General features: G+C 43.9%; 5 protein-coding genes and 1 pseudogene across 8 annotated transcripts; 5 read left to right on the top strand and 1 right to left on the bottom strand.

Annotated features, from left to right (window-relative positions):
- Positions 1-7,341: 7,341 nt before the first annotated feature.
- Positions 7,342-8,457, top strand: cnr2 (cannabinoid receptor 2; the record flags this gene model as incomplete). The annotated part of the gene is made up of 1 exon (XM_038992666.1): positions 7,342-8,457. A coding segment is annotated over one exon (1,116 nt), but the record flags the coding sequence as incomplete, so codon positions are not given.
- A 7,575-nt stretch (positions 8,458-16,032) lies between these two features.
- LOC120048337 (akirin-1-like) lies at positions 16,033-36,813 on the top strand. Its single transcript, XM_038994230.1, has 5 exons — positions 16,033-16,389; positions 33,707-33,850; positions 35,424-35,552; positions 36,121-36,192; positions 36,377-36,813. The coding sequence occupies exons 1-5, from the start codon at positions 16,185-16,187 to the stop codon at positions 36,385-36,387; spliced, it is 561 nt and encodes a 186-aa protein (XP_038850158.1). The 5' UTR covers positions 16,033-16,184; the 3' UTR covers positions 36,388-36,813.
- A 5,604-nt stretch (positions 36,814-42,417) lies between these two features.
- Positions 42,418-50,274, top strand: LOC120048336 (rhomboid-related protein 2-like). 3 transcript variants are annotated; one of them, XM_038994229.1, is made up of 8 exons: positions 42,418-42,512; positions 43,367-43,621; positions 44,810-44,958; positions 47,165-47,277; positions 47,683-47,783; positions 47,886-47,946; positions 48,076-48,137; positions 48,897-50,273. In XM_038994229.1, exons 2-8 carry the CDS (start codon positions 43,385-43,387, stop codon positions 49,071-49,073), a joined length of 900 nt encoding a protein of 299 aa, XP_038850157.1. In that variant the 5' UTR covers positions 42,418-42,512; positions 43,367-43,384; the 3' UTR covers positions 49,074-50,273. The 3 variants fall into 3 exon arrangements, with proteins under 3 accessions (XP_038850157.1, XP_038850156.1, XP_038850155.1); XM_038994228.1 differs by having other exon boundaries at positions 42,424-42,614; positions 43,343-43,621; positions 48,897-50,274; XM_038994227.1 differs by having other exon boundaries at positions 42,424-42,614.
- A 4,183-nt stretch (positions 50,275-54,457) lies between these two features.
- On the top strand, positions 54,458-55,948 carry LOC120047561 (gap junction alpha-9 protein-like). Its single transcript, XM_038993091.1, has one exon. The coding sequence runs from the start codon at positions 54,458-54,460 to the stop codon at positions 55,946-55,948; it is 1,491 nt and encodes a 496-aa protein (XP_038849019.1).
- Positions 55,949-56,616: 668 nt separating this feature from the next.
- On the bottom strand, positions 56,617-60,615 carry LOC120048334 (annotated as a pseudogene).
- LOC120048333 (ras-related GTP-binding protein C) lies at positions 60,082-76,713 on the top strand. Of its 2 annotated transcripts, none has more exons than XM_038994226.1 (7): positions 60,082-60,207; positions 64,318-64,521; positions 68,205-68,404; positions 70,107-70,221; positions 72,944-73,086; positions 73,353-73,501; positions 73,902-76,713. In XM_038994226.1, the coding sequence occupies exons 2-7, from the start codon at positions 64,333-64,335 to the stop codon at positions 74,051-74,053; spliced, it is 948 nt and encodes a 315-aa protein (XP_038850154.1). In that variant the 5' UTR covers positions 60,082-60,207; positions 64,318-64,332; the 3' UTR covers positions 74,054-76,713. The 2 variants fall into 2 exon arrangements, with proteins under 2 accessions (XP_038850154.1, XP_038850153.1); XM_038994225.1 differs by lacking the exon at positions 60,082-60,207 and adding an exon at positions 61,680-62,230.
- Positions 76,714-131,174: the final 54,461 nt, after the last annotated feature.

Genomic DNA, 131,174 nt, shown 5'->3' with positions numbered 1-131,174 from the left:
GTTCTGGGGAGTGCCTTTATTTGCCTTTATTCTTTTAGACTATGATGAGTCCTTTCCCAACAATACAGAGTTACCGGGATCGGACCCTTTTTTCTCTCCCAATTTTCGCCTAAAATGACATACCCAAATCAAACTGCCTGTAGATCTGAAGCAAGGATATGCAAATTCTTGATACCATTTGAAAGGAAACACTTTGAAGTTTGTGGAAATGTGAAATTAATGTAGGAGAATATAACACATTAGATCTGGTAAAAGATAAGATACTGGGGCGAAGGTTCACCTTCCCAAAGCACACAGACAAGACAACACAGGAGTAGCTTCGGGACAAGTCTCTGAATGTCCTTGAGTGGCTCAGCCAGAGCCCGGACTTGAACCTAATCGAACAACTGGAGACCTGAAAAAAGCTGTGCAGTGACGCTCCCCATCCAATGAGCTTGAGAGGATCTGCAGAGAAGAATGGGAGAAACTCCCCAAATACAGATGTGCCGAGCTTATAGCGTCATACCCAAGAAGATTTGAGGCTCTAATCACTGCCGAATGTGCTTCAACAAAGTACTAAGTACTTATGTAAATGTGATATTTCACTTTATTTTTAATACATTTGCAAAAATGTCTCAAAACCTATTTTTGCTTTGTCATTATGGGGTATTGTGTATAGATTGGTGAGGGAAAAAAACAATTTAATCAATTTCAGAATAAGGCTGTAACATAACAAAATGTGGAAAAAGTCAAGGGGTTTGAATACTTTCCGAATGCACTGTTAATAGGGGTTATAATGATGCTGTCTGATTAGTCTGTGACCCATGTGTTATTTTTTTAATAGCATTTATGAATTGGTACCTCGTTGCATGTTTTAAAGTGACCGTTTAGAACGTATATGTCTGTGAAAGTTGTATTGCCTTGTTGAGTGTCACAACTTAGTTGGCACAGTATGTTTCAACATTTGTGCAGACACTTATGCCAATGTCTCTGTGCGCCAGTAGAGGCTGGTGGGAGGAGCTATAGGAGGACGGGCTGGTTTGGAATAAATAGAACGGAGTCAAACATGTGTTTTCCATATGTTTGATGTATTTGATACTGTTCCATTGATTCCATTCCAGCCATTACAATGAGCCCAAAATGCAGAAAGCATGAACATGTTAGTACTTCAGGGACTGCAAATGGTCAGACATCAGTCTCTCTCTCTCTCTCTCTCCCTCAGTCACTCTCACTGGTTCTGGGGAGTGGAGTTAAATGGAACTCAGTGGCGCTGTAGCTGAGGTCATCAGTTTGGTCTGTCTTCTTCCTACACCACAACAGAACTGACAGAAAAGCATCCACACAAGGTAAGCACCTGCGTTTATTCTTGTACTATTTTATACTACGATACAGTCCACCCCATATAGGGCAGAAACATTACCTTCTGCTTTCTGAGCATCATAGAGCAAATCATTACTTGCACAATCTGTTTGAAACCTGTTATGAGGGAAATGCTGAACGTGAGAGCATGATTGTTAGGTTATGAAGCACAAAGCATACTCTCCTTAGGATTATGCATGCATTTAGATGTTAGATGATGCTGTCTGATTTTCAGTCTGTGACCCAGATCAGTCTGTGACCCATGTGTTCTTTTCTTAATAGCATTTATGAATTGGTACCTCATTGCATGTTTTAAAGTGACTGTTTAAAATGCATCAGTCTGTGAAAGTCTTCTTGCCTTGTTGCAGTATCACGACTCAGTTGACACAGTATGTTTCAACATTTGTTGAAATGTCTCTGTGGTCATACTGTAAATCTAAGATATTACCCATGAGTCCTTACTCAGTAATAGGTTTGTGTACTTTGCATTAATTAAGATATATATATGAGTGGTCCAACTACCTTCGAGGGAAAGAAAAGTAGTCTACTGTGACCTGCCAATCAAAAAATATTTCAGTTCCACACAGAGGAGAGAGGAAGCCTGAGGTGGTGTAATAAGCAGAGTGCATATACTCTGCCATCATCTCCCTCAAGCAGATTTAGAAATATTGTCACTAAAGTCAATAAGGGTCTATGTGAAAAGTAATTTACTTCCTATTTCTCCAGCCCCCATATTCCAAAATATACTTTCATAAAGCAGGATATTTGTGATGAAAAAATAATAATGATGATCATTCAGAACCAGATAAAATGAAAACAAAATGTAAGCAAAAAGTGGGGCACTGGTGCAATGCTGAAAAAAAGTGGCCTATTTGTGTGGTTATGAATGTCCTATTTCTATAGAGACAGCACAGCTGTAACTAGAGTTTGAGTTTTAGTGAGGTCCTTTTTGAAAGGTGAAGCTCATTGACTGCATTTCTATACAATTTAAAAACTTTAAAATGCTATTTGGAGAACAGAAAAAACAAATAAATGAACCCAGCCATTATCACCTTGGCTGCTGTAGGTTCATTCACCTAAGTCGATATACAAAAAACACAAATCCAACACTATACATTGGGGCAGGTGGCGTTCTCCTAGCATCCGCCAAACCCAGATTTGTCCGTCGGACTGCCAGATGGTGAAGTGTGATTCCTCACTCCAGAGAACGCGTTTCCATTGCTCCGGAGTCCAGCTGGTGGAGAGCTTCACACAACTCCAGCTGACGCTTGACATTGCGCATGGCGATCTTAGGCTGCTCGGCCATGGAATCCAAATTCATGAAGCTCCCGACGAACAGTTCTTGTGCTGACATTGCTTCCAGAGGCAGTTTAGAACTTGGTAGTGAGTGTTGCAACCGAGGACAGATGATTTTTACGCGCTACAAGCTTCAGCACTCAGCGGTACCGTTCTGTGTGCTTGTGTGGCCTACCACTTCACGGCTGAACTGTTGTTGCTCCTAGACGTTTCCACTTCACAATAACAGCACTTACACTTGACCGGGGCAGCTCTAGCAGGGCAGAAATTTGACGAACTGACTTGTTGGAAAGGTGGCATCCTATGACGGTGCCACTTTGAAAGTCACTGAGCTCTTCAGTAAGGCCATTCTACTGCCAATGTTTGTTTATGGAGATTGCATGGGTGAGTGCTCGATTTTATACACCTGTCAGCTACTGGTGTGGCTGATATAGCAGAATCCACTAATTTGAAGGGGTGTCCAAATACTTTTGTATATAGAATGCGTTTTGAAAGTATTCAGACCCCTTGACTTTTTCCACATTTTGTTACGTTACAACCTTATTCTAAAATGGATTAAATAAAAACATTCCTTATCAATCTACACACAATACACTTTAATGACAAAGCAAAAACAAGTTTTTAGAATTTTTTGCTCATGTATTAAAAATAAAAACAGAAATACCTTATTTACAGAAGTATTCAGCCCCTTTGCTATGAGATTCGAAATTGAGCTCAGGTGCAGCCTGATTCCATTGATCATCCTTGAGATGTTTCTACAACTTGATTGGAGTCCACCTGTGGTAAATTGAATTGATTGGACATGATTTGGAAAGGCACACACCTGTCTATTTAAAGGTCCCACAGTTGACAGTGCATGTCAGAGCAAAAACCAATCCATGAGGTCGAAGGAAGTGTCCGTGGAACTCCGAGACAGGATTGTGACGAGGAACAAATCTGGGGAAGGGTACCAAAACATTTCTGCAGCATTGAAGGTCCCCAAGAACACAGTGGCCTCCATCAGTTTGGAACCACCAAGACTGTTCCTAGAGCTGGCCTCCCGGCCAAACTGAGCAATTGGGGGAGAACGGCCATGGTTAGGGAGGTGGCCAAGAACCTGATGGTCACTCTGACAGAGCTCCAGAGTTCCTTTGTGGAGATGGGAGAACCTTCCAGAAAGACAACCATCTCTGCAGCACTCCACCAATCTGGCCTTTATGGTAGAGTGGCCAGATGGAAACCACTCCTCAGTAAAAGGCACATGACAGCCTGCTTGGAGTTTGCCAAAAGGCAGCTAAAGACTCTCAGACCATGAGAAACGAGATTCTCTGGTCTAATGAAACAAAGATTGAACTCTTTGGCGTGAATGCCAAGCGTCATGTCTGGAGGAAACGTGGCCCACATCCCTACAGTGAAGCATGGCGGTGACAGCATCATGCTGTGGGGATGTTTTTCAGCGGCAGGGAATAGGAGATTAGTTAGGATCGAGGGAAAGATGAACTGAGCAAAGTGCAGAAAGATTCTTGATGAATACCTTCTCCAGAGCGCCCAGGACCTCAGACTGGGGTGAAGGTTCACCTTCCAACAAGTACAACGACCCAAAGCACACAGCCAAGACAACGCAGGAGTGGCTTTGAATGTCCTTGAGTGGCCCAGCAGAGCCCGGACTTGAACCTGATCGAACATCTCTGGAGAGACCTGAAAATAGCTGTGCAGCGACAAGAAGAATGGGAGAAACTCCACAGATACAGGTTGGTTAGCTAGTAGCGTCATACCTAAGAAGGCTGTAATCGCTGCCAAAGGTGCTTCAACAAAGTACTGATCAATTAATCTGAATACTCATGTAAATGTGCTAAGTTTTTTTGTATTATAAATTAGCAAAAATGTCTTAACTTGTATTTGCTTTGTCATTATGGGGTATTGTGTGTAGATTGATTTAGGGAAAATCAATTAATCAATTTTAGAATAAGGCAGTAACGTAGCAAAGTGTGGAAAAAGTAATGGGTCTGAATACTTTCCGAATGAACTGTATAGTGCATCTATAAGTGCGTATTTACCAGTTGTGCGCTCATTCTTCAGAGTCGGTTTTTGTTTGTAGACACGGCAGTAGTAGCGGGAGGGTCAAATTGACAAAATTGCCTTTTGTCCGGCGTCTCGCAAACAGCGTTTTCTTCTTCGTGTGGCTTTCTGGCAGACTAGATGCTGTGTTGCGAATTGCTGCTTTTCGCAGGTCGGAGTGCGGATTGCACACTTAAATTACACTCCCATCTAACCCTGCACCTATACACTATCCCTAAATGATCATACACCAGGATCATGCACCATTGGCCTGGGAGGCTGGAACTCCTTCTCTCAAAACCTTCTGTAGATCTTCTGCTTGAAAATCTTTCACCCAAATCAGCTCAGTGCAGTTGATCACCATGGCTATAAACACAATAAATCCAACCTTACTCATCCTCTCTGGATCCCTCTCTTCAGGCCTACTCACTGGGGGGCTCCCAGTCGAGTCACTCACCCTATCCTCTACTCTCTTCACTGCCACAGCACAGGAAACTTTCTGTCCCACTGTAACTCTGGCACTCTTACACAGGGCACTTTGGATCACCTGCTGCATGGACACCCCCACAGTTGTCACACAGTGTTTTCTCTATCCCAACTGTACACTTCCTCTGACTATGTCCTCCTAAACATTTCTCACATCATGGGAACTCCCTTCTACACACTGCTGCAACATGTTCAAATTATTGGCACCTAAATCACTGTAGCAGGTTCGTAACATAGGCCCTCACAGGATAGCAAATATAACTTAACCTCTGTGTCAAAGCTCAACAAGACAGACAAGGTATTCTCAGTCTCGCCAAAAGGCGGGTGTCACAAACACCAGGAATATTATTTTTCATTTGATCCACCTCTACAATCAACGCTACCCCACTGATCAGTCCTTTTAGCGGCGCCCTGCCCCAGTGAGCAAAGCACTACACAGGTTGAGCCCTGAGTCGCGTGATGCAAAGCGCCCGCTTCCACTGGGCAGAGGATGCACAAAAAATAAAATAATTCCACTTCTCAAAACTTTCACAGTTCTAACCATTCCCAGTTTGTCCTTAATCCCAGTTTGACACAAGGCCAAAAAGCAGGAATCCACTCTTTCCAAAAATCTCACTCTTACCGGTCCAAAATCATATCCGGCAGGATTCACAGAGCAAACAGTTGGAAGTCTCTACCACACCTGTCGCCGCAGGTAGGCCCATTTCATCACACTTCATCTGGCTCAACTTAAGAGCGCCGACTGACTTCATTTCGAGATCCTAAAGGTTCTCAAGGGAACATGTAGACTTAAGTAAGTTTACTTGGTTTGTATTCAGGAGACAAAAGTGTGTACACAGGAGACAAATGATCTATTCTGCACTTCTGCATTGAGGAGTAGAGGGGTGTGCAGTGAGTTTGCACAACGTCAGCAGCATCTCTAGACTAGTTGCCTATTGAGCCGACAAATCAGCTCAAAGTAATTTTAATTTTGGAAATATGTTCATAAGTATTCCCACGCATATAGAGAGAGACATACACTGAGTGTACAACACATTAGGAATACCGTCCTAATATTGCGTTGCAAAAGGGGGGCCCTCAGAACAGCCTCAATTCGTCGGGGCATGGACTCAGTGTCAAAAGCGTTCCCCAGGGATGCTGACCCAATGCTTCCCACAATTGTGTCAATTTGGCTACATGTCCTTTGGGGGACCATTCTTGATACACACAAGAAACTGTTGAGCTTGAAAAGTGAGAGATATCTAGAGGTATCTTTATGTCTATTGATGATGCGTTTGTTTTTACCGTGCCTCTTGCGGTGGGCTAGAAGGGATGGATTTTTCTCTGCTGTAAATAGACTATAGAGTATTGTTTTGAGGTGATAAAACAGGTCCCCATGTTTAAATGGTTATGTTTCCCGCAGAATGTCTGAAGCTTGTTTTTGGTGGATTTCATTTTCTGCTAATAGGAATATATTTTTAACACAGGGACCTGTTTCATCACTTCAAAACAATACTCTGTCTATTTACAGCAGAGAAAAAAATATAAACGATAATAAAAAATAGGACAATAATTGGTTTTGAATTAAACACATTCACAAGCCATTTATTAGCACATTTTCGCCATAAAGAGACCCTGAAATGATTCAGGAAGGAGGCAATTAGGAGGCAACTCTTTCTCACAAGACATTGGAGGAAAGGGTCAGAGGTTCCTCCCCTTGGACCGTCTCCTCCGATGCGTTTTTAGAAGGATGCGAGGAACGGGCATGTGAAAAATCAAGGAAGTACAATTTGAGATGCACCATGCAGGAAATTCTGTTTAAGCAATCAGAGATAATGTCTCCATCCAGTGGTCACATTTGGTACTGTCTGATGACTTGTGACCCATCTGCATTTCTATGGGTATGTACAGTATGAGAACAATGTTCATACATTTCCCCTCTGCACCTCTAAGTAGATCTCAGAGCTAACCCCTGACCTGTAAGAGATGGATGGATGGGACGAACCTGTAGGGTCCATGATGTCCAAAGACAATGGCAGCACCCCCACATTACCTCTGGGTATGTATATTAGAATATTGTCATCATATTTTAAATAGAATAACTTTGTAATAGAGACGCATGAAATATAAGGATGATAATGATTGGTAATGTGAGTTGACATTGGCTGCCATACAACATAAGCCAATCACTGATGTCTGAATTGTGTTCCTGTGTCAACAGTCAACCGGTCCTGTGCGGACCTGAAGTGCTATATGGTTCTGTTCGAGGTGGAGAAGACAGCCATCGGCTCCATCTGTTTCCTGGCCGGACCCTTCACTTTCCTGGAGAATGCTTTGGTCCTGGGTGTGATCGCTGCCACGGCCGCCCTGCGCCAGCGTCCCTCCTACCTCTTCATCGGCAGCCTGGCCCTGGCCGACGTCTTTGCCAGCTGCTTCTTCACCACCAGCTTCCTGGACTTCCACCTGTTCCACCGCCTTGACGGCCCCATCGCCTACCTCTTCAAGCTGGGCGGGGTGACGATGGCTTTCACCGGCTCGGTGGGTAGTCTTCTGCTGACTGCTCTGGACCGCTATCTGTGTATACATCAGGCGTCGAGTTATAAAGTGGTGTTGACGCGCCGCAGGGCCCTGTTGGCTCTCCTTGCCCTGTGGAGCGCCACCATCCTCATCTCCTTCCTCCCTCTGATGGGCTGGAGGTGCCCCACAGGGCTCAGCCCGCCCTGCTCGCGCCTCTTCCCATACATCGACCACCGCTACCTGGCCTGCTGGGTCAGCTTCATCCTGGTGCTGCTGTCACTCATCCTGAGCGCCTACGCCCTGATCCTGTGGAGGGCCAATCGGCATGAGTCCTCCATGACGGGCCTCCAGGGGGCGCCTACCGGTGGTCAGGCCCGCATGCGGCTGGACATCCGATTGGCACGTACCCTGGGCCTGATTCTGCTCATCATGGTGGGCTGTTGGCTGCCGACCCTCTCCTTCATGTTGGCAGATGTCTCGGTGCAGCTCACACACGCCCAGCAGAGGGCCTTTGCTTTCTGCAGCACCATGTGCCTGGTCAACTCAGCCGTCAACCCACTGCTGTATGCCCTGCGCTGCCGGGAGCTGAGGGTGGCACTGATGCGGCTGTTGGGGGGCCTGAGTGAGGGGCTGGGGTGCTGCCAGAGGCACGTGGGGGTAGACTCGACCACTACCCTTCCCTTAGGCGAGGGCAACAGCTGTAGCGCGCACTCCGAGAGTGAGGCGCCCAGACTCGTTAGCTGCCGACCGAACACAGTCTCAGAAATGGTTGGCAAGCAGCAGCTGGACATGACTGGAAAATGAGAAGGGGTGAGAGGCTTACTGTATATCAGGGTTATTGTAGTGGGGTGTTCTGAACTTGTGTTTCTTCTGTTGTGTTCATAGCGATGAGGAGGTAATGTCTCTAAAATTAACTGTGATAACAGGGACTAAAACAAAGATATAGACCATGTTACCATAAATTGTGTTGACCCACCTACAAGCCAAGTCACTCAGAGATAATATTATTTTATTATTTGTCCAAGGGAATTATTGTTATTAGGGGAATTATCCCAAATTAACACCTTTGGGAAAAGAACAGCATTGTTGATGTTGGCAGTGCAAATGTAGATAGCTATCTGTATCCTATGCTTGTTTTAGCTTGAGTGTTTGTCCTTTAGCGTCCAGAAGAGGATCCTGCCGGGTTCCCATCTGCACATATATACCTGTCCTGAACAGAGGCCCTGTGGATTGTAAACAATGTTCTCCACATGTGACTGCAAGCAGTGTCGAGATCAGAGGTGTGGGCAAGGCTGAGCCTGGGTGGGTCCACTCGGGGAAAAAAAGAGGTCCACTCAGATTTTGTATTATTTATTTAAAAAAAATGTTTATGCTCTTTACTTGTCAGTGTTCCTAATGGGATATTATTTGTCTTTTTACCTAAATACGCAAACACTATTAGAATTCATAGCAAGCAGTGCACTGGGTTAGTCAGATTTGATTAAATATAACAAAACAGATGACCTGGAATGACATCACTTGCCAAAAAGAACTGAAAGCCACACCCCCAATGAGCAACGAATATGACTGCATTGAGGCATATGTCACTGTGCTTCTATGGCTATATGCACCATGCCACTACCTATTTCATTTGTTCATTTAGCAAACAAGCTCAAAATCCAGCGCCTTTATCACATTCTACACACCTATATTTGAGCTTTAATGAGCTTTAAAAATTCTACATTTTCTCTCAGCCTCATGGCAAAATGTGTAGAATAGCATGAGATTAGCTAAAAAAAAACTGCACATTTTCCTCTCTACCCTATGGCAAAATGTGTAAAATAAAATTGGGGGCCCAGACAGATTTCTACAGGCCCAACCAACAACAAATTTCTGGCTACGCCACTGGTCGAGATAAGTGGGGCACAGTTTAGAAAGATAGAGAGTCACACAACACAGAGACTAGGACACTCTTTTCTATAGAACACTATAAATAGAAACTATAGTTCACAAGTCATTTCAGTAGATCAATCACAAAACAATCAAACGCAAAGGTAGATGTTTTGTCTTGTTATCAAAATAACATTTTATTTGTCACATGCTTCTTAATCAACAGGTGTAGACTAACAGTGAAATGCTTACCCACGGGTCCTTTTCCAACAATGCAGAGTTAAAGATAAAAATAGAATAGTGATATGAGGAATAAATACACAGTGAATAATGAATAACAATAACGAGTTAAAACGAGTCGATGTGCGGGGGTACTAGTCTAAGCTCTAAGCCATTTAAAGTATGCCTGGGCATACATACATACATACATATATATATATATATATATATTCCTTAATTAGTCAATCGATGTCTTCTCTTCAGCTCCCAGTCTCCTGTTAAAGTGACAAACTGCACTGCTGCTTTACTGTGCAGCATTTGAAACAAAGTGTTGTGTGTTTATAGTCCCCCCCTCCCTCAAGAGGACAATCCTTCTGAACACAGATGACAGCCTGGAGACAGGGAGTCTGCCATTTCAGGTCAGAAAACAGTGGGAAAAACAGACAGACAGCATGGTTTATGTGAGGGGGTGAGATGGCAGAGACTAGATAGAGAGAAAGACTGAGTCATTTCTGGGTAACAATTAAGTACCTTACTGTGATTGTTTTCAATTAAAATGGTCAAAAATAAACAAAAATAGCTTCTTAGCTAAGAGCAATTTCTGAAGCAAGACTTTTGCTACGACTGTCTGGGAGTGGTCTGAATGGGGGGGAACTGAAAACTAGCTCTTGTTGGCAGAGAGGTTTGGCACTCTCTTTCTTATGAACTCAGCAAAAAACAAATGTCCCTTTTTCAGGACCCTGTCTTTCAAAGATAATTCGTAAAAATCCAAATAACTTCACAGATCTTCATTGTAAAGGGATTGTTCAATGAAACAAACAATTAATGAACACGCACCTGTGGAACGGTCGTTAAGACACTAACAGCTTACAGACGGTAGGCAATTAAGGTCACAGTTATGAAAACTTAGGACACTAAATAGGCCTTTCTACTGACTCTGAAAAACACCAAAAGAAAAATGCCCAGGGTCCCTGCTCATCTGCGTGAACGTGCCTTAGGCATGCTGCAAGGAGGCACGAGGACTGCATATGTGGCCAATAAATTGCAATGTCTGTACTGTGAGACGCCTAAGACAGCGCTACAGGGAGACAGGACGGACAGCTGATCGTCCTCGCAGTGGCAGACCACATGTAACAACACCTGCACAGGATCGGTACATCTGAACATCACACCTGCGGGACAGGCACAGGATGGCAACAACAACTGCCCGAGTTACACCAGGAACGCACAATCCCTCCACCAGTGCTCAGACTGTCCGCAATAGGCTGAGAGAGCTGGACTGAGGGCTTGTAGGCCTGTTGTAAGGCAGGTCCTCACCAGACATCACCGGCAACAACGTCGCCTATGGGCACAAACCCACCGTCACTGGACCAGACAGGACTGGCAAAAAGTGCTCTTCACTGACGAGTCGCGGTTTTGTCTCACCAGGGGTGATGGTCGGATTCACATTTATCGTCGAAGGAATGAGCATTACACCGAGGCCTGTACTCTGGAGCGATTTGGAGGTGGAGGGTCCGTCATGGTCTTGGGCGGTGTGTCACAGCATCATCGGATGCGTGATTTCCTGCAAGACAGGAATGTCAGTGTTCTGCCATGACAAGCGAAGAGCCCGGATCTCAATCCCATTGAGCACGTCTGGGACCTGTTGGATCGAAGGGTGAGGGCTAGGGCCATTCCCCCCCAGAAATGTCCGGGAACTTGCAGGTGCCTTGGTGGAAGAGTGGGGTAACATCTCACAGCAAGAACTGGCAAATCTGGTGCAGTCCATGAGGAGGAGATGCATTGCAGTATTTAATGCAGCTGGTGGCCACACCAGATACTGACTGTTACTTTTGATTTTGACCCCCCCCCTTTGTTCAGGGACACATTATTCAATTTCTCTTAATCACATGCCTGTGGAACTTGATCAGTTTACGTCTCAGTTGTTGAATCTTGTTATGTTCATACAAATATTTACCCATGTTAAGTTTGCTGAAAATAAATGCAGCTGACAGTGAGAGGACGTTTCTTTTTTTGATGAGTTTAGATGGATTGTCTGACAATGTCACAAATTACAGTATGTGCAGGCATCGATGTGGCCGGAACGACTTTGTGATCTCACTCTCCGTACCAGAAATGACTGGGTGATCTCATTCTCTGTAGGCCGCTGGGCCAGACAGAATACCAGGATGCTTACTTAGTGCATGTGCTGACCAGCTGGCAATTGTCTTCACTGACATTTTTAACCTATCTCTTACCCAGTCTGTAATACCAGCTTGTTTCAAGCAGACCACCATAGTCCTCTTGCCCAAGAACGCCAAGGTAACCTACCTAAATGACTATCGCCCACGTAGCACTCACAGCTATAGCCATGAAATACGTTAAAAGGCTGGTTTGGCTCACATCAACACCATCATCCCAGATACCTCCAATTCGCATACCACCCCAACAGATCCACAGATGACCCAATCTCTATTGCACTCCACACTGCCCTCACCCACCTGGACAAAAGGAATACCTATGTAAGAATGCTGTTCGTTGATTACAGCTCAGCATTCAACACCATAGTCCCCTCCAAGCTCATCACCAAGCTCAGGACCATGGGACGGAACATCTCCCCCTGCAACTGGATCCTGGACTTTCTGACGGGTAGGCAACAGTGAGGGTAGGCAACAACACATCTGCAACGCTGACCATCAACACGGGGGCACCTCAAGGGTCTGTGCTTAGTCCCCTCCTGTACAGGGAGTTCACCCACAACTGCGTGTTCGCACACGACTCCAACACCATCATTAAGTTTGCTGATGACGCGACGGTGGTAGGACTGATCAACAACGACGATGAGGCAGCCTTTAGGGAGGAGGTCAGAGACCTGGCAGTGTGGTGCCAGGACAACAACCTCTCCCTCAATATCAGCAAGACAAAGGAGCTAAGCGTAGACGACAGGAAACAGAGGGGCAAGCACGCCCCCATCCACATTGATGGGGCTGTAGTGGAGCGGGTCGAGAGTGTTCAAGTTCCTCGGTGTCTACATCACTAAGGAACTAACATGGTCTACACACACCCACACCATTGTGAAGAGAGAACGACAGGGCCTCTCCCCCCTCAGGAGGTGAAAAACATTTGGCATGGGCTCAAAAATTGGGGTGCTCTGGCACCCCAATGGTGGAACAAACTCCCCCACGACGCCAGGTCAGCGGAGTCAATCATCACCTTCCGGAAACACCTGAAACACCACCTCTTTAAGGAATACCTAGGATAGGATAAAGTAATCCTTCTAACCCCCCCCCTTAAAAGAGTTAGATGCACTATTGTAAAGTGGTTGTTCCACTGGATATCATAAGGTGAATGCACCAACTTGTAAGTCGCTCTGGATAAGAGCGTCTGCTAAATGACTTAAATGTAAATGTAAATAGTTCTACAGCTGCGCCATTGATAGCATCTTGACTAGCTGCATCACCGCTTGGCATGGCAACTGCAAGGCACCGGACCAAAAGGCACTACAGAGGGTGGTGAGTACGGCCCAGTACATCACTAGGGGCAAGCTCCCTGCCATTCAGGACCTTTATACCAGGCGGTGTCAGAGGAAAGCCCCAAAAATTGTCAAAGACTCCAGCCATCCAAGCCACAGACTGTTTTCTCTGCTACCGCACGGCAAGCGTTACCATTGCACTAAGACTGGAACCAACAGGACCCCGAACAGCTTCTATCCCCACGCCATAAGACTGTTAAACAAGACTGCTAAATAGCTAATCAAATGGCTACCCAGACTACCTGAATTGACCCTTTTTGAACTAACTATCTTGCACTGATACACACTGGACACTACCTACACACATACTTACACTCACACCCCAACACACACACATACACATTAACACACTAAATATGTCCAAGCACAACATGCATACTGATGCCACACACACATACTCACGCGTTCACACTCACCACATGCGCTGCTACTGCTTCACATACGCTGCTGCTACAGCTCAGTCTATTATCTATCCTGTTGCCTAGTCACTTTACCCTTACCTATGTGTACATAGCTACCTCAATTTCCTGGTACCCCTGCACAGCGACTCGGTCCTGGTACTCCCTGGTATATAGCCATGTTATTGTTATTCACTGTGTATTTATTCCTTGTCTCACTATTTCTAGTTTTACTTCTTTATCTTCAGCTGCATTGTTGGGAAAAGACCTGTAAGTACGAATTTCACTGTTAGTCTACACCTGTCGTTTACAAAGCATGTGACAAAGACAATTTGATTTGAAGCAGTGTTTTGTTATGATTCTGAACGGTCAGATAGCAAGTAACAATGACAAGAAGCTGCCATGTGTGGAATCGTAGGTTGCTCATTTCAGCTAGATGCATCTTGTTCTTGCTACCATGTCTTATTTTGCGGTGTTTTGACTTATTTCATGTCAATGTTAATATGGCTCAAATTCACCAGCTAGCTAACCAACAACTGTAAAAATGTATTTGAGAGACAATAAGTGCTCATTGTGCAAATGTATTTGTTTTCAATAAACATTTGGTGATGATATAGATAAATGTTGTCAACAATGTAAGCCAACCCCATCTGTTTTGCCCCATAGTTGCACATGTGTCGGTTTTGTTGCTAAACAACCAACCCATCTATTGGTCTATTAACTCATTTACCGCCTGGGGATGTCACCATGCAGGCAGGCCAAAACTCCATCCCAGCAAAAATGTATTTTCAAACAGCTCTTCCACTAAAAGGGCATTATCATAATTTTAACAATTTCACAGTATTATTCCAACCTCAGTGTGGAAATATATATTATATATATATATAAAATACAACGGGAAATCAAGTTTTTGACTGCACTGGGCCTTTAAGGGAATGTGGCACACAAGATGACCACAGATAATGAATCCATGTCAATACATAAAGCATGTCCCTCCCAGGTACTAGGGACCAGAAACCCAATGGATAACTCACTAATGATTTCACTTCAATGTTTATGTGTAACCATACATTAAATGTTACACTCTGAATAAAAAATATGAGGATATATGAATCTAAAAACACACATTCAATTGCTCAGCAGAAAAAGAACACAAAGCCTGTAGAGCTACATTGCGCCAGGCCCCACTAACGCTTTGTGGGGGTGAAGTGATAAAATGTCAACTTGATTCATTTAACTGAGAGCCTCCTCTGTGCATCACATGAATCAATGTGTCTGGTGTATGCTGCAGTATCACCCCTTCTATCCACACACAGTGAGCTTGCAGCTACAACATATTGCCTCAGTGTCAGTGACCATTGAGGGTCACTTAGACAACGTGAACTTCTAATAGACAATGGTAGAGATATAAGCCCTGGGGAGAGACCTATAATGACATGACATGCTAATGTCCATCATGCAAAAAGAAATCTCCCCTGTACAGAGGGCTATAGTCTACAGGGTACGCAATGCAATGTATCATTTCGCCTGTAGTGTCACAATGGACTCAGTATTTCATTAAATGCATCACAATTAGCAAATGTTTAGGATGTATTCTTGCAGACAGTGACATATTAACCCATGAGAAACCTTAGCCAAATCTATCAATTTGTGGTTCAAAGGTTTTCCCTGTGATATTCTTTGCAATATCGAAAACACATGGATGAAATAATATGAAGGCAAAAAGCAAGAGGGGAGGTGAGACTGCAAAGTAACAAGAACTAATTAAATCGAGCATCTAGAGCTAGCCTTAATGCCAGTTTGTTTTTGCTATCATGATTCATGCCTACTGTCACTCATTGTCATGTTTGGCTTGGCAATAAACAATGTAGTTGGAAAGAGCACCAACAGATCTGGTGATCTTGCTTGAGTTGCTCAACCGTCATTTATAAAGACATCATTGATGGGAAGTGAAAGGACATTTGAAATGCCTTTGGTTTTCATTGATGTATGTAAAGAGGGAATACAGTGTTTTGATTTAGTATTTATAAAGAACATGATAGACAACAGATACTGACTGTGGCCTACCTGTTAAAAGGAGCAGAGAATGTACCCTCGTCACCCGATAAGAAAACAATCGAGTGCTCACGTGAACCTCAATTTGAGTTAAACTGAAAACAGTCGTCATAAAAGAAAAAGGTGTGGATGACAACAATAAACGTATAAAGTTGTACATTATTGACCAAATTTAGCACACATGCATGTTGAATAGATAAAATATGAAATAAAATCTACATATCACAATTATGCTCTATATACGATACATTATACGTGAATCATTTATTTTCCTAAATCCCCCCTCTTTTTGTAGAATGGTACGGTCGTTCATTGTGACGTATTGGAAATTCAGTGGATACTGCAGTTGGCTCTTACTGTCTAGGTTTCGGTAAACCGTTGTTGTGAAGAGAGGGGAACGGAAAGAGAAAGTCGACTACAGCATTTTTAGAAGATATTTATCTACTGTACATATTCGTTGTCTATTTTGCTCAGGAACCATGGCGTGTGGAGCTACGTTAAAGCGGTCGATGGAGTTTGAGGCCCTACTCAGTCCTCAGTCTCCTAAGCGAAGAAGGTGCAATGCACTACCGGGGACTCCAAGCACCCCGTCCCCTCAAAGGTGCAACCTCCGTCCGCCAGTTGACTGCCCATCGCACTCGATGTCTCCCCCGACTATGGGAGGAGAGCACAGGCTAACTCCAGGTAAGAAATGGCCAAAAGTTCGAATAAGCTGTAGTTCAAGGGGATGACATGGGGGAGGGGGTTAGGGTGGAGTGGAATGGGTGTTTCGCGAGAATGGGGGTTGGTGTATAAGAAGCTAATGTTAGCTAACGTTAACTTAGCTGGTTAGGTTCCTACAGTAACTAGCCTAACATTTGCTCGGTAACTAAACGCAGTCAGATAGCTAACATACCGTTATAGCTGGCTAACTAGTTAGCCGGTGACTAATATATTAGTTTATTTTAATTGCCTGGCATGTTAGCTAGCTAGCACCATTATCTGACACAAAGCAAAAAAATGCATGTTTCGGCGTCAGCTTGCGAAGATGGCTAATTTGGCTAGCTGCATAACAACCCTAACCCAACTAGCTAACGTACATGCTTGCATGGTCCACAATCCATGATTGGTCTCGTGTGACTAAATTAAAACATGCGAAGTTAGCAATGACCAGTTGAGTTTGCCTAGCTAGGTACATTTAACCAACTTATTCCATGATCAGACTTATTTTAATATAGAACGCTGAATTGAAACGTCCAAGACTTCTTGTTTAGAAGTGTGGGAATAGTTATATCTATTTTTTATACCTTCTCTGTTTTCCCTGGGCTGAGAGGGCATTGTTCTAACGCTTTATGCTCGCACCAATCCGGCCCACCCGCTTGAAAATGTTATCTATCCCCTGTGAGAGTTGAGCGAGTGTGGGGGACTGCAGGGGTGGCAAGATAATTACCTGGATATCTCGACTGCAATCCAACAAAGCTCATTGAATTTGCCGTCACTGGAGTAGAAGCGAGCTATTTGACAGCATCTAATCTTCACAGCTGTCTAAACCCTAATTAAAATCCTCCTCCCACTTGGCACAATTTGATCTTATTTCTTTGTTGAGATTTGTGTATAATATTTTAACTGAAGGATTACAATGCTGGGGGCTGATCTTTCATTTTGAACCCCTTGTTCATTTCATGCAGATTTTTTTTAGTTTGGTGCACCACAGTAAATCCTTTTAAAAATTAAATCCCTGCATCCTGCTGCAGTTCAATGGACGGGCAGCTCCTGTCACACAAATCATTTCAATGACTCAAAAATCTAATAAGGGTGTAGGATGGACTGCCTCCTGGGCCAGAGTTTGTATGAACTGGGCACTCCAGGTCATCTTGTTTTTGAGGCTATCCCACTCTTATCATTACCCAGGCCTGCGTCTAGACGTGAATGCCTCCGCTATTGAACTGGTTAACCCCCCCTCCTGGTTTGTCTTGTCTGGTTTGTCTTTGTCTGGCCTATCTCTTTTTTTAATTTTTTATATTTTTATAAATTGACTGCTTTTCCTTCAGCAACTAACCAAGGCAGTTGGTGGTTGCACCTTTTTACATATTTGCAGGGATGTAAACGTATTAACTGTTTTGATCTCTTTGTCATTATACCCTGATGAAGACAGCTTGTCTGTTGAAATGTTGGTCATGGCATCTGTAAAATATGGAAAGTTTGGTCACGGCATCTGAGCTCTTAGTTTGCAGCTCTCCTTTTCTTTTTCAAGTGTTCTACTCCGCTAGCCAGCACCTCGCCTAAACAGGTGTTTTTATTTCACCTCCAGATTGATCTCAAAATAGGTAATCTGGGGCCTCCCGGGTAGCGCAGTGGTCTAGGGCACTGCATCGCAGTGCTAGCTGCGCCACCAGAGTCTCTGGGTTCGCGCCCAGGCTCTGTCGCAGCCGGCCGCGACCGGGAGGTCCGTGGGGCGACGCACAATTGGCATAGCGTCGTCCGGGTTAGGGAGGGTTTGGCCGGTAGGGATATCCTTGTCTCATCGCGCTCCAGCGACTCCTGTGGCGGGCCGGGCGCAGTGCGCGCTAACCAAGGGGGCCAGGTACACGGTGTTTCCTCCGACACATTGGTGCGGCTGGCTTCCCGGGTTGGAGGCGCGCTGTGTTAAGAAGCAGTGCGGCTTGGTTGGGTTGTGCTTCGGAGGACGCATGGCTTTCGACCTTCGTCTCTCCCGAGCCCGTACGGGAGTTGTAGCGATGAGACAAGATAGTGATTACTAGCGATTGGGGAGAAAATGGGATACATTTTTTTTTTAAATAATACAAAATAAAAATAGGTAATCTATGTGAATCGTAGATCCGTAAGGTTGGGTTTGACCAAGTTTGCAGACTCGGTATATTACCCGTTGCGCTATAAAAGAGGTATAAACAGATCTTCCCCCGGTGTGATCACTACCTTATCTCTCAATGTCTGTGCACAGTATGCATCTCTAAGTGTCCTACAACTAGAATATCAGAGTTTAGAGTATGATGCCAGATATGTCATATCAGAATGAGTCTTTCATCCAATATCACGTGTGGCAGCCATCCGCATCCCCTAACCAGCCATTAGTCTACTCAGCTGCTTTTCGCCGTTTGTTATTTAGCTGGGGTGGGCAGGCAGTGCTTTATTTTCTGTTACATTTGTTTAATTATGTGATGCGAGCCGCACCAATATCTTTTCATTTTTGCCCTTTACAAGCAGGCCAGTTTGACTTCGCTCCCACGCAGCCTCAGTGCCACTGCCATAGAGGAAAAGCGGACCACAGTGACCGTCATGCTTGTGCCTTTACGTCACTGAAAACCGCTGAAGTTATGCCCCATATTACCGAAGTTACCTTATCCTGTGACAAACTGTCTTGTATTGTCATGTTACCTTGCTAGCTAACAACATGATACCTTGGCTATACAGACATTTGGGAGGCACAGGGAAAAAGCGATAAATAGCATTCAATGTGTTGGATTGAGTAGAGATGTGAATGTCAGGGACAGGTTTTTGTGCATCACATGTGCCGAATGTATAGAACTGGAACATGCGTCCTGGAGGTGCGCAAACCCAATGGTATCATGATACTACTTAGTTTCGTGATGGCGGTGGGCCCAAACCCTGTGGTATCATGATACTTCTTGGTATCGTGATACTTGGCCCGGTATCACATCATTAGTAAAATGTTGGCATTGTCACAACCCCACTCTGAAATCACCTTTTTGAGACCTCACCAGTTTGCATCCCTGTATTTGTCCAAAATTCTTGTCTTCAGAATATTCTGACACTGAATTCCCATGGCCACCAGCTCCCAGCGTCCCACCTTTGGTCTGGTTTTAGTTTTCTTCATGGCGCCCATCGACCTTTGAAAGGGGTTAGCGCTCTCCTTGAATGTATCTAATTGAATGCCCACAGAGTGAATACCTAACATTCCCCTAGCACTTTTGTTCTCTAATGATGTTATTACAAAATGACAATGATATCAAAAAAGGTGAGCGGATATTAGGGAGTAGCTTTGAATTTGTCATCTGTCCTTGAGATATTTGTGCTTGGCCTGAACTGTGGGTTCCCACATAGGCTATGATAGTGGACGTGAAAGGGGAATTGTGTGACTGGTGACCCAGTTCCGGACAAAGCCAAAGAAAGACAGTTGGCCTGGTCCTGTTTAGTCCATCGTACCAAACCAGATTGTGCAACTGACATGTAGACTAGTCCTGAGCCTGTTTTGTTTGGACAAGGACTTGTTTAATAGCTACATTTTTTTTCTCCTCTCTTTTGTAAGGGGACATCTGTGTATCCAGGGTTTATCTGCCATTGAAATCATTGGGCGGGCCGCCTAAGTGTTTTTTCGGAAAGCCTATGTCCAAACAGGGTGTCTTCATTTTCTGGATGGGGATTAACGCTTTCTGTGTCAAATTGAACTGAAACCAGATATAACGTATGTTCAAAAGATGATAGATATCTACAATCATTGAAATAAAGCTAGACAGTGAATTGAAAATTCCATAACAGTACATTTATTCATTGTATTGTGTTTGAGCAAAATAAAACTGCATTAGCCATGGCTAAATGCAGGAAATTAGCTTTAAAAAGGCAATTCTCTCTCGGCTCCATAGCAGAATGTGTAGAATCACAGGAAATGTGGTTTAAACTGAAAAAACAACTTCTCCGCTCCTTTGCAAAATGTTTTAGAATTCCATGAAATTAGCTTTAAACTGGAGAAATTTCTCAGCTCAATGGAGACATTTGTGGAATTGCAATAAATTTGCTTAAATGCAACACTGTCAAGAGGGGTCTCTAAAAATCTCCAATTCTGCTGTGCCAACGGACCCACCACATCCCCCACCTAAGCCACTTTTTGATCCAGAAAAAACTCTTATCCATCACAAGCTAAGGCTGATGGCACTTTTGACCCAAAAAGCAGAAAATCTAGCAACGTCACAAGGGTTTTGGCAGGTTCACACGCATGCAGGTTTCAACAGCTGAAGAAGCTTGTGTAACGGGCAGATGGCGGAAGAGTCTGCCTTTTTGTGTGCAATGGATTTGTCATGCGGCTGTTTACCCTTATCACGCAATCGCCTTCTGAATTTGAGCCTCTTTCCCTTGATTGGCTGTGTTTTCTTTCACCACTTTAATGTTTTTTTGTATGTACAGGCCAGCTATCCTCCGGCTTCATGCACACTGGCATTTTACTCAGTATCCGCCTCACTTGCCGAAATTCCATACTGCATAGCAGCTGCAAAGGGGAAAGGAATGTAAGATGTTGGTGTGTCTGCAGACATTGGGCCCAGATACCTGATATTATGCTCACCTTTACCCTGCAAGAGGCCACACTGTAGCTCTTTGCAAGCTAGCTTCTCCGCTGTGGGTTTTCCAGTGAAGGCAGTTTCTGTTCAGCCCCCCCCCCCCCCCCCCCCGCGAGCCAATCAGGTTTCCCTTGTTGTAGATCCCAGGGCACATGGACAGGTTCTCCTCCCCCTTCAGCCCACTTGATTGGAATAATTAACTGATCTACGAGACTTTAATGAAGACCAGTCAACCTTTTTCATTCAGAATGCAGTGGTGAGTATTAAAACTGTCACCTGTGATAAAGTGAAGGGTGCTATGGTAGAAGGCATCCAAGGGTTTACGTTTAGTAGCTGCTGCTGCAATCTGGTGTCACCATAGTCAAGAACTGGCAGGGAAGTTGACTGTACAATCTGCTTTCTATTTAGGGAGAGCCAAGATCTATTAAAAAGAAAAGAGAGAGAGAAAAAAAAGACCACTTTAAATTTTGGAATTTTAAATAGCTCGTCCATGTTTAAAACATTTTAGTCTTTGTCCATCCAAATGTCCAGATATTTATATGCGGGAACCTGATCGATGGGAGAACCATCAAATGAATAAATGTAGTTCACCTGAAACGTTTTTTCAAGAATTAGAAAACAGCATATTTAGTCTTGCCTGCATTACGTATGTCAGTATCCAAGCTGCACAGATACCTTGAGTTTTATTTAGGGATGTGACAAATGAGAAATGTTAACCGATAAAATGCATTTTAAACATTTTCTTTTAAAATTCCACGCAAATTCACAATGTAGCTGCCAGCAACGTTTTGGGTCTCATGGTGCATTTCCTTCTCATTTAACTTTTCAAAGTATTGCCTGCCATACAGGACTTCGCTGCTGTCGCTTGCCTTTCTCTGCCATTTTTACGAAGTTAGCGACTATGATGTAGTGGTGGAGAATGAATTCCTTGTCTTTCCACGTCGACTCCCACTTCTTTGCTCAAATATTTTTTTATTGAACACACAACAATGGTGTATAGGTACTTTGTAGAGAAGACAAATGTGAAATTCTTATACAAACATAAAAGAGCAGACTGATATAAAAAGAGCCAGAATTATAGGTAAAATAAAAAATCTGAACAAGGACACCCCTCCCCCCTATTGCTAGGATAACGGGGCAAGCACATGTTGCCCCAGGGTAGATGGAAAGATCACAGGTGAGAGCACATTGAAATGTATAATTTCACAGCCCGGAATGGTCCAAATAAGAGTGGAGGTTGCCAGATTTGATCAAATTTGGGTTATGCATTGCTCAAAATAAATATTTTTTTCCTAGGTGTTTGCCAAATCACTGAGCCATAATTTGGTAGAGGGAACTTCCTCCTTTTTTTTTTTTTTTAATGAGACAGATTAGTTGGTGTTGGGGCTTGGCTAATCTGTGTAGGGTTTCTGAGACTCCCAGGATGATCAGCAGTAGATCTGGTCAATTAGTCTCCAGAACTTCAGAGAATCCCAAAAATTCCACACCAATAATCGTGCAGGTTAGAGCATTGCGCAAAGCAGTGGCGTAGTGTACCTTCCGCAGCATGACATTTATCATAGATCCCCCTATATCCTATACACATTTCATTTTTGGAAGAGTGTAAGATCTTGAATGTCTGGAGTTAACTTAGGAGGTGTGGTTATACTCCCAAGATATCTTCCCAGTCTGGTACAGAAATGTCAGTGCCTAGTTCTTCCTCCCATTTTGCTTTAAGGGCATCTGTAGAGGGTGCGCTAACAGTTTGAAAGCGTCATATAGACGAGTTATCGGTTTACCTGAAGTGGGACAAATTGATGCAACTGTCAAACATGGACGGTTTAGCCTTTCCAGATGTAGGAAGATGTTCTAGAACTTGGTCTCTAATCTGTAGGTATCTGAATAAGTTACTTCTGGGAAGATTGTAGGTTTCCCTCAGCAAATGAAAGGAGGCAAAGGTCCATTCTATATATAGATCCCTTATGGTATTGATCCCTAGCTCTCCCCATCGCTCAAGTTGTTATCGAGGTTAGAGGGGCCAAAGAAGGGATTCCTCGCTATAGGAATGATATGGGTCTGCTACCTAAGGCAGGCCTGGGCAATTCTTTTCCATGGAGGGCCACATTAGAATATATTTTTGCAATTGAGGGCCAGAAACATATATTACAGGATTATACATCATGTGTATGACTGACAGATATATCTACTATAAATCGCGTCCAGATATGCTACATATTTTACTTAACATGCGATGAACTACAGAGGGAAAAGTACACTGCATTCGGCACCACGGACAGAACTCTTGTGAACGGGTATGCACAAAAACACAGAGTTCAACATTACATTTAAACTACTCAATCAGTGTGAGGAGTGAAGTCTCTGAGCATTGACTAGAGCAGTGAAGTCAGGCATATTTTCTGATGTCACTATGCGCTGGATTGCTGAGAGTCAGTAAGAGATGATCTGTGCCTTACCTTGTTATTTAATCACTGAAAATGTCTGTTCACATACATAGGTTGGCCCAAATAGTACAAACATGTTCTGAGCATGACTCCTAATCTTTGGGAAGTTTTGTTTGAGAGATGTATAGAACCCCGTCAGTGACATTGTTTTGAATAGTTTTCCAATCACTGCATCAGACTGAAAATCGATAAGCTCATGTTGCAGGTCAGTGGGAGCGTTGTCCACGTTGAAGGTGAAAGAGGAAACCAACAGCTTGTCATTTTTCAACACTTTGAAATCCTCAATGATGAACTCACCGTTTAAAGCACGAGGCAGCGATGTGTACTTCTCCCGCTGGTCATCTGATAGGGAACAGACTAGTAGTGTCGGAAGGTGGATAAATTGTTTGTTAATTTTGTTAATATTGTTTTTAAATTGTTGGCTTCTACTTGGAGCGTCAGGAGGAGTAATTTTCCCCCTGGAGGCTTTGACAAGGCTCTCCATCTGATGTGCAAAAATACCTTTCCCTTGTAGTTTGGAATTCAGTTCATTCATGAGTGCCATGATGTCCACAGTGAAGGCAAAATCAGCCAACCATTATTTATCTTGCTGTTGAGGGAAATCCACATTTTTTTTCTTTCATTTGCAGAAACTCAGAAATCTGACTTCAGGTCCCACAACCTTATAAGCACCTTCCCCAAACTCAGCCGTTTCGCGTTTGTGTGGTAGAGATTTGCATGACCCTACTGTCTCTTCGTACAGTGAGATAAACTACCTGTGGTTTAAAGATTTTGAGCTTATGAAGTTTACCACTTTAGTGACTATCCACAACATGGGTCATTTTTCAGAACACATTTACAGAGCACCTCCTGATGAATAATGCAATGCAGGAAAATAATTATCATCTGGGTTCAGCTCAGCTACTTGATCTTGGTTCCTTTCCAAAGGGCCAATGTTTTTTCCTGTCAAATTTGGGCACCCATCAGTGGTCACACTGCATAACTTTTCAAAACTCAATCCCAGCTTTGCCGCACACTTATTAACCTCCTCCAATATATCGTTCCATGTGGTTGCGCTCTTCATTGCCTGCACTGAAGCAAGCTCCTCTGTAATTTCCAAGTCTGGGGTTATTTCTTGTAAGAATATCAACAACTGCGCCGTCTTGACGGGAACATTTTCAAACCGCTTGTCAGGGCAAAGTATTGCTGCAGTCAATTAAACAACCTTTAATGAATTCGCCCTCAGCGAATGACTTGCTATGTTTAGCAATTTTGTGGGACAGTACATAGCTAGCTCTCGCAATTCTGTCGTTTTGCTGAATGCAGTTTTGTGAAAAGTCCTTGTTGCTTTTGCAACTGAAAGCAAGTCTTTCGACGCACTTGCCCTCTGCTCAGACATTCCTATTTCTCTGCATGCTTCGTCTGAAAGTGTCGGGACAAGTTAGTCTTTCAAGACAGCAATTCTCTTTTTGCACACAGCTTTCCCTGATATCTCAATAAATAAATATTTCAATCCACTCTTGCTGGAACACCCTATATTCCTTGGCTAATTTTCTTTTAAACTAATTTTCGCTCAAATTGTAGCTAGCTAGAAATTGCATCTGTGACGTGTCAGTCAGTCTGTCCTCATGCAGTTAATTATACGTGCCTTCAAAATAAATGTCCCACAAGCGGTGGGAGTTAAATCATTACACAAAGGTGAGTATTCATTGGACTTTTTAAAATTAAATAACAAATACGTTTTTCAAAACATTTTTATCATCGCAAGTTCTTTGCTCTGAGCATGATTCTGCGGGCAGTATTGAACCAGGTTGCGGGCCACATACACCCTTAATTTGATTTCAGATTTGGACTGTGCTATGTATAATATGATTATTACTATAAAGTGACATCTCTAAATTGATGGGAAATGATCACACCGCCAATGAAGAAGGGGTGGCAATCATCTAGCTCCATACTAAGAGAGCGGCCAAAACGTAACAGCATGGAGGTTAGTGGCCCAATAGTAAAATATACAATTTGGGAGAGCCAATCCTCCCATCTTGGACTTACAAAGGTTTTTCTTTTTTACCTATCCTGTTTTTATTTCATTTTTCTATAATTGATTTATAGTTGCATCTAGTTATTTATGAAATGACTTCGATATCAATACTGGGATGTTCTGGAATAGGTAAAGCATTTGCCGGAGGAAGACCATCTTGAGGGTATGCATTCTTCTGAGCAGGGAAATTGGGAGAGTTCTCTAAAATGTTCATGTTTGCCTCAGTTTTTGCATCAGAGGGGGGAAATTCTCTTTAAATAGTGTGTGTTTTGGTAACTACAATTTCTAAATAGGAAATATTTTGTTCCTCTAAAGGTTAAATCGGGGCGACTGATTGGTTAGTGGGTATTCTTGCACATGGGGTACGTATATAGATGCTGGATCCATTTTATGAACCCGTCTCCAATATTACATTTCTGTAGGACCGGCCACTCAACTTGGTCTAAGGCTTTGTCAGCATCGAGATTTAACGGCAAGGTCATTGTTGGGTAACCTGAGTAATACATCATGTTGAAGAGGCGCCTGAGATTGAAGAATGAGTTTCTGTTGGGATAATGCCGGTCTGGTCCAACTGGACCAATTTGCCCACTAAAGTGCTAAGCATGTTAACCAGAGTTTTTGCAAAGATCTTCTGGTCTGTTTTGGACTGTATGACCCTACTTCCAGAGCTTTACCTTTCATGTATAACTGTAATAACTGCCTAATTCAAAGTAGGTGGGAGAGCTCCATCCTCATTGGCCTGAACAATCAGTTTGTGCAGGTAGGGAGAGAATGTATTTGAATGTTTTATAGAATTCACCAGGGAATCCATCTGGGCCCGGGGTCTTGTCGCTCTTTAGAGATTAATTGTTTTTCGAATTTCTCAGATTTCCTTATTCTGGAAGTTAGAATCCTCCTGGTTCAGGGCAGGGAGATTAGTCTTCCAAAAAGTTGTGCATGATTAAAGGGTTAATATCTGCTTTAGATGGGAATCTGTCATTGATGTCCTTGGGAGACGAGCGTAATTCCCTAGTTACATATTTAACTTTGAATCATTGTCATTCTGTATTTCAAACTCAAAATATTTTTGTTTTGTATAGAGGAAAGATCAAAAATGTTATGAGAACCAGATTTGTATATTCAAATTCTAAAGTGTTTTAATTTTAAAAAATTGTCTCCATAGATGGATGAGTCTATGGATGAGTCTCCCCGTCCAGTAAGTCGACTCCCATTTCTGAGTATCAAGATTTGGAATCGACTCCTAAGATTCAGTGTTTTTGGAATGGAGGGGACTGATTTAGTTGCCGTACTTCTGAGAACACAAACACTCAACTCTTTCCTATCGAGGGACACAGTATAGCCATTCTCAACAAGGTTGGAAAGTGAGAGTGAAGATGAGGCCTCAGAGTCTGATGTTCAAGAGGTGGACATTGAGGAGGTCCAGGGAGAAGACATGGAAGCCTGAGAGGAAGACAACCAAAGCTTTAGTTTCTAGACTGTCATTTCACAGATGTATGTTGAAAATGTTTTTGGGAGATGCGATGGATCATTCAATATTCCCTTTCTTTTGTTGTTCAGGGAAATTATCCCATGTGAAGAGTCAACTCATTTAATTAAAGTTCAATTCGTAGCTAAATAGTTTTTTTTTTTCTATTGAAAGGATTTAATCATGTCTACTTATGATAAGGTTAAATGTTTGTGTCTCCATATATGGTAAATATATCCAATGCAAAAATCACATTTTAAATGGTAATAATTTGCATATATTTCCATTAATTCCCATATTCCAGTTAATTCCCATGGAAAGTTTCCACCTTTGAATATTCCCCAAAATGTGCAACCCACACACATTCATCTACTTGCAACATATTTCCAGCATCCAAACACTGTTGAATGGAAATAGACACCGGTTACACAATACACCACCAAGTGTAATGACATTTTGCCGATTGTCATTAGGCCAGAATTCATGCATCCACTGCTGTCCACACGCGTCGGCCATTCATCTCTGCCTTGGCAAAATGTCAGTGTTCTCATCGAACCACATTGTATTTTGGAGCAAAAGCTATACCACACCCATTTTCAAGTCCATTTGCTCCTTTTTCATGCCTCTGACATAGTTGGCTAATGACAAATAAGGGTGTAAAAGCCTAGTTTATTACATTTTGTTTAAATCGTGATATGCTGATAATGTTTTACCAGTATGGTGTGCCGCCGCTATTTATTTGGCTGGGACACCATACTGGACCGTTTTACTTTCACCCCTGATTTGATCAAATGCATTAAGTTGACAAGAGACATCCTTTTCCGAATCAGGGTATATCTGCACCTGGGTGTGCTGTGCTGAGTGATCTCAGAGCTCCAGGTTAACCTTTTGAGTGACAAGTGAAATCCCTCCCCTACTGCCAGTCAGGCCAGCACTGCCAACCACCAGAATACCGATCTTGGGGTGTTGCCTAGCAACAATGACCCTGCCACAGCCAGGCCAAAGCAATCAATCACAGAAACTTCCTACGAGAGGGAAAAGCCTCAGCTAAAAAGCTTAGGGAGAGAACAAACAAAAACAGTGTACAAGGCAAGAGATTGACCAGATAAGTTGTACGTGGGGTGGCGGTGAAGAGGAAAAACAGGCCGTCTGACTCATTTCACCCTCCATTGCTGAAGTATAGTGGGGGGGACTTACAGACTCCAAAGCCGCCAGGAAGAAGGCTGTATTGTGGGTCAGGCCAAGTTGATGTAGCAAAGACCCTCAAAGTATAGACATCATTGGTTGCTACTAGAGCATGACTATGGGTGGCAACTGGCCACAGGGCTTACTAACTGAAGTTAGGGTATAATGAATTGAAGGAAAATTCTGGCGAGAAGTACTTGGCTAACGCTGTGTTGAACATTAGCACAAAAGTAGGTCAGGTTGCAGTATTCTTCAAACACAAACCAGATTCATTTATTGCCCATTAAGGTAAGAACCTGGAACGTAATCTTAAGAAATTCTGCACATAGATCCAAATCCAACAAATCAACTCAGTTACCCACTGAAGACATCTGAGCTGATGCCATCTGTCATGACAATACAGCACATGTATTAAAAGTAGGGATGTGAACGTGTTCAGTCTGTTTGTAGAATATTCTAGCCTATTCATTGATGATAGGCCCTACTTTACTGAAGTTGCGAGCCAAGAAATGCAAGATATAGCGTTCCAATGCGAGATGCAGCTTTTGAGTGACAATAGATGGGCCTAGTGCACGGTTCTGACTGGCTGCCTATTGGCCGACCTGCCTTGTTGTCAGGCTTAAAAAGCCTCAAATTTGCCTTGATGGCCACCAATTTTTCAACCCTTGTATTGGTCAACCTGTTGAGTGCTTTGGTGTGTGTGTGTTCAAACAAGGACCAGTTGCACTCTGAGGCGGCTGATGTTGGTGGGATTTGGAGGTGATAATGGCAACCCGGGAAAGCACCTCATATGTTGGCACGACTGCCATATTGCATCTCCATCCCAAAGCCCTTGCTTGGAAGTGTATTTCGCTAGACTGCCAAGAACCTTGCCCTTATCCAGGCCAAGGTGGTGAGACACGGTAGTGACGACACCATAGGCCTGGTTGATCTCTGCACCAGACAGGATGCTTTTGCCAGCATACTTGGGGTCCAACATGTACGCTGCAGCTTGTATGGGCTTTAGGCAGAAGTCTTCACGCTTTTTGATGTATTTCAGAACTGCAGTTTCCTCTGCTTGGAGCAACAGTGAAGGTAGTACGGATTTCTTCTCTTACATCTGCAAGCAGAGTCTGAACATCAGAAAGGATGGCATTGTCTCCCTCAATCTGTGCAATGGCTACTGCTATAGGTTTCAGGAGTTTCAGGCTGCTTACCACTCTCTCCCAAAATACATCATCCAGGAGGAACCTCTTGATGGGGCTGTCTATATCGGCAGACTGATATGGCCATTTCTTGGAGAGACTCCTTCCCCTCCAGGAGACTGTCAAACATGATGACAACACCACCCCAACGGGTGTTGCTGGGCAGCTTCAATGTGGTGCTTTTATTCTTCTCACTTTGCTTGGTGAGGTAGATTTCTGCTGTAACTTGATGACCCTTCACATAACCTAACCATTTCCTTGGCTCTCTTGTAGAGTGTATTCATTGTTTTTAGTGCCATGATGTCCTTGAGGAGCAGATTCAATGCATGAGCTGCACAGCCAATGGCTGTGATGTGAGGGTAGACCAAGCAGCCTTCATTTTCGCAGCATTGTTGTCACCAGTGCAAATACCTTCTGTGGTCCAAGGTCATTGATGACTGCCTTCAGCTCATCTGCAATGTAGAGACCGGTGTGTCTGTCCCTTGTCTGTGCTCTTGTAGAATACTGGTTGAGGGGTGGAGATGTAGTTAATTATTCCTTGCCTACGAACATTCGACCACCCATCAGATTGCAATACAGTCTGCTTTCTCTATGATTTGCTTGACCTTCACTTGAACTCTGTTGAACTCTGCATCCAGCAAATGAGTAGATAAAGCATGTCTGGTTGGAGGGGTGTATGCTGAGCGGAGAACATTCAGAAATCTAATCCAATACACATTGCCTGTGAGCATCAGAGGTGACCCAGTTGCATACACAGCTCGAGCAAGACATTCATCAGCATTTCTCTGACTACATTCCTCCATTGAGTCAAAAACCTTCTGATTCCAGGAGGACCATGAGCTGTTGCTATCGATACGGTGTCTTGAGTAATATTTTTTTTTACCTCGAATAGAAGTAGAGGGACTTTTGTCAGAGGTTGCTTGTTGTGAGCACTGAGGGAACTTTATGCACTTGGCCAGGTAGTTCTGCATCATTGTTGCATTCTTCACATGATTTGGCACAGTATTTGCAAATGTACACAGCTTTTCCTTCTACAATTCCATGTACAGATAAATAAACAGTTGAATTAAACACCTTTGTAAGATGTTTTAAAATGAAACACATTTAAAATGTATGGAAACAGGTGAATTAACACTCCTCAGTTAGCAGGCTCAAGCAAGCTAAAACCCACATGGTAGCAAAAAATAACTAGCAAAAGTTGTTAACAAGTTATAAATGATTTAAACACACTTTGCTGTAGGCTACTATTTACTAGTTAACATAAAATCGTGTCACATAAAATATATTCATCCCACCCAGTATTGTAATCAAAACTTACCAGAAAGCATGTAGTCCTTTGCTCAGACAGTGTAGTAGTGTGGGCTCAATAGCATCACATTAGTGTGCAAGATCTTGAGAATCAGCTGCACATGTGATTGAAAAATGCACTGTGCATGCGGAGGGTTGCAATTCCATTGAATTGGGGATAGTTTAACTAAAATGTGCCACAAGAGCTAGAATTGCCTTGTGTATCCCACAAAAAGGTTTTTTGATGAATTTAATCAAAATTCCTGGGCCTAACTTCCCATGGAAATTTACCGTAAAGTTTACGACTCTTTGCAGCCCTTATAGCTTAGTAAAGGAGCCCTTTTTTTAAAGTGGTTTGTTTGACAATCAGATGCAAATATCATGACTTGTTTATGCTACATTAAAAGGTAATACATTTCAAAACTTAAATGATAAATCTTTACGACGAGGCCCACAGAGCTCCGATTAGAATCCCTATTAATTCAATGATTTTAATTTCATGAACACACAGGAGGTCCCGTACCGGGAAGAAATGAAATCTACTTTCACCCCTGTATCAAATGGAGTGTTTCAAAATGTAGCCTACAGGAATTGAGATGCTGGTGACTTTTGCTGTCATGGCACTGACATAAAGAACCAAACCTTTTGACAACTTCATTTTAAGGAGTGATTTATGACTTGGGCTTAAGCCTCATTGTAGGTAAGCTATTTAGATAAACAACGTGATGCTCAAGCTAATGGATCATTTCACACATCTATTTGGGGTAGCATTGGCAGACGGTCTCACACAGTGGCCTTTCAACTAGTCAGTTCATGCAGCATCGTGAAACATTTGAGTCACGCCTCCAAACTCAACTGTTCAAAAGGGAAGCCCCTTTCATATACTCCTGTCTCTGGGGTAAGTACAGCTTTTATTAAGTTAACGTTTAGCAGTGGCTAAATAAACACAGCCTGTCAGATTAGCGCTGCTTTGTTAACACAGGAAGGCTTCAGCTCATCAACTCCCTTGCTGCTCCTGTCCTGCTCTTCTTGTGGTGGTGTACTCTGCAAATTTGAAGCCTCCAGCCTGATAATACATGGCCGGCCAGTCAGTCACATGGCTAGCTACCTCCCTCTCAAAATGGCATCTGAGAAAGGCTAGTTTACAGTTCGTCTTGCCTACATTCCGCTCTCTCCTTGCCTCAGAGCGCATTGGACGCAAATATTCAATATGTCCCTCCCCTCAGACTACTGCTTACAATGCATTTTGAGGAGGTGAAGAAATATGAACTGAGAAAGTGCCATGTTGGCCTGCTGGCTTGCTTCCCCCTCAGAACAGCTCACAGAGACATGCATGTTTGCTCATACCTTGATATGGCTTCTGCACTCTCAACCCAAGATAAATGAGGCAGGCCTCCCTAGATAAGTCCTTCACCCTTTGAGGTGGAATAAGGATGTTAAGTCACACTCTCTCTGGCTATCAACACTGGTCAGGGGAACGGCAGTCTAAACATGTTTTTTTTCTTGTTTTCGTTCCCAATATATCTTTGAACTTTACACCCAATCTGTGAAATTTCAGTTTAGCACCAGGCTGATGGGTTTAGTTTTGTCTTTGTATGTTGGCTAATGTTCTTATTGAACATAGCCTAGTCAAAACCCTTGCAAGTGAGGTGCCAGATCTTAGTGGATCTGATTTGAAATGGTTTCCAGTGGGATATGGACTCTTGACAAAAAGTCTTCACCGATTAGGGGCTACGTACTTCCTCCAGGGTTGTTTGCTGAATACTGGAATTGGCCCTGAAATTAAGTCAAAAGGCTTTAGTTGCAGTCCCACTGCTTAGGCTAAAAAGAGTGGGTACTACCACTGCCTGAGCACATGTAGGGCCTAGCTCTGTCCACAGATCTCTAGGCTTGTCCCTAGGCTTAGCGGCGTTGCCAACAACCGGATGCATCCGGTTTTCAGAGCTAATGCTAATTCAACCTAGCTACCGTTTCTGCTGAAAACCGGATGTGGGAACTCTGCTGTGGTGTTTTTTCTTTACGCATGCTACGTTAGATTACCTCATCCCAAATGGCACTCTAATCCCTTCATAGCGTAGTGCCCTACCTTTGATCAGAGCCCTACATGGAGAATAGGGTGCCATAGGGATGCAGCCTGGCTGAGGCCCAGTTCTGCAGTGATCAAAGACCTTGGAGGATGAAACCCAACCCAGTTTCTCTGGAAAGGAGGCTGTAGCATGGCAGGCCGGTGCCCTGTTTCATGCTCCTTTCCGCCCTCTATTGCAGTCAGATGTCACCCAGATCTATCTAAATAAATCACTCTGCTTTGTGCTTGTTGCTCCTGCTTGTCAACAAAGATCTCCAGCTTTAGCACCACTGCCAAGTAGACCTGTGCGTCAAATATTAGAGTAGTTTTCTTGCTGTGTTATTGCCGGACATGCTGGTACAAGACAAGCTGTCTACTATTTTTGTCTTGGCTTATTTTGCCTCAGACATTAAGACCTGTTAAGCCTGACTGTCTCCTAGTCAGCTATGGATTCGTCACAATAACTGAAAGATTTGAAGGAAGAAGTGAAACTGACTCCTTTTCCCCTTCTTGCCAGTCACGGGATCTCAGAAGGGGTGGATTATTTTTGAGGAAGTGTGCTGTGGGGGTTGACACAGCTGGTGTGTGTGTCGCTGATGTTAGTCTCGCCCAGCTTTAAAGCGCTCCTTCCTGTTAGTGTGTTTTGTTTTGAAAACCACATCAGCTGAACACTGCAGCTCACAGGATGTGTGCATAGCTGTGGGCCTTCATTTAGGCTTGAGGGAAAACATTCTGTTCTCATTGAACACTACGCCTACTAGGCCTATAGCATGCTTGTAGTGATCACCAACATTCAATTTTGGAACACATTGGCATTCTCAGAAGCTGAATGTTCCTAGCTATCTGACATGGCTGGTTTGCTATGATCAAAGTATATCTAAAAAGAAACCGGTCACCTTTTATGTTTGGGCTTTCAAGGCAGGCTGTGGCTTGTTGTCTTCTAAAATCAACTAGACGGGCACCATTTTCATATAGGTGCTCCCGGCATTATTTGTCCTCCTGAGTGCTGGTTGTTCCCGGCCCTGTTTATGACCGTGTCCCCTGTGTTCTGTCCCCTCTACAGAGCAGATCTTCCAGAACATCCGTCAGGAGTACAGCCGCTACCAGAGGCGACGGCAGCTGGAGGGGGCCTTCAACCAGAGTGAGGCTGCCTGTAGCTCCACCGATGCCCCCAGTTCCTCCCTCACCGCCCCCAGCTCCCCGCCAGGTGAGACCATGCGAGAGAGGGACACACACACGAGGGGGGGGGTCCCCTGCCAAACCCCATCACCACTCATATGGTGTTCAGTGTGAGCACGCAGCGGTAATACAAACCCCAAACATTTCAGCCACAGACGTTACATAATGATGCTTGGAGTCGGTATATGTTTTTATAGATCCCATTGGCTCAAGTATAGCTAGTCAGTGCCCTCTTCTTTTTGATGTCTCAACACATAGACAATTACTTTACTTTAACTAGGTAAGTCGGTTAAGAACAAATTCTTATTTACGGTGACTGCCTACCCTCCCCTAACTTGAACGACGCTGGGCCAATTGTGCGCCGCTCTATGGGACTCCCGATCATGGCCAGTTGTGATAGAGCCCGGGATCGAACCAGGATCTCTAGTGACTCCTCCTTAGATCGCTGCGTCACTCGGGAGACCATTGACTTGAATGCGAATATCTGCCACTCCGTTCTAGTAATTATAGTTTTCTCTCCTAGTTCGGAGACTATTGCCTGGAATTTAGCTTTAGAAAGCTTTGGTCAGAAATTCAGAATGGGTCATAGTACACTTAAAAGCCCAGGGTATGAATCATTCAGCCTTCCCCTGGATCCAGCTCCAAGGTCAGGAGACTTTGGCAACGGGGCCTTGTTAGTGCCGTGTGACCCTCTAGGCCACTGGTTCCCAACCTTTTATGAACCGTGGCACACGATGGAATATTAAATTCTGCGGCACACCTAAAATGTCCATATTCATTTAGTGGTAATGACCTCCCATCTGATTCATTCTGCAAACCATCTATTTTCTGTGACAAATGTTTTTTTTAATAGATTAAATAGGGTGTATTTTAAATATTTTCATAGTTTTGATAGTTCCTTACTCATGATGGTTAAGTTGTTTGTACCCCTTAGGAGCGTCCCAAGAATCTGCGCAAGAAATAAGGAAATTAAGCTCTGGTATGTTTTTTTTACTATGTTTTTTTGGGGGTACAGTCAAGCTGTTTTCTACATTGTGAAGGTGCAACCACGGACACAGTCATGTTCTGTTTGTTTCTATAGCAGAGGCTCTGGTATAGCTAACCCAGAGCCATGTATATAAAAATAAAGGCCTAATCAGACTTGCCTGAGCTAATGGTTTTCACAGACTACGTAAAATGATACAAATTCCTTTGCTCGTGACGCGTGCCCCTCAAGTGATACAAATGTAACAGCCTGAGCGCACTAGACTTAAAACAAGATACAGATGCAACCATGTGCCATTTTCATGTTTGAGACCAGCCACCCGGAAAGCTGAAACTGGGGAGTATTTCTGTCAAATAAAGCCCTCTTGTGGGTAGAAACTCAATTTGATTGGCAGGTCCTGGCTCCCCAGTGGGTGGGCCTATGCCCACCCATGGCTAAACACCTGAGTTCAAGGCACGCAGCACACCGGTTGGGAACCACTGCTCTAGGCTGCTGCTGAGTAGAAGGCGACAAACGGCAAGCAAGAAATTGTTGCGCAGACTTCTATTCCTAGAGAGGACATTGTGAACTCTGACCTGGGCAATGTCAGCCTATTTAAAATCTCACTGTGTCCCAGGTGCCTCGAGGAAGGACCAGCCGTCGTTCACACTGAGGCAGGTGAGCTACCTGTGTGAGCGCTTGCTCAAAGACCACGAGGAGAAGATCCGGGAGGAGTATGAACAGATCCTCAACACAAAACTTGCAGGTACAGATAGCACATTGCATATCACCATCCTTAAACCTCAGTCAAAAGGGCTTTTCACATTATTGAGCCAAACAAGCTGAGCTGGCATGGTTACGCATCAACTGTAGATGCTGGAACCATGCTAAAAATGTCAGCTAGCACAGTGGTTCGGGTCAGCACGATAGTGTGAAAATGGCTTTAGTTTGTTCCTTCTGTCTTACGAAAAATCTTAAATGTTATGGCACCCTGTGTGCAATAGGAGAGGCCTATTTGCTGCTCCCCCAGAACACATTTAATGCCTTTTATCTAATGTACTGCTGATTTTGTTTTTGTTTAATTAAGGGCTGCTCTTGGCAGATATGGATTTATAGACTAGACACTACTAGCCAAGACTGCTAATGTTTATAGAATATAAATTTGCTCTGACTGGAATGATCAACCGTTTAGTGAAGAAAGAAGCACCAAATATTATTTTTTTTGCATCACATGTAGAAAGGACACCAGTATGTGTTGATACATATCTGGTAGTTGAATCTGCACCTTCACAATTTTGTACTAATCCAACAGCCATTTTGATCCTCTGTTACAGAACAATACGAATCTTTTGTGAAATTCACACAAGACCAGATCATGCGAAGATACGGCGCAAGGCCTGCTAGTTGTAAGTATCAGAGTTTCAGTCTTCACTTTCTACCCGTACACAATTTTGCTTCTGAAGAGTAAACAAAGCAATCCCTACAGCCACATAAAATAGATTTCTCTGTTCAGAGTTCTAATGCATTATCTTGTCATCTCATTTCTGTCTTCATGCTGTTTTCATCCATTATTCAATCCCTCTGTTTCAGATGTCTCTTGAATTCCCCATCGATGAGGTACCAGCTCTTCTCACAAGATGGCTGCTCTTCTACTGCCCTTTCCTCCAATAGATTTGTGCTTTTTATTTCCTTTTTTCATGCTTTTTCGGTGCCATGGTTTATCCATTTGTTTTGTTTTTTGTCAAACTGTCTGCTGGCCAAAACGCTAATGAACCGGAAGAAAATGTAATGATTCGAGATATGCTATTGCTCTGGATTTTTGACTAAAGCAGATCTGTCGTTCTCCTCCCCAGTGCTGTAGTGGCTTTTCTGATCCTTCTGTATTATAACCTGCCAGCACTGCCCCTCTGCAGAAGCTGTATTACTAAATCCCCCTGGCCTCTCATCCACCCAGTTTCTTTTTATTTTCCAACTCTTTATCTGAGGATGTGGAATTCTTTTGAAAATAAAATTTCTGTGATTTAAAATGGTTTCCCTCAATTACTTTTTTGTTATGCATTGTTGAACAAACTGTTTGTCATTTATAATTTAAAAAAGACAAAGTTAGTCTTTTGTCAAAGGAAGGTTTATTTGTGCAGTGCATGTGCTTTAAGATTGCATAATCAATTGAAGACCATTACAGTGCATTCGGAAAGATTTCAGACCCCTTCACTTTTTCCACATTTTGTTACGACACAGCCTTATTCTAAAATTGGTTAAATACATTTTTTTTTTACACATTTATTAAAGATAAATAGACCTTATTCATATAAGTATTCAGACCTTTTGCAAGATACTTGATATTGAGCTCAGGTGCATCCTGTTTCCATTGATGTTTCTACAACTTGGAATCCACATGTGGTAAATAAAATTGATCAAACATGATTTGGAAATGCGCACACACCTGTCTATATAAGGTCCCACAGTTGACAGTGCATCTCAGAGCAAAAACCAACCCATGTGGTCAAAGGAATTGTCCGTAGAGCTCCGAAACAGGATTGTGTCGATGCACGGATCTTTTAGAAGGACCACCATATCTGCAACACTCCACCAATCAGGCCTTTATGGTAGTGGCCAGAAGGAAACCACTCAAAAGGCACATGACAGCCCGCTTGGAGTTTGCCTAAAGGCACCTGAAGGACTCTCAGACCATGAGAAACAAGATTCTCTGGTCTGATGAAACCAAAATTGAACTCTGGCCTGAATGCCAAGCGTCACGTCTGGAGGAAACCAGGCAGTACCAATACCATTCTACAGGGAAGCGTGGTGGCAGCAGCATGCTGTGGGGATGTTTTTAAGCGGCAGGGACTAAGACTAGTCAGGATCGAGGGAAAGATGAACGGAGTAACCTGACCACAACGTCACAAAAAATCCTGATCTCCAGAAGACACAGGTGTAGACAATGTGAGAGCCAGTCATCCCTCTGAAGTTCTTTACCAGGTCTTATGTTGTCCTCTAGTCAGTTATCTACAGTACTTGACCCATAATATCACACCATTGAGCCCTTACAACCTGCCACCGCCTGGACGGACGCACGCACGCACAGTGTGTACAGCCCGGGCTGCTGCGCTCCGAACTGAGTAATAGACGCAGGCAGCCTGTAGAGCCACTACGGGTGCTAGCTAATGACATTGAGAGCCTCTCTTGGCGGGCATATGTTCACATGCCCCCCTCCGTGCAGAGCGAGCTAGCACGGGACCAGTTCATACAGGCGCTCTCTGCTACGGAGCTGCGCATACAGACCCAGCCAGCTCATCCTGAGTCATTGCAGATAGCCTTGGAGATGGCTTTGGAGAGGGAGCTGGTGTGGGCTGGAGCTTCAGCTGGGGCTTTGGTGGTGGTGCAGGGAGACAGACCCACTGTGCGGGCTGGGGGGCAGAGCAGCCCAGAGCTGGAAAAGCCTGCATGGGTGGCTGAAATGACTGAACTCATTCGTGCTGTGTCGCTACAGGCGGTACGGAACACACGCCCTGGTCCCAGGGTCTGCTGGGGGTGTGGCCAGTCAGGCCATCTGCGCCGGGATTGCCCCATGTCCCTCAGAGCTCAGGGAAACGGCTCGGGGTCCGCATAGACCGGGGAGTGCGGACCCCTGGCTCTCTTTCCCAACCACCATCATCTTCAGGAGGAGCCCACCGGCACAAACGGGGAAGCAAGGCTCCACTTCCCCCAGAAGCAGACGAGGGCAAGCTGATGGAGCCTGTTGCTGTGGTGGGCAGGACCTGTGTTGGGGACTTTTGGTCATGTCCCTGTCACTGTGGAGGGGTGCCCTGCTCTGCCCTGGTGGACACTGGGTCCACAGTAACCCTGGTGAGGCCGGATATTATGCCAGGTTGGACTCAGTTTGAGTCCACAACTGTGCAGCTCCACACAGTCACAGGCAAGCTGGCACCCATGAAAGGGAAGGGAATAATGACTCTGACAGTAGGGGGCAGGTCTGTGCATCATTTCCCCAGCCCCTCTGTCACCTACGACTGTGTGTTACATTCCCCCAGCTACCTCCACGACACATCCCTCCGTGAGCCCGGGCCAGCCCAGCTACCCCAGATGGGAGAGGAGAGGACACTGTCTGCAGTGAGGGAGATGTGGGGGAGGAACTGTGTTGGTCTTGACCCCGAGCAGCAGGAACGGTTGTGGCAGTTGTTGTTTGAATTCAGAGACAGCTTTGCGCTGAGTGAGGAAGAGGTGGGTCAGACTCATCTGTTGGGCTGTTCCCCACCACAGACAGTGGAAACCGCTGGGTGCTCATGGCCATGGACTATTGGCCCGAGGCCTATGCTCTGCCTGACCAGGAGGCAGAGACCATCGTTGACACTCTGACAGCGGGGATGTTCAGCAGGTTTGGAGCTGCGGAGTCCATCCACAGCGACCAAGGCAGAAACTTTGAGTCCCGTGTTTTCACCACCAGGTGTGAGAGGCTACTACTCCTCTCCATCCTCAAAGTGGGACAAGCACCTGCCTATGGTCCTCATGGCATGCCACTCCGCTGTCCAAGACTCCACCTCCTGCACGCCTGCCGGACTCCTCATGCTGTGGAGAGAGATCCGCACCCCTGCAGAGATGGCGTTTGGTCGGCCCCTGGATAACCCTCATGTTCCCCCGGGGCCGGAGACTCCAGGACTGCCTGGAGACAGCCCACACCTTCGCCAGAGAGCAGCTGGTGAATGCAGGTGTGAGGCAGAAGAGGAACTATGACGTGCACACCCAGGGAAGGCACTTTGTGGCTGGGGAGCTAATCTGGGTCTACAGCCCCCTAAGAAAAAAAGGCAGATGCCCCAAGTTGGACAGCCACTGGGTGGGACCCTGCAGTGTCCTGGAGAGGGTAGGGGAAGTTGTTTACCGGGTGCAGCTTTCTCCCAGAGGGAGAAAGGTGGCACTGCACCGGGACAGGTTAGCCCCCTACAGAGGGGCCTCTTCTTCCCAAACCCCAGGGACCCCCATAACTCCCCTCTCTGGCAATGACATTCTCCAGGCACCAACCCCAGGTGCCGCAGACAAGGCTCCAGACAGCCCACTCTCCCAGTCTCCCTCCCTGTGTCACCGCATGGTTCCCCAGAGCCAAGGACTGTATTACCCGTTCCCACATCCTTGTCCCCCATATCCCTGCCTTCATCCCCTGGGTCCCAGAGGGGCAGCCCCCTGCCACGGACGGAGCACCCTGTTTCACATCTGCACACTCTGCGGCCATCACGGCCGCGCAGGCAAAGGACACCTCCGGGTCGCTTCAGAGACTTAGTTTGTTCCCTCGGGGACGAGGGACTTTGTGGTGGGGGGGCTGTGTAGCGACCCGCACAGACAGCTTTGTGTTATGTGTTAGGCTATTAGTTGGTTGTGTTGTACTTACCAGTACCCAGTGTCCGCGGGGTCCGACATGCCAATCAACCCTTTCTGCCAATCACGGGAATGCCTGGAATGTTCTGATGCTGGACATCCTGGTGGTTGGCAGAGTGGCGTGGGGGGGTGGGTGGCAGGTGGATGAAGCATTGGAAGTTAAGACCAGGTTTAGCCGTTGTTCTCTCTCTTACGTCTGGCCTTCACAAGAGAAGGTCAGGCTACGGCCAAACAGTAGCCTGTGTGAAGTTGGGTTAATAAACCGTAAATTCGTAAACTCAATCCTCTGTCTGGACAATTGTTCCTTTATGATCTAGCCAGGTCATTACAATACATTAAAAAGTTATACTTTAAATGCAAATGTTTAATAGCATTATTTTTCATAACAAACCAATGCATGTTTAAATACATTGTGGTTAAAGTAGAGTATGACTTAATTTAATAATTTAATTAGAATTGTTTTAACACCAATCATAGTCAAACTATTGCAAACTGTTTGTCTTGAAAAAATACAAAACATATTTTTTTAGAGAGCCGTTTGGGAGCCAAAAGCTGTTTTTGGTGATCTGAGCCGAACGAGCTGGCTCACTGAAAAGAGCCGGAATGCCCATCACTATTAAGGGGAATTGTGTCTGCACTCGTGCGCCAGCGGCAGGTGCGCGAGACAAAACTTTACTAGCATCATAGCATACATATCGGTGAATCGTTGTGACACATCGAATAGGATTTCTATTGTAATCAATGTGTAATAACTACGTAAAAAATGTATTAACGTGTTAAATGATTATGTGACGTGCAGTCCTATTCAGGTCCCGATTGGTGAACAAGCTTATTTAACATGTCAAATAGTGTTATTTGACGTGTATCTCTTTTGACAAGCAAAGACCCAAATGGCGTTCCATATCCGAATGCACTATATGACTTGAGGAGTTGTCGGGTTGGGGGTAACTATTGTGACAATTCCAAAATGTCTAATTTAACACTACTTCCTACCACCATGGCACTTATGAAGATCTGAGAGGATTGGTGTATACAGTGTTGCCAACTAGTTTTCAGGGGAAATTGCTAGAGGCAGGTTGATTTGTTGCTAAATGACGTTGTGATGTAATTGCGTGATAACGTAAAACTGCGTCATCACATAGAATATACAATAACGTTACTCAAATTGACTGGCCATCTCTGCAAAAAATATGATTTGACATTTGTTCAGGTACAGACTCACACTCTTTTCTGTACTTCTGGCTGTACCATTTTGATTGAGACATGTTGATTGATGTTGTAAGTTCTGTTCAAGATCAAACATTCGTGACCAACTATATTCTTTGGGTTTGGCTCGTCGAACCCGTACTACTGCTGCTGCATTTAGCCAACAATGATTTGCAATTTGCTGAAATTGCTTCTGGCCTGCTGCTGCCTGTGCACGAGCTGAGCGCCTGCTGCAGACGTCATTCACAATGCACTTTTGCAGCCAGGCACGTGTGTTGTGACTGGGTGTGTGACAGAGAAAATCGTATTTGTGTCATTTAGAGGGAAAATGCGTGCATTTTAGCATTTGAGTCGCTTTTCAAAAGTTGCTAAAAGTTCCAAATACATTTTTAAAAGTAGCAAAATTTGTTGCTAGGTGCTGTTTGAAAAAAAAGTTGCCAGGGTAGTCTGAAAAGTTGCTAAATCTAGCAACAAAATTGCTAAATTGGCATCACTGGGTGTATATGTGAAAATCAACAAGCAGCCCAATTAAGTCAGTACATGTAAAACTTTTTTTATTTTATTATTATGGGTGTCTCTCTTTCGTAATAGTCTCTTACACCCTCTAGTGGTACAACTCGTATTATGCAGAAATTGCATTGATAGGATGCTTGACAGTAGAACAAGCTTTTCCTTTGGAACAATTAAAATATTTGAACACCAGAATCGTTGATAAACAAGTATATGACTCGTTTGTCTGTGGTCCACGAAACAACGATGCATATCACACTTTTAATAATATGTTGTTGATGGAGGACATTTCATCAATGGGGACCTCCAGCCAAAGCCTCAAGCCCATGATGGCGTCACCGGTCTCAGGTGTTACCGGAAGCGCAGGTGAGTTGTTTCAAAATGCCTGCGAAATTCAACTTTTTAGATTTATGAAATGAGACTCAGCAGCCTATTCGTTTCAAGTGGGGGTTCTTCAGTGGTTTGTTTGGAAAAGGAAGGAAGTTCGTAGCAGGAAAAGCAAAGGGAGGTCTATAATTATCTCAAGTCATTTATCAGAATTGACCGTCATTTCCCCAAGGACAGTAGTGAGGATTTTACGCGTCTTGGAATGTCCGGACTGTTTTAGAATTGCTTAATTAAAAATATAAAAACAGAAGAAAAGGTATTAAAGAGAAACTTCTACAGTAATTTATGTATTTTAAGATGCTAGTGGAAACGTTGAGTTGAATCATTTTTTACGACAGCTCTACCAATCAGTAGTTACGTAAGTTACTTCTAAACTTTCTAAACACCATTGCCTGCTATATAGGCCTCTGCTATTATGGACAATGTGTAGACCAACTTCTGTACTGAATGGGACATGATCATGTGTGTGTGGGTTAAGTTTACATGGTTCATATACAGGTAAATTGGGGGGGAAAAGCCACGTTGTCAAAAAAAGGGCTTAGGAAAATTCTCTTTGAAATTGTATTGTTCGTGCTTGTATTTCTGTCAGTCATATTGACCCTACAGTGGCAGACTCCAAAGTAGTCCAATATATCAGCCATTGCTGTATTAGGCCAGGGTTCCCCAATGGGCGGTCTGAATTTATTTGCCCCCCCCTTAAGTTTTCTGAGAAGGCCTATATATATTGTAAAAATTGTAATTTAAAAAATCTGTTTAAAAAATCCCACACATTAATAGAGAGGCATATGTCATTGTATCCCAATGTAATCAATGTTTTAATTATTGTTTTTGCCAAATACTATATCTATTTGGGATTCTTGCAGTAAATTTGAATGGTGCAATCCTCACCTTTTTATGGTTTTATTCCCCCCAAAATCCTCTGCCTATGGTCTAGTTTCCCAGACACAGATGAAGTCAAATTTAATCAGTGTCTAGGAAACCAGCCCTCAATGTATGTCTATCGACACATACTGAAAAGAAAATGACAATACTTTCATAGAGATCTGAAATGTATCGTGTTCTTCCTGTCAATTAATTTGACTGTAGGGCTCATCCACTCTATTTGTCTAGGCTACGATCTGAGGAGTGATGGACATAGACATTGAAGAGCAAGACCCCCTTGCTGTAGACCCTGTAGACAGAGATGGGAGACAGATGGGCGATACGGCAGGTGATGATGATGGGAACAGGAAGGTTGGATGCTGCGAGAGGTTCCATCGCTCCATCTCCAAGTGGATGCTTCCGGAAGAACTCCACGAACAGTACCGGGAGCGAGCCAACTGCTGCCCCCCTCCCATCTTCATCATCCTCATCAGCATCGGAGAGGTGAGGGTTAATGCGCATCATGGTTAATACGCATCCTACTAATGGCAGCGCAGCATTGACAACAAGTAGCCTCTTTTGCATCTGCATACGTTGTCATGATTGTGTTGTTATACCTGAGTGAATTTTCGATTTCAGGAAATGCTCTGGACATGGTATTTAAAGAGAGAGGTGCAGCTGATATTATACCTCCACCATGGTTCATTGGACAAAGCCTATGGGGAAATTTATGTATATATTTTTAAATAAACGTCAGAAATAAGGTCTGTGGTAAACACAGGCTTAGGAGATCTTATACGTTTTGTTCTATGAGATAATCTTAATCAGCTAACGTCACTTTTTGTGAATTTTGAAGCACATAAAGCACAAAGGCGTCATAATTCATAAAGGTCATTTTAACTGACTGATATTATCTCACAGAATAAAATGTCTCTCCTAAGCCTGTGTTGACCTCAGACCTTATTTTCTATGTTTATCCCAAAACCCTATTCTTTCACCATTCATTTCCCCCATAGGTAACTCATTTCTGTTTTTTAGGACTACAAGCTGGCGAGCTCGATTAAATGGCCAAACATTGGTATTTGGATGTGGCTAAGGTCCAAACCGAAGAGCTCTTGTACCAGACATTCCTCTCTCTCCTTCTGCTGTGGGAGGTCTCGGCCAGCTTATCCATCTCAATGTCTGAATTCATCCAAGATTCTTAGAGCAATCCCTAGACCTATGCGTTGGCTCAATGAAAATAGAGTTTGAGCACAGTTAATATTGGGACCAGGGTTTAAGGCTATCCTCCCAAGGAATGTGATTGTAATCATACACCACGTACACTGTGTCCATGACATTTCACTGATATTTTAGTAGTATGGTGAGCTTGTTATGGCAAAATAATTGAGATGTGTGTTTGATATTTAAAGGTGAAATGAGTTTGTGAGAAGAAAAATGTGCGATGTCGACGCAGTTTGTTAAAGGAATTTGTCTAGGGTTCTCTCTGCTCTTCTCATTAACTTTGTTGCCATTGTGTGTTATCAGTTTGAAGTATGTTTGTATTCTGCTATAATGGTCTGCTCTGCCCATACTGCAACACTATGTAGAAGGCTGACTAATGGCTACATTTAAAGCAACTGTTTAGCCTTTCAGGACCCCTCCTGTCATTATGTAACTAGTCACTGATCTAACCTGTGTCTGTCTGGACAGTTAGCAGTGTTTATCTACTATGCGGTGTGGAAGCCCCAGAAGCAGTGGGTCACCCTGGGCGAGGGCATCTGGAACAGCCCTCTCACTTACAAGTCTGACCGGCGGGAGGAGGCGTGGCGCTTTGTCTCCTACATGTTTGTCCACGCTGGGTAAGGGTCACTTCACCTCACACAGATGCCCAAACCCACTGGAGATTTACCATTGACCAAACTTTTTAGTCCAGGACTAGGCTTAATCCACAGGAGGCTGCTGAAGGGAGGAAGGCTCATAATAAGAGCGAATGGAATGGCATCAAACACATGGAAACCATGTGTTTGAAACCATTCCACTGATTCTGCTCCAGCCATTACCATGAGCCCGCCCTCCCCAATTAAGGTGCCACCAAGCTCCTGTGGCTTAATCTGTGTCCAAAAGAGTAGAGCATTGCAGATCATTCTTCTTGCCACATCTCACTGAAATGATTCACTCTCTCCCATATCATCTGTTTATACAACACTTGGCCATTGCTAAAGCAGTTCTGGGTTCTTCAGAGTTTGAGGTCACGATTCAATCCAAGTGAAAGGCTTTAAAAGGCAATTTCCCAAATGTTCACAGAGCTTGCATTCACTGTAGACGCTGTGGATGTCGGCTCAAGCAAAAATGACCTTTAAAAGTAAATTGCAGTGTGCACGTTGTTTGTGTTTCTTTGAGTCTTTCCACAGGTTCTGATTCATTGGTAAGACATTCACTCGCCTATCCACTCGATCATACTCTCACACTGGCGGCGCTAGGGGGTAGCAAGACGGTGGCGGAAGCCCCCTCTAGAATAGGCCCGTTTTAAATTGTCAATGTATAACGAAAGTTAACATTTCAATCAAATCAATCAAATGTAATTATAAAACCATTTTTACATCAGCCGATGTCACAAAGTGCTAAATCCACAGGATTTCTCTCTCTCTCAAAAAAATCCTGTTCTCACGAACGAGCTCCCACTGCTCAGCAAGACGGCACAGCCTAAATAACGCCGTGCCTCCTCATTGGCTCAGCCAGAATCTCATGAATTTGAGTGGTTGAAAAATCCTGTTTATTGAGATACTGTATCTTCGGACTATGTAAAAGTTGCTTATAGCTAGCTATACCCTATGAAAGTCTCGCCTACTTCCTGGTGCAAGTCCTGTAATGTTTTTGAATGGGCTTCAATCTTATATGATCAAATTCATGAAAATGTGGTAATTTAAGATATGTACAATTATATTCGTGTTCATGGATTAATTTACTTCTACCTGATGCCTTTTATGAAGATTTTCGATTGCATTTTTTCTCCAGAATTGTGGAATGTACCCCATAAGGAGTTTTTACCAGAAATAATTTAAGAGGATCTTCTCAGGTAAAATAATGTTTTTGAGGATGTGTTGAAATGTACTTTGCTTGCAAATACGTGCCAACCTAGCCATCAGCTAGCGTTAGCAAAAAGTTTTGCAATTAACATTAACTGTGTTGTTTCATATAGGCAGCCTGACCTTACGTATCCACATAACATGATGTGGGCGACAAAACAATGGAGCCTCGTTTCATTTTTAGTGAAGTGGGCGGGGGGGACAGTTGGGTGACGCGAGGGAGCGTGAACAGGGTGGGACCAAAGTTGTAGAAAGCTGAAACTTTATGCACATACTCTGCGATATTGTGTCGCTTTTGACCAATAAAAGCTGACTATAGCTTCTAGCCCCTACTGGATTGGCTGTTGACGCTTGCTTTCTAGTTTTTCTAGCAGCCACATAAGGGTGAAGCTGGTGGTTATCTGATTTAACGCTGATATTTCAACTACAAAAAAATATTTCACCTTTTATTTAACTAGGCAAGTCAGTTAAGAACAAATTCTTAATTACAATGACGGCCTAGGAACAGTGGGTTAACTGCCTTGTTCAGGGTTCAGAACGACAGAGTTTTACCTTCTCAGCTCGGGGATTTGATCTAGCAACCTTTCGGTTACTGGCCCAATGCTCTAACCACTAGGCAACCTGCCGCTCTATTAGCTACTACTAGCTGGAAAATATTTAATGCTAGAATGCAAAGTTGTTTTCACTTTGGTTGGCAATTTTACCAACTGACAATTCTGCTTCTGATATATTTTTTTTGTGGCTTCAATGTCAATGATTGATGAACTTCTCTTTGACACTGGCCCCAGTGTACATGTATCCCGGGGCGAAGAGCCTACCATTGTACAGATAGTATCTAGCTAGCTTGGATTTTAGCTTGTGTGCGTACTTCATAGATTGCAAGCACCCTTTTGCAATGACCAAGCTACCCCAGTGAAAAATTCCTGCCTAAGTCTCAACTCCCACGTCTCCATCTCCTCTATGTCTTCCTTCCCCACAGCGTGGAGCACATCCTGGGCAACCTGGTGATGCAGCTACTGCTGGGCATCCCGCTGGAGCTGGTCCACAAAGGCTTTGAAGTGGGCATGGTCTACATGGCAGGCGTCCTAGCAGGTGGGCATCCACATACACCCCATTTTTCCATTGACGCACAGTCAAATAGACACAGTTGTCTTCAAGGGTCTGTTACGACTGAATGAAGTTGCTTTTAAATTGACTCTGTTTTAGCTAGTGACATGAATAGTATAGCATATGATTGGTTAACCAACACAATGTGCGCGACAGGTTGCCTTAGTTATTATTAGCGCACTTGTTACATACCTCTTCTGGATTTTTGCTGATCATGACTGTACAATGCTAGCAACTCACAGGCACAGAGCTGTGTAGATGGTAATCACGTTTCACACTTAAGTCTCTGACATTCTTTCGCTTCTCAAAAGTTAGTTTTTTCCTGTTTGGGTTTCATAGCTGAAATGTCTATAATGCTATAGATGACCTTCTCATGCATGTTTTCCTCAGGCTCCCTGGCCAGCTCCATATTTGATCCTCTCAGTGCTCTCGTAGGGGCCTCTGGGGGGGTATATGCCCTCATAGGTGGATACTTCATGAACGCTGTTGTGGTGAGTTCTGGCTAACTGCTGATTCTACTATTTTAGCAGATTTCTTTTCTCTCTCTCATTATTTCCCTGTTCTTTCCTCTTGCGTAACTCCGTGGCCTACAGAACTTCAGAGAGATGATTCCTCTCCTCGGAGTGTTTCGTATTGGAGTGATTGTGATTATCGGTAGGTCCCTTCCCAGATCCACTCGTATTATTTTCCCACCAGTGCCTCAAGGTTTACTGTTCCAGCAGCGCCCACGCCTCTGTGGTTGTATTTCAGTAACTAAACGTTCAATGTTTTTTTTTTCTCAAGTCGGGACAGATGTCGGATTCGCTCTTTACAGAAGGTTTCTTACTCACGACGTTGGCTTGAAGGTAAGACATCTTTTTTGTTGTTGTCCTGCATGCCCTTTCTCTTCTTAAAATGCATGGCATTGAAAGATTTTCCACAGACAGATAAGTATTGTTTCAGCAGAGAGCAATGCTTTTTTAGAACAGTCTTTAGTTCAAAACTGGAGAGGCTCTTATGCGAAGTCCAACCCTAGACCAATATAACAGTGAGTAGATCTGGCTTTTATCAGTGTGCCTAAATAGAAAACTAGAGACAAAAAAACTGCAGTAGCAGTACCACCCAGCTGCATTATACGGCTTACAGTTACACAGGACTGACTAATCTCTAAACCAGATTGCCCTCTACACACTCTGTCACACACACATCCTGTCTGTTCCCCCTGAACTATTGCACCCAAATGATTCCTGTCACTAGACTGTGATGAGTGTGATCCTTGATTCTGTTCTCTGCTTTAGGAGAAGCGGAGAGCATGATAAGGGTTGCAGCTGTTTGTCTTTCCAGCAGCCTAACTGACTGGGCTATAAGCTACTAATCTATCACCTGCTTCCCCTCTCTCATCTTGCTTTTATTTCATGTTTTCTTGGTCTTTGTGAGAAGTGTGGTTTCAAATGCACTGTCTGCATTTAAACGGGTCCTGCTATTTTTACTGGCTGTCCACCCTTTGCATACTAACCACAGCGACAGGGCAGAGGATGCTAATTGTAAGGCTGTAGCACAGCATGACTTTGTTGGTTTGAAGGGAAAATGAGACTGAAATTAGACTTCTCCCTGGTCTCCCTCAGGTTTCGTTTGTGGCGCACATCGGAGGAGGGGTGGCTGGGATGACCATTGGCTACGTGTTCTTCAGCGCCTACAACCAGAAGCTCCTGAAGGACCCGCGCTTCTGGCTCTGCATAGTCGGCTACGTAGTCTTCCTCCTGTTCGCTGTGCTCTTCAACTTCTTCCTTTCCCCTGCATAATTTCACACTATACAAATTCATGCGTTTTGAATAACGGATGTAAACCTCTACTGCAGGAGAGAAGAGATTTTAAATTGAAAGAGGGATTCCTTGTTGAAGTGTAGTATTTCACTCAGTGCAAAATTATCTTTGTTACATGTTTTTTTTAGTGATGTTGATAATGAAATGCATTATTAATTTGATCTCTAGGTTTTGTACTGAACTCAATATACCTCAGTTAATTGGTGTTACGGGTATTTTTTTCCATATGATGTTTGTCCTGATTAGTCAGTGAGGTAGGACATTATTTCCCCAAGCAGGTCCTTTCCTCTAAGTTTTAGATTGGCCTACAAGTGTGTGAGTTTAGGTGTGTTTTGGGGGAATTTTCAAGCCATCAGGAGCAAGTGTGTCATCTGTTGGTTAACGGCGTGTCAATTCGTAAACAAGCCATGACAATGGCCCAATGCCAGGTTATTGTTTCACTTCCCTGTTGACAGGATGAGACACTGTCTGACAATAGCACATATCAATGTTAATCTGCTCGCATATCCTTGGCTAAGCCTCTTTCAAGTATAATTTATTGAAAGCATGATTTTAATTTGTGTTTCTCTTTAGCTTTTGCCACTTGCCAGTAGTTTGAATTTATCAGTCAGTCTGTTAATCCTTTGGTTGTTTAGGATGTTTGTGTACAGTGGAACAGTAGAGGGCAGCACTTTCCATTGTATATTAGGCATTGTCTATATCATTTCCATTGTGCCACTGTGTATTAGTCTACGTAACTGTTTAGTATGACAGTCCATGAGGAAAATGAAAAGGTCATTGAAAAGGCCTCATCTTTAGGTCATTTGTATGGCATATTTTTATTGGTGATATCTTCAAATGTTTTTCCGAAACTTATTTGTGGTGATATTGGTTAGTTGGTATGTGAAACCAAATGGCGGTTCAACAAATCTCTAAGAAACCAATACATACTTTAGGTATTTATGTAATTACAACTTGTACAATGTACTTTCAAAGTACATGTCAGGTAGATAGCATAACATTCCAATTGTAAATTACTTGTTTTGTATTTGAACCTCTTTTTTTATCTCCAGACTCAATCTTGTATCTTTTCATCACTTTTACATTAAATAAATGTTATTTTACAATTTCAAAATCCCTTCGGATCTTAGATCTGTGTTGACAAAGCCACGCATAATCCGATCTCTGTGAAAATGATTGGATTATGAGTTTTTTTGTTGTGTAAACTCTATTTGGTGTTATAACGACTAATATGTTTTGCCAAGATGAACTCTTAATTCATCTGGCCTATGGCAAGCCAGACATGGGGGTTAGTGAATGGGTACGGAGCAGAGTATTTGCTTGACTGATGTCTGACCTGACCTAGGGTGCCACGCTTCTATTATTAGCTAACAGTGGCTTCAAAAAAAGACAATTGATCGTACCCCAATGACAACCACCACTCTAGCCAGTTTATGTGGAACATTCCATAGTTCCAGACTCGGAACATCAATACAGTGCCATTATTTAACTGTGTGCTAGTTAGTGCTTGCTTGTCTGCTTTGTGGACACTTAAACCATTGGTTAAGAGGGATAATGAACTTCAGAAAGTACTGATAAATTAGTCATGGCCAAGTTGTCATAAATATTGGTTCTTAAATTCAACAAACTGCTGGAAAATATGCTAAATAAAATCCTCAAACAAGGTTCACCTAATGTGAATCCCTGACTATAAATGTGTTTGAATCAGACTCATTTGGAAAGTGAATCAATCCCCTTAGTGTTGCCAAATGATTTGACCAATATTCTAAAGAGAGACCATTTCAGGGCAGTACACAGGGTTCTCAGGTGAATGGTATAGTCAGTTTATATTTGGTACCAGTCTGTTTGGGATTGAACAATGCTAGCTCCTGTATTAAAGTAGAGTAAAGCAGAACCAGACTGGCACACCGTCTGCTCAGCAATAATAAACCCAGGATTTGGGGTTAAGGTTTTGTACTGAGAACCAATATTTTCACATTTTCCCTTTGTGCAGGTCATTAGTTAGAGCATGAAAATCTGGTTTACTCATCATGGGGAGATACTAGTAGAAAATGTCTGGATTTGGGCCAGTAGATATATGTAATTGATACTTCAGCCAAATTTAAAATGAATGAGTGGGAGGTGCTTTGGAAAGCTGGAAAGTGTTCGAGATAGACATTAGGGATTGCATTTGAAAGAATGTGTTAGAAAAAATATTTTCAGTACGCTCATATTAGTTTTAAATGAAACGGGTTTGAAGGAAAAATGTATCCTGTATGCAATTGGTTGTTTCAATTACTGGTTGTTCTGAAACACAACTGAAAAGAAAACGTAATGTATTTTCACTGCACTTGATACACTCCACAAACTATAAACAGAGTTTGAAATTGTGGCAGTGCTTATAAATTTAACCGGCTAAATATACTGAACAAAAATGGGAGCCAGGACCTGCCAATCAGAATGGGTTTTCCCCCCACAAAAGGGCTTTATTACAGATGTAAATACTTCTCAGTTTCATCAGCTTTCCGGGTGGCTGGTCTCAGACAATCCCGCAGGTGAAGAAGCCGGATGTGGGGGTCCTGGGCTAGTGTGGTTGCAAGTGGTCTGTGGTTGTGAGGCTGGTTGGACGTACTGCCAGATTCTCTAAAACGAGGTTGAAGTGGCTTATGGTAAAGAAATGAACATTATATTCTCTGGCAACAACTCTGATGGACAATCATGCTGTCAGCATGCCAATTGCACACTACCTCAAAACTTGAGACATCTGTGGCATTGTGTTGTGTGACAAAACTGTACATTTTAGAGCGGCCTTTTATTGTCCCCAGCACAAAGTGCACCTCATACAGCTTAATATGCCACACCTGTCAGGTGGATGGATTATCGTGGCAAAGGAGAAATGCTCACAAACAAGGATGTAAAAAAAAAAAATGCCTGCACAAAATGTGAGAGAAATAAGCTTTTTGTGTGTATGGAACATTTGAGATCTTTTATTTCAGCTCATGAAACATTCTGTTCAGTATAGTTATATTTGTAAATTTAGTGTACAGGAATTTGATTATTAGTAATAGAATATAAACCTTTAATCTAGTACTCGCGCCCATCCTTAATAGACATCAATTGCACATCACACAGATTGGCAAACTCCTATTGGTGTTAGTCTACTTGTTGATAGACAAAATTACAGACCCATGTAACTGCACTGTGCATTGACCAAAGTCGATTATCAAAATCTCATCAACATCCATTCCTTTGGAAATAATGATAGTATGATCTGGTTAAAGGAAAACCACAAAGAAAGTTGTGTTTTCTGACCATGACATGAGACTATATGTAGGCTAACACATACAATGATCAGAACTGAATTTCATTTTGTAACTGCTTTATAAACACGTTTGTAACTGTTTTCAGGTCGAGTTACAGGACCCAGGATTATGCCAACTCCTGGACAAAAAAAAACAGATAAAGTTTTGAATATACCTTTAACATCTGTGGTAATCAGGTTTAGGCTCAATTTGAATTGAGGCAGTCAATTTAGAAGTAAACTGAAATTCCAATTCAATGATTGAAAAGGGAATCTATTTTCCACTACTTCTCAATAAACTGAACAGGAGAAGCTATTTATGTCAAAAGTTGTCAAATGTTCTGATTTTAAATTCAATTCACTTCCTGAATTGACTGACTTCAATTGCAACAAGCCAGAGTAATCGATTTCTTGTAAATTAATAAAAATATTGTGTCAACTGCCAGAGACAACTTAATTACAGTGGGGAAGCACCAGAGTATGAAATCGGACATGACCCATTGATTGCATTACAAGAGTAAAAAAACTATAGATCTGAAAGAGTTGTGGCACAGTCCCATAGCGTTATGTTGTTTGGGGGGGATACCAGAACCAGTAACTGATTTCAAAAGAAACTCCCATCACATTGCCTATATATACCATGATCAAACATCAGATGAACTGCACCAAACATCTCTCACGGGGGCTATGGCGTCTCCAACAACCTATAGAATCTACAGACAGTAGACAAGAGTGAACCTAATAAGTAGGCCATCTGTCCAGTACAACACCTTTCCATGCTTCACTCTTATATTCCTGGCTATACATTCAAGCCATACTGGACTGTTCAAATTTAAGTTCAGCTAGTCCTTTAGGAAAAACCAAATATCTTTTTAACCAAATAATTCCACTGTTTCTTTTTAATTAAGGACATTATTTAACTAACCTAGAACCCTGAATCAATAAATGGCAAGCATGAATAGGCTGAAACAATTGATGTGTGGCTATGATTTATCTTGTACTGTATTGGTAGAACTCTGATTATTGATTTTAACTCGCTGACTGACCAGAATCTGGCACTGGCACCTGTCTCAACTGTTCAGTCATACGTGGTGCATTGTCGGCACTGGCAACCCTGGTAAAATTTGGGTCACAGAAGTTCAGGTGATGCGCATCGACAGATGTGGAGGGGGCACAACATTTTTTTTTTTTTTTAAAAGCTCTTTGGTGGCCTCATCGCGGCTGGAGGACCCGTGGGGGTTCAAATCACCAGCAGTCTGTCCATGCTGCTGCAAGGTAAATGGAAATGACTCTCTCATTGATTTCTCTCATTGTTTATAAGTTAAATCACCGAGGGGAATGGCTTTATTTTTGGCAAAACAGGACTACTGAAAGGAGCAAGAGAGGCAAATAATAAACATGATAATCGATGGCTTGCTTATTCGTACATTTTGATATCTACTTTACAAATATGTGATGCTCCATATTCATGATACATTTACATCTGTCTTCGATGTACATTTCCTTTTTTTCCCCTGATAAAGGTATGTTGCAATTCATTATTTATATGTCAATGACTTAACCAAGTTTAGTTTTAAATTGTATTTATTGATATGAAAGGACTGATGCATTATTTTAATTGGTAAAGCAACCTTTGTGGGATTAAAATAGTCTCTGGAATAATATATTTTTCATAGAGTATTTGTTAATGAAATAGAGATTTTAAAACAAACTGCATAGAAAATAACATTTACATGTCATTTTTTTACAATATTTTTGAAGATACTAGTGTAAGAAAGTTCAGTTGGTAATTGTTACACACCAAATTGTGGCTTGAAAGTTAGCTGAATGGTTTATATATAGATATTAATATGAATAAATGTTGTATTTCACAACAACAAAAAACTATGCTTTTGCTCATTATTGGGGAGGAATACCCCTTTATGTCCAATTAGAATTTCTGAGTAATATTTCTGTCTATTGAGGGGCCTTGGGCTCAATACCCATCCAAAAAGGCAAAAGTTCCATATAGCCTCTTTAAATGACAAAATTGCCTCGATCCTCTCTCTGCCTCCTACTCAGACACAACGATGCCCGTGTAAAGATGGGGGATTGGAATTTCCTTGGGGGGATATTGGAGGAGGTGCATATCCACTCCACTATGGTGGGAAAGATCTGGCTCACCATCCTATTCATCTTCCGCATGCTGGTGTTGGGTGTGGCGGCCGAGGACGTGTGGAACGATGAGCAGGCCGACTTCATCTGCAACACGGAGCAGCCCGGGTGCCGGAACGTCTGCTACGACCTGGCTTTCCCCATCTCCCTCATCCGCTTCTGGGTCCTTCAGGTCATCTTTGTCTCATCACCCTCACTGGTGTACATGGGCCATGCTCTCTACCGCCTCCGAGCCCTGGAGAAGGAGCGGCAGAAAAAGAAGGTCCTGCTACGTCGCGAGCTAGAGCTGGTGGACGTGGACATGGTGGCGGCTCGGAAAACGATTGAGCGAGAGGTGAGGCAGCTGGAGCAAGGCAAGCTCAACAAGGCTCCGCTGTCGGGGTCCCTGCTGCGCACCTACGTGGCCCACATCATTACCCGCTCCGCCGTGGAGGTAGGCTTTATAACGGGCCAGTACATCCTCTATGGCTTCCAGCTCTCCCCTCTCTTCAAGTGCGAGCGTGAGCCTTGCCCCAACGCGGTGGACTGCTTCGTTTCCCGGCCCACAGAGAAGAGTGTCTTCATGGTCTTTATGCAATGCATCGCTGTAGTCTCCCTCTTCCTAAACATCTTGGAGATCATGCACCTGGGCTACAAGAAGGTCAAGAAGGGCATCCTGGACTACTATCCACACCTGCAAGACGAGCTTGACGACTTCTACTCAAGCAAAGCCAAGAAAGACTCCGTGGTGCATCAGACAGGCATTGCTTCCTCCGGCTGCAATCCCACCATGGCCTCCGCGCCCAGTGGCTACAACCTCCTACTGGAGCGGGCCCAGGAGGGTCACACCTACCCCCCCCTTATCAACCCCTCTGCCTTCCTCCCTGTTCAGGGTGAACTGGCTGGTAAACGGAGCGTGGAAGAACTCAAAGATGCTGCACATAGCCCGACGGAGCACAACTCCAACTCCAATAACACCAGCAGTGACAGCCGCTCACCGCCCTGCGACTCAGTGACCCCGCCAAAGCAGGAGGAGCCAGAGGAGTCTGCACACCTTCCCCCTCACAGCGAGGAAGAGAAGAGGGGGAGCCCAGACTCTCCCAGGCGCCCAAGGGACGCATCTCACGCCTCCTCCTGCCCGACATTGCTAGTAGGCGCCGGAAGGAAAACATGGAGGGGCAACGCTCCCTCAAATTGTTCCACAGTGGTGGAGGGCAAAAGCTCAGACACAGATTCTTATGGGGGTGCTAAGGCCAGTGGTGGGTACCAAGCCCGGACTGCATCGAAATCAGAACCCAAAATGCGTCCCTCCACCCCAGACTCACTGGGGGACTCAAGTTCAGGGTCACAGCACAGTCCGAGACCACCCTCTTCCAATCGCCGACCATCATCCACAAGCAACGCAAGTAGTAGGCGAGCCCCTACAGACTTACAAGTCTGAATGCTAAGAGTAAAACCTTATCTTTTGTCCCTCATCAGACAAAAAAAATACTTTATTTCAAACACAGGGATCAGAAGAACATGACACGAGTTGTGACATTGTGTGAACTGCTTCGGAGGGAGATCTGTTGCAGTAGTCTAGCAAAATGTATAGATGTGTTTTATAAGATGTCGCCTCTCTTTCTGTTTATTGCTTACTGTACTGTTGATCTCTATGTGGTAGTTTATTTTTGTATTCACCAGCTTCAAAGCCTCCGTCATACTTTGTGATGACGTAAGACACAGTAGATCAAACATTGGGTGTGGGGACTAGCTATTGGGAATATTGACCTGCTTTTAAAAGTGTTGTGGCTAAGAGAGAAAAACACTGGAACAGTACAGATCACACAGCAGTGACACCGTTAAATGCTTTCTGTAGGTTTCAGTTCATTTTAAACACCATTGTTTAGAGAGAAACCATGAAAATATGTCCTCATGGCAGGCCAATTCAGAATTTTTGCTTCATTAATTGGTCTTTTGACCAATCAGATCAGCTCTGAAAAATATCTGATATGAAAAGATCTGATTGATCAAAAGACCAATTAGTGGAAAAAGATCAGAATTGGGCTGCCTGTCTAAACGCAGCCAAAGTAGCTTATTGACCACTGAAAATAGAGTATGTAGACTAAATGATGTATTTGTATATTGCATGAAAGAATGACATAATTTCATATTTATAAAAGCGTATATCTTGGGTTTTATTTTGCATTAACTACTGTATGTCCATACTATTGTCGTAAAACCATGTATGACGGTTACAAATGGCCCTCCACGTTCTTTTAGGCACAGCTTTTCTGTTAAGGGTTGTGGGGTATTTCAGTTTCTTATGCATTTAAAGTAACGCCAGCAGAGCCTCGGTGTGCACACAGTACAAAAGTGATATCATGAGGTAAGATCTCTATATTGTAACAAATATGTGAACATGATTAAAAAGGAAAACACCATTACGTTACTGTTTGTTTACTAGATACAAAGCATTGGTGTACAGTAGGCCAAGTACACTGAAAGCAGAAAAGGGGGGTTTGCTATTATATTTTAATATATCAGATATACAAAATAAGTTAAATATTTAAACATAGTAGAAAAGAAACAAAAGAACAGAGGTGAATAAAATCCCTTGCCTCCAGTTGTTGGTTTCGACTTGCCATAAAAATCGGAGTTTCTAACAAAATGACTTCAATAAAGCCGAGGCACATCCTATTCGGCAGCTCCATCCTCTTGTGTAGGCTCATAGCGTTGAAGCTAAGGAAGTGTGTAAAAACAGAGATTCAATTATTTTATTAGTTTTGAAACGTTCAAGCCTACCATGTATAGATCATCACACTCAATGAAAAATAATCACAGGCAGGCCTACCCTGTTCTTGAGTCCTTTGTTCTCCTCGGCCAGCAGCTCACACCTCTGCAGACTCCTGGCCAGCCACACCCAAGTGCTGCTTGAGGAAACTGGATCTTATTAAAGAAATGACAGTGTGCTGAGGGAGGAATTCAACTCATTCTCAACCTTATTGTCATTGAAAATGAGTAATTTTTAAATTTTAGAAAAGCATACCATCATGAGCTGTGACAATCAACACTTGATCTGTCATCTGTGTGAGCACGTCAGGTTGCTAGACCACTAAAGGCAACAGAAAGGTCAGACTCTGAATGAGAGGAGTCTCAGTGGAGTTTCATCACCTTCCAAAAACATAGCTATGCATGACTACATTATGTAGGAAATATTCATTACAAAAACAGAGCAAACATTTAAAAAAAGGATACTCAAGTGCATTGTTGGGTTTCTCCGTCTCTTCATATAATGCCACCAGCACTGTAATAAGGAAAGGCACAAGCCTTTTTTTGTAATTTGCGTAGGTCAAATAAAATTAACAATTAAAGTTAATGAAATATTCAAAATAAACACACCACTGGTGAGGCTGTCAAGGACACCAGCCTTCTCCAGGTATCTTTGAAACGGCTCTCGTTTGGACTCTGAAGCCTGTGGACACATTGGCATTGAGACAAATGATACTTGATTACCAACAAGACGGCCTATAGGGAGGAGGTGAGGGCCCTCGGAGTGTGGTGTCAGGAAAATAATCTCTCACTCAACGTCAACAAAACAAAGGAGATGATCGTGGACTACAGGAAACAGCAGAGGGAGCACCCCCCTAGCCACATCGACAGGACAGTAGTGGAGAAGGTGGAAAGTTAAGTTCCTCGGCGTACACATCACGGACAAACTGAAATGGTCCACCCACACAGACAGCGTGGTGAAGAAGGCCAACAGTGCCTCTTCAACCTCAGGAGGCTGAAGAAATTTGGCTTGTCATCTAAAACTTTTACAGATGCACAATCGAGAGCATCCTGTCGGCCTGTATCACTGCCTGGTACGGCAATTACACCGCCCTCAACCGTAAGGCTCTCCAGAGGGTAGTGTGGTCTGCACAACGCATCACCGGGGGCAAACTACCTGCCCTCCAGGACACCTACACCACCCGATGTCACAGGAAGGCCAAGAAGATCATCAAGAACAACAACCACACGAGCCACTGCCTGTTCACCCCGCTATCATCCAGAAGGCGAGGCCAGTACAGGTGCATCAAAGCTGGGACCAAGAGATTGAAAAACAGCTTCTATCTCAAGGTCATCTGACTGTTAAACAGCCACCACTAACAACATAGAGAGGCTGCTGCCAACATACAGACTCAAATCTCTGGCCACTTAAATAAATGGACTTAATAAAGGTGTCACTTTAAATAACACCACTTTAATAATGTTCACATATCCTACATTACTAATCTCATATGTATATACTGTATTCTATACCATCTACAGCATCTTGCCTATGCTGCACACCACCACTCATCCATATATTTATACGTACATATTCTACTCATCCCTTTACATTTGTGTGTATAAGGTACTTGTTGTGAATTTGTTAGATTACTCGTTAGATATTACTACAGTCGGAACTAGAAGCACAAGCATTTCACTACACTCACATTAACATCTGCTAACCATGTGTATGTGACCAAAGAAATTAGATTTTTTTTTACTTCCAACTTTTTTCAGGGTTCAGTAATTAGCTAGTTCATCCATGATGTTGCTAGATGTTTGCCCAAGAAAGGGAAGGAACAAGACCCTGTGCATTCATACCTCCCTTGATGTAATCACTGTTAATAAAACATGATTGGACAGGTGAACTCAAGGGCTCCACCACATAGCTTTCACCTGTCCAGTCATTTCTAATCAATGATTCCATCAAGGAACCTAATTCAAGCTTAATGGGACTAGTATGATTGCTAGAAATATTATAGCCTTCCTTACAGTGTACTGAAGAAAAAACATCCAAACTGAGTATTGTACCTCGGTAATAAACAAACTAGCTACAGGTTTAGCTAGCCAGCCAGTAATGGACTAAACTCCACGGTGAAGATTGTTTCTGATTAACTTCACCAACTGAGTGTAGCCGAGACCAGGCTTTGTGGTAATCTAGCTCAGACTACATCGATTCGCCCAAGGTCAATACTTTAAATTATAAAACTTGTACCCATGTTAGCGTGCCTTTGTTTGCTTTAAATCCATACTTTTCAATATACGTTAATTCAAATACAACCACCGACTGTTTGCTCATTGCTCTAAGATGGCAACTCATCGCAAATGCGCATGTGCCAATTGAATCTCAAAAAGGAAACAGTCCGTGGTGGTATCAATATTACCCCAAAGGCAGTACAATATGAAGATAAACTAAAACTGCTTCGTCAATTGAAATCTCCATCACACTGTAGGCGACTTCATGGCGACGTTAGCGCATGCGTAGAAATACGTTATCAGGTCCAACGGTCGTCTCACGCTGAACTGCGCATGTGCAGCCTATCAACCCAAAGGCAGTCCTTTGATATAAAGTTGTTTTTGACAAATTAAAACGTGTCGGTTTGTCACTTTCACGAAATTGGACTAATAACATGTTCAACTACTTAAGATATTGGCTCGAATCTAGGTTGTGCCTTTAGATTGCAAGAAAATTAACTACGGAAAACATTTTCACTCATCTCTTTACATCCCAAACCCCGGCCTGGCCGGTTTGGTCTGTTTCGCAAGCTTTCTCGGAAGTCTCGCGATGTTGTGACTCTGGGTTTGGAAACCGAATGATTAAACCTGTGGTTTACCGTTTTTCGAAAAAGTACGATTTTAGCAAACAAAGAAAGTCACGCAACTACAGAGGACAAACTTAGGTACAAGGTGGGCGTTTCATAATATATATATATTTTTAAGTATTGACCTTGAGCGAATCGATGTAGTCTCAACTACATTCCACAAAGCCTGGTCTCGGCTCCACTCAGTTGGTGAAATTCATCAGAAAATTTCTTCACCATGGATTGGAGTTTAGTCCGCTAATTTACCTAGCCAGCTAACTAGCAAATGTGTAAAGGGCTAAATTAGCACACTAACGCGTTATAAAATTACATATGGTTAAACTTTAAGCTCTCCTGGTTGTGGAACAATGTCATTGTTGTATTTTACACACTACGTCGTTACTCACGCCAATGTAAAACATGATCTCAGTAGTGTGCCATTATGAAGTTAAACTTTGGCTTTACTGCTAACTGACGTTCTTACGACTCACCGCCTGCAACAGGCAGGTTTCCCTGTTAGCATTGAAGTCAACACAAGCACGCTCGTGCTTAGAGCATGCGCAGTGTAGTTTATTGAAATACTTTCTGTACTGTCTTTTTCTGCCCTCTGCTGGTGATTTTGTAGGCTTTACACAGACGGTTTTCACTTTTTATTTGATTTATTTCACCTTTATTTAACCAGGTAGGCTAGTTGAGAACAAGTTCTCATTTGCAACTGCGACCTGGCCAAGATAAAGCAAAGCAGTTCGACACATACAACAACACAGAGTTACACATGGAATAAACAAACATACAATCAATAATACAGTAGAAAAATCGATATACAGCATGTGCAAATGAGGTAGGATAAGAGAGGTAAGGCAATAAATAGGCCATGGTGGCGAAGTAATTACAGTATAGCAATTAAACACTGGAATGGTAGGGTGTGCATAAGATGAATGTGCAAGTAGAGATACTGGGGTGCAAAGGAGCAAGATAAATAAATACATACAGTATGGGGATGAGGTAGATTGGATGGGCTATTTACAGATGAGCTATGTACAGGTGCAGTGATCTGTGAGCTGCTCTGACAGCTGGTTCTTAAAGCTAGTGAGGGAGGTAAAGAGTCTCCAGCTTCAGAGATTTTTGCAGTTCGTTCCAGTCATTGGCAGCAGAGAACTGGAAGGAGAGGCGGCCAAAGGAAGAATTGGCTTTGGGGGTGACCAGTGAGATATACCTGCTGGAGCACGTGCTACTTTATATTTTGATTGAATGTAGATTCATTCCACAGATGGAAAACAATACTGGAATTACTGGAATAACATTGATTGTACAATTTTACTATGAATCAAAGAGATACATCCATCGTGAATTGCCCCCCCCCCAGTCAAAACAAAAATAAAACAGTCAAACTATAAATTTCCAGCCAAAATAACTCCAGGTGAAAGGTCACAAAACAAACCTGTGCATTAGCAGAGATACTGTTTACAATGACGAGATGTTCTTGTCTCCGCACTAACTGTCGCGAAGGCAGACGGTCTGCTTATCGGTCTCATTGTTGACCCTGTTTAAATTAAGTTCGGTCTGCTTATCGCTGTATTACTGCGGGGACAGATTTGGTCAGCTGACTGCAAAACATCTGACAAGGATAGAACCAGTCTCGACAGATTGACACCCTGGTTATCCAATTATTATTCGCATCCTATGTACATCGTCCAATTAGATTCAGAGGTGGTTCAAGTGCAGGGTTTTCGGAGAAAGGGAAACATAGGGGACCCGAAGATCTAAAGGATAAGGGAGAATATTACAACACACTCTGGATTTGCAAGTAACATTGGCATAATTGATGCATTTAAACTGTATTTTAAATTTTATCGGCGGTGTGGAAGGATCTATCGGTAAAAGCAGGACTGCGTAAAACTAATAGGGTGAGGGGGGATTGGGGAAGCGAGAGTTGTTGGGTCAAAATGTCGATTCAGTACGAAGTGGAACCGTTGGCAGACAGCTATGGGGTTGCGGACTCGTTTCCCAAAGATTTTGGCTATGGAGAAGAGGAGGCCGACATCGAGGATAGCCCGACTCCATCTGACAGCAAACCTAGAATTCTGTTAATGGGTTTGCGAAGAAGTGGCAAGTCGTCAATACAGAAGGTAGGAAGCGATGTCGGCGGACATGATTCAACTGTCTTTACATAACGCCTTATTTTAGTTCAATCAGCAACTATAGCTATCATCACCAGTTATTGAGATAGCTTGCTAACATTGCCACAACTTCTAAACATTCCTGAGGTTAATATAGTAACATGCATCCATTCTGAACGCCAGACTTTACTTCTATGTGAAAGACCAGTTGTCATCCTGGTCTGAATAGCAAGTTACTGCTACATGACATGCAAGTAAACACTTTAGTATAGCTAGCATCTACAGAGATGGTCTGGTTTAAAAACTCCGTGGTGTTGCATTCTTTCTTCTAGGCAGTGGTGTAAAGTACTTGAGTAAAACTAATTTGTTTCTAAATACGTTTTTTTGTGGTATCTGTAGTTTACTATTTATATTCTGGAGAACTTTTACCTTACTACATTCCTAAAGAAAATAATGTACTTTTTACTCCATACATTTCCTCTGACACCCAGAAGTACTCGTTACATTTTGCATGGCTAGCAGGACAGGAAAATGGTCCAATTAAAGGTACTTATCAAGAGAACATCCTTGGTCATCCCTATTGCCTCTGATCTGGCGGACTCACTAAACACACATTCTTCATTTGTAAATGTTGTCTGAGTGTTGGCGTGTGCCCCTGGCTATCCGTAAATAAAATTAAAATAAAAAAATTGGGGCCGTCTGGTTTGTTTAATATAGGGAATTTGAAATTATTTATACTTTTACTTATTTTAGCAATTACATTTACTTTTGATACTTAAGTATATTTAAAACCAAATACTTTTAGACTTTTACTCAAGTAGTATTTTACTGGGTGACTTTCACTTTTAACGTTACTTGAGTAATTTTCTATAAAGGTGTCTTTTACTTTTACTCAAGTATGAAAATTGGGTACTTTTTCCACCACTGTTTCTAGGGAGGTTCAGCCAACTATTTCAATTGATGTTAGCCAGTGAGCTAGCTAGTTGGTTCAGCTAACGAGTGCAAATAATATACAATTAATTCAAACGTATGTATGTAAAATAAACCTTTGCTAGGTTACTTGTTAATCATTTATCAGGTGAAAACATGTTTCTTGCTCGGCACTCGTGTGTGCGCGCGCGGTGTGATCACTTGTAAGGATTGGGCACGTGACTGTCTAAAATCTATTTTCTGGCGTTCCAAATCTTGTCAGACACTCGCAATCAGCATTATATTACTAAACAACCTCACTCATGACAGCAGAGCTACAGCCACACGCCATACATTTTACAAGTCATATCATCACTTATATGGTTCAATAAGTATGCTCTTTCCAGGAAAATGCAATTCATTCTAGATGCACCATATAACTTTACTCATTAGAATAAACATTTCCCATCCCTGTTTGTCAGTTTTAGATGTAGTTGTTTTGTAGCAGACTTTTTGCCGTTCTTTTTAAGATGTTGGGGGCAATGCCTTCACCCATTTGATACAGGGAGGAAGAAATCATGTAACTTGAAATTAATCTGAAAGTATTTCTGCTTCAGTAGTAGAAGATACAAGACTTACAACAGGTAATGTATTAAAGAGACTTTCTGGTACTTTTGCATACTTTTTAGCCAGTAGTTCTGAAAGTAGCCCACATGTGGTGGCAAATTGAGGTAAAACAGTAATTCTGCTCATATATTATGCATGTATGAACTACACATTGAAACATCCAGCCCAAGGCGAGAGGTTTTAAAATAAAATAAAATACTTCTAGTCTTCAAAGTACCAGAGCATGTCTTTTAAGGGCACCAAACTATTTAGTTACATGGTTTATTTGTGTTCTTCTCATATATTTTCATTCATAGGCGATGGTTGTGCAGAGCTATACTGTTGTTGAAGGCCCATCTAAATCCATGACCCTAAATACTGAGCCGCAGAGTACGTTCTTCCCTTAATAAGCCTCTTGCTAGTTCCAAAACATGTGATTTGGCTTTTTCCTCTGGTAGTAGTGACCCCAGTTACTACAAACTCTCAAAATAGAGTCTCTCTTTGGTATTTTGAGAAGGAAGCAGTAGGTGTAGGTGTGATCATTTTGTCTTAACAGCACTATGTCTAATTTCCTGTTTCAGGTGGTATTCCACAAAATGTCTCCTAACGAGACGTTGTTCCTGGAGAGCACCAACAAGATCTACAAGGACGACATCTCCAGTAGCTCGTTTGTCAACTTCCAGATCTGGGACTTCCCGGGTCAAGTGGACTTCTTCGACCCCACCTTTGACTACGAGATGATCTTCAGAGGCACGGGTGCTTTGATATTCGTCATTGACGCACAGGTGAAAAGATTGAGTGGAAAAGTGTATTAAAAACACAATGGTTGACTGACTTACTGACACCATAATTGATAAATGCCAGATCTCAGAGATAGAATTACTAGAAAGGGAAAAAGCCCTTCAGACCACAGCATTTTAACAGAATACTCATGTCATGGGTAATGTCTGAACCTGTTCTATGGTCTTTAAATGAAATGTATTCAAACTGACTAAACTGTATAGTTTATACATTTAATTTGTGTTTATAGAGAAGTGGATGATATAAGTGTGGGCCAGACTACTTCTACTCTTCAGCACAGGATAAGCTTCTCATGTTGAAACGTTAAATGACCCAACGCTTCAAAGACAATTGATTGTCACAGACGTTTTCCGAAGACAGTGCACATTGTTATCCTAACTGCTGGAACAAAGTGATCTTAACCATGATCTAAATCAAAGCTAATTTAATCACGGAGGCCACCGTTTATCTCAATTTAATGATCACATTGAAAGGAGTTACCAGTGTCACTACGTTTTCTATTTTTCTGGTTTGTTTAGTAGAGCAGGCAAAGAAAAATGGTTTCAAACATTTTAATGGAATACGAAATTGAGCGTTTCTCATTGGACGTGTCCAGGTAGTCCCTCCCTGTTTCACGCCATTTTCTTCTGTTTGGTGCCTAATGAACTAGGGGTGTGAACGTTAAAACGTTTAAATGAAATTGGCATCCTTAACGTTAACACGGAACCCAAACCGGCTGCGCGCGTGCGCTATCGTGCATACATTTATTTTGTCCCCCTACACCAAACGTGATCACGACAACCAGGTTAAAATATCAAAACAAACTCTGAACCAATGTCATTAATTTGGGGACAGGTCGAAAAGCATTAAACATGTATGGCAATTTAGCTAGTTAGCTTGCACTTGCTAGCTAATTTGTCCTATTTAGCTAGCTTGCTGTTGCTAGCTAATTTGTCCTGGGATATAAACTTTGAGTTGTTATTTTACCTGATATGCACAAGGTCCTCTACTCCGACAATTAATCCACACATAAAACGGCCAACCGAATCGTTTCTAGTCATCTCTCCTCCTTCCAGCCTTTTTCATCTTTGAACTTATATTGTGATCGGCATCTACACTTTCATAGTATTACCACGACCACCGGCAAAACAGTTTGTCTTTCAATCACCCACTTGGGTATAACCAATGAGGAGATGGCACGTGGGTAGCTGCGTCTATAAACCAATGAGGAGATGGGAGAGGCAGGACTTTCAGCGCGATCTGTGTCAAATAGAAATTAGTTCTATTTTAGCCCTTGGCATGGCAGACGCTCGTTGGCGCAATAATTGAATAACATGGATTTCAAAATGTATTTTGCGACGCTCGCGCACGTGACATGTCCGGTCTGGTCAGCATGTAAGAAAAATCCCTAACCGGAAATCAATGTGTTTTTTAATTTTTTTTACTTAGATGCACAAAGTAACAGGATAGTAGGCCAGTTTCTGCAACAACTAGGAGGGTTGAAACGCGAGGATCAACTTCTCTGCTGTTTTGGTGCCCTTGCTACCTCGCTGTGAACAGCGTGATGCGAACCTGTGCACATGTGCATATACTGTGTGTGACTGTGAGAGCGAACTGGTGCATCTGGCTCAATATCATCGCCTTTTCATTGATGATAGGCCCTGCTTTACTGAAGTTGTGAGACATTGCAAGCTAAGAAATTGCGAGATACAGCATTCCATTGTGAGATACAGCTTTTAATTACCGATAGATCGGTCAAGTGCACAGTTCTGCCTGTCTGTCTGGTGGCCGACCTGCCTATATTGTGCCCTTCTCTCCGTCCCTCGCTAGCACGCTATGAAAGATGGAAGTGTTTGTATTTTCGGAAGTACGGCATCTAATCAGCTTCCTCCGTTCCAAAAACATGAATCTTAGGAGTGGATTCGTAGCTGAATCGAATCTTGACACTCAGAAATGGGAGTCGACACTGGGAGTTGACGTGGAAGGAATCAAGGAATAAATTATTTTGGAATCAACTATCCACCACTACGTCATCACATTAACAGTTCGTAAAAAAGGCAAGGGACAGCAATGAAGTCCTGTATGGCAACACTTTGAGAAGGAAATGCAAACTTTGCATGGTGGAATTGAGGTACAGTTTAAATTGCATTAATGGACCACCCCAATTTTTTTTTTTTGCAGTTTAAACATTAATAAAAATTGTCCATTTGTCACATTCCTATAACCCGCAACAGGACACCGTGTCCACATTGCTGGTGTTTTTTCTCAACCTTAATAAGGTTGTTAATCCACCCTAAACCACTGTTTATTATAGGAATTGGTCTTAAATAACTATGTTTTGTGAACAAATGTTTAATTTTGTCATTTATAAGGTTGGTAGCAATGTGAAAATTGTTGTGCAAATCTGTTGCACCTCTAGTCAACTACAAAACCCACAATGCAATACTCTCTCTGGGCAGGCTGGCTAGCTGCCTGGCTAGCTAGCAAACATAGCTACACACAATAATACCAAAGTCAATATCAGCATGTGAAGTAGCTAGCTGTAAAATTGCCTAAAACAGCACTATCAATTTAGGCGTCTCTCACAGTTCGCCTCTCCACAAAGTGAGTACAGAGTACGTTGCTATAGCAATATCGGCCCTTTCCCACGTTTCCAACAGACACACAGGGCGCATTGCAATATAGTACTTGAAGGAGAAACTGAGTTGAATAAATTTGATTCACTGTTTAGATTGAGAAAATCTAAGCGAAAAACAGTATATACTTTGTCATGATGATTTTTAAATGGATGTATGTGTTCTAGACAAGTATGCCCATACCATCTATTGGCTGATTTGGTGATCTTTAGTGCAGGTAGGCCTAATTGTTATAATAGCGTTATGAAATGTCATAATGTGTTATCCCATATCTCCAGTGACGAGAACCATGTAGCTATGACGCGTTCCTACAAGATATCCTGATTTCAGACGGACCACTTAGAAGTTAAATCACGAGGGAAATTGTTATTTTACCCACTGATAGAACATATGCTATCACCAAATTGACAGGAGTTTCATGATTTTTCTTTCTGTGGGTGGATTATCCCGTTAATGTTGTCAATTATCTGTGAGGTATAACTAGGTTGTAACTACTTAACGTGTCCTAGGTGTTGTATGTCCAACAAACCTACTGTATCCTTTTGCCAGTTTATTAAGATTTTCCAGCTGAGTTAAATTTAGGAAGTGTTTGTACAAGCCACTGTACTGAGGCAGAGTGGCACTCCATATCTCACTAGCGTTCAGTATCTCTCAGTGCAGATGCAGAATTCGCAGGGAAATAAATTGGCCAGCTTGCTCAACACATCCAATGTTGTCACTCATTTTTGCAGTGGGACTTTGAGATTTTGCAATCTGAAGTATTATGATGGTTATGTTGAAATCTTCGATTGCTTTAATCCAAAAAGTAGCCTAATTCCGCCAGGAATTCTGGCTAACTCTCCCCACCACTGGGATTGTAACAAGTAGGATATATGGGCATAGGGGATTGCATTATGCATGTTGGATAGTATGGATGTGGAAATGTGCATGCAGGCAGCAAAATGCATGTAGTCTACTTTTTAGGCACACTTGTACACTATTTTGTTTTAAGCCACCTTTTCTATGTCTCTCTGTCTGTCTCTGTTTGTGCGTGTGTTCTTCTTTCTGCCCAGGATGACTATGTGGAGGCATTGGGCAGACTCCACCTCACCGTGTCGCGGGCCTACAGGGTCAACCCTGAGATTAACTTTGAGGTGTTCATCCACAAAGTGGACGGCCTCTCCGACGACCACAAGATCGAGACCCAGAGGGACATCCACCAGAGAGCCAACGACGACCTGGCAGACGCCAGCTTAGAGAAGCTTCACCTCAGGTAGATCCACAGACACTCACCCTCAAAGGGATAGTTCAGAAAATCTAACCATCCCTTTAATCCTCTCCTTTTGAGTTTACAGTATGCCAAGGGAAAAGCATTGAAAGCCTACAGAAAGAGCAGCTACACTAAACTAATTAGCCTTCTCAGCTTATTACCTTGCTATTGTTGGTTAGTATTCTATTGTAGGCCTAATTCTCTTTTTCTGCTGTTCAACCCAGCAATGACCTCATGGGAGTTCAGTTGCTGTGCATTTGACTAAAATGTTAGCAGTTTTAGCATTGGTCAGCCATCTTTATTTCACAACATAAGCTAGTCATCTGTGCTGCCAAGTAATTTCTTGTGGCCTCTTGTCACTTTGATTATTTTCTAAATAGCATGATTGGTTTTGGAATATGGCTGAAATCTGAGTGAATCAGATCATACCTGCGATTCCACTGATGTTGATACAGTGAAAATAGATTCAGGTAGTTTTGTGTTAGTGTTGTTAGCCTAGCTGTTATAACTCTCTCACTTTGCATAAGGAATGTTGTCCAGTTTATTTAGGCTTGTAAGATTGGGTTCCCAGAAATGGCTTGCCTTACACAACACATGGATGAAAATATTTGCCGCGGTGTGGGGCAAAACACGTGCCTTGTTTTGGTCCAAAATTTGACTGTGAGTGGGGTAGTAACACATTCATGACAAGCACACTTGTCAGTGTGTGGTCCTGGATCATAGGGTTTGCTTGTATATTTCCAGCGCATGGTTGTCATACTCCGAGCATTACTGTCAGATTCCACCCCGGCCTCTTAATGAACAAACACCACAGCAAGTGTGCATGGTGCAAACTGTCTATGTTAAAGGATCAGAAGGATTACATGTAGCCTATATTTCATGTACCGTTATGCTTATACTGCCTTCAATGTTTGCTATTTTCTCTTTTGAAATTGAAACTATAGCCTCAAATTTGAACTCTGCTGAAATGGTTGTTTTCGATGGTGATATCATCACATGCCCTGATGATAATTTCCCAGATACAGGCCTAGGTCCTTTATACATTAATGATACTGAGCCTAGCGAGTCGTTTTATGAAAAGACAAACCGGTTCAAACACGCTCTGCAGATTTTCAGTACTAGGTTTTTCAATCGGCTGTGTGCTTTTCCTTTCTTGAGATGTAGGCCTATTTTATGAAAGGTGAGGTTGCTGTTGGTGCACGCCAGACAGTTGGATCAAGGGTGGATTTATAGTGAAGCTGGGAGGAGGGCTGTCATGTTGAGTTGAGTTGTGTTCTGTTCTCTGCACTGCGAAGACATCTCTGTGCGAAGTCTTTGGATCTGTTGGTTAGAACTGCGGTCTCTAAAGTTTCCCAATTTTCTATTTGGAACAATGAAGTTACAATCACTACTGTTATTTATAGAATTCTTTAAAATGTTCCGCTACCTTAATGCTTTTGTAATACGTTGCTAATATTTTCAATTCTACAGTTGGACTGTCCCAAAATGTAGCATCATGGTCATTATTAAGTGATAGCTTATCTTTGTGTGTGTTTAAAGCTGAGAAATGCTTTCAGTTTCTAATGTTCCCTACTGTTTTGTGATAGGATCCAGTCTCGCTTTGTGTTTTTACTTGAACTACAGCGCACGAGGAACTAAGTTATCAAATCAGTCCTAACCTGTGCAAACCTATAGCTAACTTCCCTTTCGTTTCTATATCTTTCAGTTTCTATTTGACAAGTATCTATGACCACTCAATATTCGAGGCCTTCAGTAAAGTGGTCCAGAAGCTTATCCCACAGCTGCCAACACTGGAAAACCTTCTAAACATCTTTATATCCGTAAGTACCAAATTCCCTCTTGATTTAGTTCTCGCTGTTTGATTTGAAGGCTTTTTTGCTTTTCTTTCATTTGTTTTACCTGGGTTGTGTTCATTAGTGTACACCATAACAAAAATTAATTTCAACAGAAAACAGAAATTTATGTTTCTCATTGGACGAGTTCAGCTAGTCCCTCCCTGCTAGTTGGCTGTACCTGCACCAAAACTCCAGTATTTTTCATAGCTTGTTCTCCATCTTCTTTTTAAATAGGGAGACAAATGTTTTCAGCACTTTTATTTCTGTCTGACCAAAACTTGTTTCCTCATGGCTCCCTCTTGTCCCTCTGCAGCAATATGTGTGGAACATCGAATCACAATAAAATCCCATTGTTGAATCGCAGTACATATAGAATCGTGAGAATTGCAATACATATCGTATCGGCACTAAAGTATTGTGATAATATTGTATCATGAGTAGGGCTGTTGTGGTGATTGTATTACCGCAACACTGACAGTCATGAGTCATGACCACAGTCAAATTCCACGTGACCGTTGAGTCACGGTAATCTCCACTTATGCACTGTGGACATGCGTTGGTACGTAGTATCCAACTGGCTAACGACCATCAGGTCCTAATGGCCTGGTACTCCGGGCTCTGTTGACCCTCTAACCACTCTGACATCAATGCAAATGCCATCGGAAATCACATCAAACACTTTTCATCAAAACAGTATCATGCTTTTAAAACGCACCTCACTGTAATTGATCAATTTTGAAGGAAGAAGTTCAACAACAGGTTGAAACTGAGTGGAAAACATGGTCATTGTAGATGTTGTTCAAAGCCTTAACACCATGAAATGGACAGCGCTTTCTACGGTGACGATTAATTCAAAGCACCCATACTATATATGAACCCGAAAACCCCCAGAAATAAAATGTTTGCCGCTATACAATACATAGCCTACCGCATATTATGCACGGCAAAAAACATGAAGAGATAAAAAAACGAATTTAAGATGTCTTTGGTACATAATTGGTATAGCCTATACTCTAGTAATCACCTTTGAGTGTGGACTGTATTATTATGCATACTGGATGGACTGGTTATCTTATGCTGCGCTCCAAACTGCTGTTGAGTCTGGGAGAGAACATATAGGTCTAGGCTATGCTGTTGGTTCGTTGATTATGCAGGGCGGCTTAAAGAGTTAGCCTACAATTTATGGTGCATTTGTATAGCCTAGTAATAGGGAATTGTTTTTATATTTTCCAAATCAATAGGCTGACACTACCTTAAGGTACAGAATATCTTACCACCGTGCGTTTCCATCTCCATCTCCATCTCATACATTCAGAACTAAAGTTGCCGAATAACTGAATCTAGCATATAAGACCTGTTCCAAATGATCACTTCTTTACACTCACCATAGCCACTTAATATGCGTACTCACTTTTCTGTTTTATTCAGCTAAGTTCAATTATGTTCTTTTTAGTATTAAATCAAATAATGGCTGGGGACTTATAAGCATATCTTGTCTGCTAAATGAACACGTCTACTCCCTATGGCATGGCACATAGCCAGATAACATACAGTAGGCCAACTCACATTCTGTTCTTCTGAAATACATTTTCTTCATATCGTAATGTTTCTTTAGACCTGCCTAAAATAAATAATGGATGTATTGTGAGGGTGTATATTCAATTGATTTATTAGACTTTTTAAAATGTAGATGTTCCGAAGGCGCTCATCAGCGGCTTGTATGTGTGGAGGCCTGGAGATGCTAAACGGGTTTCTGTTAATTAACGATCAATTACCGTGAGACCGGAAGTCTTTTGCATGTGTGAGCGGACCAAGTAATTGGGCGTCACTCTAAAGCGGGAAGGTGGAACAAACGAGTCAGGAGTAGGTTTTCTTGATTGAACAAAGTTCTATATTGAGGGCATTTGGTCAACACAAACACTCCAACATAATCAATGAAAATCTCCAAAGGAAAAAAAACATACATCTTCTTCTCCAGATCAAAACAGGAACACAATACGATTGTCTTTAAACTACAACAAAAGTCACGGGATTGTCACCGTCTTAATGGTTCTTCATAGATCACTCCTCTGTCTCGGTGGCCATCTTCCAGAGATAGTTCTTCCCCCCTCTTCTGCTGGTTCCATACTCTCTCTTATAGGGGAAGGAGAATATTTCATTAGTAGTGTCAGCTGTGCTCAATTGCCTCTGGTTACCTTGTCTCCCATGCCTTGTTGGGCTACCATCCGTGAGCCCAGCCTGCCCTCTGGTGGTCCTTCCACACATGACAATAACCGTCTGACAAAATTTCATGGACGCCACAGCCCTAACCATGAGGTCCCAACCCTAGCAGAAATGGTGTCTGGTGTGTGACTTACATTGTGACGTGTGTCATCATCATCGTCAGCCCTGATGACTCTTTCATACACTGCTTTTATGGTTGTTGTATAATACCAACCTTCCAGACCCCAATGTCTCTTCAATCCCGGTCAAAATACGTTTTGCATTGGTAAATAAAATGTTTAGTTTTTTTTTACTTAGTAGTTCAATAATTCATTTGGAAACCATTGCTGTTGACATGAACTGAAAGATAGCTCTGAGAGATTTCCGCCAAGCTTGCTTTTAGAAGAACCAAATGGGCACTCATGGTGTTTCTCTGCCCCTCCTTCCCTTCCTCCCCTGTACCCCTATTCCCCTCATCTCCCTTTTCCCCTTGTGCCATCCTCAGAACTCCGGCATAGAGAAGGCCTTTCTGTTTGACGTGGTCAGTAAGATCTACATCGCCACAGACAGCAGTCCGGTGGACATGCAGTCTTATGAGCTGTGTTGTGACATGATCGACGTGGTTATAGATGTCTCCTGCATCTATGGGTAAGTCCCCTAGAACTGAATTCAGTTATGTCAGATATGTATAGTTTACAGCTGTGTGCGTGCGTGTGTTTGTGGTCATTTTTGTGACAACACTTTACTCCAAGCCGAATGGTATAAAATCATACTTTTACTCCTTGTTATAAGCGTGTATGAGGCGTTTAAGGTCTTATTATAAAGTTTGATATGTTAGGTCTCTGTATCGAACACATTTTCAATTTGAATAAGTTCCTTACGTTGACTGTTCTATTTTGTGTGTGTTATTCCAGTCTGAAGGAGGACGGCAGTGGTAGTGCCTACGACAAGGAGTCCATGGCCATCATCAAGCTGAACAACACCACAGTCCTCTACCTGAAAGAGGTCACCAAGTTCCTGGCATTGGTCTGCATCCTCCGAGAGGAGAGCTTTGAGCGCAAAGGCAAGCCACCCACCCCAGCACTTCCTCATTACTGCATGAAGCAGTCTCTTGATCAAGTGCGACTTCACGCCCACAAGCGCAACATTCAGACAGATGTCAATGGAAGAGTGGCACAGTCTTATTTAAGGAAGTAATCTTGAGTCTCTTGAATTTCAAGCTTCACAGGCGGTAGCATGCATATACGTGGTTTGTTTTTCTTTGCCACTGTTTTTGTAAATGTTCTTCACACAGGGCGTTATTGGTTTATCTTGTTAGGGTGATCCTTTATTCACGTCTTATTCTTTGTTTCCACAATACATGACTTATGGAGTAATCGACTGAGTGATGTTCAAAGTCTCTAAGATCACAGAAGTGAAAATATATTCATACCCTTCTCTCATTGACACGTATCTCTCCCCAGGCTTGATAGACTACAACTTCCACTGTTTCCGGAAGGCCATCCACGAGGTGTTTGAAGTGGGCGTTTCCACACCGTGGACGGGCTCCCAGGTGGCCGGCACGCCCTGCACCAAGGCTGTGACACTCAACGGCACGCCCCGGAGCACTGTCTAAACACAAATAGACAGACGGCGAAAGGATAGGAATGGACAAAAAGAAAGATGGGGAGGGATCGTGCGGAAAAGACTAATGATTGGTTTACTGAAAACCCCAATCCATAACTCTCGCACCCAGATCCTAAAAATCACAGGAAGAGGATTAGAGTAAAAAATTCAAATGAAGAGTCAGGGCTGAACCCGAAGCTCAGAGGCTAAGGAGGACTGCGAGCTTACAAAGCTAGGATGGAAGGGAAACTAAGTGCAGAGATACTAGGAACATTCGTACATTTCGTGTGAATGCAAGGCATTGTTTTCCGCTGTTCGGCACTCTTTGCCACGAGTAAAAACAGTCCAACAGGACTGGTATACGTAAACAAAAGCCTATTTGGCATTTGGGAACTTTCAGTGAGATAGGCCTCACGTGCTGCAAGTCCCAAGAGACCTGAGGAAGCTTGGTAATATCGTTGTCTGTTTTAGCTGCTGGTTCATCCATGTGAAGAAGTACTTAAAAAAAAAAAAATGTAAACGTTGATGTAACCCTCGATAAGGAGAAGAAACTGCAAAGGCTGTAACGGGGATCAGTATAGTTGTGTAACCCTGTGCAGACTTATGGGTCGAAATGCTTGGTGTTTATCCAAAACGCACATGGTAACACTTTCTCAAGGCCTTATTTAGATAGAAAGCTTGCAACTGGCAAGCTCAATCACTACTCACTCGCCTGTATGCTGCCCAAGACTTTGCTTCTGGTTTCATTAATTCTGAAGAAAACAGGGTTCCTCAGAGTGCAAAAGGGATTGTAGTGTCCACTTTTTCTTCTTCTGTTGTGTGTGTGTGTCTGGAAAAGAGGATAGTTGGTGATTATGGATTCATGACTGCCCCATGTTGATTTGCCAGTGCCGGCCCTATGCTCAAAGTTGCTGTAGTGTCATACTGTATAATGCTATGCCATGTAGGAAAACTGAGCTAAAAAATAAACCTGTTACCAGCGGTTTGATCAGTGATGCTTATAGATTCTGAAACAACATTATAGATTCTAACTACAATTTGTTGCAGTTGGAAATCTGATTCATTAGAATCTTGCACAGACAAAACATTCTAAATATAGTCTTCTGGAAATAACCCATTGCATATTCTCTTGGTTTGGCTATGAAATAATGTATGCAGTACAAGCACATTCTAGATATATCTATCTCCCTTATGCATAAAGTAGTCAGTTTAGCCATATTTTCTGACACTCAATCGTAATACTGCCCCGCATGGATGCTTGCCATAGACCAATGCTACTAACAGCCAATCAACTATGCCAATCTTCAACTAATGTGTGCAACTCATACATTTATGACATCACAAGTTCTTTGAGCATGACCCTTCTCTTTACTGAAGCAGGTGGAGTCCGATGCCATTAGGAATGAGCTAATCTGGTCCCAGATCTGTTTGTGCTGTCTTGCCAAGGCGTGACAATGAATAAAAGAGTTGGTAAGACGGCACAAACAGATCGCGGACCAGCCTAACTAGGAAAGGTCTCTGATGGGACCTATACATTCTGGTTGTGTGGCATCAATCGACATATCATTTAATGATGGTTATGATCATGATAAACAGAATGGTGGCAATGAAACGCCGGTCACCACTTCAAACCCTGCCTTACGTGATTAGTTGTTTCATTCACTCATCCCCCATCGCACAGGGGCGGCAGGTAGCCTAGTGGTTAGAGCGTTGGACTAGTAACAGAAAGGTTGCAAGATCGAATCCACGAGCTGACAAGGTAAAAATCTGTTGTTCTTCCCCTGAACAAGGCAGTTAACCCACTGTTCCTAGGCCGTCATTGAAAATAAGAATTTATTCTTATTTGATATGCCTAGTTAAATAAAGGTAAAATGAAACTTTTATTAAATTTTTTAATCGCGCCATCTGGCGCATATAGGACAGCAACAACGGCTTTCCACTTCTGGCACTTCTTTGGAAATCTTCTCCACTGTGCTTTAGCTCTGCTGATGTTGTTCAGCATTTCGGTGTCTATTAGGTTTGTCTCAGAGCCACAAGGAGTTGGGCCATTGCTTGTTTCTCTTGAGGAGGTTGGCGTTTACTGCATTAGGCCAACAGATGTGTTCTTCGCAGACAAGTTGTGTGTAAGGTGAATCGTTTGTTCAGGTCCAGTTCAGTCACTTTCCAGCACTCTGTACCATACAGCACAACACTGGTGGATTTAGAAGTTGGTCTTTGTGCTGTTATCTATCATCTTGACTTACAAACTTGTTGGAACTTTGTGAAGGTTTCACTTTAGCCGAGGGTTCTGCTCAAGGACTTTGTCAGTTTTATCACAGCTATCCACACAAAAAAACAAGAAACGCAGCATGAAGCCGATATGAAAACCCATTCCAAGCATGTATGCAATAATGTGTCGTCAAGCTAAATTATTCTCACCATAACATTGCTCATTGTATTTCACTGTGGGTAAGGGAGACCAGGTCTAACAATGAAAATGAATCCTGGGAAAAAATGACCAAATTGCATTATTCTGCCCTGATTGCAAGAAAGGTGTTTTTTTTTGCCTGTGTTTGTTTTGTTCATTTGATTTTTGCAAATAGTAGACATTTGGGACTATAGTAAATCCACTGTTGTCAGTTCTGCCAAAGGTTTTATCATTCACATGAAATAAACACTTGCACATCAAAAGCAAATGTTTCTGGTTTTACTTGATGTTTTAGGACATTAGGTATTTGGCAGACTAGGGCACAATGATGTATCGTATGAAATCTGGTATCTGGCACAGTATCATAGGCTCATGTGCTGGCTTGCCAAATCTGCAGGCTCTTTTGACACACCTGGAAATGAACACTAGATGGTGGCAAATGACTGTTCTCATTTTTTCATTGTGTATTGCTATTCAGTTGTTTGCCAAACTACCTGAATAATTTCACTATGCATTTCAGTGATGACTACATTGGCCATGATAGACTCGATGCAAATGTTTTTAACCCTAGCCACAACCACAGGGATCAAACCAGAAACACTTGGAGGTCAGATATCCAGGCAGAGATGACTGAGAGCGGTCTCAACTGGTTTGCTGTGAAAGAACTTGCTCCGAACCGAGAGAGATGGAGAACAATGGCCTTCGTCAATGGCCTGTGCTGAAGGTAAAGTATACAAATCCGACAACCACGTTTTTCGAAAAAACAACATAACTTGCCTAAAAACATCTGTATTTGATGTATATATTTTCCATTTATAATAACATAGGCTAAATACATTGGCCTATATTTTCAACAATGCTATTATTTGAAACCTTAGCCCAAAAAATGGCAAATTTTGTTGAGTTTGCTGTGGTTCAATATTGTGTGGTCTTTTTTTTAAATAAATGTACCAAACCATAAACCCCCACTGGTTTACTGTGCAAAATATCAGTTGAATGGCTCCACTATGAAAGTGCCTTGCCAGTTAAAATAAGCCTCACAGCCACTGATGACCCATTATGTGCAGAGGTAGGCAAGGCAACTAAACACCACTTCCCCACAATTTAGATGCAATAAAACACTGACAGCTTTTTTTATCCACTTCATTAAGCCTCTAATTTCTTATAAAAATCCTGCATTAATCTTGACGACGGCTTCCCCGCGGTTCTTTAAACTCTACTCCAACCTTCCCGTGTTGGTTTGATGGCTCCTCAAATAGGCTCTAATTTAAGATAAATAATGCATTCCCACTGTAGCAACCATGCCAAGGAATCTACAAAATGACTGTGACATACTAAAGTCATAAATTAACAATCAAAGTATAAGGTCTCTCAAACCCTACATCCCAAACCGAGTACACCATTCTGCCACCTCTGGTCTCTTGGCCATCTCACCCCTACGGAAGGGCAGCTCCCGCTCAGCCCAGTCAGTGCTCTTTTCTGTCCTGGCACCCCAATGGTGGAACCAGCTTTTCCCTTAAGGTAGGACAGCAGAGTCCCTGCCCCTCTTCCCGAAAACATCTGAAACCCTCTGGAAATAATCCCACAGCGCCCCCTGACTTTGCTGATAGTAGGTACATTTTTCCTCAATACATTAGCTATGACTGAGGTATGTGGTTGTCCCACCTAGCTATTTTAAGATGAATGCATTAACCCTAAGTCACTCTGGATAAGAGGGTCTGCTAAATGACTATAATGGTAAATGTCTCAAATTGTAGACGAATCACATTCTCTGATAGGCCGCCTGCCAGCCTAATGTTATGTGAATACTAAAGGTATTGCTCTACAGTTTTAAGATGTTTTTATTTTTTTCACAAGTTGAAATAGGTTTGACCTTTTTAGGTATGGTGCGAATAAGGACTTGAGGTCCTGGCTTACTATGCTAAAGTTGAAGTCAATGTTTTTGGGCTCTACTGCCAACATTGGTCATAGACCTAAAGTCATTGTGATGTGATGATGGTACACTATATACAGTGCATTCAGAAAGTATTCAGACCCCTTGATGTTTTCCACATTTTATACCAAAATGGATGATTTTTTCTCCCCTCATCAATCTACACACAATACCCCATAATGACAAAGCAAAAACAGGTTTTTAGAAATTGTAGCAAATTTATTACAAATAAAACAACTTATATCACATTTACATAGTATTCAGATCCTTTACTCAGTACTTTGTTGAAGTGCCTTTGGAAGCAATTACAGTCTTGAGTCTTCTTGGGTATGACGCTACAAGCTTGGCACACCTGTATTTGGGGAGTTTCTCCCATTCTTCTCTGCAGATCCTCTCAAGGTCAGTCAGGTTGGATAGCATCGCTGCACAGCTATTTTCAGGTCTCCAGATCTTCGATTAGGTTCAAGCCGGGCTCTGGCTGGGCCACTCAAGGACATTCAGAGACTTGTACTGAAGCCACTGCTATGTTGTCTTGGCTGTGTGCTTAAGGTCGTTGTCCTGTTGGAAGGTGAACCTTCACCCCAGTCTGAGGTCCTGGGGCAGATTTTCATCAAGGATCTCTCTATACTTTTCTGTTCCTTTTACCCCTCAATCCTGACTGGTCTCCCAGTCCCTGCCGCTGAAAAACATCCCCACAGCATGATGCTGCCACCACAATCCTTCACTGTAGGGATGGTGCCAGGTTTCCTCCAAACTTGGCATTCAGGCTAAAGACTTTAATCTTGGTTCCATCAGACCAGAGCATCTTATTTCTCATGGTCTGAGATTCCTTTCGGTGCCTTTTGGCAAACTCCAAGTGGGCTGTTGTGCCATTTACTGAGGAGTGGCTTCCGTCTAGCCACTACCATAAAGGCCTGATTGGTGGAGTGCTGCAGAGATGGTTGTTCTTCTGGAAGTTTCTCCCATCTCCACAGAGGAACTCTGGCTCTCTGTCAGAGTTACTAACAGCTTCTTGGTCACCTCCCTTCATTTTTTTATTTTATTTCACCTTTATTTAACCAGGTAGGCTAGTTGAGAACAAGTTCTCATTTACAACTGCGACCTGGCCAAGATAAAGCAAAGCAGTTCGACACATACAACAACACAGAGTTACACATGGACTAAACAAACATACAGTCTATATACAGTGTGTGCAAATGAGGTAAGGCAATAAATAGTCCATGGTGGTGAAATAATTACAATATACCAATTAAACACTGGAGTGATAGATGTGCAGAAGATGAATGTGCAAGTTGAGATACTGGGGTGCAAAGGAGCAAATAAATAAATAAATACAGTATGGGGAGGAGGTAGTTGGATGGGCTATTTACAGATGGGCTATGTACAGGTGCAGTGATCTGTGAGTTGCTCCGACAGCTGGTGCTTAAAGCTAGTGAGGGAGATATGAGTCTCCAGCGTCAGTGATTTTTGCAGTTCTTTCCAGTCATTGGCAGCAGAGAACTGGAAGGAAAGGCGACCAAAGGAAGAATTGGCTTTGGGGGTGACCATTGAGATATACCTGCTGGAGCGCGTGCTACGGGTGGGTGCTGCTATGGTGGCCAGTGAGCTGAGATAAGGTGGGGCTTTACCTAGCAGGGTCTTGTAGATGACCTGGAGCCAGTGGGTTTGGCGATGAGTATGAAGCGAGGGCCAGCCAACGAGAGCGTACAGGTCGCAGTGGTGGGTAGTATATGGGGCTTTGGTGACAAAACGGATGGCACTGTGATAGACTGCATCCAATTTGTTGAGTAGAGTGTTGGAGGCTATTTTGTAAATGACATCGCCGAAGTCGAGGATCGATAGGATGGTCAGTTTTACGAGGGTATGTTTGGCAGTATGAGTGAAGGATGCTTTGTTGCGAAATAGGAAGCCGATTCTAGATTTCATTTTGGATTGGAGATGCTTAATGTGAGTCTGGAAGGAGAGTTTGCAGTCTAGCCAGACACCAAGGTATTTGTAGTTGTCCACATATTCTAAGTCAGAACCGTCCAGAGTAGTGATGCTAGATGGGCGGTCAGGTGCGGCAGCGATCGGTTGAGGAGCATGCATTTAGTTTTACTTGCATTTAAGAGCAGTTGGAGGCCACAGAAGGAGAGTTGTAATGGCATTGAAGCTCGTCTGGATGTTTGTTAACACAGTGTCCAAAGAAGGGCCAGAAGTATACAGAATGGTGTCATCTGCGTAGAGGTGGATCAGAGATTCACCAGCAGCAAGAGAGACATCATTGATGTATAAAGAGAAGAGAGTCGGCCCGAGAATTGAACCCTGTGGCACCCCCATAGAGAACTGTTTGGCCAGGTGGACATCTCTAGGAAGAGTCTTGGTGGTTCCAAACTTCTTCCATTTAAAAATGATGGAGGCCACTGTGTTCTTGGGGACCTTCAATGCTGCAGAAATGTTTTGGTACCCTTCCCCAGATCTGTGCCTCAACAAAATCCTGTCTCAGAGCTCTACGGACAATTCCTTCAACATCATGGCTTGGTTTTTGATCTGACATGCACTGTCTACTGTGGGACCTTATATAGACAGGTGTGTGTGCTTTCCCAAATCATGTCCAATCAATTTAATTTACCACAGGTTGACTCCAATCAAATAGTAGAAACATCTCAAGGATGATCAATGGAAACAGGATGCACCTGAGCTCAATTTGAAGTCTCATAGCAAAAATTCTGAATACTTATGTAAATATGGTATTTCTGTTATTTATTTATTTTATAAATTTGCTAAACATTCTAAAAACCTTTTTTCGCTTTGTCATCATGGTGTGTTGTGTGTAGATTGAGGATTTAAAAAAAATCAATTTTAGAATAAGGCTGTAACGTAACAATGTGGAAAGTCAAGGGGTCTGAATACTTTCCGAATGCACTGTAAGTACATAGGCCTATGTTGACACCAGCTAAGCCCTCCAGTCTGTAAGCAAAACCAAATATAGTAATGAAAGGCACAGCAACAGATCTTTATTATGACAAACCTTTACTGTCCAACATAATGTGGATTATATTAAAGTCAATCACATTTAAAACCTTTTCAGGCAGACTGACATGACTGCCATACACATTGACACGTTTCATACTCCAGAATCCCTGTAGCACTTCCTTTCGGTCTCTGGATGGCACTAGTGTCTACGTTTTGAATCTTCCTGAGTCACTAATATTCTGTCCTCACCCACACTCTTTCTCACAGTGGTGGGCAACACGCAAATCAAATGTTAACATCGCAGACTTGCACAATGAGAGAGGGGGAGAGCAGCTTGATGTACAGCTGTAATTTGGCACTATAGCAGCTCCTGAAATTGCCTTGCTTTATCAAAACCGACGCTTGTCTTCTCCTCGCCATCTAATAAGAAAACTCACCCAATAATGAAATTAAACCAGCAGAACATACTTTTGCCTGTCTGTGATGTCACACTCTCGGCTCCATTACGTTGCGAGCGCATGCACGTCTAGTTGAACCTTTATTTTATTTGCGTGCGCAGTCATTATAGCGACGAGACAGTCAGTGAAACCCTTAATAAAGCTCTAACTCCCGTCAACTATCTTTTTGATCTGTGTGTTAGTATTAGACGTGATGAGGAGGAAATGAAGTCGACTCGGGTAGGCATGTTGGAATTTGTGACAAATGTGAAGGTGGTTAATTGATTTCTTTCTATTTGTCAGGCAATACATCATCACCGTGTGTACTGTCGTACTTTCACGCAAATTAGGATTAATTCATTAGGATTGTATGGTTTTCAAATCAAGAGTCACTTTTTGTATTAGATCAGCCTTATATCAGAGTAATTACGATTCAATAACATTATGTAACAAATTAGTAAGTATATGGAATAACGTTTGTACTCATTTGAAAGTAGAAGTCGGCTTGGTACATGATTCCCCTGTCTCCTATATAGATACCCTGAAATGATGCCACTGCGACTGTGTTGTCATGTTCAATAGCCTTGAAACATGTGTCTCAGTGAGGGGGCAGGAGCACCTATATCTGGGCCCTGACTGTCAAACCCCCTTGCCTTATTTCCTCTCCCCTCCCACCCTCTGACCCTGCACTGGAGGGGGGAAAAGAGGAAGAGGAGAGACGGAGAGAAAGAAAGAGGGAGGTAGAGGCAGCCGTCTCCTGTATTTCCGTGGCTGGTCGGCCACTAGACCATGTAGTGCAGGGCCAGTCAGACAACAGCCAGCTAATGGGCAGTAGCAGAGCAGCCACAGTGACAAAAGGAGCAGTGACAGATGCCATTATCTCAGCCTCATGCAGATACAACTGGATGCAGGCACAGGCCTGGAGACAGACAGACAGGCAGCCCTGTGTGTGTGTGGAGGGGGTAAAGTGGTGTGCGTTTGTGTGTGTATCGGATGTGTGGGTGTGTGGAGGGGATATGGGATGGTGTGTGTGTGTGTGTGTGTGAAGTGAGTACGTGGGTGGATGTGTGTCTGCGTGTGCAAAGTTAATGAAACACGCTAGAGAAGCACTGGATTATCAGTGGGACTAGACTTGCCTGTTCACACTGGTCTGAGCACCTCCATACTCCTCCAAGTGTGTGTGTGTGTGCGACTGACTGTGAGTGTGTGCTTGAGTATGCATGACCAGTGTAGTTACTGCTAGACATTTGGATCACTCACCCAGTTCTCGCTCAGTATTCAGAGGGATCATGAAAACCATATTGCATGCTGTCCGCGTTTCATCTGGTGTTGGGTTTATAACATATGCAGTTTCCACTTCACCAAGGATGTTCTGGTCATTTGGAGAACCAAAATGGGTCCGTACGGGGGGAATGTGGCAGCATATTTAACAGGCTTGGCAGAGGGAGAGAGTCGTTAGGCAGCGTTTTTTGGGGTGTAACAAATTTGTGCTAGCTCTGCTCAGTGTGGTGTGGTGACATGGGACAGTGATATAGACTGTGGAGATGGATGTTGACAGGGGAATGTCAGCCCTCCAGCCATTTTCTAGACTGAGACTGAACACTGGGTTGGAGTTTCCGGACCTTAGCCAGAGAGAGGGAAAGATGGAGGGAGGGAGGGCGAGAAAGGGAAAGAGGGGGAGAGAGCGACAGACACAGTCAGTGATGGAGGAGTGAAGGTCTCTCTGCAGTGATACATTTCCTCCCATCGTCTTTGAATCTCCACAGGTGAATGATAAATCCAGTTAGTTGTGAGGAAACAGATCTTCGCTTGAGGACTCTCTTTACTCATTACTGTTACTTCACTATTTCAGCCTCAACCACCACTGAGGCTTACACACACACACACACACACACACACACACACACACACACACACACACACACACACACACACACACACACACACACACACACACACACACACACACACACACACACACACACACACACACACACACACACACACACACACACACACACACACACACAGCCTCTTACCCCCCCCCCCCCCCCCCCCCTGCTGAGTGTCTGACACCGTTGCTGCCAGACTAATCAGGGCACTACTGTACCCCCTCCAGCCCTGCGTTCTAAACTCTCTCTCTGTCTCTCTTTTTAATCAGTGTGACTGGAAGCAGACCTTCGGTATGACGTCATGCCTTGCCTAGATGACAATGATCGGCATCATTGGAGATGTACGTGTCTGTGTGTTTTTGTGTTTCATTAAAGGAGGACAAACAGGATCACGTCAGACTTAAGCACCTGCTTTCTATTGTGGAACCTTCTGTTGGGAATACTGGTGACTAAAGCCAAGGTGTAAAATGAGGGGCAACTCTATGGTCTCCCTCCCTCTCTCTCACACACACACAAAAATACAGAAAAAACATGTTCAAATCCCGATTTTAAGAAGACAATATCTATTAAAGGATTCGGTGCAGTCATGGTGAGGCCTTTTTCTAAGAGAGGCCAGTATGAGAGCATATGAGACATAGGAGTCTTATGCTGCTGGGTCTTCTCAGGAAGAGGAGCGCATTACAGGGAGACAGCAATGAGAACCATGGAGTCCTGATACACACACGCACTAGCGCACACACACACACTTGTGCATGTAGAAGTGTGTGTGTGCACAGACACACACACCCTTCTATGGCACTGTGAAGCAGCAGCATGGACATCCAGCAGAGCGATGTCCTGATGCTGTGTGAAGTGCAGTCTCTCCATGGTAACTACTGGAGCCGTCTATTCAAATGGCACTGCAAGACACCACCCCCACTACGTTCTATACTTAGTCTCTGTCCCTGGGACTCTGCTTTCTCTATTTTGTTCTAAAGCTAACTCTCGTGTTGTACTGACGAGCTTCTTATAGTCTGGTAGTGTACTTAGTATTCTCCTCGGAAGTGATCTGTCTTCTTTATTCTTCTTTATTTAAGCGAGCGAGAGAGAGTGTGTATGTGTGTGTGTGTGTGTGTGTGTGTGTGTTTGCCCCTTAGAGCCTTCCAGGGGCAACACACTGAGAGAGTGCAAGTGAGAAGTGAGTGTGACGGATTGCATCCTGCCGCCGAGCGTGTGTATGCGTGCACAAGAAAACGAGAGCAACTACATGTAACCAGCCATGGGACAGAGGATTAGAGGAAGATGACTGTAGAGGAATGGAGCGGGATGTGACAGTGGATGGAGAAGTGCTGATACGTAACACAGTAGAGTACACGAGTAGAGAGGTGGGAGAGAGACCAATCGGAAGCAAGGCTGAGAGAGGAGGTTTAAGGCAGGAGTTGAAGGCACGCAGAGGTGGACACAGACAATAGCCCAGCCTGCATACATTGCATCCAATGGTCCAGTCTCAGCCTCTAGCTCCTGCTCCTTATACAGTATCTGGGGCCAGGCAAGCAACACACAGGAACACATTAACACAAGATCCACATGCTAATGGTATGGCCCTGTAATTTGTGCAGCGCATTGGAGTATAGGCCCTTTGAACTGTACACTCACTTGTACTCGATGCACACACGCATGCACAAACCCCGACACGCACGCACGCACGGACACACACACACACACACACACACACACACACACACACACACACACACACACACACACACACACACACACACACACACACACACACACACACACACACACACACACACACACACACACACACACACACACACACACACACAGATGGATTCACACTTGGACACAGAAACAGTGGGAGATGGGTGTTTTGCAGCTTGGATCCACACCAGTGGTTTCCCTCACTGCAGTATTGTTATTTAAATGTAGGAGAGCGATCAGCGAGCATTAATGGCACCCTCAACACTGCAGAGGCAATTCTCCTCCAGTTCCCTCCTCTCCTTTCTCTCACACATGGCTCGTGGGCACACCTTGAGGGGCATATGAATACCAAATATCACCGGCATCCACAATACAACACATTTCCCAGTTTTTCTGCACATTTTGGCATTGTAGTCAGCAATACTCCAGTTTGCGGTTTAGTAACAGCAAATGGTGTATTTGTCATCACTGCACGTTAGTAATAATTTGGGCATGGCGGTAGAACACATGCATACAGGTAGTAATGTGTCGCTGTATTTGGGCTTGTTGTTGTTAGAAGTAGGTGGGTTTTAGGTTGTTTTCAAAGCTCTGTGTTTTGATGAAACTTTAGTGTCAGGCCTGCCCCGACCTTGTCTGTCTTTCAGAGTTTGACGTTCCTGAAGCCCTCGTGATGTTTACTCTGTCACGGACAATCAGACCCCGGCCCTAACACCTGTGGTGATGGGATCATTTTAGCTGCGTAGAAGAAATCTCCAACTCAACAGTAAATAGAATGAGACTGGACAAGCACCCCTGGCAATCGCCCCTTAGTCCTTACCTGTTTAAGATTTTTGTTGTTGTAAAACAACTAGGACCATTGGCACAAAATTCAACACATTCTTCCCCTTTTCTAGTTCTCAGGTGTGTCCTAATGCTTTATTTTAAGAAGTTATTTTTTTCATCCCTAAATTAGATATTTAATGTTTTTTTATGTTTTGATATTTGATATAGTATAGAGGCTTCCTGATGTTAGTGGTCAAGCAATTAATAACATGTCTTGTGGGCTCAGTATTGGAACACATAATATTCTCTATATTCAAGTCAAAAATTTGAACAAAACGGTTGAATGTTGACAGATGTAAGAACGACAAGTTAAACCGCACCGAGGACAGATAATGGGGGACATTTATTGCATATGCCGAAGTGCTGTGTAATTGGTGAGCAATTTACATATGTTTTGTCCCACAATTAGCTAGACAATGAAATTCTCTGTCACATTTTCATTTTAAACAAGAGAATGAAAGCACATACAATTCATGTCAGTTAATAAAGAAGACATGTTAAATAGACAAGGGGCACAATGTGCACATTTTAAACAGTCCTCACCTTCTTCGGACAGACTGACTTTTTATTTAGCACAAAATATTTCCTTACAATTTAAGATTGATAAATGTAACAAAATTTGCAGAGCAACCTTTTTCTTCTTTAATATTCAATTTAAATTGAATTCATGTATTACTTTGCAGATTTATGTAAATGGCATAGAGAACATGGCAAATGTGGGGCATGTTCACTAAACTCAGTCCACCACCTTAAGTTGGGAGCATGGCTGACTCATGGGGCTACGTGTGTGCTAACACATGCCATTTCTATGTGTTTGAGTGTCCATTTTTATGTGTGTGTGTGCGCGCACACACGCACGCGTGTCTTTTTCTGTGTATTTGAGTGGACTTTGTGTGTGTGGGGGTGCAAGCCTGTACACACACACACACACACCCACACACACACACACACACACACACACACACACACACACACACACACACACACACCACAGTAGGTGTTGTCAGAAATGATCCCATTTTCATTACTCACCAGTTCAAATGAGGTGAGGCCCTGCCTTGCAGCAGTGATAAATGCATTACCCCAATAAACCCTGTCTCCACAGAGGTGCTGAGTAGGGAGACGCACACAAACACTATTGTTACGGAGAGAGAGGATCAGATGAGAAAAGAAGAGGAATGACAACGAAGAAGTGATGAAGAGGGAGAACGAGGAGGAGGAGGGGACACAAAGGACAGACAGCGAAGGAGGAATTAAAAGGAGATGCGAAAGAAAAGTAACAGATGTCAGAGAGAGGAGAGAGAGGAAAGAGAATGGACCGGGAAGGACAGACACGAGAGGAAAAGAGACCGACAGACGCCGAGGAGGGAGGGAGGAAGTGAACGATCGAGGGAGGGTGGGAGGAAGGGAGGGGGTGAGAGACAGAAGGTTAGGGGTAGCGGAGGGCTAATGCAGGATTTGTGGCACTGGGTGTGTGCAGGGAGGGATGTGGGGAGAGCTCAGGGATCACTGATGTCCAGCTAGCCTCTGCCTCTGCCCCTCATTAGAACAGGGCCATGTCCCCGTCCCGAATAGTAATCCAGGGAGGAAGTGGAGATGGCGAGAGGGCAGGAGGAGAAGTGTATGTGTGTGTGGATAAATGGATGTGTATGCTTGCATACATGCACAAGTGTGTGTGTGTGCGTGCGTACCTCTGAATGTGTGTATGTGTGTCTTTGCTAACTGTGGATAGGCCTTTCGCCCGGCCCGGCCACCAACTCCAGTAATGAGGTGAGAAGAAACAGATTCAAACCTTTAGAGGAAGTGGACCAGTGTTGCGTCAGTTAAACACACAAGGTCACAATCCTTCATTACCATCCATCAAATGACATCAGAGCGCCAAAGCCACACGCGTGCAAATTGACACGGGCGGCGAGTTCATCAAAGTCAAATCAAAACCTGAACCAACGTAACGGCCAGGACTTTTCAACATAACGGCCTGGACTTTTCAACATAACGGCCAGGACTTTTCAACATAACGGCCAGGTCTTCCCTCCTCTTTTTGCACTCCGTAAGGAACAATGATGTGGGGGTGGGGGTGCAGGAGGGTGGTGGGGGGAGGGCATGCAGCATACAATTAAAAGGCGGAGCAGCGAGTCAAGGGGACTGACCCGGGTGGAGAAAGTGTTGTGTGTGTGCGCCACATAATGAAAGGTTGAACTTTGCAGTTGCCGGGGTGGCATACCAAATCAACTTGCCACTGGGAGAGGCAAGTAGAGAGGGGGGAGAGGGACTTGGCTAGTGAGAGGGGAGGGAGAGCGGGACCGAGCGAGACAGACAGAGGGCGGGAGAGAGGGACTGAGTGCGAGTGGGAGGGAGAGGTGCCGAGAACAAGCAATGGGGAGAGAGGGACTGAGCAGGAGGAGGGAGGGAGAGGGAGCCGGAGCGCGTCGTAGCCACAGGGGCTGAGTGACAGAAATTAATAATTAGTGACAATGATTGACAGCGCTCCCTCCATCTGCGGCTCTCCGCTGCCTCGCAGGCGCTCGCCTCCGCCGGCGACCGGCGGGCACAATGAGTTCCAGAGGGATTCTGGGAGAAGCACATGATTGACAACTGCCGTCCTGGAGAGACGGGGACAGGGAGCGTGGAGGGGCGGTGAGTAAGGGGGGCGGAGGAGGAGGGGGAGGATAGAGGGGGCAGGGAGACAGAGTTAGGAGGGAGGGGATGGGGTGCTTTGGGAGAGGGAGTCAGAGATGGTCCCCACACCACAATCCCTCCACCACACCACGACCCCTACACCACACCACGATCCCCACACCACGATCCCTCCACCACAATAGTATTATGCAAAACAAACAAATTTACTGCGGAGAGGGGGAAATAAACAGAAGAAAATGAGAAGTGTTCAAGCCCTGGCTTCTGCTGTAAGGGGACATTTGTTTGCTTTGCTTCTAAATAGCCATCAGCTGTGAATTTGTCAGCCTTCTCTCCTCTGTCACCCCTTCTCTCCTCTGTCACCCCTTCTCTCCTCTGTCACCCCTTCTCATTCGGTCTCGTTCCCTTCTTCAACCTGAACTGACGTGCAGCTCTCCCAGCTGTCTGTCTTTCACTGTCAAATCTGACACCATATTGCCGTAAACAAAAGTGATGTGATGATACATAGCCTAACTTTTTGGTACAACAATAGAATTTCACTTTTACCCAACACTATCAAGTTGTAGGCCTGAACAAAGGTGAAGTTTGCCCAATATCCCCATGTATTTTTTGATCAGGACATTGCCCCCCCCCCCCAAATCTCTTCTCCATCTCTTTGTCTCTCACTCTCTCTCTGCCCAGCGAGCGGACAGACACATTTATCCCATGCCAGGCCAGCTTTAGCCCTCTTTGACATGGTTCTGGCTAATATGCTCCAGCACAGCAAGGCGGTCTCCAAGGCTTACAGCTACAACACTGTAACAAAGTACTGCTATATACCTCAGGGGCACAGGGAAGAATGTGCAGAGCAAAGGAAAATCCAGTGGGGAAATGGTTCATATCACAAGACATTATTGATTTCCCCCCCCAAAACAGCTTTGTTTTTCAGCATTTCTTCTGTGGTCGGCTGGGGGTTTCCTAAGTCATACCCTGGAAGTGAGTGCAGTAAGTTGTCTCATTTTTCAGGGTAGTCCACTATTATTTCACAAATTGTTATGTTGAAACGGATATGGAAAGATTCTTTGGGGGACTCAGATGTTGTAAGACAGAGCACTGACTGTTTGATAAGGTAGTGCATGTTTTTGAAAGGAGCCAAGGAGGAGAATCTTGTTGTTTTTGTGGTGTACCTCAATGTGTGTGTGTGTGTTTTCAGAAGTGCCACAGGATAGTCTGACCAGTCACACACCTGGCAGGCTGTTTCTAGTTGATTTGTACTGGAAGGTAGTGGGGGGGATAGAAGAGGTTAATATAGCATTATTGGTCATCTCCTTCCCCCCTTATATACCCTTAAGGGTCTCTCAGCCCTCCCACCTCACCAGCTGAGCCATACAACTTTGTTTCTTTCCTTTTTCCTGGACTAACTAACACACACACACACACACACACACACACACACACACACACACACACACACACACACACACACACACACACACACACACACACACACACACACACACACACACACACACACACACCAGTAAACAGACATGGGGGCACACGTGTAGTTGTAGACTTGACAGCTGGTTACTGCAGGGCCCGGCAGGTGTGGTGTGTGTGGCCCCAGAGGGCCCCTGACTCATAGGCAGAGAGGTGTGTTCTGGGTCCTGGGCTGACTAGCCTGGAGTTTACTTCACCTCCACTACACTGATTGATTGGAACAGGCCTGGACACACAGGCTCCCATCGCCTTTGGACATCCAACCCAGCTTTTCCTACCGCCAACCCTCCAACATTATGTATTCATCTATTTCTCTCTCTCTCTCGCTCTGCCTCCCTCTGTCACGTTCTTCTTGTTTTTTTGTTCTTTCAGACCATCCCAACTCTCCAACTTAGAAAGTTGACTGCGTTCGTATAGGTGATTCACAGAAGAGCTTGGGTAAGAAGTTGAATCATTGTGGAGTATGAATGAAATAGTACAATAGGCCCTTTGCTCCACTAGTAGCTAAAAGGAACAATTCACGTATGAGAGCCGGGTGTTCAGTGTACAGTATGTTCATTCTGGTAATTGGTAATGGAATGACACATTGATAGTGACATCAGACATAATGATATATTTTAGTCTGGGTCAGGAACTGTGTTAGAGAAATGCTCTGTACAAGATCAGATAAAAACATCCCTCTTTTCACTGATTAATTTATGAATACTAAGTGATTGATGTACAGATGAGAGGATGACCGTGATGAGGTTCTTACCCTGACACACTCTCTCCATATACCTCTCTATTTATTTCCTTCTCTCTCTCGCTGTATCCATCCCTCTCTTTCTCTCTTCTTCCCCCTCTCCTTATCTCTCTCCCCTTCTCTTTCTTTCTCTCTGTCTCCCTCTTTCTCTCTCTCACTCTCTTTCTCTCTGTTTCCTTCTCTTTCTCTGTCTCCCCCCTCTCTCTGTCTCTGTCTCCCCCTCTCTCTCTTTCTCTGTCTCCCTGTCTGACTCCCTCTCTGTCTTCCTTTTTTCTCTCCACCTCTCTCTCTCTTTCTCTCTGTCTCCCTCTGTCTTTCGCTCTGTCCCCCCCCCCTCTCTCTCTGTCTCTCTCTCACCGCCACCGGAACAAGCCTGTTCTTGATCAGTGTCAGCTGACGGTCAGAGTCCGAGCTCGGTGCGGCCTTGAAAGGCGCTGCGCCACACACACCTGGCCCGCCGGCTGCCTCTTTGGTCGGCGTCACCTTTTGTCAGCGCCATGTTAATGAAGCTTACGCACACACTGGGGCGCCTTTTAATGAGCGCGGCATTTGATCGCAATAGACACCCGACCCTGGCTTTGGCCGCTTTGTCTTATTTCTGGACACCACCGTTGTATGTGTGTTCTGAGGAGGCTAGGATGAGTAGGAGGGAGGGGGGCAGATCAGCTGATTCTCTTTTTTTCCTTTTTTGTACCCAAGTCAGACGTGCCTCGTGGCTCTCCCTTTTCAAGCAGCGAGATGAAAGAGGCCCCGCGTGTGGCTTCCAACAAAAGTGCCAGCGATCACAAACAAACCTTCAAATGAAACACATCAAAGCCGCTGCCACAATTGTTAGCCTCTCGTATCCGAGGAAAATTGGCTCATTAAGGGCAAAAAATGACATTGTTTACATTAGCCGGGGCCCTGATTAGATCCCGCCATGTTTGTTGTGTTGTCCGCCTTCGCACCGCTGCCGCTTACCAACAGACCACTTCAGCCCCAACGCCACACAATCGCTCCTTTGAAGGCTTTCTTCATTTCTCTGGCAAAAAAAGAGTGGGACGAGAAACTCGCAAACACACACAGATGGACATGATACCTGGGGCTTTTTCCCTCTCCTCCCCCTCGTTTCTCTCTCTCTCTTTAGAACTAATTAGGTTGCCTGTGGAAATAGAGCCGATTGGAGAGGACAGTTGGGTCCGTGATGAGACTGTTTGTGGCGTAATTGTGCTGATAAAGAGCAGGGTGTTGTTGGAGAGAAAGAAAATAAATGCTTGACAATGAAAGGGACCCGGGCTCTTTTAGTGCCTTCGGGGCTCAGCTCCATCTCTTCAATGAAAATAACACCTTTTGTGGTCTTTTGAGCCTTTTGTAAGCGGAGATGAGTTCTAATCGTCGCGTCCCGTGTTTTTGGACAGGCCGGCCATGCGCTGTGTCATGAATTTGTTGCTGTGTAAGAGCCCTTCTGCTGTCATTCATCTCCCACTGAAGCTCTCTCTCTCTCTCTTTTCTCTTCAAGCCTTTCTCCAGCCTGGATCATTCCCACTTATGGGTACACATGGCGGATAGAGCACAACTGGGATCATTGAAGATCTATAATCAAATTCAATCTTTAAAAGCAGATTCATGATCCATTATGAGTTACTTTACACTGAACAAAAGTTACCAGGGGAAAGTATTTGGAACTGAAAATTCAGGAGGTGTAATTGATATGTTGCACAATTAAAACTGCAAGAGCAACTAACAGTTTACCTATGCTTTTTTATTTACTTTTTTTGTGCGCTACACCTGCAATTTACTGGATGTGTGTACACTACTTCCAAACAAATGGTACTTTGCCCAGTAAGGCCTGAGTTATAGTGGTGAAGCTAGACAGACAGACAGTGGTGGAACAAACTTAAAGATGAGGTGAGCGTCGCTAGCATCGTTGCATCGTTAAGGACAGCCAGTGACCCTGACCATGCCCTCCGCTGGCCCTCAACTCTCCTCATTCCCCGGGCTGCCTCCGAGAGAGAGCCCTCTTTCCTCACACACTGATGACCTCTCCCAAACATAATAATAACCACTGAGAGATGGCCGCTGGCCCCTCGGCCCCCAAACACCCAGCCCTCCGGTCAGGGCCCCACATTATTTAGACCGTTTCCTCCTGAACTCTGACTCCCTATTTACATATCTTCTGTTTTTTTCTCTCTCTTTCTCTGTTTTTTTCTCTTATCGTCTTTCAGTCTCTTCCTTTCCTTCCTCTTACTCTCTCTGTTTCTGTCTTTGTTTCTCTCTCATTCCTTCCCTTCCCTTTATCTCTCTCTTTTTATTTTGCATTGTGGCAGTCAAGTCCTAAAAACTACTAATTACCATTTAGAATAGTATGGAATCTGTCCGGGAGGGGGCCCGGAGTTTGCCCAGTTGCCTATAGAATGGTTGAGATGTTTGGTTTGTTTGGAGCGGAATCTGAATTTCCTTGACTTTTGACCGCCTCGGTCTCCAGGGGGGAGCTGGGAGCGAAAGAAGGGCACGCAATGAGTTACATTTGCCATTTAAGGACCCATATGGAAAATAAAAATTGGTAGCAGCAGGAAGGAGAGGGAGGAGAGACGACATTGGCGTTCTGGGGCAGCCACCATTTGAATTCATGAGGTTGTGTTGTGTGTCTCTGCCCACACTTCTCGATTGGAATATAAAGTTGTCTTTACTTGAACTGTTTTCCTCTTTTGTTTCTCCTCTCAGAGTAGGGCATCACACGCTTAGATAATTAGCTGAATTAGAATTAGTTGAATTTAAGTGGTGTAAAAAAAATTATGTTCTTGTATATTGTATTGCATACATGTCGTGAAATATATAGTGGACAAATATAGTAAAATACACTGAGTGTACAAAACATTATGAACATAGCTTTCATCTAGTCAGGCTATGCTCCTTTTAAAGATCACTTTCACAGTCAAAATGCAAGACGAGATCTACCGCTTAGATAAAAAAAATAAAAAAACATGACTTAAAAAATGTTGTGTAGGAATGAGGTTTGTGCAGTAGGCCTGATACATTTTCACAGCATATTGGCGATATTCTTGGCCCACCAATATTGTGCGTCTAAAAACATATCACAAAACAGATCAGTTCGTGTAGCACTTGAGGCACAGCTGAGCATAAATTGAAACAATTAGCATTTTATTTTACTGGACTGATGGTGCCTGCATCTGATTGTCATGGTGTTTAAGAAACCTGAGAATGCGGAAAAAAACGAGGTAAAATCATGATATCCGTGATCTTCGGGTCGGAGCTCTACAAAGATGCCAGAGTTTACGACTTGGAATTCCGACTTTGATTTCCCGAGTAACTGTAGTTTTTTCCCCCCGAGTTCCCAGTTGTCTTGAACGCACTGAAGTCAGAGATTTCCAAGTTCCCAGTTGTTTTTGAACACAGCATTAGTCTGAGCGGAGGGAGGGAGAGCGCAGCAGAGGGTCCGCCTCTCACGGTCCCTGCTTTTCTCCAGTGAGACTGACCAGAGAGAGGGGACACCGTCTTCCGCCTGATGGCCAAACTCCAGTCGCACCACATCCTCATATTAAAATAGACGAGCTGCTAATAATAAAACGCAGGCCTATTGATATACTTGGCTCCTCATTCATTTCAGCTGCAGCGTGAGTGGATGTAGGGAGAAGTAAAGTTTCTGTTTTTAAAACCGTGTTGATTGGGATCTCCCGAGTGGTACAGCGGGCTAAGGCACTGCATCGCAGTGCTAGAGGCGTTTACTACAGACCCGGGTTCATTCTCAGGCTGTGCCACAAACGGCCGTGGACGGGAGTCCCATAGGACGACGCACAATTGGCCCAGAGTCGTCCGGGTTAGGGGAGGGTTTTGCCGGGGGGGATTTACTTGGCTCATCGCACCCTAGCCGTGACTCGTGGCGGGCCGGGTGCCTATAGGCTGACCCCGGTCGCCAGTTGAGCGGTGTTTCCTCCGACACATTGGTGCGGCTGGCGGGTGTTAAGGATCGCGGTTAGGCGGGTCATGTTTCAGAGGATGCATGACTCTACCTTCGCCTCTCCCGAGCCCGTTGGGAAGTTGCAGCGATGAGACAAGATCGAAAAAGGGGGGTAATAAACTGTTGACAGTGCTGAATAAAAAATTAAACACACACAAAAAAAGGAGCGTAAAGCCTTTATCGTTGGCTTTTCCGCAGAAGTGTTTGGTGATCGAATAAGAATACCTTTAAGATCGACCAGTCTGGTGACCACTGGTATAGATGAAGGGAAGGAGACCGGTTCAAGAAGGATTTTTAAGCCTTGAGACAATTGAGACATGGATTGTGTGTGTGCCATTCAGAGGGTGAATGGGCAAGACAAACAATTTAAGTGCCTTTGAATGGGGTATGGTAGTAGGTGCCAGGTACACCGGTTTGGGTTTTTCATACTCAACAGTTTCCAGTGTGTATCAAGAATGGTCCACCACATCCAGCCAACTTGACACAACTGTGGGAGCATTGGAGTCTACATGGCCCAGCATCCCAGTGGAACGTTTTTGACTCATTGCATAGTCCATGCTCTGACGAATTGAGGCTGTTCTGAGGGCAAAGGGGGGGGGGTTGGGGGGCGGGGTTCAATGTTAGGAAGGTGTTCTTAACGTTTTGTACACTGTGTATAGAGATACAGTAATCACAATTCAATGTAACACAGTTTTCATCATTTATAACGACAGCAACACATTTATTGAGCCCTTAGTGCAGACATTATCCTAGGATGGAACCACCACTACTCAGGCAAACCACAGCAGTATAAATCTATGATGAGAAAGACCGGGAGAGATTCTCTCTCTTTCTCTGACAGCCACATCAGAATGATGTCACGTACCGTATAGCTCCCTGTCTCTCTGCTACGCCTCTATATCTCCATGTAGGAACAACAGTGAGAGGAGGGAGGGGCTGGTGCTGAGAGTAGACGAGGGGGAGACGGGGGGGGCAGGCCCAGTGGTGGACTACATTAGGAGGGTTTGTGTCCTGCTCGTGGGACAGGGGTCCGGTCTGTGACCTTGCGGATAATAGCTGTCACAGAGGTCAGAGCTTCAGGTCCACGTCCCCGGGCTGCTCTTAGGAAGGACCGGGAAGAGAATAAAACCCCATCACTTCCTCTCTTTGTCTCCATCATCCCATCTTCCTCTGAGTGCTCTCCACCGCTCATGTCGCCGCTATCAGTTTAAATAGTGCATTATGCAAAGCGGAGATGATTTAGCTGGGGGGTATGATAGGGAGAATTACTTGGGGGCGAGAGAAAAAGAAAGAGGGGATTTTTTTTGTAGAATGTAAGGGGAGTGGGTGAGAGGTTTTGGAGGGGTGGAGGAGTTTGGGGTGTAGAGGAGGGTTAATATAACTGACATGGGAGTCCTTCATTCTATCTAAGCTAGCCTCTAAGACAGGTAACTCACTTAGTGGATCGGCTCACTGAGATGGGCTGTTGAGAGGATCTTCACTTTGGTGTCTCTCTCAATATGAGCCGGAGGCGATACAGGGCCTAGAGGTCCCACTTTACCATGCAGAGGGGCCGCCGGAGAACCACCGCAATAAAGATGACTTAGGCAGGTGCGATATGGCCGGAGGGGAATTTGTGAAAAACCGATTTGGGGAATGAAATTGAAACTCAAGAATTATGATTTTCTTAAAATCAAAAACCCGAGGTTGACTTAGGAGAGTCATCCATATAAGATCTATGGTTATATCATCTAGTTAAATTCATTTGGTTTGACCTGACTCAAAGAAAAAGGTTATTGCGGAATAAGATTTGGGGAGGTTGTGGTTCCCGATGTGCCACTACTGATACTGTGGCTGAACAAAATATTTCCAAAGTATTTTTGTTTTCCAATTTATGCCACAATGTTCTCTAAAACAATCAACTTCTCAAAATATGCAGCCAAAACCACCAAAGCAGCGTTCACGGTTAGCTTCTATAGTATTTTGAGACATGCTAATAGTGCTTTACAGTCAAAATATGAAAATGTGAATCTCTTTGTTTGTCTCATATCTCAGTCATGTGGCTAATGATATGCACAAGTTCATTTGGCATGCTTTGTTCTGTTTATTTATCTCTCCAACCTTACTGGAGCGACGACGCAATGTGACTGTTTAAAGCGTCAGATTGCGATTGTTTGAAAGGCGGCCATTTTGTCCGTCAAAGTGGCCATTGATTAGCCCAAGGCATCCCCCTGGGGTGAGTTAAATGGTTTCTGTGTATCACTATTACGGAGGTTAACAATCATTTTTTTCACTGAAATTAAGGGCATTGACCCTAATATGGGGCTACGTAGCTCCCATAATAAGATGATAATTGGCCAGTGATGATGATCCTGCCCCTCCCCCTACCACCAAACTGTCAGTTAACAGTAATAGATTACCTATGCATTGCTTACTTTTATCATTCCCAAAATGAGCCAGAGAGAGAGAGAGGGTGTGTGTGTGTGTGTGTCGAGGGAGTGGGGCTAGGATAAGACTTGAAATGACAATACTTCAAATAATTTCCTCTCTCTGTCTCTATCCTGACATTTTCTTCCGCACACTGCCCCTCTTCTTCACGTGCATGCTTCACTGATGACTGTCGTAATTGCGTGTGCACAAGCACGATTTCCCCCGAGGGGTCCCAAATTAAAAGAAGTCATCCCATCCCTCCCTCCCTCCAGCACCCTCACTCCCACTCCCTGCTCCAGGGACCGCATGCTTATTTGAATGGAACTTTATATTTTTCTCTCTTCTTTGCTAAGCTTCGTGTCACTAATGAATAAATAAACACAAGCGTGCAGTGGATTGACTTTCACGCCTGGGTGCTCCGGCTTTGATGAGATCTCCTCTTCTTATAGATAAGCTGGAGAGGAGAGGACGGTCATCTTTAGTCCTGCCCCACTGCTCTAGCTCACTTAATGTAGATAGAGGAGATGTCGAGTGCTGCAGTCTATAGAACCAGTCTCTCATATGTCTCTGCTGCTTTCTCGGACCTGCTATTGTTTGACAAATAGATTTGATAAAATAAGATGTGTGTACTGTAAATAAATGAAGGTGAAACAAAAAATATGACATTCTGAGGCTGGTTTTCCTTCTAGCGTGTTAAAATTCTGATAGAGGAAGTCACTTTCTAGTGGTCTCTCAGTTGTTCCTTTTGAGGATATAAGGCAGCAACTTTTAAAGGCCAGCTCTGTGATACTTGCAGCAGCTTTTGATAATTGAAATGAATGATATATACCCATTGATAATTGAAGAATATCACTTATGAATACATAATGAGCTGAGTTCAACTGTCTAACCCTGTCTATGATTTACAATGTAGCATGACTGATAATATAGTCTTTGCTACTAGCTTTAGAAGTAGAAAGGTAGCCGTGTGCCTGTGCCTAAGAGCCAAGAGCGCTAACCGTGTGCTGTGCTGAGCTGAACGGGGCACAGGGATTGTGGCACTAATTAGCCCATAATGGCATCATAAATTATGGTCAAATAAAGGCCGGTCGTCGGGCAGACGTTTTAATGAAAAGTTCTAATGGGTCACCCACAGACGCCTGAGGGGGGCTAGAGGTCCTCACTCATGCCATGGCCATTCATCACCTAGCCTCTCGCAACAGTTACTGGTACTGTGCTAATGTGTTATCCAGCAAACCAGAGAACCATGGCATAAACAACACTGGTATAGAGATACAGCAGCCTAGTGCTAGCCAGTATGGCCATGGATACTGGACAGCAGACCTGTCGTTTGAGTGAGGGGTGTGTTGGTGCCCCTGGGTTCTGTCGTTTAATGTTAGATTTAAGAATGTTCCATCCTCCTCGATCTTAATATGACCAATATTGTTAGGGTGCTGTAATTGATGTTTAATGAATGCCTTGTTGGTTTGAAATCCCTTAAACACAATGTGGAGCATCCAAAATTAGACTGGTCCCACATCTGTTTGTGCTGTCTTGCCATTTGTTGTGCTTGACAATGACCATAGGAGTTAGCAAGATCGCACCAACAGATCTGGAACCAGGTTATACAAATGCCAAATGTCTGGAGTTTGTTGTTTGCAAATACCAAATGCTTATACATGACCAGACATGTCATCCTTGGACATGTGATGCAATGATGACCATGACTTTTCACTGACTTCACTTTCCTTCTGAGAAATCCTTGACTAACCGAGTGTCAATGGCTTGAAAGAGTGGTGAGATGAAATAGTTTTGGGACTTATTGATGTTTTTTTTTGTCCCCCCATACACGACTCGATGGGTTCTAGCCGATCCTGCCAGAGTGAGAAGAATCATTAACGAGGCTGCTGTGATTTACGTCCTCTGTAGATGGGCCACCCAAATGATCTGCCTTGCCATCGCTCTCATCAATCACCCACAACCAGAGGGCACTGCAGGCACACAGAGTGGGGCGCCGCATGGCGCGTGGGGTGGCACTGAAATGCACCGAGAGGGGTGGGTAGGAGGTGTTTCTGTGTGTGTGTGTGTGTGTGTGTGGGGGGGGGGGGGTGTGAGTGTGTATATGCATGTGTACGTGTGTATCTGTGTGTGTGTACGCACAATCTGCACATGTGTGATTGGGGGGGCTAATGACAAATGGCTGCTTTTACACACCGGAGAGGGATGAGTGATTTTACTGACCATTGGCTGAGCAGAGTGTTGTGGTTGGCAGCCTTCCACACAGTGTAGTACACTCTGAGTGGGTTGACAGCCACTCCAAACCTCAGTAGGACAGCATAATGCACACGGGTTGGATTCCATCGCACTATTGCGTCACAAAATAATCTATTCAAGCCAACAACACACAGGGAAATGGATCAGAGCTACCTCGGTTCCGTTGACCTTATCCTAACCTCCTATCTCATCCAAATTCAATTGAAAGACCAAACAGGAAATATTGGAATATACATACAGGCCTATTCATCTGAGATACACTATACATACAAAAGTAGGTGTGCACACCTTCAAATTAGTGGATACGGCTATTTCAGCCACACCTGTTGCTGACAGTTGTATAAAATCAAGCACACAGCCATGCAATCTCCGAAGACAAACATTGGCAGTAGAATGGCCTTACTGAAGAGCTCAGTGACTTTCAATGTGGCACCGTTATAGGATGCCACCTTTCCAACAAGGCAGTTCGTCAAATGTCTGCCCTGCTAGCGCTGTCCCGGTCAACTTTAAGTGCTGTTATTGTGAAGCGGAAACATCTAGGAGCAACCAGTGAAGTGGTAGACCACACAAGCTTACAGAACAGGACTGCCGAGTGCTGAAGCTCGAAGTGTCCTCCATTGCAACACTCCAAACTGCCTCTGGAAGCAACGTCAGCACAAGAACTGTTCGTTGGGAGCTTCATGAAATGGGTTTCCATGGCCGAGCAGCCGCACACAAGCCTAAGATCACCATGAACAATGCCAAGCGTCGGCTGGAGTGCTGTAAAGCTCGCAGTCATTGGACTCTGGTGCAGTGGAAATGCGTTCTCTGGAGTGATGAATCCCGCTTCACCATCTGGATGGACGAATCTGGGTTTGGCGGATGCCAGGAGAACTCTGCCTGCCCGAATACATAGTGGCAACTGTAAAGTTTGGTGGAGGAGGAACAATGGTCTGGAGCTGTTTTTCATGGTTCGGCTAGGCCCCTTAGTTCCAGTGAAGGGATATCTTAACGCCACAGCATATAATGACATTATAGATAATTCTGTGCTTCCAACGTTGTGGCAACAGTTTGGGGAAGGCCCTTTCCTGTTTCAGCATGACAATGCCCCATGCAACAAAGTGAGGTCCATACAGAAATGGTTTGTCGAAATCGGTGTGGAAGAATTTGACTGGCCTGCACAGAGCCCTGGCCTCAACCCGATCGTTGGAATGCCGACTGCAAGCCAGGCCTAATCGCCCAACATCAGTGCCCGACCTCACTAATGCTCTTCTGGCTGAATTGACACAAGTCCCTGCAGCAATGTTCCAACATCTAGTGGAAAGCCTTCCCAGAAGAGTGGAGGCTGTTATAGCGTGGAGGCTGGTGTTTCTTTGCACCTTTAATATGTTATATCAACAAGCTCTCACAATCTCACTGTACAATTTGATGTTTTTTTTGTTATTTTCTCCAAACATTGAATTTCGAAGTTACTCCAAACGTCAAATTTCAAAGTGTTTTGACAGCCTGGGTTGCTCCCCCTAATCGGCATCGTTCTGTTTATCCAAATGTCAAATTTCGAAGTTAAGGGTTAAAACATTTAGCCATTCATCAGGCATTCATTCCGAATGGTTAAATTAAGGGTACAATTTTGGGATAGGGTTAAAACAATTAAAACAAAAACCTTTAAAACTGAGTGTCCACCACTGGGCTGAAACATTCAACCTTCTGATCCGGAGTCATAGGATTAGTCATGGGATTACTCTCTAGCAAAACCCAAGGCTACTAAGTAGGCCCAACTTGATGGTAATAGCGCTCACTGTTGCCCCTAGTGGCCGGTTTTGAAGGCATTTTCTGACATCCTCAGGACATAGACAGACGTCCAATTTCGAAGTAAATCTTCAGCAATCCACCTGGTCATATACAATATGAGATACATTTTATATACCAAATTAAAGAGCCTACACCTGACACAGCCTACTGAGCAGACCTGACTAACCATAGAATCCTTTCTTCTCTTCTCTGTAGCACTGTTGGTTTAGCAACTTGAAATATCACCTATTGGGGGAGACGAGGGAGAAAAGGGGGGGGGGGGGGGGGGTGCAGAATTAGCCTGGTTGTATAAGCAATTATTGGGGCAGGGTATGTTGCTAAGCACCATAATATGTATCTAGAGGCGGGATTATTCAATTAAGGTGGCGGCTGGCAGTGCGCGGGGAACAGAGCACCGTTGACAGCGGCGGTGTCTTCTCCTTATGAAACAACCTATTTAAGCTAAATCAACTCCCACTTAAGAGCGGTGGTAATAAGGGCTGGTGTGACACTCGCCAGCCCGCAGGGGCCCATCCGTCATGCTGTAATACGGAATCAGAATGAGGGATAACACCTTGCTAGGCCGCTACTCTCCTCGGTCCAAGCCGAGGTGTTGCTACACACACAGAGACGCACACATAGTGAAACAAAAATGAACACACACACACACTAACATGTTTTGTTCTTCTATCCTCGTGGGGACCCAGAATTAATTTCCATAAAAAAAATCATATTTTCCATTACCATAACCCTAACCTTAACCTTAATCTGTAACCCTAACCTAAACCATAAACAAATTCCTAACCCTAAACCTAACTTCTTATCCTAACCCTAATTCTATACCTAAATGTAACCCTAATTGTGAACCTAAACTTAAAATAGTATTTGTCCTCATGGGGACATGGGAAATGTCACCACGAGGGAGAATTTTCCTTTATTTACTATCATTGTGGGGACTTTTGTGGATTTTAGGTCCCCTCAAGGATAGAAGAACCAACCCACATAGCGGACGGACCATATGAATTGTACATTCAGAGAATAGCTGGTTTCTGGATTACAGTTCTACCTAGTATTCATACCACTGACAGACTTTTATAAAAGGTGATTTGACTGCAACTAAATCAATTGTAATTTGGATTTTGTATACGCTCATACCTAGTAATAACCAGTTATAACCAGTGTAGCCACGTGTGCACATTTGTTGATATTCCTTGCTAATTAGTGAGTTATTTGCACAATTATAGTAAACTGGCTTCATATGGTCACGGACGGACGGACGGACAGACAGACAGAAAGCTTTACAGGCTCATTCTCCTATGCCTCTTCCTTGCCCACACCTACCTACCTATATACCCAACAAGCTCTCACTGTCTCACTGAATAATTAGAAGTATTTTTGACACTCTGGGTTGACTCATTCTGCTCAGGATCATAGCGTTTCTCCATACATCAAATTTTGATGTTGCTCCAAACGTAAAATCTAGAAGGTTGAGGTTTTGGATAGGGTTAAAACATAAAGTTCAGGCACTCATTCCAAATGGTTAAGGTAAAGATTAAGGCTTGGGGTAGGGTTAAAACATGTGTCCACCACTGGGATTGAACACGCAACTGTCTGGTCCAGAGTCATGGGATTATGGTGGGCCAGGGGTGGTTGGGGATTACACCCATCTTGATGGTTATAGAGCTCACTGTTGCCCCTAGTGGCAGGTTTTGAAAGCATTCCCCGATGTCCTCAGGACATGGATAGACGTCCAATTGCGAAGTCACTCTTGAATTTTCTGCCTGATCTACCGCCCACCTCTGCATATGAACAGGGAAATTGTGGCTGGACGCAGTTGCATGCGTATGCTTGAGATTGAGAGGGGCGGCAGGTAGCCTATTGGCGTTGGGCCAATAACCGAAAGGTTGCTAGATTGAATCCCCGAGCTGACAAGGTAAAAATCTGTCGTTCTGCCCCTGAGCAAGGCAGTTAACCCACTGTTCCTAGGCCATCATTGTAAATAAGAATTTCTTCTTAACTGACTTGCCTAGTTAAATAAAGGTTAAATAAAACAGTGTGACGTGTTTGGGTGTGTGAGGTGTATCTTTCTCTCTCTCTCTCTCTGTGTGTGTGTGTGTGTGTGTGTGTGTGTGTGTGTGTGTGTGTGTGTGTGTGTGTGTGTGTGTTTGTGTCTCTCTCTGTAATGTCTGAAACTCCTTAACGCAGAAGACCAACTATTGTATCTGATTTATCACTCCTACCAGGTCCTGTATCCACAGTCTTTACCCTAGTAATCTAATATAGCTTATGTCTACTAAGATGAACACACTCTTCCAACCTCCACAACAAAAAGAAACAAACAAGTAAAATGATCCAGTTAATGTTGAACAATTTTTATTGTATGTGAACAGATAAATGAACATATAAAAACAGAAACAACAAAACATCTAATGCTAAAATGCTAAAATGAGTGGCACGCCTGGAATGTTTGCCAGTTCTCTCTCTCTCTCTCGCTCTCTCGTGTGTGTGTGTGCTCGGCAATGACTTCCACTGTGGCAGGGCTCCTTTAAGGCTGCCCCCCCCTCCAGTCTCCCCTAACTATGCATTATTCATTCAAATCAAATGAGGGAACAACAGTAGCAGGAGACATGGTGCATGCTTCCCCCAAAACTCCCTGAGGTGCCCCAGTCTGGTAACCCCCAGCCCCATGGCAGATATTTAAGGGTGGACAGAGACAGAAGAGGGCCTCCTCCCAGCCCCACCCTTCTGCGTTTGTTAGCACTCAGAGTCTTTTTTTGAGGTGGCACGTCCATGGTGACCTCTGTTGCTCTTTCGGGTCTTTGCTATCTCTTCCCGGGGGGGGGGGGGGGGGGGGGTGATCGGTTATTATTTCAGTAGCATTGCCATGCTATCAAAAGTTTTATGTGCATTTTAGAAAATGTATGTGATTGTAAAGTTAGCAAGGTCCAAACTGTGGATTCTTAAGCAATAAATCAGAAGTCTGTCCTTTGACCTTTTTCAAGCAGGCAACCTGTGTGTGTTGTTGTTATTATTGGGAATACTGTCTTGAGTACTGTGAGTTACTGTACACCATACACATCAGTATTATCTCTTTCATATGTGTACAGTCCTCTCTGTCCTACCCTTCTCCCTCCTTTGGTAAATGAGTATGATCTTAGTGGCCCCAGAGGAGCAGAGGAGGTTTCACACCATCTCTGATGCTGCTCTAATATTTGCTTGAGCACAGGAGGTGGCTGATGGAGTTCCCTGACTCCATTACACTAGTATACTGATTTCTGCTCTGCATTAGAAAAGTAGGACACAGAGATGAGAGATAAAATGTACACTACATCACCAAAAGTATGTGGATACCTGCTCGTCGAACATCTCATCCAAAATCATTGGTATTAATATGGAGTTGGTCCCCCCTTTGCTGCTATAACAGCTTCCAGTCAGCGTTCCAATTCATCCCAAAGGTGTTCGATGGGGTTGAGGACAGGGCTCTGTGCAGGCCAGTCACGTTCTTCCACACTGATCTCGACACCATTTCTGTATAGACCTCGCTTTGTACTCTGGGGCATTGTCATGCTGAAACAGGAAAGGGCCTTCCCCAAACTTTTGCCACAAAGTTGGAAGCACAGAATTGTCTAGAATGGCATTGTATGCTGTAGCATGAATATTTCCCTTCACGGGAACTAAGAGGCCTAGCACGAACCATGAAAAACAGCCCCAGACCATTGGCGCTATGCATTGGAGCAGGTATTGTTCTCGTGGCATCCGTCAAACCCAGATTCGTCAGTTGGACTGCCAGATGGTGAAGCGTGATTCATCACTCCAGAGAACGCGTTTCCACTGCACCAGAGTCCAATAGTGGCGAGCTTTACACCACTCCAGCCGACGCTTGGCATTGCGCATGGTGATCTTAGGCTTGTGTGCGGCTGCTCGGCCATGGAAACCCATTTCATTATGCTCCTGACGAACAGTTCTTGTGCTGACGTTGCTTCACCATACAGTTTGGAACTCTGGAGTGAGTGTTGCAACCCAGCGGTTCTGTTCTATGAGCTTGTGTGGTCTACCACTTCGCGGCTGAGCCGTTGTTGCTCCTAGACGTATCCACTTCACAATAACAGTACTTACAGTTAACCGGGGCAGCTCTAGCAAGGCAGAAATTTGACAAACTGACTTCTTGGAAAGGTGGCATTCTATGACGGTGCCACATTAAAAGTCACTGAGTTCTTTAGTAAGGCCATTCCACTGCCAATGTTTGTCTATGGAGATTCCATGGCTGTGTGCTCGATTTTATACACGTCAGCAACCGATGTGGCTGAAGTAGCCGAATCCACTAATTTGAAGAGGTGTCCACATACTTTTGTGTATATATGAGTATGTAATGGCATGCATCCATACAGTGCTCTCCCTTTTGAGCAATTCTGTTTTCTGAAGAACAGGCCCACCAGGGATCTTAAGGATCTCACAGTTTATTGCACAGAACTTCATTACCGGGTCTTTCTTCATGGCCAATCCTGTTTCATGGTACAGTTGAAGTCGGAAGTTTACATACACCTTTGCCAAATACATTTAAACTCAGTTTTTCACAATTCCTGACATTTAATCCTAGTAAAAATTCCCTGTCTTAGGTCAGTTAGGATGTCTTAGTCAGACCCAGGAGTGTGAAGGTGAACGGAAAGGCACTGGAGCAATGAATCACCTTTGCTGTCTCTGCCTGGCCAGTTCCCCTCTCTCCACTGGGATTTTCTGCCTCTAACCCTATTACAGGGGCTGAGTCACTGGCTTACTGGTGCTCCTTCATGCCGTCCATAGGAGGGGTGTGTCACTTGAGTGGGTTCAGTTACTGACATGATCTTCCTGTTCGGGTTGGCGTCCCCTCTTGTGGTGTGCCGTGGGGGAGATCTTCATGGGCTATACTCAGCCTTGTCTCAGGATGGTAAGTTGGTGGTTGAAGATATCCCTCTAGTGGTGTGGGGGCTGTGCTTTGGCAAAGGGGGTGGGGTTATATTCTGCCTGTTTGGCCCTGTCCGGTGGTATCGTCGGACAGAGCCACAGTGTCTCCCAACCCCTCCTGTCTCAGCCTCCAGTATTTATGCTGCAGTAGTTTATGTGTCGGGGGGCTAGGGTCAGTCTGTTATATCTGGAGTATTTCTCCTGTCTTATACGGTGTCATGTGTGAATTTAAGTATGCTCTCTTTCTTTTTCTCTATTTCTTTCTCGGAGGACCTGAGCCCTAGGACCATGCCTCAGGACTACCTGGCCTGATGACTCCTTGCTGTTCCCAGTCCACCTGGTCGTGCTGCTGCTCCAGTTTCAACTGTTCTGCCTTCGGCTATGGAACCCTGACCTGTTCACCGGACGTGCTACCTGTCCCAGACCTGCTGTTTGCAACTCTCTAGAGACAGCAGGAGCGGTAGAGACACTCTGAATGATCGGCTATGAAAAGCCAACTGACATTTACTCCTGAGGCGCTGACCTGTTGCACCCTCGACAACCACTGTGATTATTTTTATTTGACCCTGCTGGTCATCTATGAACATTTGAACATCTTGTCCATGTTCTGTTATAATCTCCACCCGGCACAGCCAGAAGAGGACTGGCCACCCCTCATAGCCTGGTTCCTCTCTAGGTTTCTTCCTAGGTTCTGGCCTTTCTAGGGAGTTTTTCCTAGCCACCGTGCTTCTACACCTGTATTGCTTGCTGTTTGGGGTTTTAGGCTGGGTTTCCGTACAGCACTTTGTGACATCAGCTGATATAAATACATTTGATTGATTGATTGATCTTTGTCCCCATGTGTAGTTGCAAACCGTAGTCTGGGTTTTTTATGGCAGTTTTGGAGCAGTGGCTTCTTCCTTGCTGAGGGCCTTTCAGGTTATGTCGATATAGGACTCGTTTTACTGTGAATATAGATACTTTTGTACCTGTTTCCTCCAGCATCTTCACAAGGTCCTTTGCTGTTGTTCTGGGATTGATTTGCATTTTTCGCACCAATACACATTCATCTCTAGGAGACAGAATGCGTCTCCTTCCTGAGTGGTATGATGGCTGCGTGGTCCCATGATGTTTATACTTGCGTACTATTGTTTGTACAGATGAATGTGGTACCTTCAGGCGTTTGGAAATTGCTCCCAAGGATGAACCAGACCTGTGGAGGTCTACAATTTTTTTTCTGAGGTCTTGGCTGATTTATTTTGATTTTCCCATGATGTCAAGCAAAGAGGCACTGAGTTTGAAGGTAGGCCTTGAAATACATCCACAAGTACACCTCCAATCGACTCAAATTATGTCAATTAGCCTATCAGAAGCTTCTAAAGCCATGACATCATTTTCTGGAATTTTCCAAGCTGTTTAAAGGCACAGTCAACTTAGTGTATGTAAACTTCTGACCCACTGGAATTGTGATACTGTGAAGTATAAGTGAAATAAAGTCTGTAAACAATTGTTGGAAAAATGACTTGTGTCATGCACAAAGTAGATGTCCTAACCAACATGCCACAACTACAGTTTGTTAACAAGAAATGTGTTGAGTGGTTGAAAAACGGGTTTTAATGACTCCAACCTAAGTGTATGTAAACTTCCGACTTCAACTGTATATGCATTTATAATTTGAAATCTGACTGATGTAACCCACAAGGTTCTGTGGTACCCTGAGATAGGCTGTAGACTCTGTCCCGGTCACTCCCTAGCCACACTCATAGTCACTTCCTGGTTTTGAGGAAGAGGGAAGCCATTTTTAGAGGGAAGCCATGTTGTGGTCAGAAATGTTTGTTAACTAGAAAACTGTTTATAGTCTAAAAGTCTAGTTCTCTCACACCATACATGTGAGAGCTTTCTCAAAGACGTGTAAGGTATATTGCTTTGATTTTTAAAATACGTTTACTTTGTGGACTATTGACTTCCAATAAGTGTGGACGGCTGTTACTAAGGCCTACTTACATATTTGGGTTTTTTCTCTATGGTCTATTTTTCTTTGGATTATTACACAGACGTACAACTGAACAGGTTAGATCAATCCTTATTATATTTCTTGCTGCTTGAATATTTCGATTTTTGCTAATTTTATTATTTTTTTGTTGGATTTGGGATTTTTTTTCTATTAGTGGCATTGCTAACTGACCGTTATACCGATATAAAACATTCCGTGTTTGATTGTTCAGTAGCACGTAGTTCTGGTTAAGACGCAGTATATTATGTCCACATAGATTTTTAACAATTTGTTAGAAGTTATGGACTGAATTGATCACTTATGAGTCGTTCAACTGGGCACTCCAATGGCCTGAGTTGCCATTTTCAGAGACTCATCGGTTATTCAATAAAAAATTATCCCGAAGCATCCCTTTCAAAACTAACCAACCTTATCAGAAAGACTCCTCTACTTCTCATATCCCTCCCAGGCAATAAATATGCCATGATGGTTTTATTATTGTACTCATTATTTGGGTGGTGGGAGTCTCATCACCAACCTCTAATCTGGAGCTAATGGCTCTGACCCACCCGGGACACAGGTGGTCGCCAGAACCGCCCTGATTGGGTCCATTTATTAGGCCAGTCAGAGACGGTGTCGGCCCGACTTGTCATTACGTTCTGGAGATCCATGGTTTCATTCCATGGCCAATGAGGGGCTAATATGTGGATATTAGCCCGCTCCTCTCACGTCTCCCAATAGCCAAAGCTCTGTTCTCTTCTAATGGGTCAATTAGGCTAGGTTAATTCTGAATGGGACCCCCTGCAAATCACTGATTATCACCTACCCTCAAACCACAACCCCCGTCCGACCGCAACTCCCCTCCAACCAGCGACCGCCATCCGTCTATTTATTATTCATCGCAATCAAGAGTGGTGGCTGGTGAAAGTTGCTTTTCTCTCCCTCTCCACCTCCCTCTATCCCTCGCCTCTCCTCCTCTCTTTTATTCACCTCTCCTCTTGGAAGAATTGCTTTTATTGAGTAACGGCAGGCAAACACTCCCCACTCCTGGATGCCAAGCTTCCAGCAGCCAGCCCTCCCTCCCTATAGCCCTCCCCTTGTGGAAAATGAGGCAATTCTCTCATTGTAATAATGCGCCTCTGTCATCTCCCCATTATCGGCATGATAAAAGATGAAATATTCACAGAGGCTGGCCTCCTAACCTGATCTGGGCTTGATATTGGGGCTTTGGAAAATGAGTTTTATCAGCTTTAATATACTCCTTGGCAGACTGACCCTTGAAATTAAACATTATTACAGAGCGGATATTTAAAAAACCGGGGCCACAAATTACATCAAAATGAAAATATTAAGGAACATTACGAATATATCAAGTGGCGCTCGGTGGCTTGGCGGCTCCATGCCCCCCCCCCCCCCCCTTCTCTGCCTGCCACCATTGAGGAGCATTGCCGGTCGGGGTGGCGGTGGCGGCGGCGTTGTAAGTGTCACCGCGGCGACGTCGGGGCTGGGGAAATAATAACAATGCAGCCTGTCCCACCGTCATGTGTCTGCATAAACTTATTATCCTCCCGGCACTTCTCATTGCAAAGCTTTATTAGGAGAGCACAGCACTGGCGGAAGTGTCGCATTCCGAGTCAGAGTGCTTGTGTGTGTGTGCAAGAGAGTGTGTGTGTGTGTTTAAGAGTGCTGGTTTGTTTCAGAGTGGGAGTGCTTTTATGTGTGTGTACGTTTGTGTGTGGATGAGGGTGTGTGTGTGTGTGTGTGTGTGTGTGTGTGTGTGTGTGTGTGTGTGTGTGTGTGTGTGTGTTTAAGAGTGGGAGAGCATTCATGTGTGGGAGTGTATTTGTATGTCTGTGTGTGGGTGGGTGTGTGTAGGATGGGTGGAATTGCCAGGCTTTTCCTGCCTGCTTCTCCTGTCTAGTGGCTACAGGTTCACTACATGTTTCACTGCAACACAATGGTCATTAGATAGATAATTGAAGCCAGTAGGCAGTCAGTCTCTCTCGCTCTCAGTAATCACTTTAAAAGTGAAGCCCAAATCCCAAAAATGGAGAGAAAACGGATCCAGTTCCCTGAAGTGTGTGGTGATTTGTCACTTTGTGATCGGGGATATGAGAAATGCAATAAAAAGCGGAGGAGATGTGATTTGAATAGATTTCAGAGGAAGTCACTCCTCAGGGGACCAGGATGAGTAAGCAGCCTCCCCGAGGACCGAATTAAAACTTTACTTTTGGTCACGGCACTCTCCCCACAGTGCTGTCGCTTATCGCCTGTGTGTGTGTTATCGCCTCTGTGTGTGTGTGTGTGTGTGTGTGTGTGTGTGCGCGCATGTGAGATTGCCTCTGTCTGTATGTTTGTATGTATGTGTGTATGTCCTGCGTGAATGGAAACCCAACCGCTGCCCCTCACCCTGAGGTTACACAGCAAAGCTCTCCTCCGGTCTCACATGAGTATTCACAGCAGCACTTCTCTCTCTCTCTCTCTCTCTCTCTCTTTCAATCTCTCTCTCTCTTTCAATCTATCTATCTCCCTCTCTCATTCTCTCTCAAAACCCAGTGCTGGGGCTTTGCATACTGAGGCGTTATGTGTGTGTACTCCCCACACTCAATTCCCCCCAGAAACGAGAAACCGGGTAGACTCCAGTCCATGCACATGCATTTTTACTCCTGGGTGGCTAATACGCTCAGCCAAAGTCATACAGCTGCATACACACCCCAAGATACATTTATGCTATCTAGTATTACGTTACCTATGTGTTGTGTAAATGTTGCTGGGAAATTCTGAGGGTTAAGATGTTTCTGTGACAGAGATCGAAGGTCATTGGGCATCTTTTCAGAGACATTTGATATTACATTGCCTATATGTTGTGTACATGTTTTGTAAATGTTGCTTGGAGGTTGAATCGTCATCACGAGGTGTTAAGGCATTAAGATGTATCTGTGACAGAGACAGAATGATCAGCCCAAGGAGAGAATGACTAGGGGGAAATGACTTCCTCCCTCTGTTCCCTCTATCTTTCTCTCTCGCTCTCAATTCAATGGGGCTTTATTGGCAAGGGAAACATATGTTTACATTGCCAAAGCAAGTGAATGAACAATAAACAAACGTGAGATGAAACAAATGTAACATCATTAACAAAGGAGACTATTAGAAATCAACAGTAAACATTGCACTCAATAAGGTTTCAAAAATACAAAGACATTTCAAGTGTTATTTTTTCAGTGTTTTAACAATGTGCACATTGTTGTAGTAAGAAAAGTGAGGAAAGATAAATCAACAGATACGTATTGGTGGTATTTCCAATGTTGTTTGTGCTCCACTGGTTGCCCTATTCTCATGGCAATGTCCCACCAATCTTGCTGCTGTGATTGCAATTCATCAATGTTAGATTTGTTTTCAAAATCTTTGAGTCTGTGTGATCTGTGGGAAATATGTTTCTCTAATGTGGTCTGTCACACCCTGATCTGTTTCACCTGTGTTTGTGCTTGTCTCCACCCCCCTCCAGGTGTCACCAATCTTCCCCATTATCCCCAGTGTATTTATACCTGTGTTCTCTGTTTGCCTGTTGCCAGTTAGTTTTATTTTGTGAAACCTACCAGCGGTTTTCCCCTTGCTCCTGTCTGTTCTAGTTCCTGTTTTCTAGTTTTTCCCGGTTTTGACCTTTCTGCCTGCCCTGACCCTGAGCCTGCCTGCCGTTCTGTAACTTGCCACACCACACTGGATTATTGACACCTGCCTGCTCTGACCCTGAGACTGCCTGCCGTTCTGGACCTTTTCAACCATATCTGGATTACTGACCTCTGCCTGCCCTGTTGTTTTGGCTGCCCCTGTACTACTAATACACTTTTGTTACTTCGACACTGTCTGCATCTGGGTCATACCTGAAACGTGATATGGTCATACATTTGGCAGGAGGTTAGGAAGTGCAGCTCAGTTTCCACTAAAGTTGAATGGTGGGAAACCGGTTACCGGGATTTACAGCCTAAAACCACTCTCTTTTCCCGGGACAAATAACTGTGAGAAATTATTTATATGAGCAGCATGGCATGAAATGGAACTGTTAAATTATATGCAATGCACTGAATAGCCCTATATATAGATGTTCTAGCCTACCTCTTTCAGGTAATACATTCAATGCAGTATTAGCCTTATATTTAGCTAATTAATGATGGGTTATGCATAATAAGCTTCTATGTCTCTTGTGCAATATGCAAGCTCCTGTATTCTCCTGGCCTCTGTGGGCTCTTTGTGTTTGTGAACAGAGCCTCAGAATCAGCTGACTGAGGGGACTCTTCTCTAGGTTCATCTCTCTGTAGGTGAGGCCTTTGTGGTGGAATTTGTGGGCATCACATCCTTTTAGGTGGTTGTAGAATTTAACAGCTCTTGTATGGATTTTGATAACTAGTGTGTATAGTCCTAATTCTGCTCTGCATGCGTTATTTGGGGTTTTGTGTTGTACACAAGTATATTTTGGCTGAATTCTACATGCAGAGTCTCAATTATAGTAATGGCGCTGGACGGGATGGCTGCTGTTTTATGGGCTCCTAACCAACTGTGCTATTTTGTTTGTTTTTTCGCATTGTTTGTAACGTATTATGTACATAAAGTTGCTGCTACCATCTCTTATGACCAAAAAGAGCTTCTGGACCTCAGAACAGCGATTACTCACCTCGAACTGGACAAAGATTTTTTTCTTTAATGAGTGTGACGCGAAGGATATACTGCTTTCCGGAGAACAGGTCCAAATTCCCGTAATTCGCGTAAAGAATATGTAGAGATACCGAGGGATATGGTTGGGATGCCTTGTTAGGATTCATTAGCGAGTGAGCAAATCGCCACTACCATCGGTTCTATTGGCCAATGTGCAATCACTGGAAAACAAACTTGATGGTCTACGGTCGAAACTATCCTACCAACGGGACATTAAAAACTGAACGACGACACGGCTGTTTTTTCTGTGTATCGCCAGGACAGAGTAGCTACGTCTGGTAAGACGAGGGGCGGAGGTGTGTGTCCATTTGTCAATAACTGCTGGTGTGCGATGTCTAATTTTAAAGAAGTCTCGAGGTATTGCTCACCTGAGGTAGAGTACCTCATGATAAGCTGTAGACCACACTACCTACCAAGAGAGTTCTCATCTATATTATTAGTAGCCGTCTATATACCACCACAAACCGATGCTGGCACTAAGACTGCACTCAACAAGCTGTATAAGGCCATAAGCAAACAAGAAAATGCTCATTCAGAAGCGGCGCTCCTAGTGACCGGGCACTTTAATGCAGGCAAACTTAAACTCGTTTTACCTCATTTCTACATGCAACCAGAGGCTAAAATAATTATAGACCACCTTTACTCCACACACAGAGATGCATACAAAGCTCTCCCTCGCCCTCCATTTGGCAAATCTGACAATAACTCTATCTTCCCGATTCCTGCTTACAAGCAAAAACTAAAGCAGGAAGTACCAGTGACTCGTTCAATACGGAAGTTGTTCGATGACGTGGTTGCCACGCCACAGGACTGTTTTGCTAGCACAGACTGGAATATGTTCTGGGATTCATCCAATGGCATTGAGGAGTATACCACCTCCGTCACCGGATTCATCAATAAGTGCATTGAGGACGTCGTCCCCACAATGACCGTGCGTACATATCCCAACCAGAAACCATGGACTACAGGCAAAATGCGCACCGAGCTAAAGGCTAGAGCTGCCGCTTTCAAGGAGAGTGACACTAATCCGGACGCTTATGAGAAATCCCGCTATGCCCTCAGACGAACCACCAAACAGGCAAAGGCTCTGACATTCGTTGAATGTGGCAGGTCTTGTAAACTATTACGAACTAAAAGGGAAACCCAGCCACGAGCTGCCCAGTGATGCTAGCCTACCAGACGAGCTACAGTTGAAGTCGGAAGTTTACATTCACTTAGGTTGGAGTCATTAAAACTAATTTTTCAACCACTCCACAAATGTCTTGTTCACAAACTACAGTTTTGGCAAGTCGGTTAGGACATCTACTTTGTGCATGACACAAGTAATTTTTCCAACAATTGTTTATAGACAGATTATTTCACTTAGAATTCACTGTATTACAATTCCAGTGGGTCAGAAGTTTACATACACTAAGTTGACTGTGCCTTTAAACAGCTTGGAAAATTCCAGAAAATTATGTCATGGCTAATTGACATCATTTGAGTCAATTGGTGTCACGTTCGTCGTTTAGATGAAGAGAGGACGACCAAGGCGCAGCGTGATAAGAATACATTCTTCTATTTATTTAACGAAACGAAGAACACTTAAACAAACTATGCAAAACAACAAACGAACGTGAAGCTATATATTAAACAAGTGCAGACACAGGCAACTTACATATAGACAATAACCCACGAAATACCCAACGGAATATGGCTGCCTAAATATGGTTCCCAATCAGAGACAATGATAAACAGCTGCCTCTAATTGAGAACCAATCTAGGCAACCATAGACATACAAACACCTAGACTAGTAAACACCCCATAAACATACAAAACCCCTAGACAAGACAAAACACATACATCCCCCATGTCACACCCTGACCTAACCAAAATAATAAAGAAAACAAAGATAACTAAGGTCAGGGCGTGACAATTGGAGGTGTACCTGTGGATGTATTTCAAGGCCTACCTTCAAACGCAGTGCCTCTTTACTTGACATCATGAGAAAATCAAAGGAAATCAATCCACAAGTCTGATTCATCCTTGGGAGCAATTTCCAAACGCCTGAAGGTACCACGTTCATCTGTACAAACAATACTACGCAAGTATAAACACCATAGGACTACGCAGCCGTCATACCGCTCAGGAAGGAGATTTGTACTGTCTCCTAGAGATGAACGTACTTTGGTGCGAAAAGTGCAAATCAATCCCAGAACAACGACAAAGGACCTTGTGAAGATGCTGGAGGAAACAGGTACAAAAGTATCTATATCCACAGTAAAAGGAGTCCTATTTCAACATAACCCGAAAGGCCGCTCAGCAAGGAAGAAGCCACTGATCCAAAACCCAGACTACGGTTTGCAACTGCACATTGGAGAAATGTCTTCTGGTTTGATGAAACCAAAATAGAACTGTTTGGCCATAATGACCATTGTTATGTTTGGAGGAAAAAGGGGGAAGATAGCAAGCTGAAGAACACCATCCCAACTGAGAAGCACAGGGGTGGCAGCATCATGTTGTGGGGGTGTGTTTCTGCAGGAGGGAATGGTGCAGTTCACAAAATAGATGGCATCACAATTATGTGGATATTATGTGGATATATTGAAGCAACATCTCAAGACATCAGTCAGAAAGTTAAAGCTTGGTCACAAATGGTAAACACCCCATAAACATATGTCATAGGTCTTCCAAATGGACAATGACCCCAAGCATACTTCCAAAGTTGTGGCAAAATGGCTTAAGGCCAACAAAGTCAAGGTATTGGAGTGGCCATCACAAAGCCCTGACCTCAATCCCATAGAAAATTTGTGGGCAGAGCTGAAAAAGCGTGTGCGAGCAAGGAGGCCTACAAATCTGACTCAGTTACACCAGGTCTGTCAGGAGGAATGGGTCAAAATTCACCAAACTTATTGTGGGAAGCTTGTGGAAGTCTACCCAAAACGTTTGACCCATATTCAACAATTTAAAGGCAATGCTATCAAATACTAATTGAGTGTATGTACACTTCTGACCCAGTGGGAATGTGATGAAAGAAATAAAAGCTGAAATAAATCATTCTCTCTACTATTATTCTGACATTTCACATTTTTAAAATTAAGTGGTGATCCTAAGTGATCTAAGACAGGGAATTTTTACTAGGATTAAATGTCAGGAATTGTTAAAAACTGAGTTTAAATGTATTTGGCAAAGGTGTATGTAAACATCCGACTTCAACTGTAAATGCCTTTTATGCTTGCTTCGAGGCAAGCAACACTGAAGCATGCATGAGAGCACCAGCTGTTCCAGACGACTGTGTGATCACGCTCTCCGTAGCTGATGTGAGCAAGACCTTTAAACAGGTCAACATTCACAAGGCCACGGGACCAGACCGATTACCAGGGCGTGTACTCAAAGCATGCGCTGACCAACTGGCAAGTGTCTTCACTAACATTTTCAACCTCTCCCTGACAAAGTCTGTAATACCTACATGTTTCAAGCAGACCACCATAGTCCCTGTGCCCAAGAATGCGACGTTAAACTACCTAAATGACTACCACCCCGTAGCACTCACGTCGGTAGCCATGAAGTGCTTTAAAATGCTGGTCATGGCTCACATCAACACCATCATCGCGGAAACCCTCTACCCATTCCATTCGCATACCGCTGTGAGAGAAAAATTACGCATTTACCTGATTTATTTGATATTAATGGTTAACAAGTATTATTTAACTAATAATAAGACATTTCTGTCCTTGTGTCTGTGTTTTTATGGTCTCCACTCTAGTTCCCTGCAGCTAATCTGGGTGTATGGTCACCAGAGATGGCTTGAGCTGACAAATGAGTTAAAGAGACTGCACTACATAGATACGAATGTGTTTTACTAGGGATAGCTTAGGAGTAGAACAATCCTTCATTGTCTCAAAATCATCCGTTACATCTGGGAAACTAAGCCAGGGTGGGGTTAAGACAACAGCCCCATGCAGATAACGACAGAATGAACCCAGAGTGGCGTATGATGCCCCGATATGCATGGGAGGGGTGGAACCAACCATGACTAAGCATTTTTAGTGTCAGCTATATATAGTACTCTGCATTTGTGTAAAGGTTATGTTACGCAGTCCAACACTCAAGGGTGTGGGGTTGATCAGCCTCGTTATTGCAATAATTAATCGATATTGAATAAAGATAATTGTTTGAAGAAATGGCAAAGTCTCTCTCACTTGATTAGAATATTCCACGACAACGCCCCAACAGATCCACAGCAATCTCAATCGCACTCCATGAGGCCATTTCCCACCTAGACAAAAGGAACACCTATGTGAGAATGCTGTTCATTGACTACAGCTCAGCATTCAACACCATAGTGCCCACAAAGCTCATCACTAAGCTAAGAACCCTGAGACTAAACACCTCCCTCTGCAACTGGATCCTGAACTTCCTGACGGGCCGCCCCCAGGTGGTAAGGGTAGGCAACAACACATCTGCCATGCTGATCCTCAACACCGGTTCCCCTCAGGGGTGCATGCTTAGTCCCCTTCTTTACTCCCTGTTCACCCACGACTGCGTGGCCAAGCACGACTCCAACACCATCATTAAGTTTGTTGATGACACAACAGTGGTAGGCCTGATCCCTGACATCGATGAGACAGCCTATAGGGAGGAGGTCAAAGTTCTGTCAGTGTGGTGCCAGTCCAACAACTTCTCCCTCAATGTGAGCAAGACAAAGGAGATGATCGCCGAAAAGGACCCCATTTACATCGACACGGCTGAAATGGAGCAGGTCGAGAGTTTCAAGTTCCTTGGTGTCCACATCACCAACAAACTATCATGGTCCGAACACACCAAGACAGTCATGAAGAGGGCACAACAACACCTTTTCCCCCTCAGGAGACTGAAACGATTTGGCATGGGTCCCCAGATCTTCAAAAAGTTATACAGCTGCAGCATCGAGAGCATCCTGACCGGTTGCATCACCGCCTGGTATGGCAACTGCTCGGTATCTGACCGTAAGGCGCTGAGACCTGGAGTCTTTGACAATTTCTAGGACCTTCCTCTGACACTGCCTGGTATAGAGGTCCGGAATGGCAGGAAGCTTAACCCCAGTGGTGTACTGGGCCATAAGCACTACCCTCTGTAGTGCCTTGCGGTCGGAGGCTGAGCAGTTGCCATACCATGCAGTGATGAAACCAGCCAGGATGCTCTCGATGGTGCAGCTGTAGAACCTTTTGAGGATCTGAGGACCCATACCAAATCTTTTCAGTCTCCTGAGGGGGAATAGGTTTTGTCGTGCCCTCTTCATGACTGTCTTGGTGTGCTTGGACCATGTTAGTTTGTTGGTGATGTGGACACCAAGGAACCTGAAGGTCTCAACCCCGTCGATGAGAATGGGAGCATGCTCAGTCCTCCTTTTCCTCTAATTGATTTGATTTGATTTAGTCCACAATCATCTCCTTAGTCTTGATCACATTGAGTGAGAGGTTGTTGTCCTGGCACCACACGGCCAGGTGTCTGTGATGGAGATTGGTCTGCATTGAAACATGTTGGTACTACAGACTCATACAGGGAGACTATCATGCATGTTTCATTGTTACTTGCCTCGAGGCAAGCATAGAAGTAATTTAGTTCGTCTGGTAGGCTTTAGTCACTGGGCAGCTCTAAATCCCTCTCGTCCGACTCATTAAAGAAAAGTTCTTCGTCCAATTCAAGGTGAGTAATCGCTGTTCTGACGTTCAGCAGCAACATTATGCACAAAATAAGTTACAGTCTGTCCTGCAAGTTTGACAAGCGTTCTTAACATCCCAGAAGGCCAGCGCACCACCAGGGATGTGGCTGTTTGAAGAATCACTTTTTCTATAATCCCATTTTACAGTCACAAACATTTCCTTCAGCCGGCCTGCATTTAAGCTTGGCGGTTGCAGGATGCACCAAGCCGTGGCACATGATGTAGAGCATGAGCAGATCTGTGGAGGAACTGGGAGAGAGCGCGGGGATCCGATCATCTCGCCTGTGGAAGCAGGTAGTAACAGAGTGTCCAGTAACACACACACTGACCAGTGGAAGGAGGGCCAAGAGTACGTAGTCCTTACTCTGAATGTCACCGCTGCTGCTACGGGGGCAGTGCACGAGGGTAAAGGGGCTGCTCCTGTATTTCACGGCTATGGGAAGAGAAGTGATGTACACGATATATGTGAAGGTGTAGCGTGCGTCCTCCCTGGAAGGGGTGAGATCAACGAGGTGGGCTGATTTGTTTGGATCAGGCGCTTCCACGAAAGGCTGCTGGCGGTCTCTATGTAAACTGCCGATTGATTAACGGACAGCTGACCTCCAATGGAGGATAATACGTGGGGCGATAGCCACCTACACTCATCTGATGCACCTGGATCCTAGCATTGGGGAGGGGGTGTCCGTTCTGTGTCTGAGTTGCTAGCTCATCTTCTTGTGCAATGTCCCAGACTGGTGGGGCTGTTTACATTGGTAACCATCTGGTTTTCTGCCTTGGGGGAGGTTTAATCTACCTACCTGTTTGTTTTTGGACCAAAGTATAGTTTTAGGCTCAGGGGAGTGGTAGTCCTACTCAACTTCGTATCAGGAGCAGCCAAGCTAGCTATCTGGAAGACCAGGAAACATTGCATACAGGGACAGGGGTCTGTGGATGGTGGGCATGCTCAGGGGGATGTTGGCTATTACAGTCTGGTGGGGAACCTTAGGCTCTTCGTTGGGACATAGGGTCTTCCAGGGGTGTTGTGCTCTGTCAATGAGGAGGGGGATTTGGAGTTGTGTATTTAAGTCTTCTTTACATTGTTTTCTCTCACGGGCTGGTACTTTTTGGAGCATGACACCTGAGGGCTGAATGGTGATGTGATGCACTGTGGTGTGGGGTCTTGACCCAATAAAGGGGATTTAAAAATTCTCTGTCTCTCTCTCTCAATCTCTCTCTCTCAATCTGTCTCTCTCTTTCTCAATCTTTCTTTCTCTCTCTCTGTCTCTCTCTCAAAACCGATTGCCGGGGCTTTGCATACTGAGGCTGTATGTGTGTGCGCCCCACACTCAATTTCCCCCAGAAACGAGAAACCATGCACATGCATTTTTATTTCTGGGTGGGGATCCGCTCAGCCAGAGTCATGCAGCTGCATACACACCCCAAGATACATTTAGGCTATTTAGTATTGCATTATCTATGTGTTGTGTAAATGTTGTATAAATGTTGCAGGGAAATTAAATGATCATCATGAGGGTTACGATGTATTTGTGACAGAGACAGAAGAGCATTAAGCATCCTTCCAGACACATAGCCTATCAAATGGCGTGTCCAGTCCATCTTGTGCCGCCTGAACGCATCGTGGTGTTAATGATCAGCCCAAGGAGAGAATGACTATCAGATAAGCTCAGGCAGAGGAATAAAACGAGGGAGAGGGGAAGGAAAAAAGAGGAAGGCAAAAGAAGAAGAGAAGGAATTGACACCACAGGGGTTTGTTGCCAGAAGGGGAAAAATGGCTCCCTCCCTCCCTCCCTCCCTCCCTCCCTCCCTCCCTCCCTCCCTCCCTCCCTCCCTCCCTCCCTCCCTCCCTCCCTCCCTCCCTCCCTCCCTCCCTCCCTCCCTCCCTCCCTCCCTCCCTCCCTCCCTCCCTCCCTCCCTCCCTCCCCCCATCTCTCTCACTCCCCCATCTCTCTCTCTCCCCCATCTCTCTCTCTCTTTCCCCTCTCTCTCTCTCTTTCCCCTCTCTTTCTCTCTCTCCCCTCTCTTTCTCTCTCTCCCCTCTCTTTCTCTCTCTCTTCTCTCTCTCTCCCCTCTCTTTCTCTCTCTCTCCCCTCTCTCTCCCTCTCTCTCTCTCTCATTCATTATGCTGATATATACATATTATTTGCTTCCTGAGTGAGCCCCCCCACCCTCTTTCGAAAATGCTCGCTCGCACACACACACACACACGCACACAGAAGTCCCCCCCCCCCCCCCCCCACACACACACACGTATAGTGCAAGGTGGTGGTGCCATAAATATAGCAAACGACAGAGCCTAGCAGCTGAGCAAGGTCAGCCGTGGCCCCTGAAGACAGCGCCGTGGGCGCTGCAGTGGGCTCTTGTTAGGCTTGCACACAGAGAGCTCATTAGGAGGGTCCCTTGAGGCCCCCTAGACACATACACGCGCACATATAAACACACAGAACTACATACTGTATATACTGATCAGTCTGTTTACCAGTAATTACAAAGTTCTATGTTGAGCCTGGAGACCAGGGAACACTGGATCTGTTTAGACTTGGTTCTATGTGATCTGCCCAGCTATACCTGCCTCCATGACTTCTACCGCAAACCCTTTCAGTCCTCAGTTTAAATGCTCAATCAGGTTATAAGGTGTGTGTGTTTTATGTTTGTTTGTGTGTATGCATATTATAGTATATGTGTGTGTGTGTGTGTGTGTGTGTGTGTGTGTGTGTGTGTGTGTGTGTGTGTGTGTGTGTGTGTGTGTGTGTGTGTGTGTGTGTGTGTGTGTATGTGTGTGTGTGTTACAGTGGGAGTAACAGTGTTAATGTCTGCCTGTGTGTGTTACAGTGTAACTGTCTATCTCTCTGTGTGTACAGCAGGGGCTCTGATCCTATCTCCAATGGGTCTGCAGCATTAAAGGGGATGTACATCATACGTCCTGCATAGTGTCATTGGGTAAGCCTTTTCTTTCACACAAAACCTTTATTTGTGGTGTATGTTCCATAAATGCTGTCAGCATATTATTTCAATCACTAGAAAAATAAGAAAATTTTTGGAAAATCAAACTAAAACAGTATCTACAAGCAAAACCAGTCAAGATTACCTTTTGTACAAGATAACTGCTGTCTTAAACTTTGTAGGTGGATGGCTGTCACTGTCCCTGGCCTGAGCATGTACTCTCCCTGGCCTGAGCATGTACTCTCCCTGGCCTGAGCATGTACTCTCCCTGGCCTGAGCATGTAATCTCCCTGGCCTGAGCATGTACTCTCCCTGGCCTGAGTATGTACTGTCCCTGGCCTGAACATGTACTCTCCCTGGCCTGAGCATGTACTGCCCCTGGCCTGAACATGTACTGTTCCTGGCTTGGCCTGAGCATTCATCTGTGATCATATATTGTTTACATTGGTGCTCAACAATCCTGAAAGGTGTTACGTCGACACACAGACACAAAGACACACACTCGCTGCTCAGTGTCAACGGGATGGTCTGGAGCTGTCTCTCTCTATCATTTACGTCCCCTGTTTAAAGGGACACAGAGACAGTGAGCGAGAGAGAGAGAGAGAGAGAGACAGACTAGCAAATTATTCTGTGTACTTAACATCTTTACTGTAAAGCCCGGAAATGTATACAGCATACTGTAGCAGTGGTTGACGTTTTAGACTTTTTGTGTGTGTGTGTGTGTGTGTGTGTGTGTGTGTGTGTGTGTGTGTGTGTGTGTGTGTGTGTGTGTGTGTGTGTGTGTGTGTGTGTGTGTGTGTGTGTGTGTGTGTGTGTGTGTGTGTGTGTGTGTGTGTGTGTGTGCGCGTGTGCGTGTGTGCGTGCGTGGCTCATGCCCAGGACACGCCTGAGAGACTTTCTGAGTCCTGCCCTCCTCCCTGTCTTGCACCACACCAGCAGACACATGCTGTGGCAAAGAGGAGAACTAGCTTCATATACTGTAATCTCAGTTCTATTTCAGTCAATCGCAAGTGTTTGTCAGCGAATCTCAGCTGAGAATTATCTGCTGTGTCTGAGTGTCGTCACTTCAGTGATATAAAGCACCTTGAACTACTACACTTGCAAAATTACAGAAACGAAGTGTCCTTGTTTTTTAAATTTTAATTATGAAGATCACTGCTCATGGAACAGAACGTGTTATAGAAAGTTTTTCTTACAAATAGAACATACAACTCAACTTAGACAAGGTTACTGTCAAAGCACTGTGAGCACACAGACTGCAATGACCAGTTCTCTCTCTCTCGTGTCGCCTGCAACTGCTGTCTACGGCACTGGGTGCACTGCAGGATACCAGGATGTTCCTCTCTCTGTGTCTTCAGCACCTCTCACCCCCTCTTCTCTGTCCACTCTGGTGAAATCACTAGACTATATAAATACAATACATTTCTTATTGTCCTCCGCCACCTCTATATACCTCCTCCACCCCCTCACCTCCTCCATTCCCCCCTCCACCCCTCCCTGTCCCCTTTGCCTCCTGCCCAGGCAGGGTGTCAGTCTGCCAGGCCCCAGGCCGTCAGACAGGCAGTGGGCTGTGACGGGCAGCTACTGCACCCCTTCCTCGCCCCTCTCCCCGCAGTCTGGCACCCACCGGGATCTCGTCCGGGGCCCAGCCTGCCAAAGTGACCTCCCCAGGCAGCACAAAAATCCACCCCCGCCACCCCTCCGTCCCCACCTCAGTTTCTTTCCACCATCTTCAATCCAGTCCGATCCAAAACACCTGCTATTTCAACAAATCGAAATCTGTTTAATATGTTGAAATGTGACAATACTGTAGTGGAGACCCACTGCCTCCCCATTGTTACCAGGAGAACCAGGAAACAAGTATCATTCACTGGAAAGACCACCGTAACGACTCATTAAGTTATACAATTTTATAACCACTGACCAAACATTAAAACTGTTCGTCAGCAAGTCTGGTATAATTGTTTCTTCTAAGTTTTGCTTATTTAAAATAACCTTAACCTTTGACAAACGTACATTTTCCTGAACCTTCTGTTTTGACAATAGGTATCCAATATATTACATCAGAGGTATTATTCATTCATATTCCATTTACTATACTATCTATAGCTTGCTGGGTCAGTGAAGAACCTTAGATCTCCATAACATTAGAGACCATAAGATCAGGCTGCTCCAGCACATTTGAGAGTGTGCTAGTATTTCTTATAGTACCCCTGACTGTGTGTTATTTTGGGAGAATGCGTGAGCAATTTTTAGAATGACAGGGACCATCTCATGTGGCAAAAAGACAACAACAGCCTCTCTCTCCTGTACCCAGGGTTCCAGTTCTAACTGGAGAGAGGAGCAGGGTGACACTATTAGGGCGAAGGGCTGTGTGTGTGTTTGTGTGTGTGTGTGTACTGCTATCCCCCCTCCACACACTGTGCCTTATGTGTTTATGTGTTTGTGTATGTGTGTTGCCTACATGCATGTGTGTGTACTGTATGTTTTTGTGTGTGTATGCAGTCTATAGTGTTATCCCCCGCTCATTGCCCCGCCCTACCTCAACCCCTGTGAGATCCGACAGGGTCAGGGAATATGGAGAGAGGAACACAGGGAGACCGCACTCCACAACTTGAAAAGAATTCTAATGAACCCACACAGTCGCACTGCCTATTCCCACGACAACAGGCCCCAAACAAATAGCTGCATTTGAAGTCCCCTCGTTTTATGACTTTGAAAGTGTGTGTGTGTGTGTGTGTTTGTGTATCTGGTGTGTGTGTGTGTGTGTGTGTGTGAGTGTGTGTGTGTGTGTCTGTTTTTGTTTGTAGTTTGATGTTAGTGCTTGTTTATGTGTTCATCTACTCTAGAAATGTGGATGAAATTGACATGGGACCTGATGGGCTTAATGTCTACGGTATAAACATGTCATTATTATCCCGTATGGCCAAATGTTTTTTTTCTTCAAAATATTGTAAACAATATGTGTATGCACACAGGCTTGCAGATGTGTAGGCTACAAAAATAATCCAGGAATTATACTCTAGTCTGTCCATTCTGTCCTATCATTTGTATGTTACCAAAGACCTGTTCCGCATGTCATGCCGATATCTGGGAGGGTGACCATGTGGTGACAGTGTACATTTCCCATTTACATTATAGTCATCTGGCATACGCTCTTATCCAGAGCCACTTACAATCAGTGCGTTCAACTGAGGTAGGTGAAACAATCCCATATCACAATCATTGCAAGTAAAACTTCCAAATAGCCGCTATCTGCACAATCGGTGCTAGTTAGAAAAGACAGTTGTGAGTGTGACTGCATTAAGACAAGTACAACTCTCTAAAGTATTAGTGGATACACACTATCTTACCCTGGGGTACGATGAAGAAACGAACAATCTCCCTTTTCTCTCCCTCTTAGGGTAGACAAATCCCACTTACTGTAGCGTAAACTGAAAACTAAAAGAAGGAACCGTCTGAGACTTAAAGGCTGAGGCTCAATGGCCAGTTACCAGATAGGTGGCTCCCTTCCTCCCTCCCTCCCTCCCTCCCTCCTTACATTAATATTAATATTTAATACCCCCCCTCTATTTCCCTCTCTTTGACTACCTCAGGATGCATGTACAACAGCTCACGTGAACCGTCATGTCTTTTATTTTTCAGTCCAGTGCCTCGGTTTCGACAGAGCGTGGCAGCATGAACGCCGGCTGGCGTGCTCGGCTTGTCTCGTTCATCTCAGATGGCGGTGGCGGGTGAGAGTGACACTCCACAGAAGCAGCATGAGTCTCTCTGTGTAAACAGTAAATAAATAACAAGAGCTCCGATACATTATTGACAGAATCACTTTAGGCAACTGCATGTGGCAGTACTTTTTGTTGTTGTATTCACCTGACTCCAGAGTATGCTCTCTATGTTTGAGTTACTGACACTGTAAGGGTGCCACGATACCATTTAATCGTTCTAAGTTATATTTTGTCAGACATTTATTTGTATTTTTTTAAGATTTCTCGGAGCTCTTGTTTATTATTTACTGTTTACACAGAGAGACTCGTGCTGCTTCTGTGGAGTGTCACCTGAGTGTTTTATTTGCATAACTCAGATTATGGAGTTTATGCCACTATTATCTGAACAATGAAATTAATATTTTTTGTTTAAAAATAGAGATGTGATTTTTTGAATAGACTAGTTTAGTGTAAAAACACATGGTCTAACTGTGCATGAGCAGCCTCTTTCTTTGGAATAACTTTGAAATCAAATAACATCCTCTTGTGGGTTATTGTGGGAAAATAATTATATTCCTCACATTAAATCTCACTAATGTGTCACAGAAAGTCCTTATTTAATAATAACACAAATCCCTGAGGGTGTTAAACCAGATTTGGAGCACATATCTACGCAGAACAGATAGACTTGTATAAGAAAATGGAATTGCTTTAGTGCAACTTGGATATGAAACTGGTCTTATTTCTATCTAGGAATTCAACTGAAATGATGTCGTTCTACTGAACTGATTTATCTGAAATTATTTTATGAATCACAATGATTTCTACCTAAATGAATATTGTGTACTTACATATTCCAACTTCATCAAATATATTACACATGATTTTTAAAATCGAATTAAGTTAAAACGGTGCTGAAATACAATAAATGGGAAAAGAGGTGTTAATATAATCAGATTCCGTATTTCTGGATAATTTGCAACTTAAGTCGTAGGTGACAACATTTACAAATCCTTTAATTAACATAAAAATGGAGAGGGAGATATGGAATTTTCAAGAAACACAATATCACCATATTTGGCTTGAGGGTTTGTACATTTAATCCATGGGGTCCTAATGGTGCAATACTGAAACACATCTGTAGATGGCACTCAGAACCTAGCCTGTAGCAGCAGCATGTGGATTTACAGTCCATTGTCAGAAAATTACTTCATAGGTCAGACAGAGAGAGAACTCAAGAACATGTTTTACCGGCCCATGTATTACACTTCTATCATTTCAGATTTAGTGTCAGACAGACTATGGAATGAAGCTGACTCTGAGCCCTTCCTCGTCTTTAAGTAAGGTGCACCAGCTAGAGAAGACAGCTCGAATCAAAACAGATGAGCCAAAGCATGAAATATCACGGCGTAAAGAAAATATGACATTAGATTGTACAAATGAAAACAGGACAGAACATTTGCTTGAGTGGGACTGCCCTAAGAAAAGTGATTTTCACATTTCACTGCATTGACATATTCAAAGCCTTAAAGCTTGTAGTTTAGAAAACACTGATTAAACAACCAGAGTAGAGAAAAAAGAATTCAAGCAAAAAAACAGAACATATCTAAAACTTTATACTCGTTTGCTTTTCATCGAAACGTGAAGTGGAAAGTTGATCCTTTAGACTTCGGCATTCTGTCATTCTAAAAAGCTGGCGGTTCATATCATATTCACTACCTTTCTTCTACTTTACCTGACCAAGTTGTGCAAAAGGACACACATGGTAAACAAACCTCTGTGTTACGGTATGAATCTCAGAACCATGCAAAGCCTTCTGATGATCAGCCCTCTTTCACAGCTGCTCATTTTGCCATTCTCAGCTGAGACAATAGTGGAGGAGAGGGAACAATGGCCTGCGACGGAGAGAGGGGAAAGGAGGGAGCTGGTGAAAGAGAGGCTAGGGCACACGGGACCGACAGCAGGAGAGAGGGAGAGCAGGGGAAGGTCATTAGGGTCAGTGATCACGGGTGTGTGAGTGTGTGTCTCTCTCACTCTCTCTCGAACCCCCCCCCCCCCCCCCCCACACACACACACACACCCTGGGCAGACTGGGTCACGCCTGTTCCCTCACACTCGGCTGCTCCATTATTGACGGCCTGAACTGATACCCCAATAAGGGGGACAGAGGTGGGCCAGGGTGGTACCCCACTCCCACAGATGTCACTGAAACCAGGGATCCCAACCCTTCACCGCAAACTCCATCCCTCTCTCTCCCACACCGCCTCTGTTGACACACCAACTGCTGGTATTTTGCACACATGCACACGCACACACAATAGGCTCAGGCCTGAGCGCAAAAGACGAGGGGCCGTAGGGAGGGCGATACGACTCAAATCAATAAATGAGAAGTCATGCAAGTGGAACAGAATCATTACTCTTGGGGAGGCTTTACAGTGTGTGTCTATGTGTGAGAGTGTTCAACACCTGTTATCTTGTCTCCATATTGCTGTTGTCACTTTTTAAGCAATTGCCACCCCTCCCCGTTCTAGATTCCCTTCTAAAAGAGTGGTGATGTCATGAGTGCTTGACAGTGTGTTATGCATATTGAATGTTTCTCCCAGAAATTCATGTACTTCCTCCAGACCCCACAACAAAACTACAACTATAAAAGTATGCTTTCAAACATACACTGAGTGCACAAAGCATGAGGAACACCTTCCTAATGTTGAGTGGCACTCCCTTTTGCCATCAGAACAGCCTCAGTTCGCCGGGGCATGGCCTCTTCAAGGTGTTGAAAGCGTTCCACAGGGATGCTGGCCCATGTTGATTCAAATGCTTCCCACAGTTGTGTTAAGTTGGCTGAATGTCCTTTGGGTGGTGGACCAGTCTTGAAACACACGTAAACTGTTGAGTATGAAAAATCCAGCAGTGTTGCAGTTCTTAACTGGTTGAAGTAGATTTAACAAGTGACGTCAGTAAGGGATCATAGCTATCACCTGGATTCACCTGGTCAGTATGTCATGGAAAGAGCCGGTGTTCCTAATGTTTTGTCCACTCAGTATATGGTGTTATGTATGAAGAAGAAAGAGTTATCCATGTGACAATTTACCTAATAACAGGACTATATTAGTGTAAAGTGTCCAACTCCGTCCTAATTTGAACACGCTAGCAGTACACACACTATTAATCCTTACCGCAACCCCCCTTTTACCAGCACATCAATGACAATCTGTTTTTCATCTTTTCGATAAGGAGAGACATTAATAAAAATGTATTTACAAGTCCCCCAAAATGAATAGAGCAATTATTATTAGACATGGTAATTCTAGAGATAATGATCAAAAGCCTAGTCCTTCTTCTTCTCTGCTCAGTCAGGCTTCTCGGGGGCTAAAGCATTGACAGGCCCTCTTTTATTATTTCATGGCCTGTTTAAAGATTTAGTGAGGCCTACAAATGACTACCTTTAATGACCAATTAACAGAAGTAAAGCTCTCGGAGCGACGCAAGACTCGGCCTAGCTCACGGACTTGCTAAAGTAAATAGGAGCTCGGCGGCAACGGTGAGGGAGGGCCATGTCTCGTTACCGGCTCACCGTTAAAACACGAACACACACACACACACACTTCGCTCCAGTGCTTATTAAAACCAGGAAGAGCAGCTCTACCTAAATAATGACAGACAGGGGGAGAGAGATGGAGGGACTGAAATACAGACAGAGACAGAAGTAACTACAGGAGGAGAAAGAGAGAGATAACGATAGAAAGAGTTAGAGCTCTCCACATGGTAGTTAAACATTTTTTTTTATATAAAAACAAAAAACAAATGTACCCCTTTTTCGTGATATCCAATTGGTAGTTACAATCCCATCGCTGCAACTCCCCTACGGACTCGGGAGAGGCGAAGGTTAAGAGCCATGCGTCCTACGAAACACTACCCTGCCAAGCCGCGCTGCTTCTTGACACGCTGCTCGCTTAACCAGGAAGCCAGCTGCACCAATGTGTCTGAGGAAACACCGTCCAGCTGGCGTCCAGAGTCAGCATGTAGGCACCCGGCCCGCCACAAGGAGTCGCTAGAGTGCGATGGGACAAGGAAATCCCGTCCAGCCAAATCCTCCCCTAACCCAGACGACGCTGGGCCAATTGTGCGCCGCCTCATGGGTCTCCCTGTCAAGCCCGGCTGTGACACAGCCTGGGATCGATCCCGGGGCTGTAGTGGCGCCTCAAGCACTGCGATGCAGTGCCTTAGACTGCTGCGCCACTCGGGAGGCGTACATGGTAGCTTTTAAATAAAAATAAAATAAAAAATGATATATATATATAAACCCTCTTGAAAGTCTCCTCTTTAAAGTTCATGTTGGCGAGTGTTGCTGGATGGTGCTGAAGTGAGTGTAAATAAGTTAAGTTTAGGTTATTAGCATTGCTCAATAATGTAGCTGCAGGGTAGGACGCTGCTACTCAAGGCCATGGGCTTTCCGAGCAGCTAATTTGGACCCATCTTGTTTGTGGGTTAGTACCCCAGCCCCCAGACGAGTAGCAAGCCTCTGAATCGAGCCAAAACGAATGAATTACACACGCACGCGCACACACACACACTTAGATGGAAATATGCAGACATCCAAACATATTCATATTTTTATAAAGTACACTTTTTTGGAAACTTGTCAATGTTTGGGTTTTGCATAGAACAGTAGGAGTAATTGATTGTTTGATCCATCACCAATCCAAGATTAGACTCGGACAGCTTAGACTCTGACAGCTTAGACTCTGACAGCTTCGACTCTGACAGCTTAGACTCTGACAGCTTAGACTCTGACAGCTTAGACTCTGACAGCTTAGACTCTGACAGCTTCGACTCTGACAGCGTAGACTCTGACAGCTTAGACTCTGACAGCTTAGACTCTGACAGCTTAGACTCTGACAGTTTAGACAGACAGCTTAGACTCTGACAGTTTAGACTCTGACAGCTTCGACTCTGACAGCTTAGACTCTGACAGCTTAGACTCTGACAGCTTAGACTCTGACAGCTTAGACTCTGACAGCTTCGACTCTGACAGCGTAGACTCTGACAGCTTAGACTCTGACAGCTTAGACTCTGACAGCTTAGACTCTGACAGTTTAGACAGACAGCTTAGACTCTGACAGCGTAGACTCTGACAGCTTAGACTCTGCTTTGGAGAACTTGGAATGATTACATCTGAGCGATATTGCCACTACATGGCAATGGTCATCCACAGCTTCATCCCGGTATGAGCTTGTATACTGCATATCAGCTTCACACCCATAGAAATATAATTCCTAGACCGGGCATTCCAATTCATATAACCATGGTCTGAGGGGCTGTCACTTCGAGAAATTCAATTTCTACGGTCACACCTTTCTGTTTCCATTTGAAATAATACACACGCTTCATAATTCTGTTCCATAACAGTGCCCCTGTATTCACCTCACATCACATTAGTCAAAAAAGCCGTTTCCTCTCATAGCTCTTTTCCACATTAGTAGATAAGCGAGTCATGCTGTACGCAAACCAGCATCTGCATTTGCCCATGCCAAGCCTATACGTCAGCATATACAAACTGCATCCTGAACACGGTCACATTGTACATTGTATGGCATAGGGAGGGATCAGACAACACAGGTTAATAAGACAGCGCGTTGATTGTATTCTCTTCCTCTTTTGTGTCTCATCGTTTGCATTCTAAACACTCGCCATATTTAAGCCCCTAAGTGAAATTGAAACAGGCAAGTCAGGGCATTATTTGAGAGAGAGAAAGAAAGACAAGAGAGGAAGAAGAATGAAA

This window comes from Salvelinus namaycush, chromosome 5, assembly GCF_016432855.1.
Source record: "Salvelinus namaycush isolate Seneca chromosome 5, SaNama_1.0, whole genome shotgun sequence".
Classification (NCBI taxonomy): Eukaryota; Metazoa; Chordata; class Actinopteri; order Salmoniformes; family Salmonidae; genus Salvelinus; species Salvelinus namaycush.
This window is presented reverse-complemented; position numbering and strand designations above follow the sequence as displayed.

What these genes read in the sequence shown, in the direction of transcription:
- LOC120048337 (XM_038994230.1), top strand. Translation starts at nt 16,185, where the DNA reads ATGGCGTGTGGAGCTACGTTAAAGCGGTCGATGGAGTTTGAGGCCCTA. An exon ending in AGAGCACAGGCTAACTCCAG is followed by an intron (nt 16,390 to 33,706) that starts GTAAGAAATGGC and finishes TCCCCTCTACAG; the next exon opens with AGCAGATCTTCCAGAACATC. An exon ending in CGCCCCCAGCTCCCCGCCAG is followed by an intron (nt 33,851 to 35,423) that starts GTGAGACCATGC and finishes ACTGTGTCCCAG; the next exon opens with GTGCCTCGAGGAAGGACCAG.
- LOC120048336 (XM_038994228.1), top strand. Translation starts at nt 43,385, where the DNA reads ATGGACATAGACATTGAAGAGCAAGACCCCCTTGCTGTAGACCCTGTA. An exon ending in TCCTCATCAGCATCGGAGAG is followed by an intron (nt 43,622 to 44,809) that starts GTGAGGGTTAAT and finishes CTGTCTGGACAG; the next exon opens with TTAGCAGTGTTTATCTACTA. An exon ending in ACTTCATGAACGCTGTTGTG is followed by an intron (nt 47,784 to 47,885) that starts GTGAGTTCTGGC and finishes CGTGGCCTACAG; the next exon opens with AACTTCAGAGAGATGATTCC.
- LOC120047561 (XM_038993091.1), top strand. Translation starts at nt 54,458, where the DNA reads ATGGGGGATTGGAATTTCCTTGGGGGGATATTGGAGGAGGTGCATATC.
- LOC120048333 (XM_038994225.1), top strand. Translation starts at nt 62,048, where the DNA reads ATGTCGATTCAGTACGAAGTGGAACCGTTGGCAGACAGCTATGGGGTT. An exon ending in TTAGAGAAGCTTCACCTCAG is followed by an intron (nt 68,405 to 70,106) that starts GTAGATCCACAG and finishes TATATCTTTCAG; the next exon opens with TTTCTATTTGACAAGTATCT. An exon ending in GATGTCTCCTGCATCTATGG is followed by an intron (nt 73,087 to 73,352) that starts GTAAGTCCCCTA and finishes GTGTTATTCCAG; the next exon opens with TCTGAAGGAGGACGGCAGTG.